The sequence below is a fragment of the Rhinolophus ferrumequinum genome, chromosome 7 (assembly GCF_004115265.2).
Source record: "Rhinolophus ferrumequinum isolate MPI-CBG mRhiFer1 chromosome 7, mRhiFer1_v1.p, whole genome shotgun sequence".
NCBI lineage: Eukaryota > Metazoa > Chordata > Mammalia > Chiroptera > Rhinolophidae > Rhinolophus > Rhinolophus ferrumequinum.
Window position 1 is genome coordinate 83,619,861 of NC_046290.1, and position 144,179 is coordinate 83,764,039.

The window sequence follows — 144,179 nt, forward strand, 5'->3', positions numbered from 1 at the left end:
ACAGAACAAAGAATGTATATATCACCAGATAAGTAAGATTACAAGTAAGATTACTTCTGAAACCACAGTAATTAAGTAAGGTGGGTATTGCAGCAAGAGATAAACAGACTAATGGAATGGAAGAAAATGTTCTAAAATAAGCCAGCACATTTATTGACCCTCAATGTATGACAAGGTTACAGAAAAGTAGGACAGGAGGATCTTTCAATAAATGTTGCTGGGTTCTTCAGATGTCTGTCTATATCTATCCCCAGATATACAGATATACAGATAGATGATAGATGATAGGTAGATAGATAGATGATAGATATTATAGATGATAGATAGATAGATAGATAGATAGATAGATAGATAGATAGATAGATAGATAGACAGACAGATGTAGGTACATAGGCAGGTATACCTCTCTTTCATTAGTATCAATTAAAATTCCAGGCTATTTAGCTGACACCTTAGAAATATCAGACTGATTGAAAATAGAATACCCAGGGAAAACAAATTTGGAAAATCACTAATTCTGACAACATAAATATCTAGATGTCCTAGGTCAGGAGGAAGTGGTGCCCAATTATGGAATATTCCTGGATCTGAGTATGTGTTAACATGTCATTATACAATAAATAAATAATCAGAAATGTGATATTTAAGAGGCCAGGGTTTTCCAAAGAGTCAAAGAGAGGCTGACATTCTAGACAAGGAAAAAATATGTGCAAATATATGGTATACTAGAAAATCTATGCAGTCCGATTGCTGGGGCTAGGATGGTATTCTTTAATTTTTCTAGGAAGTAGTAAGTACAGTGCTGATAAAAGATTCATTCCTGTCATTAACTGTGGGTGCCAGGCTGACTACAAAAGGAATGAACATCAGAAGATAACTGCTGAGGTGTGAGATATGAACTGAATCTGACTTGATACTGAATCTGACAGTTAACATATAGGATCTTATAAGGTTTCGCTGAATTTGAGGAAATAAAAATAATACTGGCTTAAACAAAATAGATTTTTTTTTTCTTTCTCTCATGTAAAACAAGTCTAGAAACAGATAATCCAGGGCTGGTAGAACACTTCACAGAACTAGGGAACCAATTTCTTTTTATCTTGTCCTTCAATCATCTTCAGCTCATACTTTCCTTCTCTTGGTCCAAAATAGCTGCCGAAGCTCCAGGCATCACATCGGCTGTCAAGCCAACAAAAAGTAGGAAACAGGGCAATCTCTTCCCCCAATTCCCCTTAAGGACAGTAGTACACAAACTTTTGCTTATATCTTCTTGACAAGAACTTAATCATTTGGCTAAGACCAGCTGTAAGAGAAGCTGGAAAACGTATTATTTTTTTTCTAGAGAATCATGTTTCCTACAAATCATGGGCTCTATCCTTAAGGTGAAGGGACAAAGAATTTTGGAGATAATGTAACTAGCATCCTCTGTCATGGTTGTTAGTGTTTAACATTTTAGAGATAGAGCAGCTCTGGGTGATAATAATGTCTAAGAATATTAGTTTGCTAAGGTGTAGAGACATAAAAGACACTATTGATGTGCAGGAGCCTACAAAAACTTGAAGTGAGGAAGTTGGACGGACACTGAAATCACTCAGGACAATAGTAGGATTCACAAAGAATAGATGCTGAACCCAATCCAAAATCCTCACTGAATTTTGGTAGAAAACTGAAAGTCAGTTAATAACTCTATAATCACAGGGTATGATTTTTCACAGGTAGAGTATTTTGTCACAGGATGAGAGAATCGTGGTATAGAGTTAGTAGACTTTTAATTTCATCCCTCCAGGCTAAAAGAAGCAGAGGTAAGGGTGAACGTAGAGCTTTGAGGAATACTGACAGTGAGAAAAGTACGTTCCCACAAATTTGGGGGTTAATCACAACTCTGTCATCCACAAGTTTTGTGATTATTGGTAAAGTACAACACCATCTTGTTTCCTTATTTATGAATTGGGAATAAGTCCTATCTCAAAAGTGTAAGGTAAAGATTAAATGAAATAACATGAAAATATTGCTGAACTCATAGTATAACCTCCAAAACAATTAGACACCTGCTCTCCTCCATCCTACAGTCTCCATCCAATCTTCCAGTAACAGATTTTTGTTTGTTTGTTTATTTGTTTTTGAGATTACAGTCTTTCTAGAATAAATTAGGGCAGAAGAAAAGAATATCATGGATGAAAAAGGCATTAAATAACCTTCAAGCATAAAGGTTCATAACCATTAGACATAATTTATGATAAGTTTACAACCCTTTGTTAGGTCATAAATTCAGGCACTTGTTTTCCTTAGTACCCTCTATTAGACATTAGCAGAGAGAGGGTGCTGTGCTCTCAGTCCCAAGCAGGAAGAATAAACAAATACACTCCCAGGGTGCCACTTTGCGGAAAGCCTGCCATATGTCCACAGTGCACTGAAGCATTAACAGCACAGCTCATTTTATATCCGCACTTGACAAGCACAACTTAAAGCAAGGATGAGCTTGCACAACATGTGCTTGTCTAATTCCCATTACTGCTAATTATATGGACGCAGCAGGGAGACACATTGCTTCAGAATAAGGCTTACTTTTCAAGACAGAGATTACAAAAGTCAGCTGATTTCCAAAGTAGTGGATGATTGCTTACATTTATTAGCACTTTATATACCTGTGGATATATTTTATTTTATAACCTTAACTGTTATTCAATGGTGGCTACCCACCCTATGTGAGCTTTTAAAAAATAACGTCATTTTTAATCTATTGCCTGGCAAGACCTAGTGGCAATTTGTCTTCATAAAGAACCCTTGCCATGCCATTTTCTGAGCTGCAGAATAGAAAAATTGTCTCAAGGCTAATATGCACCAGTGAAAGGAATGAAATACATAAAAATAAAAACACTTCTCTACATTTTTATTTGAATTCCACTACGCCATTTTAAAAAGGAGAAAAGAAAAAGCAGTTTTCCAGATGATTTTTGATTTTCTACTTTGATTTTTCTGAATATACAAAGAAGTATTTATGAAATGCTTTGGCCATAACAACACAATACATGATACTATAGGACACACTGTAAACACATTTCGCTGTGCAGTTTCCCCCAGGATATTTATGATGCAAACAAAAGGTAAAATCTAACAATTTTTTTTCAGTCTTTCACCCTGGATTACATATTTTAAAGTGTTTAAGACTATAGAACATTGTAGAGAAAGTATATTTGGATAAGATAGAAGAACACATCATCAAAGCTGCAGAGTTTCCCATCGTCACTACGGTAAAGCAAATTGAGCACATTTTTTCATGAAGAGCTGCCTACATTTAAAAAAAAAAAAAAAACATTTTGTTATGGAATATCTAGTAGCAAATTAAAATAATGCCTTCCCACACCACAATGCAGAGAGCAAAAGAAACCAAAACCCAACGCTTGGAGATACATACCATGTTTCCCTGAAAATAAGACTGGATCTTATATTAATTTTTCCTCCAAAAGACGCATTAGGGCTTACGTTCAGGGGATGTCATCCTGAAAAAACATGCTAGGGCTTATTTTCCAGTTAGGTCTTATTTTCGGGGAAACACGGTAGTTTATACTTACTTTCTTTATCCCTAGTTGACTGAATACACCATTTTATTTTTATCCAAGTCCCAACTGAGCTCTCCATCTCTGAAAATTGCTTAATGCCACTGTGCTTTTTGCCAAATGCTCTTTCAGCAAATTTCCAGCCTGTAGAACATCTTCCTGAGGTTTTATTTATTGAGTCTCTCCTTTTTAAACTTTATTATCGGGACTGTTTAAAGCATTCTAATAAAAGGAAAACTATGTCTACCAAAAGCTGCCTTTAAAGTAAATTTTCATTAAGGTGTGTCCTCAATTAAATGAAGTGTGATCATTATGCTTAGTTCACAGATAAGGTGAAGAAGTACCACGGAAGAAAGAGGAGAGACACAGGTTCAAGTTCATGCACAGTAAGGACTGAACAACTTTTCTTTTTAATCTGGTCTTATTCTCTTCTAATCATACACAATTTCATCTGTGTCGTCTTCAAAACGGAAAAAGAGCAAAGACAAAAACACATGCTTTACCTTATTTAGCAGGTGAAGAGTTTCCACTACTGTCAACACGTGACAGTATGGAAAGCTCAATTAGAAAGCAGGTTTATTATGAGTATAAAACTGACCTCAAAACTTCATTTAATTGTAGCAGTGTGCCTTTTCTTTGAAAGATTCAGAAGACGCACCCCTAAGTACCTGAGAGGGCATCTCTGATTATCTGGACCCCCACATCCACCCCAAGTGAGCTCCAAAACCTGCTAAACCAAGGGTTATTTACTCTTCCAGGGGACGGACACATAGGTGAACTGAAAATGAGAACTTATCCACTTTTCCTCTACTTCAAACCATTCATTCTCCCCAACCCCCCAAAATCAGAATCAAGTGTATTTTTTACACCTGCTTTAGAACTAAGCCTAGAAGTGTCCAGCAAAGCATGCTGCTGTCAGTAACTGAGAGTCTATTCACTAACAGTTGAAGAAAACATGTGAATGCAGATTGAGTGAACATGTTGACTCTGCCGAAAGTGCAGGGTAAGCAGAATAAGACTTTCAAGAATAGATACAAAGCAATTGTGGACTAGCAAGACATTCTTCTTAAAATGTGTAAGTACAAAATAATGTTTTAAAGAGGCCTGAAAGTGGTTTAACCTGGTTATTCTAGGGCAATAGTGGGATTAGTTGATCCTTTCTTCTTTTTAAATGAATTACAGAAACTGATTGGGGTTACAAATCAAGCTTCTGGAAAGTGAATGCATAAGCCACTATGAAGATGTCTCATTAAACAAACAGACAAGTTACCTGGCTCCAGTCTGGCCCTTTGATTCAGACTATTGACCAACTGCCAAACTCTCCCTGGAAGGTAGCCATTAGGCTGCTAACTAAATGGAGGGAACTACAATCTAAACAGCCTTTCCTACATATTTTTTCCCTACCTCTTTCACAACCCTCCAGTGCAAACCTTATTGAGAAACAAGAAAAAAATAAAAAGGAAAAAGGTTAAAAAATTAATATGATTTCTAGACAAAGATAATTTACATTACAATCAAATAAGCATCTTTGGAGGAAAAAACAGTTTGTTTCTTTTGTGCATTTGTATTAAATAAAATTTGTCACACAAATTTACCCATCCTATCTTATTAGTAGGTGTTACTGATTCCTTTAAAAATAAGCATTTATTAGCTGAAATTCATAAACCACATTCACGTCCTGGCAAAAATTTATTTTTTTTGTGTGTCCCCTATTTCTGACAGTGACAGCAAACAATCATCCAAAGTTGAAAGCTTTGAAGTCACTATTGCCACTTCATTCACCCTTACGTCTAACCCCTGCCCTCCTTCCATTACACTGGAGTTATTCTCATTCAGACTGCTCTCAGATCCAGTAACAGCCTCCACTGCAACTTCTCTCACGCTGGTAACTCCCTGCAAAAATGCATTGTGTACATTCCTGAGAGTAATCTTTCCATGTCTTGCGTCTGAGTATATCCCCTGCTCAAATGGCTTCAACAGTTCCCGAAAGCCTATAAAGTCCAAGTACCTTGGTAAGTATTCAAGGAAGACATTTAAGTCCACACTCTGTTCTGAACCCAACTTCTCTCATACTCTTTCCCATGGCTCCCCTTCAAATCACGCTATGATTAGATGACTCTTTTGGATCTGACCTGCAAACCCCCCCTTCTCTTGTCAAGTCCACTGCATCCAATGCCTGAGATGCTTCTCTTCCTGCAGTCAGCCTCCTCAATGATGCATAAATGAATTCCTTGCAATTCCTTGCCACCTGGCCTTCTTCAGGTCTCTCCTCGGATTCCATCTCCTCAGAAAAGTCTTCGCTGGAAACCAGAACAGCTTAGCTTCCCCATTTCGTACTCTTCTGACATTCACATTTCTCCTTTGTAGCACTCAAAGCATGTATAATTAATTAAATATTTGCATAATTACTTGTCTAATTCTGTTTCTGCTACAAGACAGCAAGCACCAAGAAAGCAAAAACTGGTATCTATTTATTCTCTGTATTCCTAACACCTGGCATTGCAGCAATCATTTTCCCTTCTTACCTCCTATGTGCAATTTTTCTGTTCCTATACTAGAGTAGTTCTCAAACAAAATGTGCAGTGCACTAATCGTCATGATGATGTGTGTATGTCTTATCTGCTTTATTAAAATCTTCTTGCTTTATTCACCTTTGTCTCCTTGACAGCACCTTGCACAAATCTGTGCAGCTGGTGTTCAGTAAACATTTGTTTTATCTAGTAAGTGGAAAAATCACTGAATGAGTGCTTTTTCATACTGGAAAGCCCACTCGTAAAAACTGACCTTTGGCAGAACTATTAGCTTTGACTTTAGATAATCAGCATAAATTCTTCTCTAAGTGAGAATAAATGAAGTTTACATTTTCTGCCATTACATTAAAGAGAAGGTCTTAAACCCTGAACCTCTCTAATCACTTAAAAATGAATTCATTTTATGTTTATTGTCTTTACCCTGTAAATTGAGTTTATTTTACATTTGTATAATTCAAATTCCTTTCAACATCTATTAAACTGTCTCTTTTTCCTATTTATATGTACTAGACTTCTTCACATAGAAATATATCAGTATGTTAAAAGACAAAATTTTTTCACAAACATGAAATATCTGCTAGATCTGTGGGTCTCCCCATGGCAAACCCATCCAACTAACTTTTCTTGAGGGTCAACAATTTCCATAGCAGCTCCAGCACTTCTATTGGGAAATAGGGCAATATGGGTGAGTATAGCCAGGGGACTTGTCTTGAAGGTACAATTTCAAAATAGGTGCGCTATTTTTTTTTTAATTCTATGTGCATTTGGAGTGGCTTGGATGGAAGATAATATAGATTATGGGAAACATCCCATAATAATAATTGATGGCACCACCGGCCAGGTGAAGACCTAATACTACTATAGAGACAATTTTGCATGTTGCTGTAAAGGCAGAAATTAGGCGACCATTTCCCACCATTTCCCAACTTTACTGAGGAATAATTGACAAATACAACTGTACATATTTAAAGTGGACATGATAATTTAATACACATATACATTGTGGGATGATTACCAAGATCAAGATAATTAACACATCCATCACCTCACATAGTTAACCTTTTGTGTGTGTGTGTGCACGCGCGTGTGTGTGTGTGTTTAGAAAGCTTAAGATCTACTCTCAGCAACTTTCAAATATACAATACCGCATTATTAACTCTAGTGACCATGCTGTACACTAGATACTTAGAACTTATTCTTCTTATAACTGGAAGTTTGCACCCATTGACCAACATCTCCCTATTTTCCCTTCTTTGTTTCTATGAAATCAACTTTTCCCCCAGATTATACATACAAGGTCAGACAATTAAGTTTGCGAACTCATCCTCGAAAAAGTGTTACATACCTCATTGCTGAATCTCACTATGGTAAATTTGAAGGTACTCCCCCTTGGGAGCTCTGCACCAACGCCAGTGCTTAGTCCACCCTTCAAAGCAATTTTGGAACTCTTTTTCTGGAATGGCCATCAGAGCTGTCGTCCTACCACCCTTGATGTCCTGAATGTCATCAAAATATCTTCCTTTCAATATTTCCTTTATCTTTGGGTAAAGAAAGAAGTCATTGAGGGCCAAATCAGGTGAGTAGGGAGGGTGTTCCAATACAGTTATTTGTTTACTGGCTAAAAACTCCCTCACAGACAGTGCCGTGTGAGCTGGTGCATTGTCGTGATGCAGGAGCCACGAATTGTTGGCGAAAAGTTCAGGTCGTCTAACTTTTTCATGTATTCTTTTCAGCACTTCCAAATAGTAAATTTAGCTACCTGTTTGTCCAATTGGTACAAATTCATAATGAATAATCCCTCTGATATCAAAAAAGGTTAGCAACATCATTGCAACGAGTTTGCGAATTTAATTGTCTGAACTCGTACAAGTGATACCATACAGTATTTGTCTTTTTCTGTCTGGTCGATTTCACTTAGCAAAATGTCTTCCAGGTTCATCCATCTGTCACATATGATGGAAGGATTCCCTTCTTTTTATGGCTTAATAATATTCCATTACATATATACACAGTAGTCCCCCTTTATCCTCTAGGAATATGTTCAAAGACCCCCAGTGGATGCCTGAAACCAAGGATAGTACCATACTCTATATATACTGTGTTTTTTCCTATACATACGTATCTATGATAAAGTTTAACTTATAAATTAGGCACAGAAAGAGATTAACAACAATAATGAAATAGAAAAATTATACGAATATACTGTAACAAAAGTTATATGAATGTTCTCTCTCTCTCTCTCTCTCTCTCTCTCTCTCTCTCTCTCTCTCTCTCTCTCCCTCTCTCTCTCTCTACCCCTCGCTCCCTCTCTCCCTCCCTCCATCCCTCCAATAATTGATCTGACAACTGAGGCACCTACTAAGTGACTAACAAGTAGATAACATACACAGGGTGGATACACTGGACAAAGGGATGATTCATGAACCCAAGATGGTCAGAGTATGATATGCAAGATTTTATCAAGCTACTCAGAACAGCACACAATTTAAAATTTATGAATTGTTTATTTCTGGAATTTCTCATTTCAAATTTTCAGACCATAGGTAACCGTGGGTAACTAAAACCAGAGAAAGTGAAACCACAGGTAAGGGGGATTACTGTACCACATTTTCTTAATCCATTCATCCATCAAAAGACATTTAGGTGATATCCATATTTTGACTATTGTGAATATAGTCAACAAAATATATTCAACTATATTCAATGACTATATAGTCATGTGAATGCTGCAATGAAAATGGGTGTGCAGATATTTCATCAAGATACTTAATTCATTTCCTTCAAAGGCAACCATTTTTCATTCTTCCCCAGTCAACAACCTTATAAAGGCGGTAGTATATTTACTAATAAGGAACTGGGTACTCTATTACTTTTGGTGAAAATATTAATTTATACTAAGTCCAATTTAAAATATTTTTAATTAACAATGACTGTTTGAGTATACAAATACGAAACATGATCTACCGCAGGTAAAAATCTCATGATAACTAACTTCTCTTACAAATGAATGAAAGTCTACTTTTTTAATTTGGAGCAGTGCTTTCTCAATCTACATCAGTAAGTATTATACAGTAAATCATCTTTAAAAAATACACATTTTTCTCATTCCTTGCCACCTAATAAAAACCTTTATAAGAAAAAAAGAAAATTTAGCCAGTGTTGTATACATTCACTAACAACTGCAGAACCAAATTAAATCAGGGAGAGAGGGAGGAACTTAGCAGAGATATAGCAAATTTCCTGATCACAGTGATGATCTTTCTGATCCTTCCATCCTTCACCTGCCTCTACAACCTGATTGCTCAGAGTAGGGTTTCCTAATTAGGGTATGTGAGTTTTATTCAAGATGATTTTTTTTAATTTGATGTATTTGTTTTGATAAAATCTGGTTTTATTCATAAGCATATTCTATATACCTGCCTTATATTTGAGTATAGCTTCATCATTTCGGCACCTGTTTCATTTGTCCTTATCATCACAGTGAAACTAACCAGTTCACTTTATTTGTTGAGACTAATGACAAAGCATAGACGTGGTAAGTTCCGGTCAAGATGACAGAGTATATAAATGCTGTGCTCATGTCCTCCCATGGCCACATGAAAATTACAACTAAATTACAAAACAATCAATTTGGAAAACTATCTGAAGACTAGTTGAAAAGAAGTCCTATAACTAAGAGTATAGAGAATAAATCACATTGAAACTGGTAGGAAGGGCAGAGACTTGGAACTGGCTGGCCCTAGACCCACATGTGGTAGCTGAGAATAGAGAAAGATATCTCAGCTGCAGAGCTCCCCTCAGAGGAGGGAGGGGGTCTCAGCCCGACACTGGGTTCCCCAGCCTGGAGCACCAGTCCTGGAAAGAGAAGCCCCCACAACATCTGACTATGAAAATCACCAGAGATAACATCTGTCCGAGAAAGACAGAAGGCTACTGGAAACCCAGGCATCCTCTTAAAGGGCCCGTGCACAGACTCACATGCTCGCATGCATTCATTTGGGCTCTGGCAGAGAGACGTTGGCTTGGGAGGTGCTAGAGACATATAGGGAGAAACTGAGTTGTGTGGCTTTGGAGAGAAGGTTGGAGGGACAGCTACCGTGGTCCCTGTGTTGAGCCCACAGAGATGGCAGGTGGGCACCATCTTTCTTGAATTGATCCCTCCCCCTTCATGGACAAATCTGAATCTGTAATACCCTGGTGAACTCCTCTCATTCCACCCTGATGACACCCTCACCCCCTGGCCCCACCCAACCTGAGCAATGCCAGAGACTCAGCAGCTTGCCCAGAGCTTGCTTAAAAAAATCTCTCGAAAGTCCGCAGACCCCATGCAGGCAGCAGGGGGCCTCTGTGTGCCCTTTTGCTGAGTGGCCCCAGGCTCAGCACTGTGGCCAAATCTGAAGTTACATTAACGTGATGAACACAACTTGCCCTACCCAGGTGATTCTATGAGACACCATCTCACACAACTCGCATACCACCCGGGGGTACCTGGTAGGAGCTACCTGGTAGCAGCCAGCCTCAGTTCGCAGTGTGACTTTCCCCACACACCTCCAGGTCCAGCACATGCAGCGACCAACCATAATTGCTTTGTAGCTCCTACCAGGTAGTCTGGGGCCACTCATAGGCAGCAGTCAACCTTGGACTACACCCAGTGGTCAGCTTCAGAACACCATCCAATTAGTCTCATAAGCATCACACCTAAAGGGTGATCTTGGCAGTCCAGAGCCCACTCAGATGAATCCCAGTCTGTGGGGTCAGCTCCTGCACAGCAGCTCCTCCACTGTAGTCACAGCCAGTCCTCACAACCAATCACCCTGATGGTCAGTCCTGCCCATTGACATGCCAACAGCAATCAAGGCTCAACTACAACAAGAAGGCACACACAGTCTACTCGAGGGACATACCTGGCACACCAGGCTCAGGGGATCAGGGAGAAGGTGCCACTGGGCTCCACAGGACACCTACTACATAAGGACACCCTGCCAAGAGTGGGAGATGTAGCAGATCTATATAATACATAGAAGTAATACAAAGAGGCAGCCAAAATACAAAGAGGCAGCCAGAGGAGACAAATAAAATTTTCCCAAATTAAGAACAGGAGAAAACTACAGAACAAGAACTAAATGAAATGGAGGCAGGCAATCTACCAGATACAGAGTACAAATCACTGGTTATGAGGATGCTCAAGGACCTTATTGAGAACTTCAACAAAGAAATAGCAAGAAAAAAAAAACTAAGAATGATTAAAAAAAGAAAAGAACCAGTCAGAAAAGAAGAATACAATAACTGAAATGAAGAATACAGTAGAAGAAATCAACAGCAGATTAGATGAAGCAGTGGATCAAATCACCAGTTTGGAAGACAAACTAGCAGAAAACACCCAAACGGGGAAGCAAAAAGATAAAAAAAAAAAAAGGAGGACAGTTTAAGGGACCTCTAGGATAACATCAAGCATACAATCATAGGGGTACCAGAGGGAGAAGGGAGAGAGCAAGGGATTGAGAACCTATTTGAAGAAATAATGACAGAAGACTTCCTTAACCTGGCGAAAAAAATAAATAAAAGGCATCCAAATTGGAATGGAAGAAGTAAAACTGTCATTATTTGCAGATAACATAATACTATATACAGAGACCCCTAAAGATTCTACCTAGAAACTATTAGAACTGATAAATTCAGTAAAGTAGCAGGATATAAAATTAATATTCAGAAATCAGCTGCATTTTTATATACTACTAAAGAACTATCAGAAAAAGAAATTCAAAAAACAATATCATTTTCAATAGCATCAAAAAAAAAATACCTTGGAATAAATTTAACCAAGGAGGTAAAAGACCTGTACTAGGAAAAACTATAAGACACTCAAGAAAGAAATTTAAGAAGATACAAATAAATGGAAGCATATACTGTGCTCACAAACAGGAAGAATTAACATCGTTTAAATGTCCATACCCAAAGCAATCTATAGATTCAATGCAATCCCTATCAAAATACCAATGACACTTTTCAAAGAACTAGAACAAATAATCCTAAAATTTATATAGAACCCCAAAAGATCCAAAAGAGCCATAGCAATCTTGAAAAAGAAGAACAAAGTTGGAAGTATCGTGCTACCTGATATCAAACTATACTACAAGGTTATAGTAATCAAAACAGCATGGTGCTGGCACAAAAACAGACACATAGTTCAATGGAACAGAATACAAATCCCAGAAATAAACCGATGTCTTTATGGTCAATTAATCTATGACAAAGGAGGCCATGGGATACACAATGAGATAAAGAATATACAATGGGATAAAGATAGTCTCTTCAATAAAATAGTGTTGGAAAAACTGGACAGATACATACAAAAAATGAAACCATACCACCTTCTTATACTATATACAAGAATAAACTCAAAATGGATTAAAGACCCCAAACCATAAAACTCTGAGAAGAAAACATAACTAGTAAAATCGCTGACATTGCTCTTAGTAATATTTTTTCTGATATATTTCCTTGGACAAGGGAAACAAAAGAAAAAAATAAACTAATGGGACTACATCAAACTAAAAAGTTTTTGCACAGCAAAGGAAGCCATGAACAATATGAGAAGACAACCTACTGAATTGGGTTTCTTCTGAATGTATCATCAGATGTATCAGAAATGACACATCTGATAAGGGATCACTATCCAAAATTTATAAAGAACTCATACAACTTACACCAAAAAAACAAACAATCCAGCTACAAAATGCTCATCAGACCTAAATAAACATTTCTCCAAAGAGAATATGCAGATGGCCAATAGACATATGAAAAGATGTTCACAGTCACTAATCATCACAGAAGTGCAAATAAAAACCACAATATCACCTCACACCTGTCAGAATAGCTATTATCAATAAATCAACAAATAAGTATTGGTGAGGACATGGAGAAAAGGGAATACTTTTGGTGGGATTGCAAATTGGAGCAGCACTATGGAAAACAGTATGGAGGTTTCCTAAAAAATTAAAAATAGAACTACTGTATGACCCAGCTGTTCCATTTTGGGGTAATTATCCAAAGAACCCCAAAACACTAATTCAAAAAGAAGTATGCACCCTTCTGTTCATTGCAGTATTATTTATAATAATAGCCAAGATATGGAAGCAACCCAAGTGCCCATCAGTAAACAACTGGATAAAGAAATTGTGGTACATATATACAATGGAATATTACTCAGCCATAAAAAAATGAAATCTTACCATTTACAGCAACATGGATGAAACTAGAGGGTATCATGCTAAGTGAAATAAGTCAGACAAAGAAAAATACCATACGATTTCACTTATATGTGTAATTTAAAGAACAAAATAAATGAACTAACAAAACAAAAACAAACGCATAAATACAGGGAACAAACTGAAGTTTGCCAGGTAGGCGGGGGTGAGGGTTGGAGGGCTGGATGAAAAAGGTGAAGCAATGAAGAAGTATGGATTGGTACTTACAAAATAGTCATGGGCGTGTAAAGTACAGGATAGGGAATACGAGTATAGTTAATAATACTGTAATAACTATGTATGACGCCAGATGGGTACTAAACTTATCAGCGGGATCACTTCCTAAATTATATAAATGTCTAACCACTATGCTGTATACCTGAAACTAATGTAAAATAATACTGAATGTCAACTGTACTTGGAAAAAAGCACCGATGTGGACTTAATATACAAATAATATTTTCATGCCAAATGAAGGTTAAATGGATGTCATTGAACATTGTCAAAACAATGGTTATGAATCTGTTTCAATGAAGAAAAGCGAGGAAAAGTTTGAGTTGTCCCTGAGCATATAGTGGTACAAGCAAGCCAAATTTAAAAGAACCTGCCTTGTAGCAGTTGGTTTTATATTTATATTTTGAGAAATGATTTAATTTCAGCAAACAACATCATCTGTCACAGGAAAGCAATGTTTTAAAATAAAATTTTATGTTCTCTTGTATTTTTTTTTTTTTTTTTTTTGCATGTGATTGGTAAGATTATTTTGGAGATAAAGGGAGGGGGCGAGTTGTATGATGATTATTGGGAACTACTCTTCCCCCCACAGCTATTAGTTGACATCATCACTGGGCAAGACAACAGAAGCACAGTACTATGGCATGTCATTTTTCATGTGGTTTCAAACCAAGAAACAAGAATTAGTCATCATTTTTCTATTCTCCCAGATTCAACAACCTTATAAGAGGGGATAGTATATTTATTACTAAGTACAAAATGGTTGAACCTTAAAAAATATTGACCATGATGAGTGAAAGTACATTTAAACTACATTGCGGAGGGGTGTGACCATCCTTTTTCATTTAAAAGTAGCCACACATTTCTCAACTTTGAGAAACACTATTCATACCTGCCCGGCATCTTTTGTTCTGTCTTTAGTAAAAGCCTACCACTCTTCCCTCAGGAAACCACTCCTCTTCTCCACATAGTTGTAGCAGAACTTAAATCATGTTACTGTGTCTTCCCTTAACCAAGGTATGGGCACGTGACACATTAGAGCAAACAGATTCTCTCTCCCAGGAAACTGAACATTGGGTGGAACACATAAGGGTAGAAGATAGAATTGAGGTATTTCTGTAGAAAAGCATTCACTACTGTGATCCGTGTAGCTATAGTGGATTTCTGCTCTTTCCTGACACCTTGTTGTAGCACCTATCATTTAGTACTATGCATTACCCTTCCTATAAATTCCTTCATTTTGTAGATGAGAAAATTGAGTCTTAGAAAGAATTCCTTAATCTTGTTAGTGGCAGAACCTGAGCCTTTCCCAGATATGTCTGATTCCTGAAGTCACTCTTGGCCACAAACTTATACTGCTTGAATAAAGAAAATGACCATACCATTCAAAATCTCATTTTAATGATTATTGTTCATAAAAGATTCATTTTATTTAATTGTAAGCTAGACTATAAATAGGAAAATGAAATTCCTGAAATGCAGAAGGCAATAGCTTTAATTAGCAAAACTACTATAAAAATCTCAATCGTTTCAGAGTATTATTACCATTAGCAATTTACATCATAAAATCTTGTACTAAAGATCAAATTATATCATAAAATCCTGTACCAAAGACCAGAGCAAGTGTTTCCATTCAACTCAGCTTATTCTATAGAAATAGATGCTTTATTAAAACATGCACGTATAATACTTACTGAACATTAATTTCTAAATTACACACACTAATATAATTTACAGCAGAAAAGAGAATCTCATACTCATAAAATCAAATCTCAGCAAAATCTTGAATAAGTTTCAAACATTACATGGTTCAGCATAGTAGTCCCAAAGTTTGATGATGTCCAATACATCTAAATCTCTTAAATCATATACAACATTTCCATTGGGCTTCCCTGGAGTCTTTAATTTACAGATTTTTTTTTTTTAGACTGCATTACATCAAAAGCATTTTCAATTATCTTCCCAAGGACTTTTGAATTCTATCTAGCTACACGCATATTTAGAACTTAGAGAATACAACCTCAATTATTTGTACAGTATCTATACTTACCCAACTATTCTCACATCTACAGAAATGGAAAATTAAGAAGCACCATGAAAATCTGACTTTCATGAAAACCTCATGATGGTCTATTCTTTATTTATCAGAATCCTAGATGGCAATTTTTCCCATTTTGAAGGACTTCATCTCCTTTTTTTTTTTCCTGATTCTTATTCCTGCCCGCAAGTGGTTAAAAATGCCACTACTGTTAGCAAGCAAGATTTTGCATTTAAGGATTTCCACAAAAATAATACATATGTATTTTGTGGAACCATTCCCCATTTGTCTACATCATAGTATCTTAGCATATTTTAATCTAACATGCCATTTTTAAACATAAATTTAAAGTAGTTTATCTACATTTGTCTAAGACTTCTGTACACTGAAACCTATAATTCCAACCGGTTGATCACTTACCAGGTTTTAATAGCCTAGTTTTCCAGACCCCGAGACAGTAAATCTGTATGGCACTTTACTCGGAGGCTAGGGATATGTCCAAACAACCTCATTCCCCCATAACATAATAACTCATAACTTAATAGTCTTCCCAAAATGTAGTACACGTAACACTGAGTACTTGATATGGTTTAGTTAGTACACAGATAAACATTTTTAATTTTAATGGCAATGTGTTTATTAAATATTTTTAAAACATATTGCTAATACATCAAAAGTGTGATATCCTTATAAGGATAAGGCTAAAATAGTATTTAGGTCTTGTTTTCTTTTTAAGAGTATATTAACAGAAAATATTAAGTAAATAATAGGAGGGGTGTGGCATATACACAACGCAAAACTTAAGAAAACTCTACAAGAATCACTTAAGTTTGAAAAATAACATAATTTCAAAATAATTTAAAGTTGATTATAGTTTCAAAAGAAGCATCAAAACTAGGCCTGCCTAAATTACTATAACTAATTCATACTGTGTTTCCCCAAAAGTAAGACCTAGCCGGACAATCAGCTCTAATGCATCTTTTGGAACAAAAATTAATATAAGACCCAGTCTTATTTTACTATAAGACCGGGTCTATATAATATAATATAATATAATATAATATAATATAATATAATATAATATAATATAATACCGGGTCTTACATTTTGCTCCAAAAGATGCATCAGAGCTGATTGTCCAGCTAGATCTTGTTTACAGGGAAACACAGTAGTTATTTATTAATGAAGTTGTAAAAAAAGACTAATTAGGTTCCATATAACAGAATAATATCTTTAGGCATATCTCAATGCCAGTGTCTTATTCAATGTGACATTAGAAGCATTAAATTTTACAAATGAAGCCAAGAAATAAAATGTTCTGTATTTTAAATAATGTATAATATTTATAGATTTCTTTTCCCCACTCAAATATGTGCTTTACTCTGCAAGGACAATAAATACCAAGGGCCTGAAAAAATTTGTAAGTGCTTCTTAAAAGGTTTTTCTGGAAATTTATTTAAGCCAGAAATATTAGGAACCATGTAAAACAAAGCAAAACTGAAAGTCAAGTACCAGGTGTGATCAAACAATACGGTAAATGTTTAAATTAAAAAAAAAATTATTACAGTAGAAGACACATTACCATCACCCACCCTCAAAATACTCCCCCTCGCTTTGAACACACTTATCCCATCGTTCTTGCCACTTTCTGTAGCAGCTCTGGAAGTCCTCTTTTGTGAGTATCTTTAGTTGCACTGTCATGGCTGCATCGATGTCCTGAATCATCTTGACTTTGGAGAAGAGCCGGAAGTTGCATGGTGCCAGATCCAGTGAATAAGGTGGATGAGGACATACTGTCATGTTTTTATTTGACAGAAATTGCCATACCAGAAGTGATGTGTGACACAGAGCGGAGCGTTGTCATGAAGTTGGATGATTTACAGCACACTTTAAAACACACCTTCTCTCAACCGGAGCTCACACCTGACTGACTGCACCGAACAAGTTGAAACTTGTCCCACAACTGTTACCAAGGTTCAACTGTTATGCCACTTCCCATATTGCAGATCCCTGCCTTTCTGTTGGGTGGCACTCGGCAGCAGCATTCACCATATATTTTTTTTTTTTTGTCACAACAGAAAGGCTCTGTGTCACACATTGCTTCTGGTATGGCAATTTCTGTGAAATAAAGCATTACGGTGTGTCCTCATCCACAGTATTCATCGAATTTGGCACCATGCAACTTCTGGCTCTTCCCCAAAGTCAAAATGACCATGAAAAGTAAACATTGTGAGTCAATTCAGGGCATTGAGGCACCCACAAGTAAAGAAAGATACTTATGAAAGAGGACTTCCAAAACTGGTTCAGAAAGTGGCAAGAATGTTGGGGTAAGTGTGTTCAAAGAAAGGGGGAGTATTTTGAGGGAGATTAATGGCAATGTGTCTTTTACTGTAATAATTTTTTTTAACATTCACCAGATTCTTTGATCACCCTTTGTAGACTTCATTTCTGATGCTACATAGTAATAAGAATGTGAAGAAAAGCACGTTCCATTTAACAGGAGCAAAAGAGAATGTGGTAGAATATCTGTAAGTCCGATTACGTAAAGTTTTGAATTTTGTTCATTCTTAGCAACCTCAAATTGTGTGAATCTGTGGTTTTCTTATTTACTAGGGTGAAATTAAATAAAATTAATTGTCAAAAATAAAATTATTTAAATAAAATGCGCCTTATTTATTTTGTTTTTATTTTTGACATAAGCTTCCAGTTTGAGCTATTATTTTTAGAAAAATACCAAATTATAAATACTATAAATATAAATTAAATATAAACTAGAGTATTTTTAGACATAAGTGCTTCAATACGAAAGATCAATAATATCATAATTCTGAATCAAATAACACATACATGATTCTCCACATAAAATTAGTATAATTTACTGCATGTGAATGATACTTCAATAAGCAAAACTCAGTGAGGAAAATTACAGGAAGATAGGCAATAAAATTGGTAGGAGAGTTACAGAATCAGTCAACTCCTGGTAATGGTGAGTGCTAACTGAAAATTACTTCATGGAAGTAATCCAAAAGTAACATGTTATACTTTAAAAGGCTTTGTCATAAAAATTGTGACAGACAGTAGCTGCAGGGCAAATTAGAGAGCTGAGCCTTAGACACTTTAGTTGGCTTGTAAGATTAATCAAATATATGACTGGTCAAACTGAAATGTACAGTTTCAATATAGCAAAGGAATTGGCAAAGTTTCTGAGGCTAATAGTTAAAGATACATAACATGTACATACAACAGTCATCATCAGAAATCTGTCGTCTTGTTCTCCCTCTCCACTGTCCATCAAAGGAAAAGCAAGATGAAGGGACTGAAGACAAAAATTCTGTTTGCCTTAGATTTATGAAAATAGGATTTAGATTCATTTACTGTATTCACTCTTTCTTAACACTATAATATTTTATTGATAAATATTTATTCCTCCTTCTCACATGATTCTTTCAGTTACCTTTTCTATCTTTTCGTTCCTCCCTCCCTCCCTCTTTCCTTCTTCCCTCCCTCTCTTCTCATTCCCCCCTCCCTACCTCCCCTCCTTTATTTTTCTTTTTCTTTTCGTTTCTCTCTCTCTGTTCCTTCTTTGTCTCTTTCTGTCTAAATCAATTATTTATTGGATTCATGATCACCAGTACCCTTACAAGGTCTCCTCGGCATTGTATTTCTTGTTATACTAAATCTGCTTTATCAATTATTCCCAATCCCATTTATTTATTCCCTTCAAGCAAGCATCCAGGTATTAGCTGCATACAGAATTATCCATGAAATATAATAGTGTTACATGTGACTATAAGTTATTATTTTAAATGATGGTGTTCAATAAGTCTTTGTTTCTTACTATTTCTATTCAAATTATATTTATTGATGTTTATGTTGCTGTAGAATCTATTTTCACTCCTTCTGCCCTCTACATAGTACTCCAAAGTACGCATATGGCATATTTATCGTATCCAATACCAATCTAGCAGCAACCAATCTTCCTGGAAGGTAAAATTATTAACAATAAGAGGTTGCTATTGCTGTGATTTATCCATATAACCTGCTAATTCTAAAATAATGTATTCTTTCTAACTCTTCCACCCCTTAAGCCTGTATCAAATTAAAGTATTTCCATTTTTGAAAGTGAGATGTACATAATGAATAAATAAAGAAGGTAGTTAATCTTTCATAACTAACCTTTAGCAGAAAAATACTGTCAAATTATCTTCTTCCCATACACTTTATCACTGTCGTTTATCTTCTGAAAAAGTGGAGAGATATCCTTGATCCAGATGGCTTCGCAGGACATATTTAATGATTTTCTAAGGATATATGAAATGTCAAAGAAACACTGTTACTGAAAATTTTAGTACCATAACGAGATACTTTTCTTTTTCCTGTTTTATTACCTTTCCCTTATGGACCCAATGGCTTATTATTTTGTCAACAATAAAAGATGCTACCAATGTGACTACAAAAATCTCTAGATTAAAATTCAAGTTCTTTAGCTTGATGATAAAAGTATAAAAAAATTGATTTTAATAAATATGTTCAGTCTTTTCTCCCATTTCTTTGCTTTAAGGACCCTTTATTTAGGCTAATCATACTACCAACAAGTTCCAACAAGGAACTTGAATTTAGAATTACAAGAAAAAGAAGAGTATATACTCGGAAAAATATATGGACTGAGCTGACTTATTTCATACGACTGTTGTGAGAGTTAAGTAAAATATATATAGGTAGGACCTATCATAGTGCTTGGTAAAAAGTACTCAATATTAATTTATTTTCTTGTCTCCTCTTTCTTGAAATCCCACTTTTGTGCCTTTCTCTGTGCTGTACATTTTAGATCTCCTCAAAAACTCCAAGTGTCAAAAATATTATCCAACTGACATATTACCTCCTAATGAAGACTCCTCAAATCACTATTCTTAAAGAATTTTATTTCTTTAGGTTTTTTGAGAGTAGTGACAATAACTCCTTTCAAAATTTCTACAAAAGTGAGTGACTTCAACACAGTGGAAATTCAAATATTTTGTTGAACGAACAATTTAAAGCTGAAATTGTGAGTATGGGCCTGAGATCAGGAATAACAATCCCTAATTCTTTCATAAAGAACTTATACTGGTGATAATTCAAATAGACTGTGTAAAAGCAAACCAAGGTTTTAATATCAGAGGGGGCAAGCACATAAAAATACAACCTTCTGATTATTTGCTAGGAGTTCTCAATTTGAACCTTTAACCTTTCAGAGCAAAACTAGTACCAGGAATTAGTCTTAAAAATGAAGATCATATGGTCCCTCTACTGTGACTCTGTTTTTTCTCCAAAACCTGTCTGTTGTTCTGCACCTTGAAGCTACTTATTTAGACTGGGAAATATCATTGATACCTACCGACCTCTCACTAGAATGACCTGCTAGCATTTGGAGCTCCGTATTCACATACTTATGGTGGCCACACATCCCCATTTGCCTAGAACAGTCTTGATTTACAATACAACACGTTGCTACATACAAACTGCAATGCAGGACTCAGCATTTCATCACATTCTCCTTAATATCGTCACAACAGAACATTATTATTTTTTAAAATAGTATTATTTTTACTAATTTTTTTTTTTTGCTTTTTGTGTCTTTACTTTTTAACTTAATAGTTAACTGTAAAACTAAAAAGGAAAATGACATATTGTAAAATTTTATTAATTACAGATAGGACCTCTGCTTTTATTTTACCAATTGGACTACTTATAGTCTTATCTGGAATATTTAAAATTTGAAAACCACCCACAATCTTAGTCCCATTTCCTATTCCAGAATAACCACTACTTTTAGGTTGGTACGAAACCATGCAGACAATTTGTATTATATTTACCTACATATACTTATATGTAGCAGTGTAAAGAGTATTATCTTTTTATTGGGAAGAAGTTCACATAAATAGCATCACACTGTTGAACTAATACTTCAACTTTTTTTGCCACTCCTTTTTCCACTCAACATTTTCTAAGTGGTTATTGTTGAGGTAAAGAGCAATTAATTTTTGCATGTTGGCCTCATATTTTTTCCAATTTGATAAAGTCTCCAATACACACTAACACCTCATTTGTCTGCTAATTTTGTTTCCCTTGGGTAATCTTGGTCATATTTATGGCCTTAGAAATTACCATTTCCTCTAGATGTTCTAATTTATTTCCATAAAGTTTATCATCACCTTTGTACTGCTCTGTGTTAGCAATAAAGATAATAACCACCTAAAGTTATTTGTGCTTTCTGTTTTCATCTTGATGATATTTAGCAAAGGGTCTTTTTATTGTTGTTTTCAAAGACATAATATTAGATTCACTGATAAAATCTTCTGGAATTTTTATTTGTATGAAATGCTAGGGTTAACAGGTGCTGTAGGGGTAAGGGATAAAGGAATTAAAATCACTCCAAGTATCCATTGTAACCATTGAAATGATTCATTCTCTTTATTATTTGTTTACTAAAGTAATTCATGCTTGCTGTAAAATATTTAAGTATAACAGAATTATGTAACCATTTATAGCATTTAATAGTTTGGGGTCCCTTTTAACAAAAAGATGGGATTAGATGGGAAAAATTTATTTCACTTATCTCTTATGGAACAATTTTCTTGTTTCTAATTTTTTACCATTTGAAAATGAGAGTACAATTAATACTCTCAATGAATATGAGCATATTGTACATACATATATCTGTGTACATTTGCAAAATATACCTATATTTCTCAAAATAAGATTGTGAATCAGAGGACATAAACATTTTACATTTTAATACATATTACAAATTTTCTAAAAATTATTAGATTACACACCTACAAAGGTATTGGCCTTTTGCCCACACTGTTATCAACCCTGATTAAGAAGTTAAATATTTTTAGATTTAAAAAAAAAAATTATTGGGGAATATTGAGGAACAATGTGTTTCTCCAAGGCCCATCAGCTCCAAGTAGTTGTCCTACAATCTAATTGGGGAGGGCGCAGCTCAGCTCCAGGTCCAGTCGCCATTTTCAATCTTAGTTGCAGGGGGCGCAGCCCACCATCCCGTGCGGGAATCGAACCAGCAATTTTGTTGTTGAGAGCTGTGCTCTAACCAACTGAGCCACCCAGCTGCCCCTAGATGTTTATAAGAGTTGTTAAAACACTCTGATGGAAACAGTTCTCCCTCTCCCGCAAGAATAGCAAAAGGAATAGAATTATACTGAAAATAACAGTATTGACAAAAGACAGAAACATATGCAAATGTAAATCCTAAAATCCTAAATAAGGAAACAGTTCAAACTCTCAAAGGAGAAGTGTTATGATGAAAAGAGTAGTCCACATAATTAAAATAATCTAATAAGCATACATTCTTTGTAGTGTTTCTCCAACTAGCATAAAGAACTTTGCCTATGAAAGTGCCTATGATCAACCAGAAAAAATTACTTCCAAATCAAATGTTACTCTTACTAAAAATACAACAAACTATCTGATGTCAGTGATAATAAATGGTAAGGGTGTCTTCTGAGTTTAGACTAAGTTTTCGACTGTCTTTTTCAGTATGTTTAAAATTAGAATCCACTGTCTGCTGTGCATTAATTTATCACTTTAGCTTTGCTATTTCTTCTAATCTAGTCATATTATATATAATATTACAATTGAAATAAGGACTCTAGTGATGTTTTTTGTTATTTTAGTAGGAAGAGTAATTAAGTAGAAATAAAATTATATTGAACTTACACAACTAAATTGAAGCCACCACTTACCTGAGTCCTTCAAACACTCATTTAATCAATATGTGTTTTTAATGGTAACAGTTACATGCTTACTGAGAGAGCTTAATTAAGAAATACAATGATGAAATTAGTAAAGGTACTAAAGGAAGCCATCTGGACATTTAGTGTCTCAACCCGTAGACTATCTGCATTCACTTTATGTTTTTAAAATGCATTTAGGAACAATTTGGTGAACCAATATAGCAATACCAGATGTACTTTGCAAGCTGATTATGAAGCAGATGGTTTTATGATCACACTAGTGTTTAAAAGGTGTTGTTCTGTTATATAAGGTTTCCATTTATGACACATGCTTCTTGTTTAGTATTGTGGATGGTGTCATCATGTCAGAGCATCTCACACATTTCTTTCTTTGCATCTGTTCCATAAGTATGCTGACTGATTCTCTTAGCAGGAGGGATTAAATTATCCAATTACATTGTTGGGAGTATGGTATATTACACAGTCTTCATTTTCTTATTAACATGATGACATCAGTATAACATACTGCAGGCAACCACGGAAAATCAACACATATGTCTAAAAGCCAAGTGGGTTGCACCCAGTTTAGCAAATTTCTAATCCATGTAATGTAACAATATTTGATGTGAACATTTTATTTCTTAATGGTGTCTTTCTGCTACATATGATAGAGTTGTGTTGTGTGTTTTTTTTAATCTAAGCTCAAACATAAAATGCACTCTGGAAGTAATTCTATATTAACAGACGATAACTGTAATTATTCTAGGCATACTAAACTAATAATAAAAATATTAGCTTCTACTTAGCCATAATAGAAAATGTGACTACAGTTACGAGCATACCTTTATGAAGAAAGCAATTAAGCATTATGACTTTTGCTCATGCAATAAATTTCAGTTTTGTCACTTATTTAGGATGTAATGAAATATAAGAAGAATATTTCAAGAAAAAGCCTGACTTGCTTATAAACTGTGTCCTGATAACTTGGCAATGTTCCCTGTCTGATTTATCAAAGTAACCTAATTGTGGATTTGAGTGATCCAGTGGGACTTATCCTATTGTGTTAACGTGCTAGTTAGTATTACTCTAAGAAGAGATCTTCATCCATTCATCTAGCATTTGTCAATTACTAAATGACTAAATGCTGGGAATGAAAAGAAAGCAGAATGCTTACAATTACGATTAGGGAAGAAGGAGTGCAGTTGTTGGTTATGGCTAGTTTAGAGTAAGAACATGATATCAGTGGCTGTTTTAGGGTAAAAAAAAAAAAAAGGGTAACTAAAGGAAAGTTAAGGAATTGAGAAACCAGGGCAGGAACTGAAAGGTTTATCTACTTGAATCGACATGGAAATCACCAAAATTCTGTATGTATTGTACTGGAGAAAGTGATAGTGAACCAGTAAACTCAAATAGTGAACTCAAATATTCAAGGAATAAGAGAGATTGGCCTGTGTGTAGCTAACAGAAACAGTAATAGCGGTGACACAGTTTGATGGCAGAAGCTTCAATCCTGGATACTTTTCAGGAGGAAGGAACAGTATTTTGGATTCAACGGAGAGAAACAAAAAGGGCATCTATTCCAATTTTAGGGTAAAAGGGCCATAGGAGGAAAAATAGCCACTACCTAAGACAGCTACATGAAAAATAGTGTGGTGAGGGTACAACCAAGCCTTGGTTATAGCACGAAGGCAAAGGAAATGTTTAATGATTAGGTTGAATATATAGGAGATTTTGATAAGGACAATTCACAAGTTCCCGAGTGTGTACTAGCAGTTTAAAGAATGAAATTGGGAATGGAGTAAGGAATGGAGTCAGATGAGGTTAAACTCAAGCCACATGGGAATGACAATCCAGAGCTCCTGGTGTGGAATAAAATACACAGAAATCAAAGATGACGGGAATAGTCCTGATGGTCTCAGAGACCGACAGGGTGATGAAGTTCTGAATGATGGAAGGGGAGACGGAGATGTGAGTATCTTACCAAAAGTATGAAAATAGAGTAGATATTTAGGCAGACAGGTGGGGAGGGGATTGTCAAGCAGTGGGAACAGCCTGAGTAAAGACTCAGAGGCTTGTGACAGTAGCAAGTTACAGGGATTACAAGTACAGTAGGTGAATATTTGTGGTATATAAAGTGCAAGGGTAGGAGTTATAATAGTTGAAACTTCAAGGTATTATATGCCAAATGGAAAGGGTTTAAAATTATCCTATAAGCAGTAGGGAACCATTAAAACAATGTACAGAGGGAAGTGAGATAATCACATATCTTTGTTATAAGAATTATTCTGGAGACACAGTATAGAGCTTGGATTAGAAGGTATCATTCTAGAAGCAGAAAGGTCAGTTAAGAAGATTCTTGCAAAGGCAGGTGACAGACGGTTAATGCCTGAGCTAGAAATGTGGCAATAGGAATGGAGAAGCATGAAGAGATGTGTGTTCAGAAAAAAAGAAGCAACAGGCTGAGGCAATTGATATAAAAAGCAAGGTAAGAGGAAAATTCATGACAACCTTCTGGGCTGATCATAGCGCCAGGATATAGCAGGAGTTGAGAGGATTTAGAAGTTGAGAAGTCTTGAATTATGGGAAATACAATGAACTGCACTTGTAACATGAAGTTGAATACAGATGTGAACTTGTATGGTAAACTTTGGGTTACAGAATCAGGGAATGAGTGTGGACTGCTAAATAGCTTTTAGCAGTTTTAAATATTGAACTAAACCCTGATCACTCCCTGACTATCTACTATGTAGTATATTCAATAGTAAGTTCAAATATGCACATAGCTAGAAAAGAGCAGTTCTGATATATCATGTCAAAATTGTTTATTTAGTAATACTTCCAAGAGCCAGAACATTGTCATTATGAGCCTATTATTATTACGTACCCTGAAACACTATATAAAGTCAACCAAACTGCAAACATAATCTTTGCTTTCTGAGAACAGTTACAGAGTTGGATCAAACAAAATTTAGTGTTATTTCAAAACATTTGCTGGCATTACAGGAACTCACATGGTTCCCTCATTCCATAAGAATGATGGCCTAGTTTTTTTGGCTATGGTATCACATTGGTACAATTCTGAAAACTTTAATACAAAGCCAGTGAAGAATGAACTTAAACTCTAATAAATATATGAAACATGTGTGACCATAGGAGACTCTTTCTTAAAGAAAAAAAATTAAGAAGCATTTCAGAAATGCATTTTCATTTTTGGTATCATGTTCCAATACACTTAGGGCATAAAATTTCTCTAATTAGTGGACCAAGGTAGAGATCACTTTTCATTAAGAATGTACGACTATATGAGTATATTGCAATTGATTCCTACATTTAAAATATTATGAATTTTTCTTGTGTTAAATGTAACTATGAAAATGTAAAGTTCACTTTCTGAAAAGTGAAAAAAGTCATTCATCCTAAAGGGAAAAACCATTTCCTTACTTTGTATAGAAGCTATCTTCCAAAAAAGAAAAATCTTAATTATAAGATAAAATAGAAAACAAAAACTGTAGTTTTGGGCTTCTTTTTTGACACAAAATGACTGCACATGGGTGATGCATCATTCTCCCAAGTTCATGTATCCATTTTCCCCACGTCTGTTTAGATACAGTATTCTAGATTGGGTGGATATAAAATCATTTAATGCTAGGACATTGTCGAAATTCTAATCAAAGAGGGTATTTGTTAAAAACTACATCTGTCAGCACTTGGATGTGATACACTGTCAGACATAAAGACATAGTCAGCATCCTTACATGAAAAATAATTTCTTTTAAAACGTTTTTATAATTATTTAGCTTTTTTCTACCTACCTGTTCCATCTTGCTGATTGATCTGTCTCCACTGATAAAACATTGTTTATACTATTGCTCCTTGGGCTATACTCAATTTGAATTTTTTTTTATTTAGTTAATAGTGTTTCTTATATTAATGACTGGACATATACTAAGTAAGATATAATTCTCTATTAGCTACAACCAATATAACAGAACTGAGGCAACTGTAAGAATTATAGCAGCTTCTTTAATTTATAGTCTGGTTTTAGCCGTGTATTAGTGCTGCTGAATCTCAATGTTAATAATTTGTTACATGGGCAGGAGGATGAAGTTGTCAAGCAATTGTTATCTTTCTGTCTAGGATTTCTGACAAGAGGTTGTTATTCATGGTTCTTAATTTCAGCTCTATTAGAATTAACAGTCCTTTTTTTCATCCAAAGAAGAAAAATTAGAGCAACTCCTTCTAAAATTGAGTTCTAGTCTGGTCAAGATATATACAGCATTTAAGTCAGCATAAAATCAAACTTACATAATCTGTCATTTTCCCGAAATCTGAAACAAATTAGGTCACCCAAGGATAAATTAAGGACTGAGCACCTCAGTACCTTAAGAATTTCTTCCTTCCGCATCTTACTGTTCAAGTCTTTTGGAAATGGCTCAGTGAACATGATCCTTGGATTCTCCAACTTTTTTAAAGCAATTATCCTGGACCCTTTGACTTTACCATTGATCTTGGTCTTGTCTTCATCATACGGCCTATGCAGCCTTGAACATTCTTTCTGTATGTTCAGTTTTCAGCTCAGCAATCACTTCTTGAACTTAGTAACAGAACAAGGTTTCTTGTTTTTGTTTTTGTTTATTTGTTGGTTTTTTACCTTTTATGTGTCCTAAAACACAGCTGGTTCTTCCTCTCTGGGTCTTTTCATGCTGGTTCACTCTGGAAAATCAACATGCCTAATCCAATGGCAGCCTAAGTACAGACTCTCCCAACAACCTATGGCTTTGTGAAACCCCATCTCAAAATAATCCACGTCCCTCTGCATACCTCATTTTTTACTTAGGATTCTTGCACCTGTTGCTTCATTTTTCTCCTAGAAAAAAGTGGCAGTATCATTTCAACTTGTCTGCAATGAATCTAAGAATGGAATGGAAGTAGCTGAGTAGCCTATAGGTAATTTCTGACAGCTACAAGAAATCATATGATCTATCTTTACTTATTCTCTGACCAACTGGTCAACTGAGTAGGATTAAGACCCCAGTGAGGTAGATTTTTTTTCCCCTAAAGTTGGTACTTTTTTTTATAAAACAAGCATTAAAAAAACCTAGAAAACTCCATAGTCAATTTTTCAAGTATGCTAGGAAACCAATTTTTTTTAAACAGATAAACACTATCAAGTATTTAATCTGTCTCTCTTATATAATTGTACCTTAACATAACCAAATAATTGAAAAGGAAAGCTTTCATATAGGGCAACTCCTAACTGAAGAACAAATGATGGAATTAAAATGTTACCACTTTGGAACCTTTAAGAAATTAATGGAGATAGACAATGATCATAAAGGGTCCTGATGTCCCAGAAGGAGTCACATATTCATGCTTTCTCATGCAGGTAAATAATATTACCAATGAAGTGTTTTAGCTTTAAAAAATCAGAATCCTATTTAGCCCCCAGATTGAAGTACCAAATCACAGGAAATATAGGGGTTAGGGAACAAATGAAATGACACCATGGTATTTTGGGGTGATTTTTCAGCTTAAAATAATACAATAGAATAATTTTAAAACTCAAAATGTTCCTAATGTAAAATATACATAGTTTAGAGGAAGTATAATTAATACTGACACAGAAACCATAGAAAAACACCTTGAATAGGTTTATATTCATTTGTTTGTTTTCTATAAGGGATTACAGCCCAGTACTGTCTGTTGTCCCAATGTATGAAAATTATATATGAATTATATATAAGATTCCATACATTTCACCCAGTTTTCTACCTGTTTACAGCAGAAAGTAATCCCAGAACCTGTTAGTCTCTTAAGGCTGGAAGATGAACTACTCTCTCACTTTTAAACAATTTGACATTTATCGTAGTATTTTGAAACTACGCATTGGTGAATCTTTGTGAAGGGTGTAGATGTCTAACTATTACATTGTTTTGTACACCTGAAACTAAACAAACAAACAAACAAACAAACAAACCAACAAATAAACCTAGGATGCCCTCTAGCTGTAGAACACCAAAATGTAAAAATGTAAGTACTTTTCAGGACAGATATATAGTAAACCAAAAAAAAATTAAAAAAAAAAGAAAGAAAGAAAAAAAGACTGTTTACTATAAAGATGTTGAGAATGTTTTCCATGACATGATGGTTTCAGGGAGGAGGACCTCGTTGAGGTATTTCTCTTTGATCTTAGTATCAGCACTAATTAAACTTCTAAAAACAAGATATATTTTATGCTATAAACTCTGAGCATCAAAATAGCACTATAATCTTAGAGTTTAACCCATGATTCATCCCTAAATAAGGTATAGTACTTCGTGACATCCATTTATATATTAACCTTGTTTTGGTTCCATCTTGTTTGCCTGCCTTTCTTTTCTCTTTGCCTCATTTAATTTATAATTTTATCCTACAACACATTGTTTCTATATTTGTAAACTTCAAAATAGTTCCACTCTGTGTGCAATTTCAAACTGTTTTCATTTGTCTTATCTTGAATAGACGCAAGGTTTCCTTTCACATTAAAAAATCTCAGTGTCCAACTCTCTCACTATCCATTTGTAGAGGCTTACAATTGTGCTGGCCATCAGAGAGAGGGTTGGTTGTCTTTAAATGTTGATTAAAATAAATCAAAGCCAAATATTATATTAATAATTAATCTGAATTGGGCTTTAATAATGTTTTCTGAACTAGCTTTAAATTATTGTAGACTTGTTTGCCCTGTCTTGAGCCTATCTTGGGATAGTTGGCAAATAATAGAAATAAATCGAACATATGAAAAGGTTTATGTATTTTATATGCATTAGCTCACTAATTACTGAATATTCAACAAATAATTGGATGAATGAGAAAAATGGATGAATGAGAAAAATGGTGATCATAAGTTATTAATATAATTTATATATTCTTATCATAGAGTTATAAAACTGCCAACAGTGATTTTGTGTCAAGACTTGGATTGCCCTCTGCAGCTCTATGACTTCAGGCATATTTGTTATTTGCAAGATATGAATGCCTCATATGTACTATGCATGTCTCACAAAGTTACCATCAAGATCAAATGAGATACAGGAAAATAATGGCTGTTTAAATTATTAAGAGGCAAATATTCACCAAGAACACTACACTGTATTTTCATTTAATCATCACAACAATCCTATGAAGTTGATTATCATTCCCATTTTCATAAATAAAAAAACCTTGTCACATAGAGATTACATAATTTGCCCAAGGGCACAAAACTATTACGACAATTAGAATTTGATAACAGCTACTCTGATTCCAGAGCCAAAGTTCTTGGGCAAAATGCTAAATTGCTAAGTAAATATCAGTTCCCTCCCTTCAGATTCTATAAAACTTGGCTAGGTAATTTCTATTAATTAGCTATTAACTACCTATTAACTTGATATTAACTAGCTATTTCAAAATTTTAAGATCTAAAATTCCAAGAATAGAGTTTTCCTAGAGATATAAAGCAACAAATCTAATTTATAGATTAGACGCAAATGGAACTTAGACAAAAATAATATTACAGGATTGAATTAGTAAACATATTAGTTTAATGACTTGCCAATTACCTGTCTCCTATACAATAACTAGTCACACTCTTCAGTATGATAGTACACACACCCCAGGGGTGCCAAAAAATGTATTCAAGTGGACACTTTAGCCAACGTTGCTCAAGCAGTAGTTTGCCACAATCAGAAGTGCCTGGACGCTGATGGTAACCACTTTGAGAACCTCTTGTAATTGCAGAAGACAAATGTGACTTGTATTTACCTTTTGTTATTGGTACATATTGACTATCATAATTTTAATAGTTTTCTTAAAATGTATATACATTTTTTGGCACCTGTCACGCAGGGTGTCATGCAGGGTCTCAGCTCCCGCTCCCCACACAAGAACGCAGGATGTGGCTAGGCCAAAAAGGAACACCAACGGAGCCATAGGTAGGGGAGTCCATACCACTATAGTCTCACTGGAGGCTGGATTCACAGGACGTGTGACCTGCTGTCCGCTTTTCTGCCAACCGACCGACGACTCAACTCCCCAACGTAGTGGTGGCAGTTATATTAGTGGCCAATGGCTCAATGGTTACAGCTGATGGCCAACTAGCCACAGCTGACGGCCATCTACTACCCGAGCCAGCACCCCTCCACATGAGGCCGAGAGCCTGGAAACTGCTTTCTGGGGCTCTGTCTCCATACTCCACCCCTACAGGTCTCACCTCACAATCTGCGCGACAAGTGGCTTCCGCGAGGGTCCCTGTGCCATATTAGCCTATCGGCACCTACAGACGAAAAGAAACAGTAGTCTTAGGAACCAACAATGGCAAATCCCTTCCATCTGGGAGGATACACGCTAGCTTTTTGTCCTGGGAAAGGAGGGTCGCTTCCACTGGCACTTTTCCTGGTTTGTGGTACCAGACCTTTATGGCAGTGCTTGGGGTCCCTTGCATAGTTTCAATATGTAACAGAACAGGGGACCCCATAATAGGCCATAGTGAGAGCACATAGGTTCCCCGCAAAATCATCCCAGTATCAGGACCTCCGTATACTACAGTCACTTGCGGTGGCCACTCAGCCACCACCCCTGGCGTCACTTGCAAATCGTGAGTCAAACCGGCCCCCCATGGGGCTATCAGACCCAACCATCCACATTGGGGGCTTTTGACCTGCCAGGACCAAGTCCACTGCTGTTGTTCCCCTGCTTTCAAGCACGTGGGTGCTGGCAGCAAAATGTTTCCATTTCTGCCGTAGCCTGGCTTTAACAGAGTCTCACTGGTGGTAACTTGTAATTGAACGGGGGCGGCCATTTGATGTAGCAGAGCTTCTGCTGGTGCGGGCCTTCCTTTCCGTGGTCTCTCATTCAGGACTCTCAGGACATCCCATAAACGCGAGGCCCAGTCACGCATCATGGGAAGGTGTTTTGACACCCGGAGACCTTGCTTCAAAAGGCCATTATAGCGTTCAATCATGCCAGCTGCTTGTGGGTTATACGGAGCATGAAACCACCATTGCACGTCCATCCTGGCAGCCCAGCGCTGCACTTCTTGCCCCGTAAAATGGGCACCCCTGTCACTGGGGGCGACTATAGAGGGCACACAGCCCTGTAAGAGAGACCACTGTTTGCCGCTGATCCGCAGCCGGACACGGTCAAGCAAACATCAACCCTGTAGCAGTGTCCACTGCTGTAAATGCGTATATCGCATTGCGGGCCTTAGGCAGGGGTCCAATGTAATCCACTTGCCAGCGAGTGAGGGGCACCCTCCCTCGCGTAATCTGCTCTGTCTCCCATGGGAGCCTCTGCCTTTGGGGGCTGTCCTGGGCACAAACGGCACAATCATAGCAGACATCTGCTATCTCCTGCCATTTCAAAGGCAGACCCCAGCGTCTGCTCACCTGCCACATGGTTCGGCTTCCGGCGTGCTGCAATTTCCTATGCAGCCAATGGGCCACATCAGTGGCAGGAGCCCGTTCTAACCATCGGACCTGTGCTAGGGCATCTGCTTCATCATTACCTGGGGACACTAAGGGGGAGTGACCTGTGACATGCATTAGGGTCACCTCCTTTCTCTGCCCTAGGTCCCAGAGGTCCTGCCACATGGCTTGACCCCACAGTGGACGGTGTCCTACCAACCAGTTTCGGTGTTTCCATGTAGAGAGCCACAACGTTAGGCCCCGGAACACCGCCCAGCTGTCAGTAAAAATAACTAGGGGCCCGGGTTCGTGGCTGATTACCATCCACACAGCCCGTAGCTCAGCCCACTGGCTACTCAGGCCCGTCCCAGTATCAAAGCAAATGGTGTCTGTTTTGGGCTGCACACCAATAGCCGTCCAAACAGTTGCAGCCCCTTGGCTAGAACCATCGGTAAACCAGCCATCCTCAGGTACTGGGGACTGTCCTTCTTTGTAGGGCGAGGGCTCCAAGTCCTCCCCCCTAGGCAGAGCGCTTGGCTCAGCCTGGGCTACAAGCTCCACAGGCCCCAGGATCTGTTGTAGCTCTGTCCTCAAAGGGCTTGAACTAAGGGTGCTACGTTGCTCCAAGTAGGCACCCCACTTGGCGAGGGTGGTGGTCTGTGCCACCCCTGTTTTGGGTCCCTGGGTCCACGTACGGACCCACCCCTGGACGGGATAGGTTGTTCGAACGAACACCCGTGCAATTCCTGTGATGGCTTCTGTGGCCACTAGGGCTGCGTACACAGCAGCCAGCTGTTTCTCTATTAGTGAGTAGCGGACCTCCGCTCCTTTCCATAATTGGGACCAAAATCCCACTGGCAACCGGAGACGTTCCTGCCATTGCCAGAGGCCCCATCCGTACCCCTCTCGGGTTACGTGAACATCAAGTTCAAATGGGCGGCCGGGGTCCACTACTTGCAGAGCCTGTGCCTGTTGCACTGCCCGTTTTGTGGCAATGAAGGCTTGCTCTGTAGCCTCCGTCCAATCCCATGAGGCCCCCTTTTTTTTATCATATTGTACAAGGGCCTTGCCATTTGTGCCAAATGGGGTACAAACGCCCGCCAATATCCTAGCAGTCCCAAATACGTCTGCAGTTGGGAGACCTTGGTCGGCCAGGGAAAGGCTTGTATCTTATCAACAATTGCCTCAGATATAACCTTTGTCTTACCCAACCACACAACACCCAAAAACTTGACGGATAAGCCAGGGCCTTGGACCTTTTCCTCATTCACCACTCAGCCACATGACTTCAGGTGGCAGAGAAGAGAGGGAGCTGCTTGCTCTAAATCAGAAAGAGAATCTGATGTTAATAGAATATCAGTGACATAATGAAACAAGGCCAGAGAGGATGGGTGATCCCACTGTGCCAAATCCTGGGCCTCGAGCCGTGGCAGATAGTGGGGCTGTGCAAGTATCCTTGCGGAACGACTTGAAAAGTCCACTGCCACCCATCCCAAGTAAAAGCAAACTGCTCTTGACACTCGGGTGCAATGTCAATACAGAAAAAAAGCATTGGCCAAGTCCACTACATAGTGATATGTTCCCAGGCGGACAGTCAGACGATCCATCAAATCGTGTACTGAAGGTACTGCCGCGTGCAAAGGTGGCGTCACCTTATTTAACTCCCTGTAGTCCACAGTCATTCACCGGGTCCCATCTGGCTTCTTGACAGGCCATACTGGGGAATGAAAGGGACTGTGCGTTGGCCTCACAATATGTGCCTTCTCCAATTCCAATATTGTACGACCAATCTCCTCCTGCCCTCCTGGCAGGCGGTACTGTCGCACTATAACCATGCGCCAGGGCTATGGCAACACTTGAAGAGGGTGGTGAGCATGCCTGCGTGTCACCGCTTCCACCACCCGGATCCGGAGACGGAACTCTCCTACAGACAGACGTCTGTAAGCTGAGGCCATGTAGCACGTCCACCCCTAGAATATACTCTGGAACAGGGGAGACATAAACCTTGTAGGTACGAGGGGGAAGCCTTCCTATACCCAGTGGTAAGGAAACAGCTTTCACAGTCACAGTCTTTCCCCCGTAGCCATCAATGCAGATTGCTGGTCCGGGGAACAGTTCTGGGTTCCCATAAACAAGACTGCAGTCTGCGCCAGTGTCCACTAGGGCCAAACCCCTCTGCACATTAGAAGGGGACCAATGTATGGACAGTTCCACGTGGGGCCTCCGGTCCCTGCTCATCCCCTCTGACCGGGCACCTTGGCCCCATCCCTAATCAAGCTGGAAGGAGTCGGCCTCAAGCGGCTGCCTGAAGTCCTGGAGGGACACGTGTCGCGCTTTCCCAGACTTCTCCTTTAGGCTTCTCCGGAATTGCTGTTCCAGACGCAACTGTTTCCAAAGTTCCAGCAGGAGTGCATTGGGTTGTCGGTCTATTATCTTCCGATCTCCCTGCTGCCATGAGATCACGCCACATCTGTGCTCGTGTTACTCTCTGAGGCCGGCAACCTCGCCCCTTTACCTTCGGTTTGGGCTTCCAGGTCTCGACTGCTCGGACCTCCTGTCTTAACTTCCTTCGTCTCTGGCTTTCAACATCCCCTAGGGTGGCCATGGCAGTTGTAATTTCATGCATCCATCTGGCAACCGCTCAACCAGAGCCTGCAGGGCCCTCGCCACACTGACCAGAGAGCCGTCCATGTTCTCCCACCCCTCCTTGGGGGTCCAACTCCTGAGAACAGTGGCCACCAGACACCACACACTGTGTGGGGGCCACACGTCCTCCTGTCCAGAGTCAGACTCCATTCCTACCTGGTCGGAATCCTGCTCGCAGTGCCAGGTGTCTGAGTGGGTGGTGGCCTTGGTGTATAATGTCCACAATCCTCGGAGCCTACAACAGAAGCAGATCAACAAAAGGACAACGCCTTCCATGGCCAAGAGGGAGGTGTGCCATCTGGAGACTCGAGTCTCCCAGGCAGACCGCACCTCCCGCTGCCGGGTCGCTCCTCACGGGCCTCCTGAAGCTAAACTTTTGTACGCATAAACTGCTCCACCATCCTTCGATGAGTATCGGCCGGCACCATACCTTGCTCGCTGCGCCACTTGTCACGCGGAGTGTCATGCGGGGTCTCAGCTCCCGCTCCCCACACAAGAACGCAGGATGTGGCTAGGCCAAAAAGGAACACCCACGGAGCCATAGTTAGGGGAGTTATACCACTATAGTCTCACTGAAGGCTGGATTCACACGATGTGCGACCTGCTGTCCGCTTTTCTGCCAACCGACCGAGGACTCGACTCCCCAAAGTAGCTGCGGCAGTTACATTAGTGACCAATGGCTCAATGGTTACAGCTGATGGCCAACTAGCCACAGCTGACGGTCATCTACTTACTACCCCAGCCAGCACCTTTCCACATGAGGCCGAGAGCCTGGAAACTGCTCTCTGGGGCTCTGTCCCCACAGCACCCTCTGAATATATGTCATATTGAATCATAAATCCATTACTAGTTCAATTAGTGGGTTTATTATTATTTATTTACTTCAAAAACTGAAACCAGAGGGATTAATGTTAGACATTAAATAAATATAAAACCTGATAGATCTATTTTCCTTCAAATTCAGAAAATGCTACCATAATCCATTCCTTTAGATTGCTTTAACATTCCAAGTTTCCATTGCACTGTGAAATTTGGAGAACAACACTGCCATCCAGGGGATAGAGGATTGAAAGTGTAGAGTCAGAATAACTGGAAAACTTAATGCACAGGTTCTCAGGTGGAATCGAAACACTCAGTTGTGTTGCAGTCTGTTGTGAGGTGAATTACTAATAGTTTGAGTACTGAAAATTGTAAATGACATGCTTTAAAAAAAGACAGGATTCCCAATAACTTATTTTACCAACTCATTCAAGTAAGAGAAAGGTGTAGCACTAGAATCACCTGTTAGTGCTAGTTCATATTGTTCCCTTTCTAAAAGAAAAATCACTTTATTGAGGTATGATTGACACACAAAAAGTTGTTTATAATTAGTATATACAATTCGATGACTTTAGAGATAAGTATACATCATGAAACCATCACCAAAATCTATTGCATTAGCATATCCGTCACCTCCAAAAGCTTCCTCCTGCTCTACTTTTTAAAAAAAGTTTATTGTAGTGACAATAGTAACGTTACATAGGTTTCAAGTGTACAATTCTGTAATACATCATCTATATATCACCTTGTGTGCTCACCACCCAGAGTCAGTTCTCCTTCCATCACCATATATTTGATCCCATTTACCCTCATCTACCATCTCCCTACTCTTTTACCCTCTGGTAACCACTAAACTATTGTCTATGTCTATGAGTTTTGTTTTTGTTTGTTTGTCTTGTTCCTTTGTTACTTTCGGTTTATATCCCACATATCAGTGGAATCATATGGTTCTGGACTTTTTCTGTCTGACTTATTTCACTTAGCATCTCAAGATCCATCCATGTTTTCGCAAATGGCACAAGTGTTGGAGAGATTGTGGAGAAAAAGGAAACCTTATCCACTGTTGGTGGGAATGCAGATTGCAGCAGCTGCTATGGAAGGCAGTGTGGAGGTTCCTCAAAAAATTAAGAATAGAATTACCATATGACCCAGCAGTCCCTCTCCTGGATATCTACCAAAAAAAATCTGAAAACATTTATCTGTAAAGATATGTGCTCTGATGTTCATTGCAGCTTTATTTATGGTGGCCAAGACATGGAAACAACCAACGTGTCCTTCGATAGATGATTGAATAAAGATGTGGTATAGATACACAATGGAATACTATTCTGCCATAAGATGAAATAGTGCCTACTTACTTTTTTTTAATGATAAAAATATCTGTTGTCTTAGCAAACTTTTAAGTACACAATAAAGTATTGTAAACTATGGGCATTCTGCAGTACAGCAGATCTCTAGGACTTATTCATCTTTTATAACTGAAACTTGGTATCCTTGACTAATAACTCCCCATTTCCCTCGCCCTCCAGCCTCTTGTAACCACCATTCTACTCTTTGATTCTACGGTATGAGTTTAGATTTCTAATGTAAGTAGTATCATGTGGTATTTGTCCTTCTGTGTCTGGCTTATTTCACTTGGCATAATGTCTTCCAGATTCATCCATGTTGTCACAAATGGCAGGATTTCTTTCTTTTTTAAGGCCGAGTAATATTCCAATGTATATATACATTTTCTTTATCCCATCATCCATTGATGGATATTTAGGTTGCTTCCCTGTCTTGAATATTGTGAATAAGACTGCAATGAACACTACGTATGGCAATATCTCTTAAAGATCCTGATTTTAATTCCTTTGGATATATACCCAGTAGTGGTTTGTAAGTATTTTGTTCCATGTGTTGGTTGTTTTTTCACTGGATCATATAGTTTTATTTTTTATTTTTTTAGGAACTGTCATACTTTTTTCCATAGTTTTTTTCCATGTAAGTTGGCTACATCAAATTACATTCCCACAAACAGGGTACAAGGATTTCCTTTTCTCCACATCATCAGCAATAGTTATCTTCTTCTTCTTCTTCTTCTTCTTCTTCTTCTTATTATTATTATTATTATTATTATTTTCCTAACAGACATGAGGTACTATCTCAATGTGGTTTGATTTGTTTTTCATAGATGATTACTTACATTGAACACTTTTTCACATACCTGTTGGCTATTTGTATGTCTTCTTTGGAGAAATGTCTATTCAGGTCCTTTGCCTAATTTTCAAATTGGATTATCTGTTATTTTTGCTAGTTGCGTGGGTTCCTTATATATTTTTAAATATTGACCCTTTATCAGATATATGGTTTGTAAGTATTTTGTTCCATGTGTTGGTTGTTTTTTCATTTTGTGATGGTTTCCTTTGCTGTGCCAAAGCTTTTGAGTTTGATGTAATACCACTTATTTTTGCCTTTGCTGCCTGAGCTTTTAGTATCATATCCAAGAAATCACTGCCAACGCCAATGTTAAGAAGCTTTTTCTCTGTTTTCTTCTAAGAGTTTTATGAATTTTGAGTTGATTTTTGTGTCTGATATGAGTCCAATTTCCTTATTTTGAATGTAGATACACAATTTTCAAAGCAGCATATATTGAAGGAACAATCTTTCCCCAATGTGTATTTTTGACATCCTTGTAGAAAATCAGTTGATCTTATATGTGTGGGTTTACTTCTGGACTATTCCATTGGTATGTATATATGTCTGTTTTTACGCCATTGCGACTACTGTAGCTTTGCATTATATTTTACTTATTCATTTATTTATTTAAAAATTTTTATTATAGTTGACATACATTATTATATTAGTTTTAGGTGTATAACATAATGATCAAAAATTTATATGCCTTACAATGTGATCACCACGATAGGTCTAAATAACCATCTTCACCATAAAAAGTTATTACGATATTGTTGACTAGTTCCCTGTGCTGTACATTAGCTCCCCATGATATATATTATTTATTCTTTTTAAGATTTTTATTAAAAATATAGCTAACATACAATATTATATCAGTTTCAGCTGTACACCATAGTTGTTAACATTTATATTACTAAAGAAGTGATCAACTAAGTCCAGCAACCATCTGACACCATACTATGCTATCACAATATTATTGACTATATTCCCCATGATGTATGATACATCTCCACGACTTACTTGTTTTATACCTGAAAACTTCAATCTCTTATTCCCCTTCACCTTTTCCCCCCTTTTTAAATATTTTATCAATTTCAGGTGTACAGCATAGTGGTTAGACATCTGTATAATTTAAGAAGTGATCCCCCCTGACTAGTCTAATACCTATCTGGCACTATATATCGTTATTACCATATTATTAACTATATTCCCTATGCTTTACATTATATCCCCATGACTACTGTGTAACTACCAATTTGTACTTCTTAATCCTTTCCCCTTTTTCACCAACCCCCAACCCTCCTCCCATTTGGCAACCATCAAAATGTTCTTTGTATCTATGAATGTGTTTCTGTTTTGTTTCTTTGTTTATTTTGTTCTTTAGATTCCAGGTATAAGCAAAATTTCTACCTATAAAAAAACTGCTAAAAAATAGAAGAAAACTACCTGAATTTTATTAAACTAGTTACCATAACAAATAACAAATATTATTTCAAATGGTGAAATGTTAAAGCCATTCCCATTAATATCATGAAAAAACTAGGGATACTCACTATCACAGTTACTATTTATCTTTCTTTTATAAGTTCTAGCAAATATAATAATACACTAAAAATAAAACAATTGGTATAAATATTAAAAAGTAGATGTAATTCTCTTTCTGATAATACGATGGTAGACCTACAAATTCCTCTCCATCAAAAAAAAAAAAGGACAGGAAAAGTGATTGCATAACAAATATACCTAAAATAAAAATTCATAACTTACACCTATACTGGAATTACCAGCTAACATAGGCAGAAATGAGAGAACATATTACCATTTACAATTGCAACAAAAACCATGAGAATGTATTTTAAATTTTGTTTTAAAATTTTATACTAGAATACGGTACAAAATTTAAAAGATACAAAAGGGCACATGGTAGACTTTACTTATGTTCCGCAGCCACTGTCTTCACCTCCAGGGAGCAAAAATGCTATACAATCGAGTAAATGTGGTGTGCATATGCTCATATCCTTCCTCCAACTACGCATGAATACTATAGTGTATAGCCATGTGATTTACTCATTAAAGAATATATTAAGAAGAGCTTTCCATTCCAGTAAATAAAGAGCTGATTATTCTTCTGAATGAAAACATTTATTTAATCAGTTATGTGTTAACGGGCAGGTTGTCTCCAACCTTTTATTACACTCATGTAATAAGTATCCTTGTATATGAGTATATGTACCACTATTAATTGTAGCATATTTTTTCTAGAAGTAGAAGTGCTTGTTCAATGGTGAGTGTATTTATTTAACAGCATTACTGATGTATATAACACACAATAAACTGTACATAATTAAAGTGTACAGGCTTTGACATATGTACACAATGTGATACCACGATGAAAATCAAGATAATGAACATATCAATCACCCCCAAAAGTTTCCTCTGACCTTTTGTGATTTGTCCCTCCCATCATTCCATCCTTCATCCCGTCTTTAGGCAACCATTGATCTATTTTTTGTTATTATACATTAGTTTTAATTTTCTAGTTTTACAGTATATATTTTGTCTGAATTCTCTCTGCATAATCATTTTAAAATTAATCCAAATTGTAGTGTGTGTCATTCTTTTTTATTCTAAGTGGTGGTCCAGTGTGTGTGTGTGTGCCTGACTGTCTCTCTTTGTGTGTGAATACCACAGTTTATCCCTTTGTCTGTTGAATGATAATTTTAGTTGTTTTAATATTTTGGCTATTACAAATAAAATTTCTCCAAACATTCAAATTTAAGTCTTTATATGGACATGTGTATTCATTTCTTTATTGATCTAGAAGAAAGCCTAGATCATATGGCTGTCAATGTGTAATTTAAGAAACTACTAATCTCTTTCTAAAGTGATTCTTTCCCACATTGTACCTTCCCACAAATGATGCTTGAGAGTTTCAGTTGCTCCACAGCCTCACCAGCACTTGGCATAATCAGACTTTTACACTTAACTATTCTAATTGGTGTGTAATGGTATGAAATTGTGGTTTTAATTTGCATTTCCCTGATGATGATGTTGAATATATATTCATGTGCTTATTTTTTATCCACTGTCTTTTTAGGTGAAGTATCTGTTTTCAGCTTTTGCTCATGTTTTCATTGGGTTGTTTATTTACTTATTGAGTTTGGACAGGTCTTTATATATGTATTCTAGATAAAAGTCCTTTATGAAATATTATTTGCGAATTTTTTTCTCAAATTTCTTTAGAGAAATGTAGCTTTTCTTTTGACTTTTAACAGTGTATTTTGGAAAATAGAAGTTTTACTCTTCAATTTATCAATGTATTTTTATATGGAAGTGGTTTGATGTGTTCTCTAGAGAAACTTGTAACCTGATTCATACAAACACATTATTATCGCTAGAGGAAATGTGCATAGCTTCATTAGTTTGCTAATAAAATAACCTCTGTAAAGAATCAAAATAATTTTTGAGACTGTAGCATCAAAGAGGGAGATGGATTGCCATGGAGGCTCTGGACAGTACCATTTCTTGGGCAGAGGCTCAGAAGTGGGCCTGACTTAAATGTTCTTTCATCAGTCTTGAAATCCTTGATTTTACCTGTGACTTTGAGTTTTGTTAAGTGCAGGAGGACAACGAAACATACATCAAGGGCTTAGTCTCAGGTCACGTGTGGTCCTTCCTCCCACAACCTCCCAGTTGGGTTCTCTGGCTTCCCATTTGCCTATCTGTGCTCAACAATTGCTTCCATCTTGCTCTAGCACATGCAGTCCTCCCTGAGTACTGGGGCAAGGGTCCAGGCACTTGTGTGGGTGTACCCTACCCCTACAAGTATTCCTGTGATTGAGGGAGCACCATATTAAATACCAAATAAAAAACATGATCGGTCAAGCGACACCATGGAAGAAAAGAAGAAACTTTTTCCTACTTTTTGAATGAGGGGTACTGCATTTTCATTTTGCACTGGGCCCCACAATTTATGTAAGCAGCTCTGAAGTCCTATAGCAGTGGTTAGCTCCAGGTGGGCAACTCTGGGCAAAAACAGTTTCCACATCTGTAAAATAAGAATAATTCCTATCTCATTGGATTTCTATGAATATTTTGGATAATTCATGCAATGCGTTTGTCCCAAGACTTGACTCATTTTAACACTCAGTACTACAGGTGTTAATTATTAATCAATATATTATAGACCCATTCCCTCATGTTTCCTCAGCTTGCAGGCTAGTACCTCAAAATAGCCATTCCCACATGCAGCAGCAAATGTGCATCCTGGTTTTGCTTGAAACGTTCATTATCCTAACTTAAACTTTCTTACAGTTGTGCAGGAAAAAATATCCGTGCCTCAGTTATAATGTGAGGCTGGAACAAAAAGTTCTACCTAATAAAGGATGCTGGTTAGAAGCACAGGAATCTCCAAAAACGCTAGGTAATTCCGGGCAAAAATTGGTGAGTCGAGTGATGCTTTCACAAAAGCTCTTTCACCTCTTGGGACACGAAAAGCAAGGTCCTTACGATGAGAGCCCAGTCTACAAATAAATATAAAATCAGCATCTTTAAAAATCTTCTATACCTGGCAAGAAACACCGCAGAATGTTCAACGAACTTCAGCCCGCGCTAGGTTTCCATAGGAACGCGCAATTCCGGCGTGTAGCACTCTGCTCCGGAAGTTGTTTCCCCACAGTTCCGTTCTTTCCTTCAGAGTTCGCGTTCCTTTTACAGTGGCTCGAGGAAACGACGGAAGAATTTTGGGCTGAAGAGGCCACCGTTTAGGGGTGTGGCAACGCAGCCGCAATATGGCAGACACAGTTCGCGTGCCGGCCGCTGCAGACCCTCTTCCTAGACCTACCATGGCTCAACCAGGGACTTTGAACCTCAATAACGAGGTGAGCAGCGAGGTCTGAGAACCTGTGGGGCTGACTTTGAGGTCGTTCAGTTGGGCTCTACTGCGTCTTGCTGAAGGGCCCGTGATCTGGCCCGGGGCAGGGATAGGGTGTGCGGCTGCGGCAGCTTTTTTGGTGGGCCTCGCCTGGTTTTCCGGAACCTGGAGCATGGCAGCGGTGACACCCCTTCACGGTTTCTAGGTGACTGAAACAAGAGCCGTGTCTCTGGCCTTCAGGCCCGATGAATTTTTCTCTGTGGGACTTTAGGGAGTTCATTTAATGTCTATATTGAATGCCCTCGTCTGTAAAACGAAACTTCGTGGTAGTATATGGTACCTTCCTCACTGGTTGTGAGAAATGAATTGGAATATGTCAGGTGTTTGCAGTGTCTGACAATAAACTCTTAGTACAGGTTACCTGTCTTTTATTGGCAGCCGAAAATATCGGGAAGGGATTGAGAACTGTAGTTTCTCCTAAGAAATTACTGATCTCGAATGAGATCGTACGTATCGTTCATGATGATGGACGCGCAGAACCTTGTTTCTTCTTCCACCTACTGTCCCATTTCTTTGCTTTCATTTATAGCAAAACTTCAAGAGCTGTTTTTATAGTTGCTGTCCCCAATTTCCCTTCTGTTGTTCTTTTAAATCCAGTCTCATCAAACATTTGCTCTCATCACCGCCACCAAAACGTGCTAATGTCCCAGGCTACTCTTTCTCCCACTATCCCCTTTCCAGTTTCTCCTTCTATTCAAGGGAGTCATAAGTCACGTGAAGACTAAGAGTAAGCTAGAAAAGCAAGGATCGCATGAGGACCGGACAGCTACAGCAGAGGAAGTTCTTTATCCTCTTTATTCAGTGAATATGTAAGTGTCTGCTATAAGCAAGGCACTGTTCGCATTATATACAGTTGTGTAAGACATGCTTCCTATTTTCAGGCAACTGAAACTCAGGTAGGAAAACGTAAGCAGCACCCATCTATGGTACAGAATAATACCCAGAAAAACAAGTAGTGCAGAAAAGTTTCCAAAGAAGGCAAAGTGAAGTAAGTGATGTTTGTTGTTGGTATTTAAGGATCTTATGCAGGAATTGCAGTCAGTGATTCAGCAAAAGGGAAGAAGGCATTCCAGCAGAGGGATTAGTATAAGCAGGGAAGGAGTGGTAGTAGGAAACCCCTTAGATGGTATAGGGCCAGATAACACTTCATTAATGATAACTTGTGGGATGAAGTAGGAGATAAAACTGAAATATACTACTCCCGAAATGCCAGGTTAGTAAGGCTGGATTTCACTTGGCAGCGGAGTACAGGGTTTATTGAAGAGGAAGACTCTGAAGGTGTTTAGCATATATTATATTCGTAAATGTATGTTAAGCTTGTGTTAGTTCCAGAAAACATTTGGTGGGCTTTTTTCCATTAGATTACCTAGTGTGGGGACAGAGCCCCAAAAAGCAGTTTCCAGGCTCTCGGCCTCACAAAGAAAGGTGCTGGCTCAGGTAGTAAATGGCCATCAACTGTGATTCTGTGGCCATCAGCTGTGGCTAGTTGGCCGTCAGCTGTAACCAGTGAGCCACTAGCCATGAATATAACTGCCGTGGCTGGGCTAGCAAAAAAGGGGGGCTAGCAAGGAGATGGTGGCTGAGTCTGCAAGTGGAGCAGTGAGGGTTGAGAATTGTGTGGCTCCTGTTTCTTGTTTCCAACCCAGCCGCCAGTGAGAGTATAGTGGTGTGACTCCCCTACCTGTGGCTCCGTGGGTGTTCCTTTTTGGCCTCACCATGTCCTCCGTTCTTATGTGGGGAGTGGGAGCAGAGACCCCGCAGGCTGCCCCGCGTGACACATGGCGTAGTCGGCAGGATCCCCCGCACGACACATGGCGCAGCGAGCAGGGTCTCCCGCATGACACCTAGGAAGTATAAAAGACTTTAATCAGAGTGATGTCCTTGGGAATTCACTGGAAATACTAGTGAGCTTCCTGATCAATTTGAAATTACTCTGAGAGTAATGACAGTGTGGCGACAGTCCCAGAGAGCAGTTTCCAGGCTCTTGGCCTCAGGAGGAAAGGTGCTGGCTCGGGTATAGATGGTCGTCAGCTGTGACTAGTTGGCCATCGGTGGTTTCCGGTTAGCCATCAGCTAAACAAGGCCACTCTGTTTACCTCCGGTTATGCCACTCCCCTCTGTCCCCCACGACCTGCGTCTCTGTACTTGCACGACACTGGCCTTCCTCCACTATCCAGCATAGCACTCTACACACTCTTTGCTATGCTTTTCCTTTTACCTGAGACTCCTTTTCCTCTCGTTATTCATATCATATTTCTGCTTTACTTGTCACTTTCTCAGGGAAACCATTCTTGACTTTCATTTACCCCTTATATAAGCTCTTCTAGCACCACTTCTTTTAAAAAGCACTTGTAATAGTTGTTTAGTTTGTGAATGTGAATGTGAGAGATTTCTTATTCCCTCCACCTGACTACGTTTTTGTTCACGATCATATCCTCAGTACAAATCTTTTGAATGAGTAATTTGAGGCATCATTTTTATTATCCTTAATAACTTAAATTAGCTCTTCTTAAGTGAGATCCAGGAATGTATTTCAGGGATCCTATAACCTGCCTGTAATTTCATGTTTGTATGTCTGTCTCTGGGATGAAAAGAATCCATAGGTTTGATCAGATTCCCAACCGTTTGTAAATCTCTGGTAGTATTATCTTTGGGATATCGGTACTCATATCTGTGATTTATTAGATTGGAATCCTTGTTTTGTAATTTTTAATTTTTTTCTTTTGTAAAGTTATGTGTTCATCTAATAGAGTATATTTAATTACCCAAAATGTCTTTTGTGAACATCAAAGCCTATTTATAGAGCCACCTCTTATGCTAACTTTCAGTGTCGTCTTCTACCCGTAATAATTCCATTCTTTTCACAAATTTTCAAGGGTAAAGGCTGACATTTAGAGAACACTTCCTGGCTCTAGGTCCTTAAATTGTTAATTCTCCTGAAGTAATGTAAAATTGTACCTTTGAAAAAAAAAAAACCTATACTATTTACTTCATCTTATGATTATTTAATGCATGCTTTATCTTCACCAGTACTTTATGTGGAGAGAATTATTTAACTGACTTATTATAGCAACTTCCCTAACCTCTAGCATAGGACTTTGTCTACGGGTAGTAATAAGTAAATACTTGTTGGACAGATGAAAGTATGGAAGGCTCACCTTAAGTCACTTAATAGTTAAATGAGGAGGGAAAATGTTGTAAATATAGACTTTTTTCTCCCTTCCACTAGAAATAGAGAAAGGATGCACAATTGAAAACAACAGTGCTGTTGTTTTTTAGTGAGTAATGAATTTGCAGAACTAGAGCAGAGTTTGCTGGAGCCATCTGTTTTTTTAGGCAGTAGTGATTTGTAAAATCAGGATTAGGAGATGAAACAATCTGATCAGGTCCTTTAATTCCATAGGAGGGCCGAGGGCTTTTATATAAAACTGACGTTTTATTATTCTTGATAGCAGATTACCAACAAACCCATTAGAAAGTTGCTTTCTATTTTCTATGATAGTAAAGGTAGAAATTAAAGCGAGAATGAAATGATTTGCCTCCAGATGTTGTAAAAGATAAGAATGTCAAAACCTATGTGCTTTTAAAGTTGCAAAGCTCCTATTTCATAATAGAGTGTATTATTTTTTTAATAATTGTTACTGAAATAGTAAATCAGGGTCCATCTATACTAAGAGAACCATTTTCTCTTTGGCTGTTAAACGATTCTGGGAAGGTTTGCTAGGTGGCAGCATATTCTCAGTAATGATTAAGTTGTAGATAAACACCAAGCACTCTAGAATTGTTAAATTGTTGCTCATCAGACATAAAAATAATTGAACAATAAATTATCCAAATGGCCAAATTAGAAGTCCTCCATATAAAACCGTAATTAATTTTGTTAGCTATAAAAAAATTCAAACGTATGGAAAATGATCTAACAAATGGCCTTGTAATCTACTTCCTATATTTTGCAGATATCAGTATTTTGCCATATTATAAACTTAATTCCACCCACTTTATTTTCTTCCTTAGAAGTAGTTATTACTCTTTTAGGAAGTTGTTTTTCTCACCCAAATTTTTCATAATTTTAGTAACATATATATAAGATATATAGCCTTGCTAATATCCAGTGTATAGTATTGTGTTGTATATTTTTAAATTTTGCATGTGTGATATTGTACTGTATAAATGCAGTATCATACTATGCATATCACTCTAAAAGTTTCTTTTATCAAATATTTTCAGGGCTTATCCATGATAATACATGTAGATCTCCTGCATTGATTAAAAATAATACATTGTGTATACTTTAGACAATATATTCTCTCTTATTCAACATTTTATAAGAATGTTGCAATGAATAGTTTTGTGCATAGACTTTTGCTGTTGGGGATGTGTCTTCCAAATAGATTCCTAGAAGCAGGATTTTGTTAGGTATTGCCAGTTTCCTCTAGAAGGAGTATACCAATTTGCATTCCTACTAGCAATGTATGAGAGTGCCTGTTTCCTCAGCCTCACCAGCAGAATGTGTTGTCACAGTTTTTTGTATTTGCCAGTCTGATAGATGAGTAATGAATAACCACAAGTCTTAATGTATTCTAAGAAACACAGTTATACTTAGATTTTTATTAGCACTGCACATTCCCCTACAACAATACTAGCTAGCTCTTGGAGTTGTTTTCTACTAACGATGGGTTAATTCAAATGAATGACAAAGTCAGTACATTAGTAAAAGAGGCTGGCTAGTTGACTGGCTAGCAGACAGCCAATTAAGAGTCAGTTCACCCATCCCCTTAATCTCCATTTAAATCGCCAGTTATAAAAATAGTCACCAGGATATAAAGTACAGTATAGGAAATATAATCAATAATATTGTAATAACTGTGTTTGGTGTCACATGGGTACCAGACATCGGGTTGATCACTTCATAAGGTGTATAAATGTCTAATCACTGTTTTGTACACCTGAAACTGACAATATTGTATGTCAATTGTAATTGGAAAATAAATTATTTTTAAGTGGGAGTATCATAATTTAAATGCACCTACTTTAAACTTTCAATAAGAATGTTTAATTGAAAAAAAATAAAGTCAATTCAAACTGCATTTACTTTGTGGACCAAAGTTTGCTCTCAGCTTTGAAGATCAGAAACTTGCTATCATTATCATCCCAAAAGTGTAGCTTATTCTCTCAAAAGCAAATTCACATTAACCATAAGCTTATAAGTGACATATTAAGGAGAAAGGTAGTTTATTAAGAAATTTATCTAATGTAGACAGCGATGTTCACATTGTAAAGCACACTTTTTTTCCCTGTCTACTGATTGACATCGGCTCCTTGGAATGTAGAACCACAGAAAGGGTTTTAGTTGCGTGAGTCAGTGTTGGGCTATGACGCATCTCTCCCTGTAATTGAGTTATTCCAGTACACTTTGGGTTTCTCAAGTCTCTGAGTCTGGGCAACCCTCCTTTGGGATCTTCTTGAGTTGGACACTGTTAGCTTTCACTCTTTTTGGTTCCCTTTCCTGTTTATGTTGTCTCTTCCCCATATGCACAAATGGTCGTTTCCCAAGGAAGTATAATAGCTTTCCAGTTTATTTATGATCATAGTTTGTACTGTCTACGCAAGAGGTGATCCAGGTTACATTACTGTATTCAGACTGTACCAGGGGGGCATCTGTATGTCTGGATTCTAGATGACACCTTGCTGTTAGCACGTGTATGTTGTGTGTGTACACGCATGCACACGCGTCTTTACTCTTTTTCTTCTGCTCTTAGAGATTATATTAAATGCATTCTTTTGCTGCTTGGAAGCACTCAGTTTATGCTTGTCAGTCTTGGTGATCATACCTTCTGATTTGTCCTTCAATTTTTGTCTTCAAATTCTTTCTTTCCACTTTTCTTTCACTTTGTTTCTTCTGTCAGCACATTTCCTTTCCATTATTATGTCTCTGTTTTCGCCTTGCTCACAGTTCTTTCCTTCTCTCCCTCCCAAACTATATCATACCCTTATTACATTTCTAACATTGATAGATCTATTTACGATTGGTTGGAGAATTCACCAAAGCTTATTGCCTTTAAGTAGTACATTGGCCTTCTGGTGATATTGGTTGTTTTCAGCCAATTTGTTGACTTCTGGGATGTCTGTCAAACAGCTTCATAATTACTGAGTGGCAAATGAATTGGCAGCCCATTAAGTCCTAACTAAAATGCTGTTGGTAGCTGTTCATCAGCTTTGCAGAAATAAATTTACATACTTGGAGAAAACTAAGTGCTTGGAGTGAGAAGCGAAAAGAAATAAAAGTGTAATTCCATTTTTACATAAAGTAAATATACTTACTTTTTAAAATATATTAAACTCACCAAATTTTCCTACTGCCTGTACACAAATGCTGAGAAAGGTAATAACCTAGAAATGCATTTTTTGGCATTAGCATAAAACTAAGTACATGAAGCATTCCCTTTGCTTTTAGATTCCCTTATGCAGTAATGACAAACATAGTACTTCTTAAATTGGAATTTTAAAATTGGAGTCTAGCTTTCCCATGATTGGAATGTAACCGAGGACCAACTCTGCCCACTGCTTATTAGTTAAGTTTGGTTAAAAGTAGTTACCAAACAGTATATAGTCTCATAACCTGCAGTGTACAACGTTTGTTAATATATTTTAATGCATAATTTATCACTTTTAGTTTATTTTATGAATTACTTAACTTTCAGGAAAACATACCGTAAACCCCTATTATGCTGCTTATGAAATACCGCAATTCTTTTTTTCACTTAAACCTAGTCTAAATGGCTTTTCATTTATGCAAGCATGATTTTTTTTGTCCTAAATAGATCTAACTTTGAAATAAATTCCAAAGAGATTAACATATCTAGTGGGAAAGAAACCTGATTATTCTTCATTCTGTTACTGTATAATACATTTGAATCAGTGAATGAATAAGTGAGTATTGCCATCTTTCTGGTCTTTTATTTAGCAAGTATTGAACAATTAACTGTATGCCATTCACTATTTTAGGTGTTAAGATGCAGTGTTGAGTAAAACAAGATACTTGACCTTCACTGAGTTTACAACTTACTAGGAGAAAGACACATTAAACATAATCAGATTAAAAGCAGAATGTTAAAATAATGGTCATGATAAGTTCTAGAAGCACTTATATTCGGGAATTTTGACTCTCAGGGAGGCCAAAAAAAGATTTTACTGAGAAATGACAATTGAACCAAAACCAGATAAGATGGTAAGAAGCTAACATGGGGCGGGTGAAAGAGCATTCCTCCCAGGAAACAGCAGGAGTAAAGATTTGGTGGTAGACATGAGTACACTAAGGGGGAAGAAGGACTGAAAGAGCAATTGGAAACCATTGAAGAGACTTAAATACAGGTGTGACATGAAGTCTGTGGTTAAAAATGTATTCTCTCTGAGTTATGGGTAAATTGGAGAGGGGCAAGAGTGGATGTAGAGAAACCCATTACCAGTAACGCAACCAGGAGAGCTAGCAGGTCAAGATAGGAAGAAAAAAAAAGTGGTACAATATGAGCAATAACTAGGAGATATAATTCACAGGACTTAGTGATATATTTATTTTGAGGGATTTAGACACTAGCGCTACCTATAATGAGTCCTAGCTTCATAACGGAAAGGATTATTCCATTCCTGGAAGCATGAAACACCAAAAAAGGAATCCAGCTGGGGATGAAGAACATGGACTCAAATGTGAGGTGTTAGGTCTGGAGCTAAAAGGGAGATCTCAGCTGAAGGTGACAGTTTTTGAGCCATCTTTGTTTAGGTGGCAAACTAAAACAACATAACACACATAAGGTCCCTTAGGGCTAACGAGTGCATTGTGAAAAGAGGAGCTGCCCTAGGAGTGCCTCTGAACTCTGAACACTTTATGACCGATTAGAGGGGGATGAGCCTTCAAATACCAAGATGGAGTGGCTAGAGAGGAAGAAGGAAAACCAGGAGAGGATTCTGTCATATGTCATGGAAACCAAGGGAGAAGTGTTTCAAGAGGAGGAACAGTGTCAACAGTGGTCAACAGTGTCGAATTCTGTGAGATTTCAAGTAAAATGAAATCTGAAAAATTCCTGTTAAATTCAGCGACTTTTAGAAATCACTGGTGCCCTGGACACCACAGACTGTAATTTCACAAACGGGAATTATGTGGCATGCAGAAATGGAGATAGTGAGTTAGAACATCTCTAAGAGCTTGGCTCGGAGGCAGCGGAAGAGAGGGTGTTCCTAGTGAACTTTGTGGTGAGGGTATTTTGTCTTATCTTTAACGAAAGTGACTCAGGCATGATACATCAGTGGGAAACATCCATTTAAGGGATTGGCAATGCTAGAGTGAAGGGTAGTCTATAGTTAGGGTTTTAGGGTGCCAGAAAGGATGGGATCCAAAACATAGTTAAAAGGGAAACCTCACATATATGTGGAGTTATTTCTTATATTGTAACTTTATGAATAGAAGAGGGTGGGTGATACAAGTACATTTGTATTTAACGTAGTAGAAAAATGACCGTACCCATCTGATGTTTATGTTCTCCGTGAAAGTGAAGGAAAGATGAAGAGGAAGGTCAGATGTTTTAGGAAAGCCAACGGGTTTAAAATAGTCATTGTATAGTGAGTTGACAAAAAATAAAAATAAAAGGGATTGTATTGGAGTGCTGTGATAAAGAGCCCAGAATGTTGTTTTCATCCTCGATTAACTACAGGGATTGTTAACTAGAGGGATAGGTGAGCTTAAGGTATTGACCTAAACTGGCTAAAAGGAGAAAAATTAAAAGAAAGGACTAACTGAACTGTTTGAAAGGACAGGGCTCAGTGAATTACTGATCCCGGTGAAGTTAAAAACGATGGTGGTGGGTGGAGTGGAACAAGCCAGCTGATAGAAATGGTGCTCAGTGTGGAGGATTTGAATTTATGGTTTTAGAAACAGAATAGTTATGAGTGATGGCAGGGACCACAGTGTGACCATGGAAGTGGGGGACAGAGAAGGATTAATTTAGGTCATTAGAAAAGAGGAAATCAACAAGTGAGATGTAATATTGGATGAGTTATTTAAGTGGACGTCTCGTCACCCAGAATGATAGCAAAACGTAGGGTGGAGAGAAACTGTAAGTTGGTTTCCAGTATATAGAAAGGGGTGAATGATATTAATGAAAAGTAAGCAAAGGTGTTATAGCCAGCCAGATGCAAGAGCTTTAAAGAAATAGAATGATAATTATATTGTTTTGGCAAGAAGAATTGGAGGGATTGTGTGTGCCAGGCACTCTTGCAAGGCATAGAAAACACTGTGAATATTGCAAGCCCCTTGTCCTCTAGGAGCTCAAAAACTATAGAAAAAGACTGTCACGTGAGCAGTCAGTGACAATACAGTGACATAGATGCTGCCTGTGGAGTATATGGCGAACCAAGGATGGAATGGTTATCTCTAACTGAAGAAATCATGGAAGGTTTCACAAGAAAGATTATATCTGCACTGAATTTTATGTAGTTCCTAAAGTGGAGGAGGGGAAGAAAAAAATTATAGAAGGAATTATAAGATGTATGATGGCTCATAACAATGATAGACAAAACATACACTCAAAACGATAGCATCCCGTTATACTAAGTACTATTAGAGCACGTAGTTCTTCAGCAGAATGTTTCCATCTCTTGGACAGTAATGTTTTTTGTTTTTTTTCTGTTCAGAGTTCAGCGTTGTTCTGTAATGGGATGATTTAAAGTGTGTGTGTGTGTGTGTGTGTGTGTGTGTGTGTGTGTTAGTGTTAGAACGTTGATTTAGTCCTTCATTGTTTATAAAGGAAGTTTGATTTCATCAAACTATGAATATAAACAAAAATTTGGTTAAACTGGTAGACTTAATTCATAATATGAAGAATCGGAGTATTAATTTTTCTTGAATTAATACCCTTTCTAATTTTGGCTTTATTCCTCAAAGGTTGTGAAGATGAGAAAAGAAGTGAAGAGAATCCGAGTTTTGGTTATCCGAAAACTTGTCAGGAGTGTTGGCAGACTGAAGTCAAAAAAGTTAAGTCATGTAAAGTAGTGATCCTATGACTAATAAAATGTCAAAAGTTGTTTTTATTCAATATTTACATAGTTTGAGGGTGGGACCCAGAGGAATAATTAAATATCTTACTCATACAGTACTTTGTTTTATATTTAGAAAGGATCTGAGTGAGTTAAAATGTGCTGTGTCAGCTTGTCCTTACATGGTTTGGACCATATTCGCTTAAGATACTTGATGAATTCTGCTGTTTTTTCAAAACTCTCTTTTCGGCCTTTTCAGAATGAAAGTCCTTTGGGGTTATGTATGTGTTTCATATTATTAGAAGTTATTTTAAGATGTTGATGCAGTTTAGCAAATCTCGTAATACTTTGAATCAATTATAAAGATTTCCTATCACTTTATTCCTTGAATTGCTCATTAACTTGAAATCTTCAGTACCTTGTGGAAGTGTTTATCAAAACCTTCTGTTCCATCTAAATTTTTGAAAAAATAGTATTTTGTATTTTCAGTGTCACAAGTAGTAGAGAAAAAGTATGTTATTATATTTTTTATACTTAAAGCATGAATACTTCCAAAGTCTTCAAATGTGTTTTGTTCTGATTAATTTCTTGTGCTTTCTTTCATTAATGTTGTGGAAGGTGACCTTCATCTCTGATTTAATCAGACATTAACATCTTTATGTATTCCTTTAATTCCAGAGAACAAATTTTTATTTAATAAAACTATATCCATCCTTTAATTGTAGCTTATAGAACTTACATTACATTAAATACAATGAGCTATTAAGTGATTGATTAAAAATATTATCTGGCCTTCCCATTAAGGAATTAGAAAGAAGCTGTCTATCAGTGGTAATAGTCATTAATATGCCAGGACAGTGCTTATTTTTGCCAAAACCTTGGGTTTGTTGATGAAATTAGGGTATGTGTTGGTTAGGGGGAGGATAATGTAGGATGACAGTTTGTTATTTAGAGATTTATCATGCTTTTCTAAAAGAAATGAAGAGACTATTATTATAAGTTTATAATAAACGCTTTTCCTGGCTACGTGTTATAATGTATTTTTTGCAGGGGTACCGAAGATGCACTGTTAAAAAACCAGAGACGGGCACAACGATTGCTGGAAGAAATCCATGCCATGAAGGTGAGGACTAGTGTGGGTGTATATATATGTGTGTGTGTGTGTGTTTCTGTGTCTCATGTAAATCTGTATTTTGTGTACGTTTGGTGTTAACTTATTTGGATATTGCACGTTGACTACGACTTGTTTTATGGTCTGTTTGGTGAAGACTCTAGTACATTTAGAAAATTGTAATATGTTTAAGCTTGCATTTGTTTTTTTTTTTTAATTATTGAATTTGGTAAAGTATTAGACTAATTTGAGTCAAAACTATGCCAAACTAAACTCATCTATGTTTCATAATACCTCATGCCTAACGTTTTTATTTTTACTGTAACTTTAGGCATGAAATCTAAGTTAAATTTGAGAATTAAAGTGTTCATGCTATTTGGTAATGTAGATGGGGATATTGGTGGCTGACATCATGCTTTGCGTATTGCCAACTCAATAAATTTTTGTGTGGTGGTGTCAGCATTTTATTCAGCTCTGTAGTAACTCGAAATAAAATTAGTATTGGACCAAAATGATCTGTATTTTTGTTTCTTTCAGCCAGACTCTTCACTAGTATAATTTTTAGGTCTTCTCGCTGCTCTTACTTTGTGGAAACTTTCATTTACCAAATGACATACTATTAAATGTCTGGGAGACTGTTATATTGCAGAACTTAAAAACAACATTTGGTACCAGCAATTATCTTAATTGCAGGGTCATTTTGCATGTATGTTTGACTATTACATTTTGGTATAACTTCCAAGTTTTGAGATAGGTAAAAGAACAAGAGAATCCTCTAAACATATTTTAATTGAATTTGATTATCAAAGAAAGCTCCTCGCCATTTTTTTCTTTTTAAAGGGATGGTAGTGTTTTATATGTCAAAGTTATCAATTAATTTGAATAGAAACAGGACATGATTCTTCTTTGGTATAAGGTAATTTTATTTTATTGTTTTTTGTGGGGTTGTTTTTATTTGTTTTATTTTCACAGGACTGCAAAATTCATGAAATCTATTTGATATATCTTCTTTAATCCTCTTTTTTCCCCAGTCATTCAGTCAAAATACTCTATGTTTGCCTCCTCATTATCACTTGTATCACTTTGGATTACGTATCATTTAGGCTTTTTCATATACCATTTTTCCCCATGAAATTCTTATGAGAAATAAAATTCTTAGAGATTTTTGTTTTGAGGATAACACTAAGCTAGGAAGTTAATGTATATTATATCCCTTTCTCTCTCACTTTTTCTTAACCAAGGTCCTTACTAAATTATTGCATTCCTTACCTATATTTTTCCCTGTAATTTCTTCTGAATAGTCATTTTTGTAGTCTTAAATTATTCAGAGGCTTTGAGCTATTATATAATTGCTGATTTTATTTTACCATGGAAAGGATGCGTTATATATAATAAGCCTATATGCAGTGTGTGAAGAGTTAGAAGATAAAAGTCATTAATCTTTAGAATACTTCCCTTCTATAACTCTCAGTAATGGATTTAGTTTAGTTAATCATAAAGTTGTCCTGTTTGATCTGTGTGAAACTTGTCCTCTGTTATTCTTAAAACCTCATCAGAAATAAGAAATCAGTGATAAAGTTCATAGGTTTACAAGATTACTATTTCATGACCGTAGTTTTCTTGTTTCTTTTTCCTTTCTGCTTTTTTCTTGTGATTATATAAAACCACTATGGAATTGTTGCATCACAGAAAGCTAAAATCCATAGCCTACGTAGTCCTCTAATTCATAAAATTAATAGTGTGTGTATTTCTTGAATTCATGGCAGTGGTTACGGTCATCAAATGGATGCTCTGAATTCATCTTTTTTACAGTGCTATTTAAAAGCTGGATTAAATTTAAATACAAAAACCAGGAAAAAATAACACTATGCATTTGCTTTTTTTAAATGTCAATTTTCATCATTTATGATTCTTTTACAAAATTGGTCTACTTTTCTAAAATAAGCAAATATATAGAGCATTTTTTTTTTAAGAAAGTTCGTTTGTTACTTCTTTAAAAAGTGTTTATCATGTACATGGGAGTATCAAAGAAATAGTCACAAAACAGAAAATTCACAGTCTCAATTAAATTTGAAGAAAAACCTCTACTTATTCATTTTTCCAGATGAATTTTTTCCTTGGCTCATATACCACTACATTTTTATAGCCTTGTTCATGACATACTGTCCTATACTTGTTTTCTATGATAATAGGGTATTTTGTTGCAAGATGACTTCCTCAAGATGAAAACCTGAGATATTTTTAGAAATGGGAGTATGTCTTTTCTGGCCAAGAAAAAAAAAAAAGCCCTGATCTTTATGATACTATAAAATCATAGGTTCCAATTTTATAGACTATACTGCAGGAATACCAAGTCTTTGCTGCCTTTTCCAATAGTATTCCTGCTTTTAACTTTGATACTAGTATAAATTCTGGCTTCTGAAACAGTTCCTTTTTCTTTGGAAATTGAAGTAGCTTATGAACTGTTTTTTTAATTTATTAAACTTATTGTGGTCACATTGGTTAGTAAAATTATATAGGTTTCAAGTACATAATTCTGTAACATCTATATATCACATTGTGTGCTCACCACTCAGTCAGTTCTCCTTCCATCACCATATATTTGACCTCTTTACCCTCTTCTACCACCCTCCTCCCCCTTATCCTCTGGTAACCACTAAACTGTTGTCTGTGTCTGTGAGTTGTTTGTTTATTTTGTTCGTTTGTTGCTTTCAGTTTTATATCCCACATATGAGTGAAGTCATATGGTTCTCTACTTTTTCTTCTATTAACTTTTTACAGATCCCTAAGTTATTTAGCTAGAGAAGCAGATAGTAAAATTAAGGCATGCAGTGAAACTAATTTAAATATAGAAAAATTCCTTCCTCAATAATAAAGGTAATATAACTGGCTTTAACTGAGTATTTACTATTTGCCAGGCACTATATTGTGTTTTATATTTATTGTCTCAGGACAGATGAAAATATTCATAGAAGCATTATAATACTGAAAAGTTAAACACTGTTTAGTGTCAGTCTTTAAAATTTTTTTAGAAATCACTAAATTATAGATTATAAAATTAAATGTAGAGAAAATAAGATGGGAATATCTGTTTACCTAACTGCATTATTTTTTTATTTATTTAATGTTTTTATATATAAATGGAGATGTATCACTTATAAAGTAGATACGTATTCAGGTGGAGACTTTAAAGAATTTTGAAGCAACATGGATTAGAAAACCTTAATACTCATTGTACAGCGAAATATTATAGAAAGCAGAAATTTATTATATGTGCATCCTGAAGGTGTGTGAGAGAGAGACTACTGCATTTTTATATTCTAAGAGTTTTGAAATCTTAGTGTGTGTTGCTATTTAATTTTTACAATAATTTGCAATAATTAATCTCTAACGTATTTCTGAAGCATTAGAGTTTAGTTGAATGTGAAAATGAGAGAAAGTTTATATAGCAATTAGTCATAAACGTGCTTTGGGAATTTTGTGAAAGAGTGAAGGATATTGTTAATCCACAAAGATAGTAAGAGAATAGCTGCTAATCTTTTGAAAATTGAATAAAGCTGTTTTAGTTCTTGACCGTTCAAAATTTACAGCTTTGTGACTATAATTATAAACTGGGTTAATTGTTTGCAGCAGCCCTCAGAGCAGTTGGAACACTGTGTACTAGATACATCCAACATCTTTTGGATGTGTCTGCCTACCTTTTTGTTAGAACATACAAAATAGTATTTCCATCTAACACTGGTGCCCGTAGGCCAAAAGAAAAACAAAGTGGAATGAGTATGAATTGAAAACCACAAAACTGAATTCTAAGTCTTAGAATTGAGGTATAATTAAGATTATGAACTTTGACCTCTGTTGGCTTTAGTTTTTCATCCATAAAATGAAGTGATTGAGTTTTATAAAGTCATGTCTTGCTCCCATGTCCTATTCTTTTATCTCAATTAGTTTGGAGCTTACCACCTTTGCTACCTTACTCTTTCAATCATGAACAAGAGTAGGCTTTTTAGTATTTTTGAAATAGTATTTTTGTTTTGAAATAGTCTAATTGGAATTTATCTTTTAATTATAAAGCAATGGTTGACATGTCTTTATATATCATTATGATAACACTTACACCACTTAAATAATTTACTAAATCAGCAATTTATTTTATATCTTTGATAGGGTGTTTCTAGATGTTTACCCATTAAACAGCTAACGTTTTATCATGATGATAATTTTTTTTTAAGATATGATAATCTCCCTTGTCATCGTAAAGAGACAGATATATTTTGGTATTTAAAAAAAATACATTTCACAAAAAGTAAAACTTTCTAAAATGTTTTATAGGTTTGTGTTTCTTCACAAAGTAAGCCCCAGACTGATAGTTTGTTCTTATTGGTCCCAGAGGAAAAGTTGCTTTCTTCAAACTTTTTCTATTCAGGGCCAATCCCTCTTAATGTGCTGTGTCCCTTTCTTTTTTCTTCTTTATTACTCATGCCTAATTTTACTTATAGCTTCAAACTCTCCCTTAGCACCCGTCATTATCCTTTAACTATCTCCCAGTTTCTTCCTTTCCCCCTTTTATGAGAAGAGCATCTTTAATAGTATAGCCACGTTGGTCTCAACTTCTCCTCACTTCCTATTTCCTGAGCAACCCACTCAGTTTTCTACCTGCCTCTTCATCCGTTTCCTTGAATAAGATTGACTCTGACCCTTATATGCTGGTGTTCCCCATAAGTTCTTTCTTTCCCACTTTACACTCTCTAACATGGCTACTTGCAAGTTTAACTACTGTCACTATTTGGGACACTTCATAATCTCTCTCTGATGCAAATCTTTCCTGTAAGATCTTCACTGTTAATATTCAGCTCCACTTAGGTGCTTTCAGCTGCACCTGAAACTCAATATTTTACATGATCACTGATCTTAGTTAAAAAGAGTTATTAAGATTGTGGGGTTTCTTATGAAGCCTAAGGGCAAACACTGCATTTTAACCTCACCAGGAATTAGAATCAGGTGCTGGAGAGCTCTCAGAAACTCCTGTAGTTTGTTTATGTGTTTCTTTCCTGCCCCTTTTCCCTCCATTTTTGCTTCATCTCTGCCTTTCCTCATCTTCCTCCCATCCTGCCCACTCTGCAGCTTCCTCTCACTTCCGTTCTCTCTGACTCTCCAGACAGCTTTCATTCCATAGTTATGGCCAGGGCGCCCTTACAGTGTCATCCTCAGCTCCAGAATCCTCATGCTTTCTGTTCAGGGGAAGAACCCACACTGGCCCAAGTTCTCGGCCTGTCTTGGGTTAATGTCCATCACTGTTCTAGGCAGTTGTGATGTTGGGGTAAGAGGGTACGGGGTGACGTATTGTAAGGTAGAGAAGGGAAGATGTGAGCAAATATCCCCAAAGATGTTAGTATCTGAATATAGATCCTAACATTTCATACCTTGCCACCCCCATTCTAATGTTCTTCTGTTCCTGATTTTGGTTTTAATATTATCATTCATCTAATTTCCTAAGCCAGAAATCTAGGAATCCTTTTGAATTCCCTTCTTTATATTAGCTACTTTATATTCCCAAATCTTGCCCTTCACCAAGACCTATTATTTTTATCTCCTAGATATTTTACCATTTCTTGGTTCAGCTTATTATTTTTCCCTTGGAGAAATAATAAACTTTCTGCCTCCGGTCTCACCCCACTTCGAATCACATTCTACACTAGAACCTTCCTAAAATGCAGATCTGATCAGGATTCTCTCCTGCATGACATACAAGGCCTTTGTGATCTGTACACTAGCTACCTTTCTTCTCCACCTATAAATAACATCTACCTATCCCATACTTACTGTTCCACCTATATTGAACCCCAGACATACCAATCTATTTTATGCCTCCTTGCCTTTCATCCGGAGTTTTACACGTAGCACAAATAAAAACTTACTCCTTACTTTAATATCTAATTCTAATTCTTGTTCTAGGACACTTTCCCTGACACCACCACTCTGACCCTTGGAGAATTAATCATTTACCACATCTTCTGTATATTCCCTTTACCTTTATATAATTCTACCATCGTGTTGGATGAGTCTGCTTTCATGCCATTCCTACTTAGCTAGACCGTCTTAGGAAAATAGGTTGTTTTACTCAATTCTTTGTCCCCAACACCTAGTAATGTCAGCTACATACTGGGGGCTGCCTGGCTGGGCTGACTGAGTGAGTTTTCAGATAAAATTGGCGTGTGTAGAATATTGAGATTACTCTGAATCTCACTAGATAAGTAGAATCTTACTGAACTGTTACTAAGAAGAGTCTGCAAGCCAAGACTTGTTTTTGTTTTTTGATGTTAAGTTTGGCTTTAATGTTAAGTGTCCAAAATAAAAGAATGGGTAGGCTTTTCATTTCACAGTCAACCTTGGCCAGTTCTCTAAGGCCATTTAACTTATAATTTAATTTTTTGAAAGAGACGACTTTTATTGCCCTGATTTAATATCCTTCTGTATTCAACTTGTGACATGTGAAATGATAAACAGGAAGTCATAGTGGAATTTTAAAAGATAATTATAGCATATACTGCTCTCCTCACACATATAGCAGTATGTAGAAACAGATCATCACGCTGGAATTCCAGTTTGCTTCCTGGCATGTGGTTTCTGCAGCAGTAAGCGAGCTTTTTGAGTAGGTCACGTTCCTGAAACTGTTAGCAGTGCTGCATTTTTTATGTGTAGGGGTCATAATTTTCAGTGTAAGCTGTGTTGATATAAAGATGTTATATCAAATCTACAGTGGTCTTAAAATGTTTTTATCTTTTAAATGAGAGTAGTTGTGACAAATAAAAGTGGTATCCATCCCTGTTTTTAAACCTACTTCTATTTGAAAATAAAGGGAAAGTTAGGGGTCTTTCTTGGCAAACGTGATGAAAATGCTGTTACCATTAACAGACATTATATCCACCTAATTTTAAAATAAAAAACTGCTTTTGGAATTACTTCAGTTCAAATAAGCCTACTTCAGAAGCTAATGAGTGTTTAAACAGGATTTAGGGGTAGGAAGTAAGAAAGGAGTATCACATGAGCTTTTTGTCAAAAATGTTTATTTCTTTTTGTTTTATTTTTATTTTTATTTTTTTTTAAGTTTTGTAATTCTGCAAATTTGAACTTACAACCTTGGCAGAATTTTCCTACTAATTGTGAAAGTATCCAAAGCCCTTTTCAACTGTTAATTCGAAAACTTTGGACAACCAATACTAGTATCATAATGTCAGTATGAAATAATGTGGTGATTGAGCAAAGAGGCAAATATTACAACATAGTTTGTTTGAAACACACAATGGGAGACAGAGAGTCCTAGAGTAAAGCAGCAATAATAACAATAAATAACTGGTCTTGAAATAAATCACTTATTCAACGGAGATGTCACCTGAATTTTGGATTAAACGGAAACACATTATTTTCAAACATTTACACTCATTAACATGAGCACATATTTTATATTGTTAGATCTCTATTGTAATGGAAACCATGTATTCTGTTTTCCTGTTAGAATAATTAATGTTAGTATTTTGCTACTTAAAACTATTAATATTTTGTGACAAGAGAAACTCAGCGGTGTCCTTTTCTTTTCTTGAACATGAGTAATTTTATTCTGTTTTCTATACCTGCCACTGAATTGTATAAACTATGTAGTCTTCTAAGAAACAAAAATAATTCCAAGGGCAATGATTGGAATTGAAATTAAAAATGCTTTAATTAAAAGCATTTTCGTTAGCATGCTTCGTTAGGGGCAGAGACTACCGAGTCTCCAGGCCTGCAGTTTTGCTTTTCTGTGCTTCCGGACCTGAGCCCACTGCTGCAACCATGCTGCGCCAAATCCTGGGTCAGGCCAGGAGACATCCAAGTTTGATCCCCCTCTTTGTATTTATTGGAGCCGGAGGTGCTGGAGCAACTCTGTATGCCATGCGCCTGGCATTGTTCAATTCAGATGTCTGTTAGGATAAAAAGAATAACCCAGAACCCTGGAACAAGCTGGGTCCTAATGATCAACACAAGTTTTACTCAGTGAATGTAGATTACAGCAAACTGAAGAAAGAAGGTCCAGACTTCTAAATGAAATGTTTCACTAGAAATCTGCTTAGAATGAAGGTCTTCCAGAAGCCATCCGCAGTTTTCCACTTAACCAGGAAATATTTCCCCTCCAAATGCACGAAATCATGTTGGTGTATTATGTTGGGGTTTACACTGATTAATAAATATCTGAAACTTAGGGAAAAAAATGCTTCTTTAGGAATATACAGTGAAAATGTGTAGTTCACTTATATTCTCTCCTTCTTCAAAACTAATTAAACTGTTTTCAAGGTATATCAGTTTTATGTATGGGTGAGGTAAGGAGAGAAATCCTCACTTTTTAAATTCTTGATTTCTTTTGAAACTCAGTATATTAATGTAGAACTTGTGGGTTTTCGTTGTAGTTAATAATTCTCCACAATCTAATGTAGCATCCCAGTTTATTAATGATTATATATTTTCTTAAGATCCATAAAATTTGCAGCCAGTAAAGAAAAACAAAAAAATACAAATGAAAAAAAGACTAGGAATTTCCAGAACAACTATTATAAATTCCATACACTATTCTGAGGTTAATTACTTTTTAATTTAGAACCTGCTATATATGTAGATGAATCGATTTCTGCCATCAGCTAATAAATCTACTGTTCTGTGGGAAACAAGCATGTGAGTCTGATATACATTATACCACTATTATAATCAAAGAGTTGTAGGAACCTAGAAAAGGCATCTGTTAATTACTTACAGGATTTAGGGAAGACCTTACAGAATGGGGGTACTGAGTTGGAACTTGAAGAGTAAATATGATTCTACTTTGGAAAAGGCAGTCTAGGTAAATAGAGCACACCAAGAAAAAAGCATACGGGTCTGAAAGTTCTGGGTGTGCTTTGGAAGGTCTGCTCTGTACTCTATTTCTGTTACAATATTAACACATTGAGCTGTAATTATTTCTTTATATGTCTCCTTTTTTTGAGCGTAAGGTGTTGTCTTTTTATCTCCAGTGCTTGGTGTACTAATTGGCATAAAGCAGACATTCAACTATTTCATCAACAAATCAATGTCATGGCTGGAATATGGAATGAATAGAGGAACAAAAGGTTGAAGATGGTGGCTGAAGGGTAGATGAGATTACCATTTAAAGCCTTTTAGGAAATGTAGATCAAAGTTTTTGAGTAATCGTATGCATTTTCTAGAAAACTAAGTTTGAAGGAGAGTGGAGGATTGACTAGAGGGAAAAGAGATTGGAAGGGAGATAACTAATTAGGAAGCAGTGACTGACCTAATTTTTTCGTGCATTAAGGAGACGTTTATTAAGCCTATCTTTATGAAAGGTAACGGGCCATGTAATTCATTGTTCCAGCTCTGCAAAAATCTTAGACCATCAGAGAAAGGAACTGGTGCACACAATTTTAAAAACGGTAAGTTATGATAGGTGCTTTGAAAATTTTAAAAGAGTAAGAGATTGCTTCTAGCTAATAAGCAGGAAAGGTTTCCTGGAAGAGATGGCAGTTTAATAAACATATATTAATGTTACTGATTGATCAAATTGATATGATGTCCTTGGTAGTCTTCAAATGAATCCCAGTTAGATAACAAGGATACTGTTTTATGCAACAGCTTTACATCCCAGACTTAAATGTTATTTATAGCACTAGGAAGCTCAACTTCAGGTATATGAACACTGCTAATAATTTAATAATTTTAGTTATTAATATTTAAGCACCTACTCTGTGCCAGGCTCTTTGCTACAACCTACATATATTATCTATAATCTTCAGAGTAGCTCTTCAACGTTCCTATTTAGCCTCATTTTGCTGATGTGAAAACATGGGGATTTAAGGATTAATTGCTTTGCTCAAAATTACACTACTAGAGCTTGACAAACCCAGGATTCATTCCAAATCTATCTGAATCAATAGTCCATATTCTTAATACTCTACTAACCTAACCTCTCATACTTTAACTGCTCAATTTTATTAAGAATAATTAGGTATTATAAAGAAATGTGCTTTTGCATTATAATTTTAATAATCACTATTAGTTGAAAAGTGCAAATAATAATGAAATAATTTATCATCATTGCCTCTTGGGGACAAAATAGGATTTGTTTATAATTTTACATGATTGGAATAGTTGGGCCTTCCTAAAGATACAGAATGCCTGGTTATTCGTAAAGGATTTTGTATATACATTTAACATTTAGAAATAATATCTGGAAGCTCAGTACCAAAGTAATCAATTCCCTTGGGATCATGAATTAGTAGCAATGATTAGATGTCAAAGAAAATTTCATTCCTTGCTAAATTTGGCACTATAAACAATTTGAATGTAATGATTCCAGTATGAATTGATATGGGCTCTTTAACCTATTAACACATGGAAATATAATTAATAAACAGGTGTGATTTTATTATAATTGTGCCCTTGGAAAAGTTTACTGAAAACTTGAAGTTCTAGAGAAAATGCTTTGAAGGAATAAGAACTTATAATAAATAGTTTGACTTCCTTGAGATTTTGAAAGATTGTCCCTTATTCTTTCAGTTAAAGACCACTCTCGCTTAACACATTCCTAAATCCCTTTTTGCTCATCCCTATATCTTATTTATAATTCCAATATTGTAGGAAAAGACTTCCTCAGTTACCTAATAGAATTTTCCTAAGGCCTTTTGATGAATTTCCGAAGTGATTCACTGAAGGAAAAAAAAATGTTCTATGGGCTTATGTAATTGTTTATTAAGTTTGAGGGTTTGTTTTTGTTTCTTTTTTCTTTAACTCTTTGGGTTTGGGCAAGAAAAACTAAAGTTGCAAATGTATATAGAATAAAAAGTTTTAGGAGTAAAAAGTGAATATAATATATTCATATAAAGCTGTAATTTTATCCTCTTTTTATTTAATATATTGAATAATTAAAAATACACGTCTCACCTTTTCTAATTATTTTTATTGTTAACATGTTATTGAAAAGATATACAACTAGTGGTTTTAAGTATTTTATTTACTCCTTATAAATTCTACAAAATTATGCCCTTATAAACAAATGTTTGGATTCCATTTCAAAAATAATAAACTTTTCTCCACGAGGCCAGCCATTTTATTAGAAGAGGATCTCTAAAATGAAAAAACAATCTGTCTATTCTGACTTATCCCTTAGAATGCAGCAGTACTGTAAGTAGAATCTTCAGGCTGATGTAATTGCTGCATCTCATTTTCTGTGCTTGACTCCTTGAACATGCAGAAGTGGGTAATTTCATGTGCCAAGAACAGTTTAGATGTTTTTATTTGCCATAAAAAATATGTGATCGTGTTTAATCACTGGAGTTAAAAATGCTATTTTGTCTTATTTTCTAAAAGGTATTTCTACTGTGAGAGATAAGACTATATAATGACAAGTTTCCGCAGCTTCATTTGACCAAATTATTTGATAATGTTTATGCTTAGTTAATGTCTACTTTTAAATGTAATACAAATCTTTGGACTATTGAATTTTACAAGTTTCTTTTAGCTTTTGCTCACTAAAATTGTAATTATTTTCACGTCAGTAATTATTTTTGTATCTTGATGAAAATTTATAGTTAAAAGATACATTTCAGTTTAGTTTTTAAACTATGAAAATTCAACTTTAAACATGAAAGTCAACTTGGAACTAAAATGAGACAGTACTATTTGTAGACATTTAGTAATTCTTTAACTGGCTGCCAGCAAAAACCTGACACTAGTAAAATTTCCTAGTAGTAAACGTACTTTGTTTTATATATCATTCTTGTTTAAGAACCTAAATTAGCTTCCTGTTGTCTACCAGATGGGGTCAATTCCTCCTAGGTGTTAAAAGCTTTTTTATCAGTTAGTTCCTATCCTGACCAACTTAATCTCTCATCCCCATTTCTGTCTACATACTACAGTCAATTTTATATCTCCTACACATACTTCATACATTTGTTTTTAAGTTTCTCTGATAACACTGCATTCATCTTTACCTCACTACTCTTACAAATCCAGAATGAATCATGGTCACAGCTTTCACCAACCTCTAAAACAGTGGTTTTGTTTGGTGGAGGCAGATATACGAGCATGAAGATTCATACCTGGGGACATATAATGGGTGGGAGGTTTGTGCAATTTGAAAAAGGTTTCCCCAGTATGTTGGGTATTTTTATTATTCCTACCATTGATATCTACAGCAGTAAACACAATTACTCTGCTTGCTTCATCATCATATATACATAATAGAAATTAGGTAACCAGTTTTTAACAGTCTACTTACTGCATTGCATCTTCCTTTGTATTAAGATGTTAACTGGACAAAAATAATCTTTTAAATAGTTCATCAGAAAGAGGGTTTATTTGGGAAAAGAAAACAAAACCACCACAGCAGTTTGAGAACACGCACCTTCCGGCCAGCCGTCCACCTGCAAAAAGAAAGCGATCTCTCGAGATGGCTCCCTTATATACACCCCCCACCCCCACAGGAAGTGAGAGCCATAAAAGTTCAACAGGAAGTCTGGAATAGAGAGGAACAGGAAACCCAGCTCCAGCCATGGACCTCCCAACTCCCTGGTCAGTTTCCTTAAAGTGTCAGTTCGCTTTTATCATTCCCCCCTTTTGATCAAGATTGTTTCTCTAAAAGCATCATTGATCAGCAGTCAGGTCTTCAGGTCTCAGGTTTTCCAGTTTTCAGCCATTTGTCCCTCAGTGTCAGAAAGGACCTCCTCTGAGTGTCATATCAGGGGAGAGTGCATAGATCAGGAACAGCTGGTGTCTAGGGTTGATGGGCATCAGGAGCAGAGCTTAAATATAATAAAAATTTAAGGTAGAATTAGAACAACCTAGGTCATATGGTAGGTGTAAATCAGGAGCTTAAGCTTGTAGATAATGAGACAACGGCGGCTGTTGTTATCTTAAATAGATCAAAGTTCTTGATAGATTCAACAACCAGAAAGGTTTGGTAACTCATCTCCTTAGAGGTCGCCTGCTTTAAATTTTGACAGCTTTAGTTTCAGGTCACCAGACTGTGTGCAGTTCCAGTCAGGGTTTGGTACCCACTTTAGGTGTGATACGTGTATCCAGGAGTCTGCTCCCTGCAGTTTAGCAGCACAGGGGTTTGTCAACAGTACCTGGTAAGGGCCTTTCCAGCGTGGCTGGAGGGAATCCATTTTGAGGTGTCTCTTTCAGTAAACAAAAACTTCAGTTGCAAAGTATTATTTTTTCAGTTTTTCATTTCCCTGGAGTACACAGTGAAGTGATTGTTCTACTAAGGCATGATTATTGTCGATAGAAGCAATTAAGCCTTTACAATATTGAAGTATGTCTCCTTTCACCAAATGTAGATCAAGAGAGGCAGGAGAGATTTATAAGGCAATGGGGCATCCTGTAAATATCTCGAAAGGTAAAAGCTTATGAGTACCAAAAGGGGCAGATCTGAGATTTAAAAAACTATCAGCAATGGTTTTGGCCAAGGTATTTGAAAAGTTTCTGTACATTTTGCCAATTGAGTCTTAATAATGCCATTAGTGCATTCAGTCAATCCTGAAGATTGAAGATGGTAAGCACAGTGAAAATGTAGAACTGGCTAAATAGCACAGACTTGCTTTAGCACCTGACCAGTGAAATGGATTCCTCTATCACTGTGGAGTTCAAGAGGAGTTCTCTAACAGTATCTATGCCACTGCAGACGCATTAGCTTATCTGCAAGGGGAAAGCTTCAGTCCAGTGAGAATACATACATATCATGACTAAAACATACTTGTATCCATGAGATGTCATATGAAGTCTCTTTGCCAGAAACCAAATGGTCCGTTTGGCAGCTTAAAATGTCCAGGGGCCGTGTGAATAGGGTTCCCTGTGTTATACTTTGGGCAGGTGAGACGCCGAAAGTAGGCACTTGACGCAGCCTTATTAATATCTCCCCACCGGTATTGGGGAGTTGTACAGTTGACCAGTGATTCACTGCATGTACCATGAGTAGGAGTGGGAATTTCAGAGTTTCTGGTAGGACTGGATTGTTATTTGGTCCGAACCAGTTTCTTTTCCTCATCAATCCAACAATTATTAGATCTCCAGTCTTGTTTTTCTTTCAGTTTTTCTAAGTTATCAACTGGAAAAGTTTCTGTTTGGACCATGACAGAGGTCTGACTGCTGGTGACACCTTTTAAGGCAGCATTTTTAGCAGAAATGTCAGCAAAATGATTTCCTTTAGCTTCCAGGGAATCACGTTTAATGTCCTGGAATCTCAGTGGCTAAAGTACCAGGTTCACTGTACATATGGACCGTTTTAAATTTTATCTCCATTGGAGGTAAGGAAGCCACGTTATTTCCATAGCATTCCAAAGTTGTGAACCACTCCAAAAGCATATCTACTGTCAGTGTAAGTGCTCTACCCTTTGCTAAAATGCAAGCTGGAATGAGGGCATATAATTCAGCCTGCTGTGCTGAAGTAGCCAAAGGCAAAGGTGCCGCCTCGATGACTTCAGAAGGAGTTACCACAGCATAACCAGCACAGTACTTACTGTTCGCATGTCTGAAGTATGGACCATCTGTAAACCATGAAAGATCAGCTTTACCTAGAGGAGTCTTCTGTAAATGGTCACAAGGAGTCAGGAGGTGATTTGTCAGTGTCAGACAGTCCTGAGTGGCTTCCTCAGTCGCAGAATGGAGAAAAGTAGCTGGATTAACGTTACTTCAATGTGAAAAGGTTAAATGGAAGCGGTTAACAAAATGATTGCAAAGAAAGTTAGATGACTGAAAGATGCTGGGTGTAGAAAGTCCAAGTCTTGGCAATCTTACTTTTAGGTGGCTCGTCTAGGGTACTGGCAAGCTCCCTGGCCAGATTTACCAAGTCTAGGGTAGTGTAGTTTCCCATCCCATCCTGGATCTTCTAACCAGAATGGAAGGGTTTTCATTTAACCTGTTGACAAAGAATTTAAAAGGTTCACTTGTGGTGTCAACATCTGAAGGAAGACTAGAATTTTCTTTAAAAACTGCCTGAAGTCTATTATAATATTCATGAACAAATTCGTCCGGCCTTTGTGAGCAAGTGTGAATTTTACTCCAATCTGTAGACCTTGGGAAGGCCTTGGGAATTGCTTGATGTAGTTTTCAAGCAAGTTCCCTGGGTTCCTCACAATTGGAGGTTTACTTTTGTAAGTCTCTGTCAGGATGTTCCCATCCAGCAACTCTCATCCAGTGTTCAGCTTGTCTAGCGAACTAACATTGATTAGCTGATAAAAGTCAGAAAACCCCAGCTGATGGGCCTGAATAATAATATCAAATTCCTCAGCAAACTTATTAGAGTCCTCAGTTACCTTAGGAAATTCCTTTACAATGGCTCGTTTAACTCACCTTTGGTGTAGGGGACATGGGAGATGTGTGGGTTTTGTTAGGCTCTCCCAAGGGTTTAATCCTAAATGGGAAAGTACTGGTAAGTTTCCAGGGAGGAGAAAAAGAAGATTAGAAAGAAGGTGCTGCTGGGGACTGAGCTGGAAGCAGAGGCAGCAATGAGGGACAAAATGGTGTCAGGGATGGAGCTTGAGCCAAAGGCGCAGTGGGGGAAGAGCAAGGCCGTGCTATAGAGGAAGAGCACGAGGTTTCAGGTGCCATTTTGTCTCTGAACTTTTAGCAGCCCTCGTTAACTTAGAGACTTTATTTTTTTTAAATGGGCAACTTTAGATTCGTAGTCTTGTTTGGAAGCCTCAATATACCATTCAAAATAGGCATTACATTGCTCTTTCTTAATGACAGCGCTGTTATCCAATTTAGTTTCAAGAAAATCAACTATGGGAATCTCAAAAGTTCTCCAAAGTGGCCACTCATTTTCTAAGTTGCTCTTTGTTGGATCTTTCCATTTAGTTAAATACGTGCACGAAAACGAAGGGACAGTTTCAGAAGGCTTAGAGAGCACGGATCTCATTTTTCATATTGGGCCCAAAACAGGTCCCTACTTGAGTAACCTGCAGGTCTTCAGCTCACCTCACTCTGGAACAGTCTGATCACTGAAAATCAGTCCGAAGGCTAAAAGCCAGTTCCAGGGAAATAGCCAACCCTCAGGGAGTTAAGTTACGGGCTGAGCTGGCACTGGGCCGAAATCAGTTCACAATTCAAGCAACCCACAGGTCTTCAGCTCATCTCACTCTGGAACAGTCTGATCACTGAAAATCAGTCCGAAGGCTAAAAGCCAGTTCCAGGGAAATAGCCAACCCTCAGGGAGTTAAGTTACGGGCTGAGCTGGGTGGCGGCACAGTCTATTACCAGCCAAGACTGACCAATTTCAGTAGAAATAACCTCTATCCCTAAAGGAATTTAGGTGAATCCCAGTCTTTATCTCAAAGAACAGCTCGTTTTCCGAAGAATTCAAGCTGACGTACCATGAGTACTTAGACAACAGAAAAATAGACCTCTGTAATGCATTCACACAAACATACACTCACTCACACAAAATTTTTTTTTTCTCCTGGTCAATTTCTTTAAAGTGCCAATTTGTTTTTATCATATGTAAGGTCAGTTACATGTTGTTTCAAAAATAAATTATACTTTTTGGTTATCTGGTTTTTTTACACAGTGCCTGGTGTTCTGCACAGTCGAAGGCTCTCTAGTAACATGTTTCAAATATTAATATGCACATCTATTATAAACAGTTTTAAAAAGGTTATAGCACAATACCATTGTATTTTCCTAATTAAAATGAAGATAAATTATCAAAATTGTGAATTTTTTTAGTTTGTTTTTCTTTCCACCATTTAATAATAATGCTTGAGACTGCTCTTCATTTTTCATTTCAGGTTCAAGAATTTGAATTTTAAATACAGTTGACTCGTGAACAACGTGGGTTAGGGGTACAGACTCCCCACTCATTTGTAAATCCATGTATAACTTTTGGCTCCCCCCCAAAACTTCACTGCAGCCTACAGCCATCTTTCAGGACTGGTTCCAGGACACCCCTCTGATACCAAATCTACAGATGCTCAATCTGTTAAATGGCGTAGAACAATTCATAGAGTTGGCACTGTGCATCTGCAGATTTCCAGCAACGGATTGATTTTGATCCATGGTGGGTTGAATCTGTTGATGCAAAATCCTGGGATACAGAAGGCAGACTGTATTTATTGAAAAATATTTGTGTAGAAGTGGACCCATGCAGTTCAAACCGGTGTTGTTCAAGGATCAACAGTAATGATTTTTTGAGGTAAAATTAGCAATGTGTTGATGACTTTTAAGATGTAGAAAGGTATAATTATAAAAGCAAAGAAAAATAGAGCCATGTGTATCATATCCTAAAATTTTTCATAAGTTGTGTTGATAACTATTTTTGTACCACTAAAATATGCAATGTCAGTGTTCTTTACGTAGTACTCTTAATAATTTTTTTAAGATTTTGAATCTCTGTAGTCTTTTACTCCATGCAAATGGCATAGATAAAATATTACTTAAGATAGCATCGCCTTCAATACCAGTTTGAAAAATTATGCCAGATCTATTCAGTGACAGAGAAATCCTGAACAGAAATCCTGAGGAGATCTACTATACTCCCCACCATCAATGTCCATCTTGCATTGTGACTTTAGACCAGAAGCTGAAATCATTCTTACTGTTAGTTACTATTGTAGGATTCAAAAAACAAAAGTTTTACCTTACATTATTTAATCTAGTACTTTGCCAGAAAAGTTTACACAGTTTTATCATGTCATCTCGAAGCCATCCTCATGACCAAAGCCCTTTATTTCAGCTCAACAAAATATACATTAAGTCTGTATTTGTTTACAAAATACTCTGTTAGCTTACAGAAATATAGAAATTAATATGATGTTTGCCCTTGAGAAGCCTATAGTCGAATGAGGGAGATGGACGTGTGAACAGAGAGTATCAATACAGTGTGTGTAAAACACTGATAGATGTGTTGGTGGTGGGCCACGTAGTACTTCGTACGATGGGGAAGGCTTCCTGTAGCATGAAGCCGACGCTTACAGGGTGACTGTAACATCTCAAATTATAGTGGGATACTTAAATTTATATTGCTTTATTGTTTTTGTTTCAGAAAAGTTATAAAGGAAGTACTTGTAGAATCAAGAAATAGAAAATATTTAGATTGTTTTACTAGTTTTCCCTACATGAAGTTCTGTATTAGGTGTGATAGTGATTTAGATTAATATCTCAACATGGACAAGATTAAAGATTAACTGGTATTTTTTTGTTTGTTTTTTATTTAGAAAATTAAAAATGATAAACTTCAATGAAAGACAGTTCTTATATGTATTCTCTCTAATACTTCCTGAACAGGGGCAGTGTTTACTGGCAGGTCTTGTTTATGTTATACCCAATACAGAGATACCTGAGATATTCAGTTTAACAATTTATAATACCTAACAAGTAAGAAAGAAAAAAAAATCTTCAGTATTCATTCTTTTAACAAATATTTTGTAGATATTACCAAATGTCATAAATGTCTAGGCACTTAAGGTACTCCTGAAGAAAAAACAATAGGCATAGTATTCTTATCTTTTGTAATTTGTCTTTTAGGGCAGATTGTAGAAGACAACGTAATCAGTTAATTATTTAGTATGTTAGTAGATGATATGCTATGGAAAATCAGAGCAGAGTAGGAAGGATTTAAGAATAATGACGTGTAGTCAGTTTGATATGTAAGTCTGGAGTACGGAAGAGAGATTTGGGCTAGAGGTAAGAGACTTTGGGGAATTGTTGACTTGTATGTGAGATTTAAAGTCATGAGACAAGATTAAATCACGAATGTAGTATTAGATAATGGTGAAGAGTTCCAAGTCCCCTCGTAAGCTAGAAAGAAAAGGAAGAACTAGCAAAGGAGGCTAAGGAAGAAAAACCTAGAGTATGTGTCCTGTAAGTCATATGAAAAAAATATATCAAAGAGAAAGGAGGAATTAACTTGTTAAAAGGTTATGATTGGCCAAGGAGTGGAGAGTCCAATGCTGCTGCTTTGTTGAGTAAGAGGAGTATTGAGACCTATTGGTTAGATTTAGCAACGTGGAAATCGTTGGTGACTTTTACAAGAATGGCATTGGTTGGAGTAGTTGGAGCAGAAGCTTCCTTGAAGTGGGTTTAAAAGAAAGAGCACTTGGAGATATGAGAAATTGACAAGAGCTAGGGGTGACTGTGTGACCACATTTTCCTGTGATTCTCCTGATATTCACCACTTGTGTCCCAGCATAATTTTTAATAGTGCCTCGTTTCACTCTCAAGTGGGTCATCATTTGAATAACAAATTATATGGTCATTGTCATTCTTTCATCACTCCCAAATTTGACCAGTGATACCCTTCTGAAGTAGCTTATGTGACTTTTTGAGAGAACTCTATTAGTCTTTACTTTTTTGGCATAACAGAATGTTGCAGGGCTTATACTGTTCCTGCCTCAGATCTGTAATCAGCCATTTCTCTAAGAAACCCTGCTTCATTTTAGTGCAAGAGTTATTTAGCAAGCAAAAGTTGAAATATGGTTAGATTTTTGATTGGGGGTAAAAGGGAGTGAGAAACATAGGTGGCCAATTAGAGAAAGGCATTCCACAAATAAAAAGTTTTAAAATAGTTTACCATACATACCGAGATGGGAGAATAGACAATTTATTCAGGTGATTCTATGTAAAATGAATGGGTGGCATATGCATATGAGACCCCCTAGAAGTGTATTACAATAACAATTATAATATAGAGCAAAAAAATACACTGAGGCCACGTAATGAAAGGATTTGAACGTCAGACCAAAGGTCTTTATCTTGCTTTGTATTTAGGACAGTGATATATAATGGGCCTTGGAATTACCGTTTCCCCGAAAATAAGACCTAGCCAGACAATCAGCTCTAATGTGTCTTTTGGAGCAAAATTAATATAAGACCCAGTGTTATCATTATAAGACCAGATATAATATAATGTAATATAATATAAATACTAGATATAATATAATATAATATAATATAATATAATATAATATAATATAATATAATACTGGGTCTTATATTAATTTTGCTCCAAAAGACACATTAGAGCTGATTGTCTGGCTAGGTCTTATTTTCGGGAAAACAGGGTACTGGTCCTAGAGGCAGAAAAACTAGTTAGGCGGTATAATCCACACAATCCATAATAAAGTCCTGAACACTAAGGGTAGGATAATGGTAATCCAAAGGAGGGAACCAAATTCAGCAGACACTACATCAGAGGAAGCAAAAGGGGGGTTGGAGCATAACAGAAGCATGACGAGGAGGTCCACAGTGTCAGATGACTGAGCTGTCTAACCTGAGCGGTAGAGGCTGGAGATGCCATTAGTTGCAACAGAGAACACAGGAATAGGTGAAGGAGAAATACAAAGATATTTCATTTGGAAAAATCCCTTGACTGCTTGATGACAGAGTATAACCTATTGAAGTTCCATCTGGTGGAATTGTATTTAAGAAACAATAGAACAATATTTAGGAAATAAGGTTTTTGTTTTCACTGACGGGTAACCATGATGAGATTCCCATCTGTGGAAAAGCATGAAGATTTGGATGTCAGTAGCTCTCTCACGAGTTATTTCAGATTCTTTATTTCAGAGAAACGCATTTGCCTTATTTCCAAATAGACAATAAGACTCCAAACATCCAGACTTTTCTTGGCACCTCGTAATTCTTTACATTGGGAATTAACTTTTCGTAATCTAAACATCATATTCCAATTTTAATCACATTTTGGAAAATGCAAAGATTTTATTAAAAGCTCAGCCTCAATGAGAGCCTCTTGGAATTTAAAATATCAACATGGTTACTGCCAGCAAGTTACTTTTTGTCTTGTTTCAGTGTCCCTTCCCACAGCCTGATATAGAATAAATAGTTTGGTTGCAAATATACTTTCCCCCACTCAGCCAGAGACGACACTACATTGGTGATACAGCTGAGACAGTACAGTAATCCCTCCTTATCCGCAGTTGCAGTTTCTGCAGTTTCAGTTACCTGCGGTCAATTGAGGTCTGAAAATATTAAGTGAAAAATTCCAGAAATAAACAGTTCATAAGTTCTTAGTGGTGTGATGAAGTCCCTGGACCCAGACTTGAATCATTCCTCTGTCCAGTGAATCCACACTGTATCCACTATCCACCTGTTAGTCACTTAGTAGCCCTCTTGGTTATCAGATCAGCTGTCAAAGTATCACAGTGCTTGTGTTCAAGTAACCCTTATTTTACTTAATGTCCCCAGAGTTCACGAATAGTGATGCTGGCAGTTCATGTATGCCAAAGAGAAGCCATAAAGTACTTCCTTTAGATACAAAGGTGAATTCAGTACAGTAAAATATTTTGAGTGTGAGAGAGAGACCACATTTACATAACTTTGATTGCATTCTGTTGTTGTAATTGTTCTACTTTATTATTTTTGTACTCTAGTTATTGTTGTTCATCTCTTACTGAGCCTAATTTATAAATTAAACTTTTCCATTGGTATGTATGTATAGGAAAAAACAGTATATATAGGGTTCGGTACTATCTGTGGTTTTAGGCATCACCGAGGGATCTTGGAATGTACCTCCATCAGATAAGGGGGACTGCTATATTTGGTTGTTCACATAACGCCTCTGGAGAGAAGAAAGAGAAGGAAATTGACAAATAACCTAAAATGGGATTACCTAATTCCAATTAAATTTGCTATTTTGAATAGAGACAAAGCAGTGGTACATGGTACTGTGGAATAAGGAACGGAAACATGCTGACAGATCTGGTTATTTATGCATGGCTACCTTTAGTGTAGGAAACTTGAGCGATGTTAGTTTAACGTGATTAGGGACGGAATTAAAACAATTTCTAATTTGTCTCCACTGACTGATAAGAGGATATGGCAAAAAGCAAAATGTGGGCATTCTAGTCCTATCCCTGTTGTATTACCTCAATGAGTCTCTTAAAACTGTGAGTTATCATTTCCTCTTCTATAGAATTGAGTGGGTCACGGATTTCCCCAGATTACCCTGAAGCTTAGTGACTCACTAGAAGCATTCCCTGGACTCAAACAAGCTTTCCCATTCACGGTAATAGTTTCTTACTGTTCAGGAATACAGATTAAAATCGGCAAAAGGAAAAGGCACATGAGGGAAGTCCGGAGGAAACCAGGCAGAAGCTTGCAGGTGTCTCTCCCAGCACGGTCACATGGACACACTCCCCGTAATGAAGTATGACAACACTTGCAGTGTTGCCCACCAGGGAAGCGTACTTGATTGAACCTTGGTGTCCAGGATTTTTATTGCGAGCCAGTCACACAGGCATGAATCATCTGCATGACTGATCTCAACTACTTAGTCTCTGGCCTCCCAGAGTGGAGAAGTGGTCGCCATAAATCACAGTGTTAGCATAAACTATCTGATCAAATTGGTACCCTCTGGCCCAAGGGCTCAGAGCTCATCTCAGGAGAGGGCCATAGGCCAGTCCTAAATAAAGATAGGCCTTTTTCAGGTATGCACAAAGTTGGAGCATCCCGGGCCTGCCGAGTTAATAACTCGTCTGCACAAGTAGAATTATGTAATAGCTGAAGTCCCTTCTAATTCTAATGTTTTATGAATTGATTAGTAATTCATGGCGTATATATTATAAAGCACTTAATGCATTATTTTGTCTTTTTGATGATTTGGATAATTCTATTGGAAAGCTTAAATAAAAGAAATTATACTGATGCTAGAAAATAAAGCTGGATTGAATGTCTAAAAATAAAAGAATATGTGTTTTACGCAAGTCAGCACAGAGCCCTTCTCACTGATGAATTAAGGTCCCATGTGGAAGGATTAATATTTTCAGACTTGAGTCATTTAAAGGAAATCAAAGGAAACTACCTAATTAAACTCAGTTTTAGAACCTAAGTTTAGTTAGCGTTTGTTTAGGAAATTACTGATATTTTTAATTTCCCTTGTATTGGTGATAAATTTAAACATTTTTATTGAAAAACCGTTGCATCATTTTTATTTAGTTGAGTCAAATTGCTCAAGTTTTACTTGTCTAATTTAGTATGAGTTTCTCCTACACTAATTTTAAAGTTTTTAGTCCAGTATTCCATATTTAGCACCTGTTACATAACTGGATATCTTCATCTTCCTATAGTTTATTCTCGATTTGTGGTTTTCTAATTGAGAATTGTTTTGTCTGTATGTCTTTGTTTTTTAAGCCACTTAATGTGTCTAAGTTGTATCTAAAATTTCTTTGATTTAAAAATGTTCAGAAACATTTTTTTTTCTAAATTGAAGTGTATTTAGGGTTTTTTTTTTCCTTCCAAGTTCATAATGTATGATTTTGGCATAAAATTTGCAAATTACAATATGGAATAATGTGTTTTGTTCTGCATTTGAAATTGCAGAATATTTGAAGTAGTTATATTTAAAGTAGAGAGAAACCTTTCTAAAATTTAAGAGAAATACTTTTATCTGAAAAAATGCATTGGAATTAGTGTTGTATAAAAGAAAGCTTAGTGTTCCTGTCTGGTTGGTCATTTTACTTAGAATGAACCCCATACACTAGAAATGTCTTAATGTAAAATAACCATTTAGCACTGAACTCTTTTCTTTCACATTTTTAATTGATAGTTTCTGAACTATGTTTCAGTGTGGTATAGGAGAGGACCAGATGACTTTAAAACACTGCATATATATGTATGTCCTTGGAATAGGTATATAGCTGCTATCTAAAATGTCTATTGCTGGTCTGGAAATGGATCTTAGTTTTACCGTTAACATGAAACCTTTTCTCAGAAAGAGCAAAGTCTTATCTTTTAGCTGGCACAGTGTCTGGCTTATTAGCCAATGTGGTTTCCCAGCCATTCACAATATATTATCTGTGTTTCAGTGAGTCCTTAAGTAGTGTTTTACCTTCTCCCATTATAAATAAAAATTATAGTAATGTAGAATACTTTTCAACACTCCAGTAGTCCTCCTGGCTGTTTTTTTGTTGTTTTTTTTTTCTTCAGTATTTGTTTACTTCAGCTTTGCTTCTCTAAAGAAAAAAGCCCACATAAAAATTATTTGGCAAATCCTGAATTTGATTTTCCTGTAGATAAGAGATTTTACTGACCTCTTTAGATTTTATCTTTGTCACTAAGAAATAGGCATTTTAAATTTCTTCACTCTGGTCCAGTCTAACAAATATGACTTTGTGCTGGGAACTAATAATAGTCAACGCTGAATAGTCAAAGCTGTTCTGACCTTTGAGAACTTACACTCTAGGCTCTTCATTCCATTTTTCTATCGAGAAAATGGAAGATAAAGGTTAATATAAGCATGAATTATTCCGTTTTATGTATTTATAGTTCCTCAGGCCATTTTCTTTTGACTGGATGGCTTATTACCTGACTGGATTCAAGTTTGCTTCCTTCCCATGCACTTGAAGGAGAACTGTTCCCAGCCAGCGGGGATAGTGTATTCCACTTCTGAATAGTCAGCCATAAAGCTGGAATTGTTGAAGCTTTTGAGTGTCCAAGCCTCTAAATACCATTTGTCTTTCAGAGTTCTCTACATTTTACCTAAATTAGGGCTTTTGGAGTTTTACCCACAGAGCTTGCAATCTTACTTGCTTTCCAAAGAGCTTATGGGAAACCTTCATTTATAATGAAGAGAATAGATCTACAGAGGGTGCCAAAAAAATATATACACATTTTAAGAAAGGAAAAAACTGTATTAAAATTGTAGTACTCAATATATACTGATAATAGAAGATGAATAAAAGTCACGTGTATACATTTTTTTGGCACCCCAAGTATTGTTAGGTAAGGTACCACAACCACAAATCCAGGAAATTACCCACCGTCCCAGGCATTCTTTGAAGATTATGAATTACTTCAGATCTTATAAAAAAGAAAAAGAAATTCCCAATATCTTCTGCAGTCTAAATTACTGATCTAGTAGACCGTAGTGAATTTTGCTATAGCAACTGCATTTCACAATCAATTTAAAGGGAAATTTTTTTCTTAAAATATGAGTAAATTAAATTTTGTTTCCACATTATAACCTATTGTTAAAACTATTAAATTTAATCCAAGAATAATGAAAATAGTTGTTTAAAACTTCTCCTTTATATAGTAGACATTCTGAGTCAGAATGTGTATGAATCTAGAATTTAGAACAATTAAGAGATAATTTGTAAATCTTGGCAGTTTAACATGAACTTCCCAAGTAGACTCCACTGCAGACTCTTAGAAGATTCAGAAAGGCTGTGGGTTAATTTTTAGTACTTCTGAAGGAAGTACTAATATTTGAGATGGTATCTATCCATTTGTGATACATCTAAAAGAATCTTATTCTGAAAGGCAATAAATACCTGATCTGTTCTGAATAAAAGTATAGGGAGGGAGGAATAACTTCATAGTATATTACTCATTGCAGTTTGTGCATTGTCTAAAAATCATTTGATTTATTAGTTCCTCAATGTCCACTTATGATAGACAACGCTGAATAAAAATTCTAGTTAATAGCACAACATTTCTATCTACACAGTTTTGCTACTTGAACACCATTTTAAAATTTTATGTGAACTAGTATATTTTAGGAGCTAGCGTTCCCTTTTAATTTCACATATGGTTATATCTAAAACTAAGGCATTAAATGAATTAGTCCCAAAATACTTAAGTATGAATATTGTGGTAAGGAAAGTTTAAGCCATCCAAATGCATCTAAATTTTGCTTTGGTAGTTTTAGGGTAAATATTTAATTCTAGGCATTATTTGTGGTAGATGATGCATGTTCAAATAATACGGTATACTGAATTAGTTTATAATACGAAGATTGGTAGGATATAGAAAGTATACTAGTTTTCTGGTGCTGCTGTAACATTACCACAAGTTCAGTGGCTTAAAACAACACAGACTTCTTATTTTATAGTTCTGGAGGTCAGAAGTCTTCAAGATGTTGATCGGGTTGTGACTGGAGTGCAGAATCAGTTTCTTGTCTTTTTCAGGCCACCTGCATTCTTGACTCACAGCCTTCCTCTATCTTTAAGACCAGCAGCATAGCATTTTCAGATCTGTATCTGTTTGTCTGTTTGTCTATCTGTATCTCTATATTCATGCACTTTAGAATAACCTGATAACTATTAATGTAGGAAAATTTCATTTTCGTATGATCTTAAAGTCATACATCATTTTTTTATCGGAAAGGACATCAAACTAAAGTTCTCTTAAATATGAAGAAGGATGTGTGATAAAGTTATAACCATGTAAACATTTCCAGTAATTTTACTTATTTTTCTCTGCTTTTCTGTGTGTTTTTTTCTTAATTTTCTAAAATAAATCTGGATTAATTCCTTGCATCATATAAAAGTATTTTGTGGCTTAGATTTTTTTTTTTAATTAAGCATGAAAATTAAGTATTTATAAATCTACATTTCTCTATAAATTGATAAAATTGCCAATGTCCTTTAATGTCTTTAAAATTAGTAAAAAGTTCTCTAAACTTAAGAAGTCTTAAATTAACATTTTGAATTGTTTTAATCTTATTTTTATTAAGGAAATGTTTTTATCATTTTGGAGATTTTATGGCACACTGAATTTTCTGGCTTCCATGGACTCTGAATATAATTGTCTTGAGGGGGATTAGCTCTTAAATTCATTTTGCTGTGGCTTTTTTTCATAGCATGATATTTTCTTACTATATATGATAGAGGTTATTCTATACAAATAATTTATTTAATAGCAGGTTTATTAAAAGCAAAACATGGGAAGGAATGTAACTTATAATGACAATTTAAAATTAGATTCATAACTAAAATACTTTTTTATTTTTTTACAGGAATTGAAACCTGATATAGTAACTAAATCTGCTCTTGGTGATGATATCAATTTTGAAAAAATCTGCAAAAAGGTATATTTGCAATGGATTGTATTTCTTTTAGGAAAAGTTCCTTATTTATGTTTTTTGACTTACTTTTTTTTTGCCACTGTTTTCCTTGATGAGAAAACTTATCAAGAAGCCAATTACTATTAGTATATAATGATTTTTACCCACTTGAGTTCCAATATTGCCACACACACAAAAAAATTTATGGTAATTTATGCGTTTTACTTTGCTATGTTCTCACACTTTAAAGGTATGTTGAACTTGGTTTGACATTTGTGTGTTAAATCTTACTAATTAAGAACAATCTCAATTTTTATTCTTTTCATAATAATGTCCATGAATATTTCATTGAATCCTTTCATTCACTCTGTGGAGGATTATTTTTATGTCCTTTCTTCCAATGAGAAAACTGAAAGAATAAAGTGAGCTGATTAAGGCTGTATCACTGGTAGGTGGCACAGTTTGGACTTTTACCTAGATTTTCTTCTCCTTGGATTTGCCGCTCCTGCTTCTTCCTTACTATTTGCCCTGTTGCATTTCCATCTATTTTGCTAATAATGCCTACATAAGACAGTTCTGTCTGAGAACAGACTTGGCTTTGATTGATTTATTTTGCTCTATTGCTTTTCAGTTTTCACTACTTTCATTACCATTTACTCAAATTTGTATTTCTTCTTGCATTTGTTTATTTTGCTCTTTTTCTAGTTTCTCATGTGGAAGCTTATACTGACTTTAGTCCTCTCCTCTGTTTAAATGCAATAAATTTAATGCTATAAATTTCCCTCTCAGCACTACTTGAGCAGCATCCCATATTTTTGATATGTTATATTTTCATTTTCTTTGAGTTCAAAATGTTTTGCATTTCCCTTGAAACTTCATCTCTGACACATAGTTTAATTAGAAGTATATGGTTTAATTTCTGAGCAGTTAAGGAGTTTTCCAGGTATAGTCTTGCTACTGTTTTCTTTATGATCTGTGAACATACTTTTTCTAATTTTTATTCTTTTAACTTTGTTATTTGTGTTACGGGCCAGAGTATGGCTTGTCTTGGTGACTTTCATTTGCACTTGAAAGCAACATATATTCTATTGGAATTAGTGTCCTATAAATGTCATTAGGTCAAATTGGTTGATGGTGTTGTTCAGTGATTTATATATATCTATACTGATTTTCAGCCTTCTTTTTTTTTATCAATTACTAAGAGAGGGATTTTGGAATCTCCAACTATAAGTGTCAATTTGCCTATTCCAGCTTAAGGAAAAAATAAATACTTGTATTCTACACTTATGTAGACTAGCACTCACTTATCTCTACCATTAATTGATACTAGTTAGACATGTTAAACATTAAGGCATTTGACTGTAAGAAGGCCAGACTATGATGGTTTTTGTTTGAGAGGTGCGGGGATTGGCTGTTGCTGTCATTGTCATTGTGATTAAGGCAGCGCCAAAGTCGGGAGCATGATTTCACAGCTTCCTTATCTTGTATGAGTGTGATTTTACAGTAAGTATTGTTTTATAGGCTTCATTCATAAAGAGGGAAAATTTAGTTTTATTATGGTTTTAAATGTGTGGTTTGTCCTATATCACACAAAATAATAACATGTGAAATAGAATAGAGGTAATTGTATAAAAATATGGCAGAATAGTTTTTTGTTTTCTCTTGAGAGTTTTAAAAAAATAATAGTTTAAGATTTTTACTAGAATGAGTTGTTTTAATGTTCCGGTTGCTAAATTCTAAAAGTATTTCATTAATGTTTAATTTGTGGTAAGAGTAAAAAGCAATTTATGTTTAGGTCCCTAATAATATTATGTTTTCATTTAAAGTCTAATTAACAGTAAAACTTGGTTAAATTACTACTGAAGTTGAACTTGGAAATACCCATAATAAAGTATCCTGTGTCTTTTTTTTTTTTTTTTTTTTTTTTTTTTAACTTCTGAGCCAGGTTGTTTTCACTTTGGAAGGTTAATTAGTTAATGTATGTGTAATACATGTAAAATCAGGTTTTTTTTTAGAGTTTCGTCTTCCATTTGCGACCCTTTGTTCAACCTTCCAGTGTGTGAAATATCATTATCTTAAAAATGGGGAAACAACGGGGTTTTGAAAATTAATCTGGGGAACGTAATTTAGTGCTTACCAGTGGGTAAGGGGGTTGGGGGGGGTGGGAGATGAGGGTAAGGGGGATCAAATATATGGTGACGGAAGGAGAACTGACTCTGGGTGGTGAACACACAACGTAATTTATAGATGATGTGATACAGAATAGTACCCCTGAAATCTATGTAATTTTACTAACAATTGTCACCCCAATAAATTTAAAAAAATATTTAAAAAAATGAGGAAACAAATGTCTAGTTTAGCTTATTATTTTGTGATAGTAAATTCATTTGCATGTTATTAGATTTGTAGTCATGAGATTTATAATAGTAATTCAGATTAAAAAGCTTAAGATCTGACTGAAATATTGTGAAGTAAAGCCTGATTACATTTCTGCCCTTTTGTACCTTCCTCCAAATAAAAGGAAGGGAGGGAAGTGGAGAGGCAGGAAGGGAAAAACAGTTCTGTTTCATCAGAATTCTTAATGGATGTCTTAAGGGAGTTAAAGCCAAGGGAAACTGCCTTGCTTAAGAATCATTTCAGATTCCTCCCAAGCTATTTGATTTCAGCTGTTTTGTTACTACGTTATTTCATTTGTGATATCCTTCCATTGGATTCAGGTTCTTCCATATCAAAATGTGTTAATACGTTAACTAGTACAACAGAAATGAGGCAGGCAGCCAAGTATCGTGAAGGGAGAACTAATTATTCTTTAGTTTACCATAGGAAAGGAGCTCAGTGGAAAATACCAAATAGGAAATTATTCTGTTACTTAGAGCTCTGCACATTTAAGGTTATCTGACCATCAGAATAGAGCAGAACATACTAATTTGTATAACATCTTCCAGCTTGCACAGTTCTTCCATATGCAGTCTTATCTCAGTTGATCTTACACAGTGATCTCATAGAAAGCATGTGCACATGCATGAGTGTATGTGTGTGTGTAATAATAGTAATAGTGTCTTTAGTTTTCAAATGCAGAAAGGGGGTAGAAAGGTTAAGTAGCCGGTTAATGTGTATATGATGAGACTTTGAAGCTAGAGGGTTTAGACACTGGAACCTTTCCAGACAGCTGTTGCCAGAATTTCAGGAGTGTCTCAATTCAAAACATCTGTTGCATGCATAGCAATCAGTTAGGCACTGTGGAAGACATGAAGGGAATAGAAGATACAATGTTTTCTAGAAGAATATAAAACCCAGTAGAAAATAAAAGACAGTTAGTTATATTAAACAACTGCCGTTGTCAGTTGCCTGACTCATTAGTGCTTTATATTAATTTTCTTAAGGAAGATGATGATAACCCTATTTAACAGATGAGACAATAGGCCCAGAAAGATTAAAAATATGGCTCCAGTCAGTCAGTACAAAATGGCAGGTCCAACCTAGGTCTCGGCCTAAAAAACGAAAGTTTAAGACAAAAGGATGGAATAAGATTCCATATATGTCAGATTACATGTTAGAATCATGGCGTCATAGGGATTACAAGAGTCCAACGAATACAGAAAGGTCTCCTGTTCCCTTAGAGTGTGAACTATAAGCCTTAGTTTGCTCAGTTTGCCACAATTCTTTGGATCCAGCTGAGTGAACTGTTTCCTACTATCTCCCTACATGTTTTTAATAAGTACAAATATTAATGTGTTTATTTATATCTTTAGGTAAAACCTAGAATTGAAATTAAGTCCAATTCGTATTAAAAGCACTTGGTACTAGCATTCTACCTTTACCAGTTCAGTTAGAGTCAGTTTGTTTTAGGCATCATTTCAAAGGAATGAACATTGCGTGTAACAGAGCTTTTTCATTTTTAGACTGTTGTTTATATTCACATGTACATTCTCAAAATTCTTTTCAACATTGAACACCAAATGCTTTGTGTTCACAATAAATACCCATATGCCAAAATAAAAATTTTCCATTAAAAGATGAGGTATTTTCCCTTTTTTATTTAATTTATTTGAAATGGAAGAAACTGGAGGTGTGTTAAACCACAGTTTCCTGAGAATTTTCCATGGCAAACACTGTGTCAACTTTAAATAAGGAAAGCTGTGGCTTCCTTCATACCCCCCAATATTGTGAAGACTTTCATGCAGGTGTAAAAACTATTTGTTCACAGAGACTGCTTAGCATTTTAAGCCTCAAAATAAATGTATTTAAATTTCTGATGTATGACTATTTTTTTTCTATAAGCCTCCATAGCATTTTCTGCCTCTCCTATGAGGTTGATCATATTCTGCCTTGGAAGAGTAGTTACTGGTGCATTTGCCTTAACCTTTTAAATGAGAGCGTGATCATGAGCCTCAAAAGATGGTATTTGTGTCTTCATGTGTAAGACCAAGACTTCACATAACAAATCATGTTTACATAAATACAAATATAAATATGAGTAATATAAAGGGGGAGAAAGGAAGATGGACAGGAGATAAATTAAGGAGCAACAAAGGAATTGAAGACTCATGGCAGCTGCTGCCCTGCTTATTCTCGTGAGTTGCTACACGTCAGCAAATTACAGCAGAGACCCAAAGCACGGCCAAAGGTGTGAACCTGAGCCCACTTGTTTCACAGGCCTCTTTGTTTATGTTTCTATGTAGTTTCTTTCCAGAAAGGTTTGAGAGGGGCTTGGAGTTGGGTCAAAAAATGAGAGAAAGTTATCTCAAGTACTTTGGAAGAAAAGTGTTTTCTCAGCAAGTATCCTCATACTAGACTGATTTCAGAAACCTGACTTTGATACATTCAGTTCTTACAATGTTTGATTTAAAGAAAGTCTCAGTTAAAAACGATCAGATTTTATAAATTACAGTAATCATGTAAATAAACTTATTTATGTCTCCTAAGTAAAAATGTCAAATTTAACACTTTAAACCTTTCTTTAATTTTCTTCTTCAGAAAGCAATTAGAAATCATTTATTTACTTTTTACATTCAAATGTTAGCAAGAGGTAAAAGGAACACAGATGAAAAATTTTATCTGACAGTTATACTGTCTTGACTTGATTTCAAGAATACCTAGCCATTTCCCTGACTCAAGCCTTTATGTTCTTTGAACTCACCGCTATTACGTACGGCTGCGTAAGATGTGTACTGCACCCTCCAATTGTGACAGCTACAATGTCAGTGGCAACCCTAGAATTATGCAGTGCAGTGGCCCTGTTAAAATGTGTCTCACTTCTTATTAACCTGGTATGTTTCCCCAAATGCATCTTCCACAAAGGTTGCGACATAAAAACACCATTATAGAGGAAGACATACAACAAATAAGAGTAACAGTTTCATTTATTAGATTAATACATAATTGTACAACTTTAAACTTATTCTAGTTTTTCAGTAAATATAATTTACTGAAATTGGATCCCTAAGTCACTCTGGGATATCTTTCATGGCAGAGAAATAACTTTGGTAAATAAACTCAATGATAAAATGATTTTTAACACAACAGTATTTAGAGTAACCACTAGACATGCAGGTATTACCACTGCTCTTCTGAAACTTTTTATAACTCAGATGGAAAGATGTAGCTAACTATGGAAAGAAAAATACCCAGTTCATCAGAGCTTTTAGCAAGTTGTCAAAGCAGGAATTTGGGAACAGTAGTAGTTATGTTTTGAACAATTATTATACTTGAATACATTTAGTCAGAATCTATTTGGGATTCCCAGGACTTTTTATCTAAAAATATGGGAAATGGACTCATGTGATGAGAATACTTTCTAATTTATGTTTTACAATACAGATGATCATACATTGAGGATTACCTTAGAAGTGAATTTTTAGTTGCTACAGGAAATGTACTGAAAAGAACAGTTAATAGCTGCTGCTGGAGGGTCTTCTTTTCCCTTGTAACTGGAAGGAAGGCCAGGTGCCTGAAGTGTGGATAACAGTTTTCCTGACCAGCTGTTTTTGTTGTCATTGTTGTTTTTACACATACATGTTCTGGGAATTTCCTGGGGATTAAAACGCATTGCCTTTCGCACTGAAGACCAAACTGTCTCTACTAAACCCGAACCTCTCATGCAGGAAGCGTATTTAACGCATTTAATGCTATAACCAGTTGCCTCGATTTGCAGCAGAAGTCTGTGGTCATGGTGTTTTTATTTGAATGTGACTTTTAAACATCATGAGTCTGCTAAAATACTTCTCTTTTTTCTAATTTTTTTTAGTTTTACCCCCGCTAAGGACTACTCACATGCAGTTTAGAGCAAGTGGCACACCTTTTTTCTGTAAAGGACCAGGTAATAAATATTTTACCTGCCATTCAGTTTTTGTCACGACTACTCAGCTCTGCCACTGTGACATAGTACAGCTATAGATAGTATGTAAACGAACGAATTTGGCTGTATTGCCATGAAACCTTATTTTAAAAAACGGGCAGCAGGTGAGATCTGCCCCATGGGCCAGTCTGCCAGTTTTGAGAATCAAATACTTCTACAAGGTATTTGTATGATGATTACAATTCTCTATTAGTTTTCCCCACTGTCAACTGTAGTTGATTCTTATGGAATTTATGCCCACATCAGTCTGTTTTTATTAATACATTTTAAGCATTAGCTGTTGACTTCCTGCTGTCATCTATAAGGATTTAGATCTTGTTCCTCCTGCATGTCGTATATGTACCCTTCCACCCTGCTAATGTACATAGGTCATGATTATGTTATTTTGTCTGAGTCACATATGAAGTGATTATTACTTTTCCTTTTCTGCATAATATTTCTATTTCCTGTAGTTTATAATTGTTATGTTTATTTTGTTAGTATCTTCTCTCTAGCATAATACCAAACTCCTCATCCGTTATTGAAATCTTAATACACCAGGTATTCTAAATCTCTTGTTACCATCCTGGGGATTTTGCCTATATCTTCTGTTTCTTATATTCCATTATATCCCGTGCCGTCCTCATTTTTTGTATCCTTCTTCATTTTAGTGGAGCCTGTAGCTTCTCGGGAAAAAGGTTCAAGGGATGTAAATTTTTTAAAACCTTGCATGTCTGAAAGTATTTTTATTTTTACCTAGTTTGAAAATCATTTTCCGTCAGAAATTTAGAAGCATTCCTCTATTGTCTTTTGGCCTCCAATTGTGAATCCTGATTTTTTTGTGTGTGATTTGTTTTTGTTTTTCCCGTGAAATCTTGTAAGCCCCAATATTCTGAGGTGACTCTCTATTTTCATATATTTTGTTGAATCTTTTCAGCCTAAAAAATCATGTCCTTCATTGGAGGGGAGTGGGGGAGTGGTGCAAAAGTAATTGCGGTCTAAAAGGTTAAAAATAATTGCAAAAACCACAATTACTTTTGTATCAACCTAATAATTGGGGTAACATTACCTAGATCAGTAGTACTCCAACGGAATAGATTTCAAACTGCCATCATCTAGCTTTTACTTAGATACTCATAAGTTTGTATTATGGGGGTGGGGGAACCTTATATTGGGCTATTTACAATGCAGGGTAAATTTAAAATAAATTTGAATGTCTGCTTGAAGCTGGTAACTCTCCTTTTCACACACTAATAAAATTTATTCACTTGCTTTGTGGAATGCTTATTGAATGCCAACTATTACCAGTTACTGTACTACACACTGGATCTATAGCAATAAGGAAGACAAAGTCCCTGCCTTACAGACATGGAAGTGTATACACTGGCATGCTGCGTTAGGTGATTTGAAGCAAATAAGGACTGATGGGAAGTGTTGTATTAGTTCAGATAAAATTTGAGCAGAGACCCGAATACAATGAGATGATCAGCTAAGTATATTTGGAAGGAGAGTATTCCAGGTAGAACAGAGCTTGCAGTGAAATAGCCTAAGAATCCGAAGGTAATAAAGCTTAAAGAACAGATAGTGGAATAGCATGATCTGGTTACATTTTAAAAGGTCACTGTGACTGCTATGTGAAAAATTGGCTGTGGGTGACCAAGATCGAAAGGAGAGTGACCAAGTATAGCTTATTACATTGGTCCAAGGGATGTGTTGGTTATTTGGTCAAAGGTAGGAGTAGAAATGGTAACAAATATCTTGTTGAATATATTTTGCAGATGGAACCATAAGATTTGCTGAAGGATTAATTGTGAGAGGTGAAGGAGAAATGTGATGGAAGAATCCTTAGGGTTGTAGGCCCAAGCAACCAAAAAAATTACATGCAATAAAATGGGAAAGACTACTAGAAGTAGGTTTGAAAGAAAAATCAAAGAATTATCTTTTAACAGAATTCTGAAGTAGGTAGTTGGATATATGAGTCTGTAGTTTAAGTTAGAGCTGGAGGTAGCATTTGGAAGTTGTCGGCCTACGAATGATATTTAAAGCAATTAGCCTGAATGATGAATTTTCTAAATTCATGAATACATTAAATATCATGTATAATCTATATCCATTCAGTCATCATCAAATATTTATAGTGTTGGCTTTAAGCCGGGCACCATGGTGGAAGGGTCTGAGAATGCAGTAGTAATACTAGACATTCAAAATATAAATATGTAGGATTAGATAATTCTAGGTTTCTAGTAAATGGAACTTCAAATGTTAGTCGTAACACCCATCTTAATACTTTGTGTTACGTGATTCTTTCATGTTAATGTAGTCTTAACTTAATCTTTTAAGCTCTTTGAAAGCAGGAGCTATATTACATTTTTTTTTAAATATCACAAATGATGCCAACCTCAATTTCGGAAAGATACTAAGTACCCAAAGAATATTTATTAATTGATTACATGGTAGTTACAATTGTTTAAGGGCAGTAGTATTTTTGTCAACATGAATTTTATTTATCTTTAGCATGGACTATACAGGTGACTTATGAGAATATTAACAAATTTCTGTTCCCTAACTCTAATTATCAAAAACTATGGTATTTTATTTTATTTTATTTACTTATTAATATAATAAGTGTCACATTGTTTTTATTCCCATGTGTTTATTGTTTCAATTCACAGCCTGATTCTACTGCAACTGAAAGAGCAATTGCCAGATTAGCAATGCACCCTCTTTTGAAGAAAAAAATAGATGTCCTAAAAGGTACGAATAAGTGACTTTTAAGCCATGTACTTAAATCCATTTGTGTATATTATTTTGAATAAATGGCTATTTACCTTTTATGATTTTGGTTCTTCTTCCCTTTGAGGATCTTTTATATTATAAATAGCTCTTTCAACTATTTCCAAATGTGGGAAGGGAAGGTACCTGAAAATATGGCTGGTATCTGATATCTGAAGAAAAACTAAATTTGTATTTTTTTCTAAATTCTAATATTTGAATATATATAACATATTTACATATGAATATATATCATATAACTAATATATGGTAATATGTTCATCATGATATTGAATGCAATGGATTTTCTAATTATTAATATAATTCATGTTACTTTTGATGTTGCCACTACTTAGTCGCATAATCATTTATGTGTGTACAAGTATTGAAAGAATTATCTACTTTTGTCACAGATTAGAAGATACTTATTTTTATGTCTGAAGTCTAATTTATAATGCTCCTCTAAAATCATATCAATACATTATTTCTACAGAAGTTAGAGTTGCCATTTTGTTTTATTTATTTGCATTCAGTGACATTTTTACTGTTCTTCATAACTTCAAGTCATGAAATGACGATTTTTTAATATTTGATTCTTAGTGGATACTTCTGAGCATTTATTATAAGTTTGGTTTTTAAAAAGGGAATAGATTTCTTTGTAAACTTAGACCTATTCATTATACATACAGCCATGTGTCACTTATAACAAGGTATGTTCTGAGAAATGCTTCGTTAGGCGATTTTGTTGTGTGAACATCATAGAGGGCACTTCCACAGACCTGGATGGTCTAGTCTACTGCACACTCAGGCTTCATTATAATCTTATGGGGCCACCATGGTATATGTAGTCTGTAGTTGATGGAAACATCATTATGTGGTATGCGACTATTTAACATAATGTATAAATTGTCTTTAGTGTCTCCAAATAATTTAAGAAATACTTTACTGAAACAGTGATATTTTATATTGTTTGTTTCAATGCTGAAACAAGTCATGTGCTGTTTCTCTTGCAGCTGCCGTCAAAGCCTTTAAAGATGCAAGACAGAATGATGCTGAAGTTAAGTCATCAAAGAAAGCTTCAGAAGAAAATCATTCCAAGGACACTTTGTGTTCAAACGATGATGCCATTAAGGTACAGCCTGAAGGAATTAATATCAGTGAACAAAAAGACAAAGAAACCAAAATACTGGCAAAGAAAACAATAAATAATTCAAAAGAAAAAATAGCCATGATGGAACATAGACCCAAAGCAGTCAACATTACAAATTCTCCATCAAAGACTTCTGAAAAGGATTCTGTAGTTCCCTCTGAACCCCAAAAGATACCTGCTGACCCAGAAATCAAAGCGTTAAATCAAATCAAAAAAGAGAAAGAGTCTGGTAGCTCACTCGGTGGTAACAGTGATGGAGAAGAATTACATGAAGAAGAGAAGGAGTATTTTGATGATAGCACAGAAGAAAGGTTTTACAAACAATCTTCCATGTCTGAGGATAGTGATAGTGGTGATGATTTCTTCATTGGGAAAGTCAGACGGACACGAAAGAAGGAAAGTAGTTGCCATTCTTCAGCTTTGGAACAAAAATTCACCAAAAAAGTGTTCCCTGAAGAAGATATACTTGAAACCCATCAGGGTATAAGAAATGACAAAAACAAGCCAAGTACAGAAGTAAAGAAGTTTGAATCAGTGTTTTTCCATTCTTTATCTGGATCTAAAAGCTCTAAAAGGTAAGAGTGTTTTTCAATTCTGAAATAATTATTAGTTCTTAATTTTTTTAAAGATATGAAATATTTACACACCCTAATATGAGAGAAGAGACTATCTCCCTAACATAATTCTAGTTTATGCAAAATTCATCCTGTGTTCTGACCTGGTCTTCTTCTTCAACTCTATATTGGGGTCATATATACAAATACACATATAAGAATGACACATTTATCTAGCTTCATCAGAAGATTACATTGTATAGCCTAATAATTTATTTAACTTTATCCCTTCAGTTATCAAACTTTTGAAACTTTGAGTTAGCTTTTGACAAGAAACTTTTCAAAATGTTTCACATGTGTCACTCTTTTAACAACTTTTTGAAAAGAATATGATGGTTTTTTCTTGTTAACCCGGGGCCATTATTGTAAGCATCAATCATTTTATTATGTATTTCTATTTCAGTGCATACGGCTGCTTGTCCTGACTCTGTTTCTTCAGACTAGGCAGTTACCCACCACTTTTCATAATTGTTCTGTTATAAATCAGTGTTTATTTTCATTCATAATTCTAATCTGGTAGGGGATATCTTTACACATGGTTAGCCAATTTCTTCAGTAACAGCTGTTTTCTTCAGTAAACTTTTTCCTATATGTTTATAGGCAGGGATAATTTTTAACAGGATAGAAAAATGTGATGTTGAAATTTTTGAAAGACACACGATGATCTTTGGAGCCTTGAAAATAATTAAAATATTATTTATATCTCCCTAACCTCCTTCAAAAGGCAACATTTTTTTTCTCTCTTGAAAATAACACACCACTATCCTTTCCCTCTCCCATAACATGTAAATGTTAATTGTTGCTATATGTGACTCATTCCACCTGTGAGACGATTTTTGGAATTCTTTGTCCAGATAGTCCTCAAGAGTAGACGCAAGGTAACAAAGTTAGGATATTTTATGATCAGAAATCCCCATAAGGGTAGGGAGAAAACAATTCCCACATGTGTCTGTAGTATATAATATTAGTGTCTAACAAATTTTTGACGTAGCTAAAACCTGGAGTTTTTATAATTTTTTTTTTATAGATTGCTGGTGGGATGAAGAAGTATTAGAATCCATTGAAAGAGCTTTATTGTCAGTTTTATTATGTTCTCTTCCTAAGTCAGAGGATTTATTTATCTTTTTAAAGTCCTAATTGTGTTTTTCTTCCTTTAGGAGTTGCAGAGAACAGGCTCCAAAGAACAACACCCCAGGTAGGTATTAATTTTTGCCGGACTTCCATATTCAGTTAAGCAGTGCTTTGCCAAAGAAGTATGAAAAATTCTGGTTGCTTAACAGTCTGAATGAATTATGAACCCATAGAAAGAGAAACAGAGCATCTTATAATTATCATTATAATTTTTAATTTAAATTGATTTTTTTCCTCCCTGTGTCCTGCCAGTGGGAAAGATACAGACAAAAGTTATTAGGAAATACTGGGTCTATTTAATTTACTTTGAACTAAATCAATACATTCTTTAAGTAAATTATTATACAAGTTATATATTTAGTCAACGCCATGCCATTTAGTATGTTACTTTCTGAGTTAAGAGTAAAATCAAAGTATTTTCAGATTAATTCATAACAAATCAAGTTGAATATATTTGGGTAGGCTGACTTCTGTACATATCCCAAACTCAATTTGAAGGAAAAATTTCTTACTCACGTGACAGTCCACTGAATCAGCAGAGGGGTTTGCATTCGAGGATCCAGCTTCTTCTTTTCACTCCTTTCTCCTCTAGTACACAGATACTCTCCAGTTGGCCAGCAGAAGGGAATAAAGTACGTGGAGAAATTTGCAGGAGGTTTTCATGGGCCAGGCCTGAAAGTGGCAGGAAATCAGTTCTGCTCACATTTCATTAGCCAGAATTCAATTACATGAACCCATCTAGCCACAACGGGCTAAGAAATGCAGTCTGTGTGGCTGGGAGGAGAAAGGAAGTGGAATTTCTTGAACACATAATGGCCATCCTTTCGATCACCAGATGCCCATTTCACCTTTCCTCCCCCACACACAGCACGTCCCTCCTTCCCAACAAAACCAACCCAAAGTCCCATCCAGTCACTGCATCCCCACTCAAAGCCCAGGATTACTGAGTGATGGATGATCCAGTGCTTTTTATCAGATCTCTTAGTGACCTGTGCACTAAAAAGACAAACTACGCACCCTAACTCATACCAACTATTTAGTGGCAAAGCAGGGGCAAAATAACCACAAGAAAACTCAGTTAAGGTGAAAATGGGAGGCACACAATACATCGACTGCCTGAGCAAAAATTGTCTAGGGTCTGAGAGGAACTTGGTCCCCGTAGTCCCTGACTGTGTTCCATGGCCACATCTGAAGTGGACATTCAGTATCATCTCCTTGAGGATTGCCCCGAGTGACTGGTAAAAAATATATGGTCCTGAAGAATGTTTAAAGTCTTAACAGTCAGAGATTTTTGCCAGCCCAGCTTGTGATTTCTTTCACAGTATAATTCCCTCAAAAACTGATTGCATTTCTGACCTGCTTATTTCCAGTCGGTCCGTCTATGAGCTAGGCCCTGCACCAAAACTTCTTTCCTAGAGCTAATTCTCAAACTTGCCTTATTTTATTATGTTTGTGAGGTTTATTGCGTTTTGTTTTGTTTTGTTTTGTTTTGTTTTCCACCCCCACTGTCGTTCAATGTCTGCTGTATTGGAGACTCTGAGGTTTGGTTGGGAAGGCCATACTTCTTTATCTCTGCTCCAGAGCTCAAACTCTATGGGTCTTTACTGCTTAAAATTTTTCTCAGTTTGATCTCTTACTGTTTGTAGTCCAAAGGTTTTTCTAAACCTAAAGTCCACCAGTATCTGGATTCTGTCCCCTTTAATTTCTGCCTATTATGCATAGTAGACTTAAACAAATTTAACTACCAAATCTCAGTGATTTTATTTCTTATTCATCAGTCTGTCAGCTCCTTGCAGTCTTTTCCGTCTTGTGCCTCTAGGAGTTCTAAGAATTTTCTTTGCTCATTGGGGAAAGAAAGAGAATAGAGGCTTGAATGTGAGGTTTTTATGGTTCGGCTTTTTATTCACATTCCATCGGCTATAACTCAGTCACATGGCCTCATCTAACTGTAGCTCAATGGGAAATCCATTCTGATTGTGTATCTAGAAGCAAAAGAATACTAGGTTTGGCAAACGTGGGAATCTGCTCATTACCATACATTCACAAATGCAGGATAACTCTAAACTTAAGGCCCTCCCACATTTTTCCAGTGACGAGACCCATGTAAAAGAAGTTTTTGTTTTTACTTTGCTTACTTACTTATAATATTTGTCAATTTATTTACACATGCAAGTTTACATAATTATTAAAAATACATATTAGCTTAGAAATATTGCCTATTCAAATCTTAGTTTTCATGAAAGTTTCATTTAACATTTAAACCCTCCATTCTTTATCACTAGAGCAACTTTTTGAGTGCTATAAGTTTCTAGAGCATATTTGATTTGTGTAAGATATGGGGCATTTTGAATCTGTGTACAGTGATGTTTTGCAACTGTTATACCAAATTGTGTGTACTTATGCCATTTCCTTTTTAAGGAGATCTTTAAAAGGCTTTTGACAATGATGTCTAATGTTCAGTGGAGAAATTTTGCACGCCTAGGACTTTTTAATAAATCTATATTAAATTTTTGCCTCCTTTTTCTTTCTGATTATAAACATGCATTTATTCATGTCTTTTCAGGCTAGTATGTCTCCCCTAAATAGTACTTTGTTGTTCATAATAACTTAATTGAAGTGCTTCATAATATAAGAGTCTGTAAGGACTAGAATACAAGATGCCACCCTGGTGGATAAATCGTACCTGGTGGATAAATTTATGACTAAAACAGAACTTTCTCATATATTTGAGTAGGTTTAGTCATTTACCTTGTAATATTAGGTTGGTGCAAAAGTAATTGCGGTTTTTGCAATTATTTTTAACCTTTTAAACTGCAGTTACTTTTGCACTAACCTAATAATAACTTTTTGTTCGACAACAGAAGAGAGTGTAATCATTAATACACTCTTTAAAAATAAATCTCTCCCATCAACATTATCAGATCCAACATCTTAGTGAGGATGTATATTTTCCGGCTACATTTGCTTCACACACAGATCTTATAAGCAGATGATACTCCTTTGAAAATATAAAATGTCCCCCACTCCCCCTTTTTCTGGCCTTCCATATTGTCTGGGCTGCTTCCTTTTTTATTGTCAACGTACATAAGACACCACAGCATATATGAGGTGGCGACCATTAAACCTCTGTTTACAAGGATTAGAAAGCATGTGTCCCATAATTGACTGTTCATATGTATATTTCAACTTCAAGCTGTTTCCTGTTGAACTTAGATTTTAAATTGTTAGGTAAAACTAAATTGCTTCCTTAATACTGAGTTGAGAAAATGGAATATTCTTGATTGTATGCTGTTTGGGTATATAGTTAGTTTTCATGATTTTTACTTTCTCCTCCCAGGCTTTCTGGAAAATGAACCTCAGTTCAAGAATCAGTTTATTAAGACTGCACATAGAGGACCTGAAAATATAAAACAGCAGTCATTGCTGCCTCTTCATCCTTCATGGGAAGCAAGCAGGAGGCGAAAAGAACAGCAGTCTAAAATCCCTGTGTTTCAGGGGAAAAAAATTACATTTGATGATTGATTAGTACTTTTTGTGAACTTCTTCATCCAAAATTTTTTTTTCTTTCTTTCTTAACCAGCCTATTATTTAAACTCGTATTTCAGTATGTCTCTTTGGAGGGGGTATAGAAATAAGTTTGTTGTTGTCTTTATTTCTCTTTTTTAAGTGTGTTCAAATTATGTTTACTTAAGACTTCCACAAATCAACTACATAAGTTGATTTTTAAGAAAATGCCCAGACTACTCCTTTTACAAAAGGATTTTGAGATTATAACTCAGATTTCCTCATGTGTGCTTATCATGAAGTCATTTCATTCATTTAGGTTTATGTTTCTTTGCCTTGAAAATAAATGTCAAGATATATTTAAAATAGTAATGGAAAATATGAGGAAATTGTAGCTATTTAAAATAGATCATCTTTGCTAAAATTTATTCTTGTTAGCATAACTAAGATTAAAATAGTAACATTCATTCTATACAAGATAATAAATTATACAAATAAATATTATTTTTTATTATAATTTTAATTATTTGTAATCGTGTGCTTTTTGACTGCTTTAGTTTCCCAGGACAACTTTGGATTTCTGAATTATATTTCAGTTATTTAGGCAACATATATGTTTAAATGTGGCAAGACAACCAAAAATTGGTTTTATATTTCACTGCATGTAAATATTTCTGTTAAATCAAGAATGTGTAACATCTCTAGAAACATTGTTTTTAGGAATCGTAATTGGAATTTATAAGAACAAATTCTAAAGGAGGTAAGATTGAAAAGAGCATTTCCACTGATGGCTGAGCAGAAAGGTTATGAGATGACTCCTGAGGAAGAGACGACTCTGTACATCATAGTACTGTTACTTAAAAGAAAAAACAAGGTTTTAAAAATCCCTTCACTTTTGCTCCTCTGGGGGAAGCTAAAGGTTCTTAGTTAACTAATAAAAGTAACAAAATTCCCTGATTTCTGTGCTGGTGCTATTAATGTCGGGGAAAGCCCTTTGGTCAGCAGGAATTCACAAGCTCTGGTGAGTCGTTTCTATCTTTTCAAAAGCTTAAGAATTTAGATAACAACTGCAGTGGACTTCAAGAAGTTGTACAGAAAGAAAATTGTTTTTGCTGCGTTGAATGCAAAATTTGTTTTCTTTATTTTTTTCTTTCAAATTTTATTTTGACTTAATTTCAATTATGTAAAATTGAAATTAATTTCATTGAAATTTAATTATGAAAATGTGTTACAGGAAAAGTGAAAGAAAAATGTCTCTATGCCTACCCAGATTTAGCCAAAATGTGAGTCTGAGAGCCCTGTCCTCCAGACGGCCAAGTCTGCCCAAGACTTCTTACCCCAGTTGCAAGGAGTTAGGGGCCAACTACCAAGTTAGAGAGAAGAGCCCAAACGAGACCACTCTCACTTCTGACATCAGCTGCAGGTTTGGAGGTGGTGTGTGGGGAGGGGTGGGGAGGTGGAGGGTTCCCCAAACACCCTCAGGTTCCAAGTTCTCTAGAAAAACTCCCAGAACTCACTGCAAAGTAGTCTATTCACAGTTAAAGGGCACAAATTATAACCAGCCAAAAAGGAAGAGATGCGCAGGGCAGTATCTGTGAGGGTTTAAACATCAAGTTTCTGTTGTCCTCAGGGTCATTATCAGCCTGGCATCTAAATATGCAGATTGGTGATCTGAGAAGCTTCCTGAGCTCCAGTGTGCAGAATTTTTATTGTGTCTTCAGTATCTAGACATGACTGACTGATTGCTCACGGGATTGTTCTAGATGGACTGATGCCACATGACCGAAAGCTCCCGTCCTAAATCACATGGTTTGTCTTTTTTAGTGTAGCCAGCTCCTGCCCTAAACAAAGATACTCCTATCAGGTATGACAGGTTGCCTTCAAGAAGGTGATGGCAAAGGCAGTTCTTTTCTTTGGATAAGGCCAAGTTCCTTACTACACAATATCCTTTGCCCAAAGTCTGCAGACATTAACATTTTACTTCCTTTTCTTTATTCTTGGTTCTCATCCTCTCTCCCTTTCCCTCCTCCTTCTCCTCTTTCTCCTCCTCTTCTATTTTTCCCTCTCAGTCTTCCTCCCTCTCTCTCTTTCTCCCTCTCCATCTGCTCTCTTCCTCTCACCCTTTTCTCTCCCCATTTCATTTTTCTTTCCCTCTCTCCCCTCCCTTCTTTATATTCTCTCCTTAAAAACAAAGCCATTTTCTGTTCTCTGTATTACCATAATCCAGTTATCAAATATTCAGATTTTGCCGATTGTCCCAGTGTCTTTTTATAGCAACAGAAAATCAGCATCATACCTTAATTCAGTTTTCTCCTGACATTGAGTTGTCAAGTCTCTTTAGTTCCTAAGAATAGTTCCTGAGTCTGTCTTAGTATTTCCTGACATTGATGTATTTCAGAAGTACAGGCAAGCTTATTTTGCATTGTCCCTTTAATTGGGAATGTCTGATGTTCCCGTTATTAAATTCAGGTTGGGCACTTTGGGCAGGAATGTCACAGAAGTGATGTCGTGTTTATCCCAGTGCATATCAGGAGGCAGGTGATGGCGTTGATCTGACCTAGTAGTGGTGGTGTTAACTTCGGTTACTTGTTTCAAGTGGTATCTGTAAGGCTTCACACCAGAAAGTTACTGGTTTTCACTTTGTAATTAATAACTATCGTGTATGGAGATACTTTGAAACTGTGTTTATCTTGTTCTGAAACTATCATGCGCTAATTTTAACATTCATAATTCTTACTGGAAACCATTGTTCCTATAGTAGTTATAAATGGTGATGTTTTAAAAAAGTCTTCTTGTTTCTACATTTATTAGCTGGCTTTTTACAATAAGGAAGCGCTTTCCTTTCTCCCCTGTTTATTCATTTTTAAAATTGATTTCAGTAGGATCTGATGGATGCCTCTTTAATATCACTGTGTACTAAGTACCTTAATGCAGTACACTTTAATTCCCTTCCTCTTAGCCTTTGTACTGTTGTTTTACTTCTACATATAATCCTGCAATACATCGATATTGTTTTCACTGTAATAATTCCACTTGTCTTCTTACATGTTCCTGTTTTTTTCTACTTCCTTGAACATGTGGAGCATTAATAATTATTTTAATGATCATGATGCGGTAATTCTCAACTTGGAATAGTCTTTATCCCCAGGGACATTTGCAAAGGCTGGAGGTATACTGGGTGTCACACTTAGAGGGAAGTTGTATCTAGTGGCTGTAGGCCAGGGATGCTGCTAAACATTCTACAATATATGCAACAAAGAATTACCTACGCTTCAAATGTCAGTAGTGCTGAGGTTGAAAAACCTTCATCTAGGGTTCATCTGGCCCCACTACTGAAGCATTACCATTCTAAGAACGCTAATACCTAAAGCTCTGGCTATTAGCAAACCTTTCTGTTGTGTCTGGTGGGACTGTACATTCCTGGGATTATTCCACTAACTCTTTTCTAGTGATTTTTTGTCTGTTTGTTTTTGTCCCCCCGACCCCACCCCCAGCCCTGGTAGGCTCTTCGTACACATTGCGCAGATCATTCTCATGCCATCAACTTGAGAGGACTTTCTACATATAGAGCACTTTCTTTGTGTGTATCCTTCCTCTTCAGTATTTTTCCTCAAATTCTAGTCACATTAGCCTATCTAAACTCTGAACTCTGTGTCTTAATAAGGCGACTGGGCTATTTTGGGGTTCCTTCCAGCTGCACTGTAGTTTGAAAACTTCATGCAGTGAGCTGAGCACTCAACTTACTTGTTTTCTTGATCTCTGGTATTACTGTCCTGTACAACTTTTTGTCCACTATCTAAAAATCTTTGTTTTATATATTTTATTCAGTTTTCTAGTTGCTTAATGTAGAAGGGCAAATCTGATCCCTGTTATTTCATAATAGTCAGAAATAGAAGCCCATTATTTATTTTGATGCTCAGATTGTCCTTAATTTGACCAGCGGGAGCCTTCTCAAGCTATCTCTTATGTCCTTTTGACATGTAAGTCCTTTCTCTAACAGTGAGAAAGATGGTTCCCATTATACACAGTATATTTACTTATTTTCTCAGCCCTAGAATACACAGAAGTTAGTTTCAGAATCACTAACTGATGCCTCTGAAAAACAAAAACAGTAACAACTAACCAAAGTTCAATATATCTTTAGACTTTTTTCTTTAGCCTGAGGCATATGGTTTCAAAACTAAGTTTGAAAGTTACCTGGAATTGTCTCAGCAAAAATGGCAGAGTAAGGACACAGAAATTCTTTTCTTCATAAAAAGCAACTAGAAAACTGCATGTTATCAGAATCAACTTTTTCAGTACTATGGAATTAACCAAAGGCATACAGCGATCCAGTGAGTATTTTTCAAGAAAAAGGTTGAATCTTGATAAGAACAGTGATTTTTGTGACATTTTAACTTGCCCTATTCTCATCCTCACTTCTCACATTCATGGTAGTCTTGAAAAACAACGAACCACAATCATAGCAAAAACCAGTAGCCTAACAGTCACTGGAGGGTGTAGAATAGGGTTGGAGCTTCAAAGATATATATGTATTCCCTCAGAATTGTCATTACTTGACCAGTTTTGTGGTTCACGGGAAGACCCCACTTGCAAATCTGTCTTGACTAAGAGTTTGCCCAGTGCAAAAAGTCTTACTGAGATTACTTTTCAAAAACAAGTAGAGGCAACTGTTTAACAGCACAGAGGTAGTGACTAACAGTTGGAGCAAACCAGAAGTTCATCAAAAAGCTTAACAGCCAATCTAGAAAATTCAGTATCTTTTGGAACTCAGATATTTTCTGACGTATTTCTTGGAATTAAGGAAGTAATATGCATAGGTCTGCGTGCCTGTTCAGGAAAAAACTAAGGATGCCCTAAATTCTCACCTCTGGTTGACCTTGAGGCTCTTCACTAGGAGGAAGTGAAGGCTAAGGTGGAATTGTCCATTTTCTGGCTAAGTGTTGAACGTGTGCCCCAACACACACACACACACACACACACACACACACACACACACAGCAAAATCAGAAATATTGATTCCAGGCATTTAAGAAAATCTCTGTCCTGTTATTAGTATACTGTTCATTGTATACTGTCCAGTATACTGTCCACTAAACTAATGAAGCAGAGACTTCAGTGTCCATACAGAACAAAGAATACAGACTTCACAAAGATATCTCAAAAAAATTACTAAACAAACAACAATAACAACAAAACAGAAATGAGATTTGGGGAGAAGGGAAATACCTTATTTCCTTCTTATATAATATATTACTGAAAATATCCAGTTTTCAAAAAAGCATTGTAAGACATGGAGAAGCAAAGTATGGCTCCCATACAGAGGAAAAAAGCAATCAATAGAAACTGTTCTTGAGGAGGCAGAACTTTGGATTTAGTCAAAAAGGCACTGAATAAGGTACTTTAAATACGTTCAAAGAACCAAAGGAAATCATGTCTAAAGAACTAAAAGACAGTCTAAGAACAATGTCTCCCCAAATAAAGAATATCAGTAATGAGACAGAAACTATAAAAAGAGAAAAAGAAATTTAGGAGCTGAAAAGTATAATAGCTGAAACAAAAAATTCAACAGAAGGACTTGACCGCAAATTTGAGCAGGCGGAAGAAAGATTCGGTGAACCTAAAGACAGGTAAATTGAGATTATCCAGTCTAAGGAACAGGAATAAAAAGAACGAAGGTAAATGGATCCACAAAGACTTGTGGGATACGATCAAGTGTACCAACAGAGGCATAATGGAAGCCCCCATGACTGGCGTTTCCACTCATAGCTCTATATCCCAAGAGAATTGAAAACATGTTCAAACAAAAACTTGAATGTGAATGTTCATAGTAGCATTATTCATAATAGCTAAAAAGAGGAAATAACCCAAATATCCATCAACTGATGACTGAATAAACAAAAATGGTAAATGTGGTTGATTCTTGCACAGCAAGAATTGAACTAACTACATGGGTGCACTGATATGTGTATTTTTAAATCAGTACCTGTACTGTTTTCCATCCATGGTTGGGGGACTGTGAATATGGAGGGCCGACTGTATGCATTGATCTTTGTCTTTTTATATAGGGTACTTGAGCATCTGCAGATTTTGATATATGTGGGGCATGGGGGGCTGTCCTGGAATCAACCCCCCATGGATACTGAGGGACAACTAAGTTTTTGGGGAGTCAAAAGTTATACACAGACGTTTGTGCAGGAGGTTGGGTTCTTCAACGGTAAACTGTGTGTTTATGCAATGGAATATTATTCAACCATAAAGATGATAGAAGTATTGATACTATGACATAGATGAACTTTGAAGACAACATGCTAAGAAGCCTAACATAAATTATGGTTCCACTTACATGAAATGTCCAGAATAACTAAGTCCATAGAGACCAAAAGTAGATTAGTGATTTCTGGGCATAGTGAGTGACTGCTAAAGGGTATGGCATTTCTTTTTGGACTGATGAATGTGTTCCAGAATTGGATGGTGGTGTTAGTTGTACAACTTTGTCAATATACAAAAATCCATGGAATTGTGTACTTAAAAATGTGAATATTATGGTATATGAATTGTATCTCAATTTTCAAAATAATAATAAAAGTTAGCTGGGTTACTTGCATTTCCTCCTTTCTTCCAAGTAGTACTTCATGTGAAATGCAGTTTAATTTATATGATGGTATTTTAAGGAATTTTCCTTCTTCCTTGGTAATTTTATTTATACTTTTTCTTTATATATGTGAAACATTAACATTGTTCCATCAGTCAAAGCTACACAAAGCGCTGTACTCAGACGTGGCAGCTCCTCACTTTCCACCTCATTCGCACACATCTCCTGTAGAAAATCAGTCTCCTTAGTCTCTAGTTTATCCTTCCTCGGTTTCTATTTGCACAGATGAACAAATATATGTATTAAGATATTTAGTTATTTCCCCTTCTTTTTACACAAAAAATAACATTCCCTAGATGCTCTTATGAGCTTAGCTTTTTTTCATTTAAAAATATATCCTGGAAATCACTGCAACTATATCCATAGAGATCTTCCTCATATTGAAAAAAAAAAAAAACCTTTATAGCATCCCATTGGTTAATCTGTCAATTTTAAACTCAATTCATCTATGTATCAGTATATAGATTATTTTCTATATTTTGCAGTTACAAACAATGTTGCAAAGAAAACGTGAACAACAGTGTGCATTTTCATATTGTGGGTTTGTTCCTAGAGGTAGGAAAATGATGTCAGAAGGTAAATATATAAGCAGTTTTCTTTAAAAATTGCCAATTTTCTTCTATGAAGGTTGTACCAATTTGTATTTCCACCAGCAGGATATGAGAGACACCTGTGTCCCAACAACTCCAACAGAGTGGTGCTTCATCACACTGTGATTTTTGCCCATTGGGTAGGTGAGAAATTACCTTACCTCAGTATAGTTTTACTATGCATGTTTCTTATTAAGGGTACAGTTGAATACGTTTTTAATTTTTAAGAATTATTTTTGAATTTTTGTGAATTTTTTTTCATGTCTTGCCCATTTTTCCATTTGTGAGGAGTTTTGTTTTTGTCTTTTCCCTCTTTTAAGATTACATATTAGAAATACGAGCGCTTTATCTGTTATACATACTGCAAATATTTTTTCCAAAATTGTCAATTGCCTTTTGATTTTATGTTGTTTACTTTTCTATCATGTTCATCTACCACTTATTGTATATAGTCAGATGTATCAGTTTCTCTTTTAATTTTCTTTTATTTTCATTTTTGCATATGGATTTAGGATCATAGTTAGAAAATCATCCCCTACTATGGTTTGCGTTCTAATTTTATCTGGTATCAGTTTGCTGGCCCCTATCTTAGTGTTTCCGTTTGCCTGGAATCCTTTGACTATCCTTTTATTTTTAGCCTTTCTGTTTGAGGTGTGTCTCTTGAATAGAGCATATGGTCGGGTCTTTGTGAGCCAAGTTGAAAATCTTCCCTTTTAATAAGCAAACTAAACCCTTCTACAATTGTTGATAAGATGAATATGTTTGCTTTCAGTTGTCAGATTATCTTGTGCTGTAATTATTATATTATTTCTCTTCACAGTGTTTGCCGATTCTCTTCACAGTGTGTTTGCTGTTCTTTTAAATAAAAAATCCCTAAATTTGGTATTTAAAAGGTTAATATTTCTGTTCTAGTGGTTATCTTTATGCTTATACCTTTTTAATGCCCTTAGTTCCTTATTTCTTTTATTCACAGTTTGTATTGTCCATTTTTAATGACAACCTTTAACTTTCACTTGTTGCTTAAATCACTGTTAGTAAGTTTATTCTACTTTCCTGGTTTCATCTCCATTCTCCTCCCATTTTTAGTTACATTGTTTTTAGTTCATTGGAACATACAACACATCACAGAAAGCATTCTTTTATATGACATTAGTGTTCTATCCTTAGTTTTAAGTTTAGATTTGCAATTAAGTAGATTTAAAACTGAACTGCTAAAGTTTTCCCAGTCATCTTTTTTTGGATGAAGTTCAGTTTCTAGTAGATTCCTCGAAAAGGAAAGAATTCTTTGAGCCCTTGATCTTTAAAATTTTTTTCTGTGATTTTCATACCTCACAGGATTGTGGCTGGACCTTGGGATTGCCATAATCTCTGCGATCTACCCCTCTTCCTTGTGGCAGCTAAATTATTCATCGTGTCTTTGGTGAAAATCTTGTTTGGGAGAGTTTCTTACCTCCCCCCAATTTAGGAGATCTATTTAATAGTCTGTGCACAGAACAGCTTCCTGACCCTTACCAGGGTTTGTTTTTTCTTTTACCCATCTCACAATGAGTTTTAACCTGTGCCTTGGTTGACAGTGTGTGATGACCTTACAGTAGTTTAAGGCTTTTTTTCTCAATAGGGAACAAGGATCGTGGTTGCATATTTGTATCTTTCCTGCAGCAAAAGCCTCTTTTCTTTCAGACCTGCACCTTCAAGGAAAGTTTTATCTCTGCCCTGTCCCTTCTCTGCGTCTTTCTCTTAAGTGCCCAATGTAGGCCCATAGAACATCCGTATTCTGAAAAGTTCTTGACATCCCTAAATAATTCTATATTTTCCACGGGTACTTTTCATAGGTTTGTGTTTACCTTTATCTTTAATCTTTCTGGAATTTACCCCTGTATATTCTGGCAGAGATTGGCAAATTGGCTTGATCAAACCAATGAGTACACAACTAATCCACGTTTCTCAGCCTCTCTTCAAGTTAGATTGGGGTCATATGACTGAATAATTGTGTAAATGGAATATGGGTGAAAAATATATAAACCATTTCTAGGCGTGGCCCATAAAATCCTCTTCTGTCCTCCACTCTTCTTTTGTCCTTCAGCTGGATGTCAATTCCCAGGAAGACATTAGAAGATCCCCCTTTTTAAAATGAAAAAACAACCATCTGCCTGAGAACCTAAATGACTGGGAATCACAGTCATCGATCCTTTCCTCCACTTAAGCCAATTGCTTGTTATCAAAAATACATATATATGTGTGTATATATATCAAATACATACACAAACACACACACACACACACACACACACACACGAGGTCTGACAATTAAGTTCTCGAACTTGTTGCAACGATGATGCTAAACCTTTTTGATATCAGAGGGATTATTCATTATGAATTTGTACCAGCTGGACAGTTAACCAAGTTTACTATTTAGAAGTGCTGAAAAGGCTGCATAAGCAAGTTAGACGACCTGAACTTTTCACCGACAATTCATGACTCTTCCATTACGAAAAGGCACCAGATCATGCAGCACTGTCTATGAGGGAGTTTTTAGCTGGTAAACAAATAACTATTGGAACACCCTCCCTACTCACCTGATCTGGCCCCCAATGACTTCTTTCTTTACCCGAAGATAAAGGAAATACTGAAAGGAAGACATTTTGATGACATTCAGGACATCAAGGGTAATACAACGACAGCTCTGATGACCTTTCCAGAAAAAGAGTTCCAAAATTGCTTTGAAGGGTGGACTAGGTGCTGGCATTGGTGCATAGCTTCCCAAAGGGAGTACTTCAAAGGTGACCATAGTGATATTCAGCAAAGATGTATGTAGCACTTTTTGTAGGATGAATTCGCAAACTTCATTGTCTGATCTTCGTGTGTATGTGTGTATACTGTTGAACCAAACGAATTTGGGTTTTTTTTATTTTTATTTTTTTTGCTAGAACAGATATTACTCTGATGCAGAAGTTCGTGCTAGAGGAAGGATGTCACTGTAAGAAGAGTCCAAAATACCCAACATTGGTCCAGCAGACAGTCAAGATAAAAGCTGATATCCAGGGCTAGAAAACTGGAGATTTGTGTCACGCAGTGACAAAACAGTTTTTTTAATGACCATTTGTAGTTACTTGGAATGCAGACCCCATAGCTCTCGGGACAGAGGGTAGAAAATGGAATGTTGGTGGTGTTGATTGTTACTATCTACATTTATCCAGGTGATGGGAAAAAAAGAGATGGGATATGGCAATAATTTGTTAGTTGCAAGCACAAAAAAAGTAAAAGGATGGAAAAGCCACTGTGTCTAGTCCCAGATGATGAGATCATGCACAAAGGTACATTGAAACTTCTGGCCTCAGCACAGACTTGATTAAAGGTGTGGCATTACGTCCTAAACATGATGGCCTTAAGATATGGGACATCAGTGGAAACAAATAAGGCCCGCTTGAGAATTATGTTTAAGAAAGAACTTTGGGAGATGCTACTAGCATATTAACTGACTAGAGATACCTTTCCCTCAAAAGCAATAATCTACTTACTTGTAATGCTAAAGCAATTGCAAGCCTGGATTTCAGCAGCCTTCAGATGCTGTATTGTTAAAAGTATTTTGAGTCTCCCAAACTTGCTCAGGGAAGATATGGGTTGCAAAAACTGAAGGACCCCCAAGGAAAGCAGAGTCCCCAGCATGTATCTCAAATGTGATAATGGACACAAGAGAACCTGCATGTTGTTACAAACCGCAGTGTTTCATCGTTTCTTATGGTCCAGTAACATTCCATTCTGTATATATACCAAATCTCCTTTATCCAGTCATCATCCATCAGAGGACACTTGGGTTGTTTCCATGTCTTGGCCACCGTGAATAATGCTGCAATAAACATAATCTTGAGATTAGTATGCTACACAAAATAAGTCAGAAAAAGTCATGAACCATATGACTTCACTCATGTGGGATATAAAACTGAAAGCAACAAAGGAACAAGACAAACAAAGACAAAGTCATAGACAGACAACAGTTTAATGGTTACCAGAGTTAGGGTGGAAGGGGTGGTAGAAGAGGGAAAAGGGGATCGAATATATGGTGATGGAAGAACTGACTCTGGGTAGTGAACACACGTGATATATAACTGATGTATTACAAAATTGTACACCTGAAACCTATGTAGCTTTACTAACCAATGTCACCCCAATACATTTAATAAAAATTAAACACATTTAAAGACAAAAGGAGGGAGGGAAAGCATGGGGGGAAAAAAGAGAGAGCCTGCATAAGGGTAGACCCAGAGCTATGAAGAATATTGAATAGGTAGTTCCTCCAAGTTAGAATCAAGATGTTCTCTCTGTCAGGCCAGAGGGACCTCAAAATGCCTGCCAGAAGGGTGTCGTGACTGCTATAGATCAGTACCTTCTGTGTGTCTCCCATGTTTCCTTTACCAGGTGGCAGTTTTTATTACAAATTTTCTGTCCTTGTTTTACCACAGTTTGTTGGGCCTGGTGGCAGTAGAGAGATTTCTGCTGCACTAGCAACAACTTGTATTGTTAGCACAGGTGTCACTGAACTTGAAGGAGCCATATCTACAACTGATGGAAAGAACCCTGCATCAGAGTTCTTGGACTTTGAGCTGGTTGCAATAACTGGATGGCATTTTAGATGGTCTCACTCGGGGAAGGACCAAGTGTGCTCTAGGTGCGATAGGATACTTAAAAACCAGAAGGACATACTGTATTAAAAACTGAAGCAGTGTTCACTGACTCTATGTCTTCTTTTCCTTAGGTACCTGGATAAATTACGTTTCCCAGCCTCCTTGAAGTTAGACAAATGCTGGCCAGTGAAATATAGGTAAAAACGATTATATGATTTTCACCTGCCCCACAAACCTTTCCAAGTAGTCTTCCACATTTCTTCCCTTGTTTTCCAGCGAGATGTTGACATCCTGGGCAACCTTGCAAGATAGATTTTGAAGATGGTGAAGTTTCTGTCATATAGGGTCCCTGCACGTTTGTATGGAGCAAATCCCCCAACCCTGTCTAACCACCTACTGAACTTTACATGAGCAAGAAGTAAGTGAGTACTTAAATCACTGATATTTAGGGTATTTGTTACTGCAGCTAGAGTTATTCTAATACAACTATGATCTGTGGTTGGGATCTAACTATTTTTTCCAAAATGAATATTGTTCTAGTGCTATTTTTGAATAGTGGTGTCATCCATTCTCTACTAATTTGAAATGTCACCATACAATCATGGAAACGTTTTTAGGCTCTTTCTTTTTCTTATCTATTTCTTTTATCCAGCATTACATTGTAAATTATTATAGTCTTATGTTTTCTTTAGACATCTAGTATCCTGGTTTACTCATAAGTTTTTCTTTTCCTCAAAGTTCTTGGCTCTTCTTATATCTTTACAAACAAATTTTAAAATGAGCTTGTAAATTTTATTTTAAAAAATTATTTTGGGATGTTAATTTTCATTACTCTCAGAAATTGTTACCTGGGAACTATTTGTCTTTCAAACATGTTCTCTTTATTGTTCTCTCGTTGCATAAAATGGTGGGTCTGCTTGCACGAATAGGCCTGACTTACAGAATTGTGGAAGAAATGATATGTCCAGGAGTCTGTTCAGTAGCCTGAGTATGGCATCATCGTGCAGAAATTAAGTAGCCTGAAGTCAGATACTGGAATGTTGTTTGTACTTTGAACATGTGTTTCTCTTCAAGGGAAAACTTGTTTTGAAAGAAAGTTATTCTCCATGTTGTTTTCAGGGTAAAATTAAAAGGATGTTTTTCAGTGAAAACAGCCAAAGCTTAGAGGGTCAATGAAGGAAGGAAGGTTATTTGTGTTTGTTTTTAAACTGAACATGGTATGAATATTCAGGGTTTAGCTTAGCTCTCTATCATGGACAGAAGTTCATAGTCTTTATACCAACAGCAACCAATTTAGCTCATGTCTGAAATATATATAAACTACTTTTGAATTTTTATTTTTTCCTGAAATATTTTATTTAACTAATAAAAGATTGAACCACTAAATATGAAGATTTTTAGATTTGCCATCATGTTTTTCTTTTTCAGTTGTTGGCAAATTTTATTTAAGAAGGCTGAAAGTTTTTTCTTTCTTTCTTTCTTTCTTTTTTTTTTAACATTAGGTACTACTACCTGTGATAAGACGTTTTCAGACCCTATGAATTTTTTTAAGATTTGTAAGCACTATAATTATATTATTAATGCCTAGAATTTTTCTTTGGGCTTGACTTTATATTCTCAACTTTGATATCTGCAAGACTCCATTGCAGGTCTGCATAAATGTCATTTGATTAGTGAGAACTTCTCTGACCGCCCTTAGAAAACATCAGCTGATTATAGTTGCTCCCTCCTTGCTTGATTTTTCTTCTGTGACAGTCATCACCTGACATATGTATTTATATGATTGTTAGTCTCCCCATCTATTAGGTTGGTGCAAAAATAATTGTGGTTTTTGCAATTTTTAACCTTTTAAACTACAATTACTTTTGCACCAACCAAATAGAATATAAGGTTTGTGAGTGCAAAGACTTTGTTTTTTCTTGTGCTATGTCCCAAACTTGAACGGTGCTTAGTACATAGTGGGTACTCAGTTAAATATTTCTTTTTTGAATACAGAGTCTATAAATATATGAAGAAATACTATTATTTTGAATAAATAGTCATGGGTATATACAAGGTATTTTTATTGTTTGTTTTTTTTGTGTGTTTTTTTCCAGTATATCAATGATTCCTATAGTCGAATAAGTGCAGGTACCAGTTAGGCTGTTAGAATAATCAAGGTGAGAGACAGGCTGTCTTGGACTTGGTTAGTAACAGCGCAGGATGAGAATGAAAGAGGTGATATTTTATTATAGAGGAAAAGATATAAATTCGTCCTCTAGAAAAAGTATGAGAATAATTGAAATCAGAAACGGTGTGATCACTGGGCCACCGTAGCAGCCCATGTGAAGTTCATCATCATGAACTCAAAGGGAGAGCCATTGGCATAGCCCTTTGTATTTTTATTTCTAGGACCTGTTTCTTGACCTATTTATCTGGGGCTCTTAGTCTTTTTGTTACTGGTTTGTAGGAGCTCTTCATATGCTAGAGAAATAAGCCCTTTGCCTATTATGATTTGCAAAGAACTTCCATTTTGTCATTTGTCTTTTGACTATTTGATTTTTTTTCCCCAATAGAACATTTTATTTTATTCATATTATAAATGATGTCTGATCTTTATCCTTCCAACTGGTTATTTTGGTGTATATGAAGGCTATGAACCTATAAATACTGACAGTTTTCTCAGCCACCTTATCAAACTCTCACTGTTTGTAATAGTTACTCCATTGTTTCTCATGCATTTTTCCAGGTTCCAAATTACACCATTTTAAAATAATGGTTGTTTCACCTGCTCCTAATTTTAAAACTCTTCCCTAATTGTAATGGCTAGTGCCTCAAGTACAACTTAAAATAATAGCACTGAAAATGAACCGCCTTGTCAGTTCCTGACATTAATGGAAATGCTTCTAGAGCTTCCCCTTAAGCATGAAACTGACTTTTAGGTTTAGATAGATATGCTTTATGATGTTAAGATCTATTCCTCTTACTGACATGTGTTTTTTAAAAATTAAGAATGGATGTTGAGTTTTCTCAAATGCTATTTTAATCATTTATGAAAATGACTATATGACTTCTCTCTTTTGTTCTTTAAAGATTTAGCGGAATAACTCTGAAAAAAAACAATTTTGCCTGGTGCAGTTTTGCCTGGTGCATAATATAGTTTTCTCTATATTAATTTATCTGTTTAGATTTCCACCCGAATTCAATTTATATTTTTTTAATTAAAAGTTATTGGGGTGATAATGGTTAGTAAAATTACATAGGTTTCAAGTGTACAATTCTGTAATACATGATCTATACGTCACGTTGTGTGCTCGCCACCCAGAGTCAGTTCTCCTTCCATTGTCATATATTTGATCCCATTTACGCTCATCTACCATCCCCTCTCCCCGCTCACCCTCTGATAGCCATTCAACTGTTGTCTGTGTCTGTGAGTTTTTTCTTTATTTGTTTGGTTTGTTCCTTTGTTGCTTTCAGGTTTATATCCACATACCAGTGAAATCATGTGGTTCTCGACTTTTTCTGTGTGACTTATTTCGCTTAACGTAATAATCTCAAGATCCATCCATGTTGTCACAAATGGCACTATTTCATCTTTCCTTATGGCAGAGTAGTATTCCATTGTGTATATATACCACATCTTCTTTATCCGAAATCATCTGTCAAAGGACACTTTGGTTATTTCCATGTCTTGGCCACTGTAAATAAAGCTACAGTGAACATTAGAGCACATATATCTTTATGGATAAATGTTTTCAGATTTTTTTGGGTAGATACCCAGGAGAGGGATTGCTTGGTCATATGGTAATTCTAAATTTTTTGAGGAACCTCCACACTGCTTTCCATAGCAGCTGCACTAATCTGTATTCCCATAAAATATAACCATTTCATTCATGATATATGTCTTATTTGCAGAGCTAAATAGTATAATCTCTTGAGTTTTAAAGTCACCTCTGCAAATTTGGGTTAGTTTACTCTTTTGTCTTATTTTACATATTTGTATTTTGTTCTTTTTTTCTAGATCAGTTAGTTAATGGTTTGCCTGACTAAGGTATGCAGTTAGCCATATCCTATATAGATTCTGATACATTGTGATGTCTAGGCTACTGGTTTTCTCTTTTCCTAACTTTTTTCAATTACATTTTAAATGTTCTTTTCCCATTTTCCCTCTCTCCTATTTTGGAATCTCTTTTGCTAATTACTCTTTAAATTTTAAAGTGAATATTTTCCTAAAATCTAAATTAATCTCTGTAACTCTACCAGCCTCACCAAACAATACATAGGCTTCATAACTCTTTGATCACTTTTTTATCTTGCAAACATTTGTGTCAAGTATTTTAGTTCCGCCTTTTAACTTTATCTCCAAATTAGACATTATCATTATTGTTTTTTTACAGTCAATGTTTATATAGATTTCCTCACATCTTTACCAATTTCTTTATTTATCGGTCTTTCTTATTTATCAGTCTTTCTATATCTCCAACATTCTTTCTAGTATCATTTTCCTACTTTCTCATGCACATATTTTTCAATATTGTGTAGTAATGATGTGTTAATTGTAAGCCTCTTTAGATTTTTGTCTGTCAGAATAATGTCTTCATTTTAGTCTCATTCTCTGTGACAGTCTAGTAGGGTAACCAATCTTATAGTAATTATTTTCTCACATTAGTATGAAAATATCTTATTGTTTTCTGACTTTGTTTCTATTGAGAAGTCGGCTGTCAGTCACATTGTCATACTTCCTAGGCAACTTGTGTGTGTGTCAGTGATTCTTTTATAATATGAAATATTTATAATTTTAATAGAGGCCATTTTTATCGTTATAGTTTTATATAATGTACTTAATACTCTATTGCTTTAGAACAGGGGTCAGCAAACATTTTCTGTAATAGGCAATTCAGTAAATATTCTAGGCTCTGCCTCCCATAAGGTCCGTGTGAGAGCTACTTGACTCTGGTATTGTAGCACAAAAGTAGCCATAGACAATATATAAACAAATGGGTATGGTTATATTTCAATAAACTCTATCTATAGAAACAGGTGGTGTGGCCGATTTAGCCAGTAGTCCATATTTGTCAAGTGTTGCTTTAGACCAGGGGTGTCCAAACTGCGGCCCGCGATCCATTGTTAATCGGCCCGTAGCAAATTCCAAAAATATATTTAGTTTACTTAAATAAACCAGGTGGGGCAATACGTACTTCACCTCGAGTGAGTGGCCCGGCTGTTTGTGTATTTTACCGCATATGGCTCTTGGTGAAAACCCTTGAAAAAAATCTGGACACCCCTGCTTTAGACAGTATCTACTGTTTAATCTGAGTATGATTAAATTAATATATTTTCTTCTTTCTCTCAACACGTTTTCCTCCATTATTAAATACTAGTTGGTGGTATTATTTTTCTTAGGGTTTTACTTTATATTAATAAATCCAACTTTATGTTAATTGAATATTAATATTAATATAATATTAACTTTACATTAATATATCCAAGTAAGCAGATGGATATATTTATCTGCTTTAAATTACACATTGAGGCTCTAGCTATAAACATATGAAGAAATAGCAAACTTAGCTTTTGTTTTCCTTCCCCTCTCAATGTTTGTTAGTTACTCCATTTCTGCCTTATGAAGGTTTATAGCATTTATATTCTGTTCTGTCACGCTGTGATAGACGACTTGAAGGTCACACAGCTGGTAAGTGGTGAAGCTAGGATGTGAATTTAGCCTGTATTAACAACTGCATCATGTTGCCATTTTGTCTGAAGCTTGCGTAATCTTGATACTAAACCTAATAAAGATTTTGGGGGTATAGGAGGAGCCAAATCATTTATAAATGTGAACATAAAAATGTCTGTCAAATGTGCAGACCGAATTCTCTATATTTTTCAAAGGTGTCCGTCCAGCATGACCATGGTTAATTAAATTTTAGGAACTGAATTTGATTAAATACATCACGCCAGTGAGACCAACACAAAAATTTGGGGAGCAATAAATAAAAAAACCACGAGATTTACTAGTCTATCCATTTCTAAACAAAGCACTTCAAAATCTGGGAACAGAAGGAAAGTTTCTCAACACAAAAATGGGTCTTAGACTAATAGCCAATGTTGAATTTAATGGAGAAATACTGGAAGTTAGAAACATAACAAGCATGGCTATTATTATACTGTTATTATATTTTCATTTAATATTGTCCTGAACGTTGAAGCCAGCACAGTTAGAAATAAAAGAAACATGATCGGTAGAGCTGACTGGAAAGGAAGATATAAAATTAACATTGGTTCTACCACTGCCACATCTATAAGGGAATTTCCCATTGATTTTATTCAGTTCCAATTTGGTTGTGGTGATGGTAAGGGTTTTCTGTTTTATATTATTTGTTATTTCCCCTCATCTTCATTTAAGGTATCCAAGTTCCCTTACCCCTTTCTTCAGGACTGACAGCATCCAGGATATTGAATTGACAAAGTTATCCATAGGTGATAAACCAGAGAACCTTTCACTCTTCTCTCTGAACCTCTGAATGTTCTTTCTGACCATCTCTCTCTCCAAGTTGACTTCCCACTCTACCCGCCTTCTCTTTTTCTTTTCTTTTCTTTTTCAGCTGCAGTTTTATTTGTTCTTTCAGAGGCAGAGAAAGCAGCCCTGCAAATATGTCTATAGGAACTTGTCTGTCACTTGAAGGCTAAGGTTTTTTGCATCTTTGTTCTTCAGTGGATATGGATTGAAAGTAGAGAAATGATCACTTGGGTGTAAGTGAGAAAGAAGAGAAGGGGGGAAACCCAAAGAGAACAACAAAACAAAAACTAAAACCTAGTCCTGCCACATTTACAAATAGGATTCTATACATAGTACATAGTTAGGGTTCTTTGACAGGCACTCAATAAATATCAATTATTCATTCTTGAGAAAGCCAACTAACCATTTCTAACCATCTTTTAGTCAGTTTGCTTATAATTAAAATGTTTGGGAGAATGTATCATTTAATTCATCTCACTTGGGACTTGGAACTATCTATTACCTCATGTGGGACCCCACGATTAACAGTGCCTTGTGGGAGAGATATTTCCCCAAAAGGAAATTGGGGGGGCTAATTTCTTTTCTTTTAAAATGTAGGAAAATAAGGTGTTAGCCAAAAAACAGTAGCTGTATACTACCAGTATAATAAGAGAGCATGCATATATGTGAACCTATATAAAAGAGACAAACACCTTAAGAGATAGAGATGTAAAGTCCCCATATATTAAAAGGGCAAGTGTTTTATCCTGGGGGAAATAAAAGGTCTATGGGAAGTAGTCAGTTGTCTGGTTTGGCCGGAGGCTAAAATGCACAAAAATGGTAGGATATGAACCCATGAAATGGGACTTGGGGCCAGATAAAGGAAAGCCTTGAATGTCAGTTAGGTTTCTTGAAATTTACAGGAAATTAAGAAACCAAATTTGAAATTGAAAAATCTGAGGAAGAAGAAAGCTATGTGCTTGTGTAGAGATTTAAAGTATGTAATATAACCACCTTGCCAAGTGTCCTTAGCTTTTATTTCCAGTAACTAAACCTCTTTGAAAATGTTCTAGGTCAAAGTGTTCCCATGATATTTCAAATCAACAGATCATTTATGTAAGGTTAAAATTACATTTGACAATAATGGGGGTTGGGGGGAAATACACACACAGGACAAAAACAGCTCCAAAAACAACGTTTCGACTTTTCTTATGAAAGAGCACAGCACCTTGAATGTCTTTCATAAGGTTCCAGAACTATCTCAAATTACTAAAAGGGGAAAAAAAAAAAAAGGTCAGTTATCAAGTTTCATGTTAAATGTTACTTAATTTAATAAAGTACATTAATGAAAGAAACAAATAGTTCAAATGGAAGAAACAAATAGTTCAGTTCAAACAAATAGTTCAGTTTAGAACACTCTCAAGTTATTTTTTTTTTTAAATCACTGGTTTTGATACTTTGAGAATGGATCTAGCAGTGATCATGGCTGCTAAAATGAGTAGGTGACAATCTGATGGGGAATTTTATAGTGGATGAATCAGACTGACCTCACTTATCATTCTTAACGTCACAAAAAGATGGAGACTTATATAATTTTGTTGACCATTGTCAACCCAATGAATTTTAATCAAAAAAAAAAAAAGATAGCTGGCAACATCATGGGCTTCCTCACATGATACAATTATGAAGGACATACCACCACCTATCACGTCTTCTTGCTCCCCCAAATCAAACCTATCTGGTTTGATATCTGGTCAAGTCCGTAGATCTCACTTTTTATAGGAAACATAAGGAACAGAAGAATGTATTAAATAACATGACCAGGATAAAATCTTCAAATCCAACACATGGAAAAATCTGTAAGACAATAGGTAGTCTACAGAAATACCTACTTTTTTCACATATATCAATAGCAAGACAAAAAAAAAAAATCATAAAAGGGAAATATATATTTTTTAAAAGCTTAAGTCATAACCATTTTCAATGTGCAGTCCTTGTTTGATCCTGATCCAAACAAAACAACTTTTAAAAAAAGGAAAAAAAATTATGAGACAATTGGTGAAATTTGAATACCCACTAGATATTTGATGATATTAAGGAACTCTTGTTACCTTAGTAGTTACCTTAATGAAGTAAGTGTTATATATTGATGACAACCAAATTGATTTCAGTGTCAGCAGGATGGAAGTATTGGTTTTAAGAGTAGAGCCAAAATACTGTGATAAGGCAAAATCCACTCTTAGATTTTTCTGGCAGATTCAAATGAGACCAGCGTTTGAGGTTAAAGCACTCACATTGGCCTCTTGTTGATCATTGAGAGACAAAGAATTCCAGAGGACCCCCTGTAGCTAAATTGTGAAATCCCATATGTGAGGAAAGAGAAAAGGAAAATGTCATTTTTTTCCACGTTTCATATTCCAAAGTATTCCCCTAAGAAAATCGGGGAGGAGGGATCAGGAAATAAGGTTATGTGCGCCTAGCTCCTGATAAGCCCTCTCAAACTCTGAAAGGATAACAGGATGACTCCCTGTGGACCAAAAGGCATCTCTGGTCAACCTGGGCCTTGGAGAAAATCTTGGCTTCATAGGTCATTTTCCAGAGAACGGGTTGCCTAAATTAGTAAAGAAGTTGCATCATGTGTGTGTTTTCCTTCCTATCCCTCTGACCTCATCCCCTTAGATCTCTTGTTTGCAAAGCAAATTTAACACAGTTACTGATGCTCTCAGACTCAGGTTCAGAAACCTCTGGGATGAGTTGTCCTACTTGCATACCACCCTCATCTCACCATCGCCTAACCACACACACACTTTTCTATACCCTAGATTAAAAGAAATTGTGACAACACCAACAGAGAATTTGGGGAGAGGGACCCATATAACTGACTACTTGTTAGTCTCACCCAAACTTCTCGTTTATCACTGCAGTTCTTCTAGAACACTGGTATTTTGCTGTGCTGCCTCTCTGAGGTTGTCCCTGTCCCCTTACCTCACCACTGTACTGTACCCGCTCCATGGGAACTGGAATGTGTTAAAAGTAGAATGTTACTAACAGAAATAAAGAGTGCAGCACCCCTTCCCTAAGTGACCCTCTAGAGGTTCATCTCACTGATGGTCAATGACAAACAACAGGGTAGGTGGATGGTACAGGGGGTCGGTGGGGATACATAGCAGGTGGAGGAGCAAAACTTTAAAAGAGTGGCTCTTTCTCTTGTTCTTTACCCTTTTTCTCTGTAGATTGATCCTCCTTTTTGCAACTCCAGTGTGACTGGTTGAATAAGGAGGAAGTGGGATGTTCTCTCACTTGTAAGGATGAACTGGTCTTCTACTAAGACTTCATGAAACACAGAAGGTGGGGTGGGAGTGAGCAGGCTGCCAATAGGGGAGTGAAATAGTGTTGAAAGGGTGAGGAAGGTGGTATTACTTCCTTCTGGGGGGGAAAGTCAGCCCTTAGTCCTGAGAATATGGGTTTCTCTTTACAGAAATTAGGTGGATGAGTCACTTGAAAGAAAAGGTTATGAGTTGAATTATATAGATGTTGATCTTATTAGTCTTTTTGCTGAACATAAACAGGGTGGCTTGCTGGCTCCCAGTAATCTTCTCATTAGCAATATCCATAGTAACTCACCCCGCTTTCTCTGGAGAATCATTTTCCTTTCCCTCACCTTCTCACAGCCGCACATGGAGCCAAAATGTAGTCATGTGATTTGGATGGGAGCAGCCATTCTCTTACTTGACTTCTCCTTGACTTGAGCCTGTCCCCTTGACTTCTGTGATTGAGTGAAGCAGAGCACTTGATTCTGTCTGGCCTTACGGTATCCACAATGACTGGGTCCAGGAACGGCACAGGACCCGCACTGAGCCTATGAAATGCCTTCCCCTAGATTTTTCAGACGTGCACTATAGGCTAATACCCTTTTCTTTCTGGTCAACAAGTCCTATAACTGCTGACCCAGATCTGCAGGCAACAGGTTTGCATCCTCAAGGAGAAACTAAACCAAAAGAATGAAGTCAACACACAGAGGCAAGGCAGCAAAACATGGTCTTGATGGTATGTGATTTACTGGTTCCATTTGCTTCTAGGACAACCCTACCTTTGCCCATCCTCTGTTTGATTGCAGGAATCTGTAAATTTTTCTTTTGACTAAACAAGTTTAAGATACATTCCTGTTGCCAGAAACCAAACAGCCCTAAAATGAAAGTGAAGTGATCACAACTGCTAGATCATTTATTTAGCCATGAGTCTTAGCCCCAGCAGCAACCCAACTACAGATTATTATGTGTGTTTTTTTCCTAATGTCATTCCTCTAAAAGAACGGCATTGTAATAATTGAAAATGGTTGACTCTAATATTTGCTGTATGAAATGGTATATTCACTAGTTTGCAAATGACTGGTAATATTGGCTCCAAATTTTTCAGGCTCCAAATATACCTGGGGTGCCAAAATAATGTATACACATCACTTGTATTCATCTTTTGTTATCAGTATACGAGTATATTGAGTATTACAATTTTAATACAATTTTTTTCCTTTGTTAAAATGTGTGTATAGATGATGTATTACAGAATTGTACACCTGAAATCTATGTAACTTTACTAACAATCATCACACCAATAAGCTTTAATTAAAAAAAAATGTGTATACATTTTTTGGCATCCTCTGTATACATTAGTTCAGTAAGATCTGTGCAAAGAAGGTCCAGTGTTATTTGAATCATTTAAAAGAAAAAGGAGTTGTCTCTTATCAGGTGCTGTCGTATTTGTCCTTAACCCCTCTTATGTACGATTGTGTTTGCCGTGATATGTGAAGAAATTGGGACTAGTAATATTATATTTCTAACAGTGACATTGGAATATTCTTGGCCATTGTATTCATGGTTCAACTTTTGGTTTTATGGCTTTTTTTTTTCTTTCCAAAGTTGGTGCCTATTACCCATAGTTAAGCAGCAAATTATTGGAACCATTTGTAAATACATGCATACGTCCTTCCTAGTCATTCATTTTCAATCCTATCTTCTTTCCTGCCGTTGTGAGAAGTACTAAGATTTATTTCAAGCTTACTTAAATGATGCTATTATGTATAACATAAAATAATTTCAAATATACACTATGAATGAATCACGATTGGTTCACCCTCAGTGTTATCAACAACTAATATTTAGGGGACGGGCAATTTTAATAAGGAGTACCTAAAAGCATGCAAGTTATCTGACAAATGGGAAAGGGCTGTATTTCCTTCTAAAATAGGACATGGTTTAGAGATTGCAATGATCCCTTCCAATGAAAGGATCATTCTACACGTATTTTACCTATTTAATCATGCAGTTTTTAGGAAGCAAGGCATGCAGTAAATTGGGAGATTTCAGGTTTACATGTGTCCTGCCATTCAAATGCTACCACTGTCATATATTTGTTTTAAGTAACTTGCAAATTATCCCATTTTTATGAACTGATAATTACTTAATGTGGCATATCCCAGAGTTTTCCAAGAACAAACGGTTTAACAAGACAATGCTATTTAAAAAGAAAAAAAAATTATGGCAAAACAAATCTGAGAAACATTGGATATCAAAGATAAAGTGGTTTCTTTACTGCAGGGCTTCTCAGAATCGTTTACATGGTAATAATGTATTGTGAATCTACACCAGAGAGATAACCTTTCTCATACTTTTACGATGGGGTTCTTTTTAAGTATCTTGTGAAACTAGAATTCTTCAGTACACACTTGAGGAAATCAATAATCTCCTAATCCTATATAAATAATACTTTACTCGTTCAAATTGAAAAGAGGTATGGTGCAAGGTCTTTGTTCAAATTTAAGCTGCAAATTACAACAGTGAACGTGATTTATTCAACCTGTGTTTTAATCCTCTACTAATATTTGTGGCAAGGATTAGAAATATTAATAAATGAGTAACAAAAGCAGTCAAGTTTTCTGACAGAAAGGAAAGATCTGCCCTCCCCTATCTTTGGTTAATGAGCTAATAATGGATAGTGCTTTAAATACTGAATACCAGTGAGACAAAAGAAATCATCTTTTTCGTTAATAAGGAAAGCATATTCAGATACTTTGCCTTGAACAGGTGAGGGAAGCAGGAAATTGGTGGTTCCAAGTGTCACCAATATTCTATTAACTCAAATCTGCAAACTACCAGCCACAGCCTACCTCTGTTTGGCCTGCAAGAGTTCCTTAAAGGTGAATTGTTTTGTGGGTTAATTTTGCAACACTTACCCATAGTTTGGAGCCTGTTTGTTCTCTCAGGTTACCAGCTTCCAGGCTAATCTGGTACAGGTTTAAATAAGGATTACTATGCTAGGAATGCTTCTCTTTATGTAAATAATTTGTAGCTTGAGTTGGATGTGTCCCCGAGTGTATATAAGCTTATGCGTATTTCTTAGAAATCCTAATCAAAACGGAGTGTGGTTGGTCTCAGTGTCAGCTCTGTGTCCTTACAAATGGATGGTAGTGGTGACAAAAGTTAGGATCCATTCATGTATGATAGTTTCTTTTTTAAAGCATCAACTAAATTTTTTATCCATCATAAATCAGTTTCAAGTCATGTGAGATTAGTAAACAATTTCTTGATACAAAAGGCAACTAAGCAAAACCACCAGCTATACACAAGGCAAAGATTTTAACCTACAATGAAATTCATAACATTTATTTATATGTAACAACAAATGACCATTGTAGATACTTGAAATCATTTATTTAAAGCAGTTTTATATAATCTTGCAATCATAGTATAGGCATATAATAAAAGTATGAGTGTAAAGAAGAATAGAAAGCCCGTGTCTGAGCATTTAAAATAAGAGTTCTTCAAAAAGTTACAAATGTTTTACAAATAGGATTCCTGAAAAATTTGGAAGAAACTAAAACTTCATTAAAAACATTACAATACCGAATGATATGTCACTTAGTTTGCAGCAAGCAGTTATATATTAAGTGTTTATATCCTATGAGTTAAGACAACACATTTTACATTCAAGTTGAAATAATTTAGCACCATTTTGGCTTAAAAGATAAATGAAATGCTTTAAAGTGTTTAAAAGTGGCCCAGGACTTTTGGTAGCTGGGAATGAAATATAGCTGTTGTTTGAATATATTAATTATGAATATGAATTCTAAACAAAAAATATAGAAAAGGGTAATTTTTACTTATTAGTTACTATACTGTTAGTATCAGAACAAGTTATTTTTATAACAAGGTATCTTCTGACCAGAAATTCCATATTTTCACACAATTCACTAAAGATGAATTCAGTGTCATGATAGTTTTAGTAAACTGCATTTCCTCAAGAATTGAACTATTGAGAATGTTTATGAGTGTGGTTATCCTAGAGGGTTTCAAAGAGAAAAAAATTTATTGCTCATTATTACAGATAATGTATAGTGAATAATTATGATAGAAATTGAATAAAATTATGTAAAATTATAAAGATTTCCTGGAAATAGGCAAGTTATGGATTCATATTTTCTGATATTGTCGGGAGACTGCATCCTAGCCTCCAAGGTCAAGACATCTTTATTCCAGACTGTGGTCTGAATAATTATGAGGCCACTAAGAGGGTGTGTGGAAAACTCTCTGAACTATTTTCCTATGGAGCCCATTTTTTCACAGTCTTTGTTAGTTTAAAAGCCAGTCTATTTTTAGTACTCAACATTCTTTGTGTCATTTCTACTTCCTTTGTTTTTTTGATTTTGTTATTTTTTTAGAGTTCAGTAAGACTGAATTTTTATTTTATTAATGGAGAACTTTTACCAGCTAGTCATTTTCTGTGAATTTTAGAGCTTATTCAGAGAGGAGATCCCTTGAGGTTCAAAAATATTGTGTTAAATCAATACTTGTGAGTTATTTGGGAGTGTTTAAAAGTGTTGGGAGTGTTTAAAGGTGATTGAGGTGGAAGAATGTTTACATAAGGAATAAGTGAGAATCTTTAGCCTTCTAATCGAAATTTTTCCTCCCAAGATCAACCAAGTAGTACATGTTATATTTAAAAAGCAGACATTTCAGGGATTGGAAACATATTTTTAATTATCAGTAACACATACATGCATATAGCTATTAATTTTAACTTATTTTTAAAATAAAATATGGTCATGAAAAATAATGCTTAAAATAAAAATTTTTAGACATGTACTTAGAGTTGTTAAAAATGAAATAAAGTGAACCTGAAGGGTAATGACATTTTTAATACTTAATTGAGATTAGAGACACTCTTTGATATCCCAATGCCGAGCATGTGAGTGCCTGGCGTATATTAAGATGATAGATGGACAGACAGCTGGAAGCCCCAATGAATGACAGTAAATATGTCTTCTCATGTATCCAAAGGCCATTGATATCGGCTAGCTTTTCATACAGGGGTAACAATCTTGATGAAACAATTGATCTTAAATCTGTAGTTGCCAGTCTGGCTCAGTATTAATACTGACAGTAGTTTTTTGTTTTTTTTTTTTAAAAAAGCAAATATGTTAAAACATCTCTGTTAGAAAAGATTACAATTTGAAAGAAAGGATCATTCTACAATCTTAAAACTAATAAAGTAATTTAAGGCAAAGAGGTACATCAAAGAAGCTATCCCATAGCTCAGATACTACTAGCTCAATGCAAGTTCCAGGTCTTTATCAAGCTGTCTGTATTCTCTATTGTAAGTGTGTGCCCTGGCACATGTGGGTTGTGTGGCCTGCTATCATCTACCCTCTGATGACTGTCCATCTCTAGCCCTCTCGCCGTGCTAGGCACCCGTGAGTGCGGAATGATTATTAGTAATTGGTGTTGACTTTACAATTCCATGATATATATATATATACACACAAACACATACACAATACAAGAATGCTAACTCATTTTCCTACTTAGTGTGCACGTCCTGGCACTTGAAATACCTTGCTTGAAATTTTAATACTGGTTAATGTAGGAACACTTCTGCTTAAGCATCACTCGCTTAAAAGTGTAATTCGATTTCTTTCTGCACCTTTTGAACCTAGGAAAACGAGCAATTCTTCAAATTCTGTTGTGGCACAGGGTTTCACAGTTTAAGAAAGAAAATCACAGCTGTCTGATTATGCAGCACAGTCCTCGGTTTTACAGAAAGTTCTTCTTCTTTTTCCCCCTTATTCACCAACCCCTCAAGTATGTAATGCTATGTGCTTTGCAAATTTGAAGTATATTTCTGACACAAACACACTCACACAAAAAACATGTATGACTGATTCCTGGATGACCTAAAATAAGGTTCCTGTATCCACATATATTATGTCATCTATTCTGGATAATTTGAGAATTTTTAGCATTCCTCTTTCTAAAGCTGAACATAAAACAATGTGGAAAAGGTGAAAATTCTAATATATTTTCCATTAATTTTTTTAAAGTATTTGAGAGACAGTTGTGGTTTGAGGGACTTTTCAGATGATTTTTATTTTATGGCAGTAAGGAAATTTTTTTGGCTAATACTTCAGTATACTTAAATGTGTATTATCTCTGGATGTATCACATCTATCATCAGAATAACTTCCCATTGACACAGTTGTCCTATGTATACCAGTCCCCAAAATGGTAATTTTTAAGAACGCCACTTAAACGCTCTCTGCCAATAGGAAATTGAAAGAGGAAAGGGGAGCATCAACAAATGTTAGACAGGAGTTGGGCAGCTCAATTACTTAATTCGTTCCAAAACAAAAACTGACCTGAGTCAGAATGAAATTGTACACTTGACAGAAAGAAAGGAGTTTACCTACGAGTTTAAAAATGTAAACATAAATTTTATATAGGGATGTAACTATCTGAATACATATATTGCCATTTCTCTGCTATATAGTAATATTTCTTGACACCAATAGTAATGTATTTGTTCCTTCCTCAGCACCAAATGTGTCCATATCTATTTAAACAGTAGGAGCCTCATTTCTAAATTAATCTATGCCAGGACATATAAAAGTCAGTTATTATTGTGGGTCACTGAAGTTTCAGCACTTAGAAAATTCCCAGCTCAAAGTAATTTGGGCTCATTCGTTGAAATATTATTTTCCCCTCTTGCACTATAATTTCAAAAGGAGCATAAGAAATTTTGATTTCTTTGAAAGAGCCAAGTGTGCAACTACAGAAGTGAAACATTATGTTAATTCACAAAGTAATGTGAATAATAATATTAAAATTTTCCCAAATAATGTCGATTTAAATGTTCAAAATCCAGGTATGTGCTTTGGTATAAAACAGTACAAACAAAAATTCCTTTGTTGTTTTCTGTTCTCGTTTTCAAAATACATAAATCCTACTGAAGTTAATCTATTTTTTTTTTCCCACTTCAGAACACCAGGCACTGATTTATCCATTGGGAGTCTTGGCTTGGTTTTTAATACCTATATTAAGAAACAAAATAAGACACATTATTAACCTGATAATATTTTAAATGAGTACAGTAGACAAGTTTGAAGTCAACCTTTTAAAAAATTGAAGTATCAGTTTCCCTCCATCTAAGCAACAGTCACCTTCTGAAATTATCCATGAATACCTCATTTTAACAGATTGGTCAGTTAGCAGAGAGTGTATACCTGATACCTACAGACCTGATGTTTATAGTGGAAAGAAATGCCTTCTGAACCAATCAGACCAGCATCCTGCCCGAGTGAATTCACTCCATGGATCCAGTGTGGCATGTGCACCGAGAAGCAGAGTCCTGGCCTCTGCACCGTCCTGCATTAGTCCTTTCCCAGCGTGGTTTTGGTAGAAGAAGGCATTAATGGGCAGGACAGTGGGTCAAAGCCAATAAATCACATATTGGTATGTGCTGGGATTCTATCTAAGATTTCATTCGAAGAGGGGTTTCAGGACTAAGAAAATTAGGAAGGCACCTCCACACATCCCTTCTTTTGTGGGGTATTTCCCTAGTACTTGTTCTAGAACTCAAATTTGTGAACTCTTGATTTCTCCAGAGTAGGCAGTCTGAGGTCTTCAGTTGCATTCTTTAAGGCAGTGATTTTTCAGAATGTACTTTGAAGAACTCCAGGAATTTCTTCAAAGCTCCTTCCTGGGCTATTTGGCAGGAGCAGGAAACCCAACTGTTTGGGCTCCCACATGGTCACCCACACTGCATATTGCGTATTTTATTAGGTTGGTGCAAACATAATTGCGGTTTTTGCAATTTTTAACCTTCCAAACCACAATTACGTTTGCACCAACCTAATACATATTCAGCGTCCTAATACACAGGCTTCTTGTGTGTGTATGTCTTGTCTTGAAAACTACACTTTAGAATGATAACTCGAGTAGTACATCCCCCCTTCTCTAGCATCACTTCTAACTACGTGATAGCAGACTCGTTAACCATTTCTACCTTTGATCTAGTTTACAAGGAAGCTACAGTAGAAGAAACAGACGTGTCCTGTATAATGCAATCACAAAATGCTTTGTGAAGATAGTAGTACTTAATGAGGCCAATGAGACTCACGGTGAAATCGTGCAGCCCGAGGCATACGCATGATGTCCTGTGTAGCGGATGTCACAGCGCACGACATTGTTGGAATAGTCTGATTCTGGCACCAGGTAGCTGGGGTTCACGCTGACCTAGGCAAGGCAAAGGTTTATCCGCATTTCAGATTGATTTCATCAGCAGTGTGTCCTGGTCAATTGCTTCCTGTTTTCACAGGGCTGGCATGGTCCAGCTAACTCAAGCAGGGAGGGTTAAGGTAGGCAAAGGGTTCAACTCGGGAGAAGTTTTAGGAGGACGCTGTGTATTTCTCCCTGAAGTTCTTTAAGAGATGTTTTCATATATCTGCGTTCATTTAGAAACCGTTGTATAAGATGTATAATTGCTTTCAGGATTGTGATTATTCAACGTTTGAATCCAGAGGAGGGAGTCTATTGCATTGCAATTGAATATATCGTAATACATTACAGATACAGTATTTTCAAAGGTCTCTACCTTTAGAATGTAGTTTCCAGGTTGTAAATCTGTAATATCAATCCATTGGCAGTCTATGTCTGCATTATAAGTATCGTAACAGCCAGGACTCAACCCCTAAAACAAATAAAATGAAAATTTTTTAAAGATGGTATTTAGTTAGGGTATGCTAAAGAATATGCTTATTATGTGCAAATTAAATTTTAAGTTAGTACTTACAAGAGTTTGACATAAAACTATACTTATATTGCATCTCCCTTGAGAAGTATATATTACTCAGCCTTATAGCACCTCCAGCTAAAAAAAATACAGGACTAATATAAGTAGTAGTACATCTAGCTTCTTAAAAGTGTCATAAATCACCACTGATAAATACAATCTTAAGTGACAAAATAGGCTTTCACCAAAACTCTACACTATCACCCGTTCAGGAAAAAAGGCCATATAATAATTGATTTAGCTCAAATGTCCTCTTCTCCATGCAGCCCTCCCCAATTTCCCCTTTTGGAAATTACCTTTCTGTGCACTGCCCGTGATACTTTTGTGGGTCTACAGCTATTATAATGTTTATCCTTTTAAGTGTTATAATCATACTATATCAAATCATGTCTGACTAAAGGTTGTAAGCTCCCTAAGGGCACGATCTATGGTTGCTATTTTGAATAACATTTTTAGACATGATACATATATAAATTCAGTTCTCACAACTACATGAGGCAGGTGCTATTATTATGCCCATTTTGCAGATGGGGCATCTGAGGCACAGTAAGCTTAAATATTAGGTTGGTGCAAAAGTAACTGTGGTTTTTGCAATTATGTTTAACCTTTTAAACTGCAATTACTTTTGCACCAACCTAATAACTCACCGAAAGATATGTAGCTTGTAAGTGGCTGGGCTGGTTTTGAATTTAGACAAACCGGGTCCCGAGTCTCTGTTCTTAAGCACCACACTCTCTCACATATAGTCACTGAAATATTTTGTTGAATTAAAAGGATGAATGTATGCCCCAGTGAGTGAATTCCACATCACTCCACATGCTAAGATATTCACTTGAATAAGTAAATGAGTGACTTCTACCGGCTGAGAGGAGCAAAACACCAATGAGATATGGTCCTGGCTCTCCAGAAAGTTACAGTCTTGGAGAATTTTGTTCAAATTGAAGTCTGTAGGTATATTCTTGATTCTATTAGTTCTTCACGGGAAGTTTTACTGTTGTATTTTTATTCCCATAGTAATCTGAAGTAAGTTAAAAAGCATATGCTAGAATCATTGTAGCTCTATACTGCCGTTTAATTTCAGCACTCAAAATTGCTTTGGTGCTTAAACTCACTTCGATCACCAAAGAGATGGCAAAGTCCTCTAAGCATGTTCTTACCAATACTGGTCTGGCTATAGCTTGGTTTGGGAAGAATGGGGGAGAATTGTATTCTCATCAAGCATACAGTATAGCACAGACAGGCCACACGCATAAGTGCCTGTGCCACAGCAGTGAGAGCCATGGAACCACTTTGCTTACTACCGACCTGCAATTGTTCATTAAAGGTATGTTGAGAAGTAAATGCGGAGGGTGCCAAAAAAATGTATACACATTTTAAGAGATGAAAAAAAAACTATTAAAATTGTAATACTCAATATATACTGACAACAAAAGATGAATACACATCATGTGTATACAGTTTTTTGGCTCCCCTGGTATATAATGAAGAATTTTTGGTTTCTGATTCCATAACATAATTCTGATACTGCTACCACTCCTACTGCATTCATGGCATTATAAGGGATTCTTAGGATTAGACACCTATTTAAAACAGGTTTCAATAACGCTGCAATGTGTATCTTACTTTCAAGTGAACCAAAGAGCTTTAAAGAAATGCTGAAATTGGAGCCGTAGGATTACTCAACTGGCAGAATTTAAGCATGAGCTTTTATTATTTGAGCTAGCAAACAAAAAAGCGAGAGTTTTTAAGGCCAGTAAGCAAACAGGTATTTCATGTATTCAAAGTCAATCTTTAAAAACAGATTAAATGGAGAACCTTAGGTGAGGCTGTCTAAACTAGCTATTTGATTTTAGCAAAATACAACTGTTTTATACATTAAATTAATGAGACAGTTTCTAGTTTCCTATATATTTAATATGTAAATTTGTTATCTAAGAACTTAAGAGTTATATGAAAGTATAAATATAAGGAAGTTATATCTAGTTTTATATTTGGATACATTTCAGCAACATTGTAATACAACTAATCTAAGTCAACATTGGGGTTTTGTGAGAATTATTTTTACCTTTAAATAAAACACCAATCTAGTGACAAACACAAGTACATAAATCACTTGTAATGCAAGATCCAGTGAATAATGATTAAATAGGACATCACAGGGGTTGATCAACAGGAAGGCTACCATATAAAATGAAGTGAGGTCACCCCAAGAAATTGGGGGACTAGAAGTGCTATAAATAAATACCTGTAGTCCTAGATTCAAATATTTCAGCAGTGAGCTGTCCAGGGTGCCTCTTTTTCTAAATGAAGAGAATGAACTCCAGGTCCCCTGCACAGGCGGATGCAGTGGGACTTAATGGAGTGAAAAGGGAATCTCTGTACGCACATATGTGTAATATGTGCATAGGTTACATCTTTTGCTGAAAGAATAAGGCTGCCCCCGGGCACATGGAATGAACCTTTTCCCCCTCCAATTGCTATGATGTTCTAAGCTCAGAGAAAGAAGCCCCGGTAACATTTAGGTCACCAAAAAGCTTCTTGCCACAACCCTGGAATTTGCTTCCCCAGATGCCAGCTGCTGATCCCTTTGTGCCCTGAGTTATATACATTCAGTACTCCTTGCCCAGATTTCGGCTGGAGTAAAATTATAATGTCCTTTTACAAATTAGGGTTTCTTATGGAAATACTGGCATGGCTTTTAACTGACACAGATTTTCCCATTATAAGACATGCAAACTGCTTAGTTCAGCACGATTTTTAAAAATCCATCCCAAGTACATCTGACATCAATTATACTCTAGGTTTAAATACATATGCATGGAGAAAGAAATTGGATCGTTCTGCTCTTATTTGCATGATTAAAAGAGGCAGTGTTTAAAAGTGCTTTTCAATAAACTCGTTTTCTCTCCTTTGCTAGCCACAATTACCACTCTATTTTCAGTTTATTAGGTGGAGGGAGGAATTGTTTTGCCGGTGAGAAAACAAGTATGCTTTCTATAGTTACTTACCAAGCCTGTTAAGGAACACAGAATGAGTACAGATATTAGAAACCGTTCAGATTTTTTCAGAGAGCAAAGTGCTGCTTTTTATTGTGGAGCGTGACAAGGCATCAATGGGTATGCACAATGACCTTCTGTGATGATGAAATACTTTAATTTGGATCATCAGGCCATCACTTTTCTTTTCCCGATTATTTCCATCTTGACTAGATGACCCTCTCAATGAAACAATTTATAAAAGACAGTCCAGAGGAAAGAAAATAGAAGGCCACTTGGTTCTCTCTCTGAAGCCTGCGGGTTCCTGATTTCATGATGCCCACCTACCTGTGTGTGTGCAGTGCATGCAAATCGCCTGTGGTAGCCGTAGTCACAGGATGTGTCTTCAAGACAGAAACTTGCTTTGTGGCCTTCAGCCACTCTCCTCTGGGTGCTGGCATCCAGCAGGTCATAGTGGCTGAACTCGTCCATGCTGTGGTAATGTCTAATGCGCCACACAACAGAGACAGCGATCAGTAATATACAGAGAAAAAGCAACGAGGACTTTCAATGGCTTACCCACTGCCTCCTACATTTAAATTCAGATCAAAATTATCTTCTTAAATCCAGGTTCATGCTAGATTTTCCTTCTCCCCTGGGACAGAAATCTATCAAAATTGTAAGCTTTTAGCCTTGCTTCAAAGGAAAAAAAAAAAAGACTATTTTGAGTATTTTATTTTCTATTACAACCTGTTTTTATCTTTAAATATTAACTGGAAATAGGCAATACATGATCTGTGTTCCAGTGAAACTTGCCATATGTTCACTAGTATATTTCTCTTGGCTGCCACTACCGATGCTTCATTCCAAAAAAGAAAAGCACACGCGTCTGAGGAAGTTTCTGTGAGATTTTAAAGAATTGAGTTCTGCTAGATTTAAAACCATGACTGAAACGCAAAAGAGAAAAATGGTGTGTTTTACCCACCATTATTTTTTAGCTAGTTTAAACTTTTATTTAGAAATAAAACAACTCTATTTTATCAGGAAATTAGGTGCTCGTGTCTATTGTTCCATTTTATTAAAGAGAAGGTGCTGAGGTGTTCATCTTTCCTTAGAAAGAACAAGAAGTGGCTCGAATTGTAGAAAGTTTTAAGGGCACACACCAGGAGTTCTTGGCAGTAAACAAGTGGCCAATTTATTAAAGCAAATTATAGAATTACCTGATGTGAAAATCTTTAAATTTATGACAGAAAAGGAAAAGTCAACACATATCTTAAAAGATGGAGGTAGGTCTTTCTCAGCTCATGGAATGTATCAGCTACATTTTTCTTTGAGAATGGTATCTGAATTTTTTTGTTAGCTATTTGTGTTCTTTATTGAATGCTAACTAACTGTAGCTGACTTTGGCTGCAAGAGGCTTCTTTTAGAAATCTTCCTTGTATATTGGAGTAAAATTCTAGTGAAGCCAATTGCTCTATCCTGTCAACAGTTTTAATAAGCTGGATTTAGAGTGTCTAGTTGAAAAGAGAACAGGATCTAGTAGTTGATGTATTAAAGATAGACTCCACTGGTTATGTCAAATTACATAGAGAAAATTCCAAATGTATTCATAAATAACAGCAACTTTCTCCCTTTGGGCAAGAATCATCTGAAAAGTAAAAAAGCAACTCAAAAGTACCAAGAGGCCCATCCACTTACTGGTGACAGCTGTGCCATTCCCAGGAATATCTTGGTCGACTTGGTAAGAAGTCTGATGTGCCTTGGTTTTTCACTCTTTGGGGAAATCTTAGTAGTACCCTGTGATCATAATCTCTGACATCTGCCCTGTACGCCGAACTGTGATTTTGAGAAAACAACCATCATTATTTTCACAGAATATTAACTAAAGACAAAAGTACAAGCAAAACCTTTTCATTGTATAATGGTGACTACTCCCCTCCCCCAACTAGACTGTCAGTTCCAAGAGAACAGGGCATTTCGTTTATTTTGCTTATTGCTGAATCTCCAGATCCTAGAACAGTGCCTGGCAAGTGAAGTGGTCAGAGCTCAGTGAGTATTTGTGGAATGGGTGAATGGATGACAACGACGGAAATCCACAGTTTAAAAGTAAAATTAGCATTAAATAATAAAATTAGCATTGAAAATTTATATGTGGTAAGTAAACTTTGTATTTGTCAACAATTCAAGTTGTAACCATATGAATGAGTGAAACTGAGGTGGAAACTATCCCAAATCAAACAGTCATCCATATTTACTTATTAAGAACTTTGACTTGAACAGTACATTTCTTCTTAAAAAATTAAAATGTTTAAAGTGGGTAAACAATTCCAAAAGAGTGCACCCAGATTAGATAAATGATTTCATAACTTCACTATCTTCAAAACAATATTACTATGTTAATATCATACGGCGTGCAATGGTGTGAGTGATGCAAGACTGAAGAATAAAAATGATGAGCTTGAATTTCTTCTCTTCCTTTAGCCCGATGGTTATAAAGGGTCAAAGTGGGAGAAATATACAAACAAACATTACTATGTTCCTTCTAATATATTTTGTGTGAATGTACGTTCAGATACTATTGATGACCTTATTTTACACTGTAAAAAAAATTATTATGAGACCTAGCAGAACCTCTTTTGCTCCCTCTGCTGGTTTCCCAGAAGCAAACTCCAGAGAAATCCATTCCTAAAATTGCTATGATTTTATTTTAGGACTGATGGAAAAACAAAGCTCTTGCTCACGCTGTTATTCTGGCTGAAGTAATACCAAAACAACTAAGTTAATTGTGGCTTCAAACAAAAGAAGACAACTTAACCTTTGCCAATCACGAGTTCCACACTGGCAAATTAGCCCCCAATCTTTTAAGCGTGTATTAAGCTCATCCATTGCAGTATTTTTTTCCACTTTATACTACAGTTGTCTCATAGAAAGCTATTGGGAACCGTTGTCTCCAAAATTTAAGGATCTTGAAAAGAAAACAGGAGAACACGCACACACACACACACACTCTCCGGTATAAGGGTTTGCTCCATCTCCCTGATTTGTGCTGCAGTTTGAAAGACAGATCCCACAGAAATATTCAAAATGTTAACTCTCCATCCAGGTCAACATACTCAGGATACTAAGTCCCACTTCCCGACCCTTGTCAGCAGGGAACAAGAGTGGTCAGAACCAGGCACCAGGTCAGCCCTTGGAACCAAGACGGGGGAGCCTCACCGCCAAGATCCCAGCCCCGTACCTGGCCAAGCAGTTTTCCTCCGCAGCGCATCTCAGGTTGTACATGGACATCTTTTGCACGTACGTGGATGCCTGGATGTAGTAAGGATCGGGCACCAGGTCCGGGAGACCTAAACGTCAGTGGGCGATGGGCACAGCAGTGAGACAATCCAGCGCCCCCTACCCCGCCTCCGAGTCCCTCCAGGTCCCTCCTATTCCTTATCCTTCGCCCAACCGGACTGCGGTGTCGGTGTCTGGCTGCGGGTAGCAGGAGAACAGGGACGCCCCGGGCTGCAAAGCAGAGTGGAAAGGAAGCAGGAGGGGCCAGGCGCGCGGTTTGCACCAGATTCCAGGGCTGCCTGTGCAGGAGCAGGGGGAGGGATCGGATCTGCGGGGACTAAGGCCTGCCGCGCCCAGGCGGCCACGTCGGGAATGGGTGCACGGGTGCTTCCAGCGACTCGGGGTGCTTACCGTACTGGAAGTAGCCGGTGCCGTATCCGGGCCGGTACCTGCTCCCAGGCCGAGGCCGTTCGTATGTGTCATAGTAGTTGTAATAGGGATTGTCGTCGGAGTACTTGTAAGGGTTGTAGGGGTCGTCGCCCACCATGCCGTCCACGCGGCTGGGCGGCCTCAGGTTGCCCAGTGCCGGGCGCTCTGCCTGCTCCGTCCGGTTATTCGCACGCGAGGCGCCAGCGTTGCCCGCCCCCGACGACAAGTAACCAGGTTGGAACCAGTGACGGGCGGCGGGCCGGGGGCGGCCGGTGGCGGCTCCAGACAAGCCACTGCTCCGCGCCCGCGTCGGTGCCGTGCGGTTGTTGCGGAGCAGCAAGATCGGCGTGCGGGGCTGTTGGGGGGCAGCGTTGGCGGCACCCGGGGCCGTGGCGCCCTGGTCCCGTCTACGCTGCGGCTGGTACTGCGAGCCCTGGCTCAGCAGGCTGAACACCTGCCCGTTGTTCTCCCATTGGATCCTCTGGCTCCAGGCGCCCGGAGCCGCCGGCGGCTCCCGCGGGGGCTGCTGCTGGCCGGCGGCCGGCGGGGCGCAGCGCAGGAGCATGCAGAGCTGCAGGGGCCCGAGCAGGAGCGCGGTCCCGGCGAAGCGCATCGCTCCGTTTGCTGGACGGTCCCCACTGCGGGAGGATGTAGCTCAGGGAAAAGTCAAACGGGGCTCAAATCACGTGTGAGAGAGAAGTCTTCACCCAGGGAGGCAGGCGGAGTGCGAGTATCTTAGTCCCCACCGAGCAGTGCCAAGGGTGTGAGCTGCAGACCCTTCTCCAGGAAAGACAGCTGCTGGGACGTGGCACCCGTCTCTCTTCTCTTTCCTAGTCCTTACGGAAGGCGACGGAGAGCGCGCGGCGGCCCCGGAGAGCGCGCAGTGTCTGGAGTGAAGGAAGGAGGAGAGATTTTAAACTTTCTGGCACGTTTGCAAAGTTACACAAGCCGTTCTGGCCCGGCCACCCCTCCGCTATTTGTTCACGTAATGTGATTGGAAACGTGCAAGGGGGACAGCTCCTTAACTCTGCCCCTCCCTCCCCTCCCCGTCCTATCCTCCTCCCCCCAGACACGTTGCACAAGGAGCGTTAAGGGGAAAGAACAAAACGGAACACACATCCTGAGACACGCTCGGCTTAATCTGGGGCGAACATGCAGGAATTTCAAAAGACTCAGACAGGCAAAGGCAGCCAGGCCATGGGGCGACGCCAAAATATGCATGAAGAAAAATGCTATTAGGTCACCAGCCCTGGAGAGGCGGGAAGTCCGGAGGTGGGAGGGTGTTGGGGGCGAGAATTGGGGGGGTGGGGGGAACGATTGTGACTAACATTATCCATAAGGAGTTAACCAGACAAATTTCCCAATGCATGCCCACTCACTTTTAAGCGAAGCACCCTCAACAAATAAAACCGAGGATATCAAATTTTGTTTTCTTGTGTGTAGGTAATAGGAGAAATGGGTTACAAATTTGTTTCGTACACTGAGTATTTTAATATCCAAAAGTGAAATGTTACAGGGAACAAAAGCCAGCTAACGCTGAAGCAATGAATAAACCTGTCTCTTTTTCAAAATGCTGGCTGATTCGTGCTTTGAGTGGAAGTGAAGAACCATCTTTCATCTTGACAGTGTCTACCACGAAGTTTCTTTAAAGTGGGCTGAAGCAAGTCTGCCTAACAGAGCACTCAGAAGACAGCTTCAAAAAGCATTTTATCTGACTTTTTTTTGGTGGGGTGGGGGCCCATCTACATCTAGGAAGGAGGTTTGACTTTGGATTTTAAAAACTTAAATCACCATTTGTTAAATGGTGAAAAGTCCTATAGTGTGTGATTGATTTTCCAATTTAAACAAAGAGGTTGCTGAAGAAACAGCTTTGGGGTTCAGATTTTGGTAAAGAAAGGAGAGAAAGAGTAGCCAGAGGAGAATGGGTAGGAGGATAAGGTGGGAAGTAGGTAACTGCTGACTGGAAAAATGGACCAGTTATTCACATACCACTCAGGTTTGGGGCAACGCCGGAAACATTTCAAAGAAAAATTGGTACTAAACTGCTCTATTTAAAACAGCTTCTCAAACCCCAATTTTAGTAACTATTTTATTGGTGTCATTGGGCTGTTGTCAAGATATACTTCAATATTCAGCTATCTCTGTTAGTCTCTGTCTCTCTATGTTTAATCACCACATTTTGGTGGTTATGGTGGACATCTGCTGATTTGACTGCCCAGCGTCCATTTCCCTTTTTTTCTGGTAAGAACAACTGTATTTTCCTTTGGGAAACTTCCTACCCAGTTGAATTATGGAACTGACCGAGCATTCGCGAGACTTCCCCCATTTCAAGTAGTAGTTGGTCATGAGATCCAAGCTTGTCTAATCAAATTGTCTCTGTAGAATTTGAATCTGGAGCAGGACACAAGGGTCAAAAATGTTGGAGCCCACTCACTCCTCCCACTACTGAAAGAAAGTGTCTGTGGGGTCTTGGTACTCAGAGTACCCCCTGAGCTGTTTTATACCAGTGCCTTCCAAGACCTGGTTCTTCCACTTTTCCTTCTATTTTTCCTATGTTTTTCTTTGTGGCTTCACATGGTCACAGTCAATTTCTGTTATTCGTCACGTAAAGACCCCAGACTGACACTGAGAGAGTTGTGGCTGGTTCTCTAATATAATCAGATCACACGATTTTGAGTCAAACACAGTGGGTTTGTCTCTTTTTGAGTCAAGTTAGATTTGCTGGCCCCATGACCACACAGCATCTTTGGTCACAAAGCGACATCAGGTGGAAGCTTGCCAAAGGATTGGCAAATCGATTGCTTATACGATGAAGATACAAATTCAAGATGCACGTTTCACTGCTGACAGTTCAGTGTCATTTCTCTCTGTGAACGACAGAGACATCTCTAGCTGTCATTTTACGGATGTGATGCAGTGGTTAAAATTAAACTACTGAATTTCTCCAAAGCCACAAAGAGAAGATAGAGTAAAAAGAAGCAGGTGTATATAATTTGAATGGACAGGCCAAATTACAGGAGAGGCAGGAAGGGAGAGACTATAATTATCTCTCAGCTGAAAAAGACTGCATGCACCCATGAACGGTGTATTCCCCAGAAGAGAGAAGCCTGTAGCTGCTTGGCCACATGTCCCTCAGGGAAGACCTCTGCTGTGGAGGTCACACTGTCAGAGCAACAGACCACAGCAACTTGTAATGGGAGGGAAGAAAGCTTCTGCTGCATCTCAGATACAACTTCCTTGTTTTCAGTTCTGGCTCTCGCAGAAAGCAAGCTATGTGTCTTTGGACAGCTGACTTACTTTCCCTGGCTCTTATTTATCTGTAGAAATCAAGGATGAACCCAAATCCTTTGTACAGTATTTTTCCTAATTTTAAAATCTCTGATTTTTTGTGAATACACAAGTAATTTCAGCTATTTTCAAATCATTCACTATGTTCCATTATGATTATTCATGTTTAATTGAATAATTACCTCCGTTGGACTTTACTACATTGGATGTATTTTAAGTGTGAGCTAGAATCTGCAGACTGCCGTTTTCTCTTTTTACTTATTTCCCATCTATGAAATTCAGTATACATTTATTTCTTTTACAAATACTTCTTGAACACATTTATGCTGTGTAATGTAGTGTATCATAATGGTGATTGGCACATAGGAACATTCAATGAGTGTCAACTGAGTCAATCATTTTCAAAATTTACAGCTGCATGAGGTTCACCAGTGTTTTTTTTTTTTTTTTAAATTTGCTCCAACAGACTTGAAAATGTCTTATCAGAGTATAAATAACTAACAAGAACAGTAATGGAGTACAGTATTTATTTTCTTTTAAACACACACTACTTTAGTGGGAAAAAAACACATTCCCCTTTGTGACACATCCTAATGACATGCTTAGTTGGTTTTCTCTCTCTTCCACTCTCTCTAAGCTCTCTCTGGCTTAAAACAGCCAAGTGAAAACAAACATGTGGCTACCACATTGGGGACAATTGAAAGTGTTTGTGAGCCCCATGAGAGACTGTCTAGACACACATTGTGCTCTCTGTTCAATGACAAAACTATTATTCACAGTATATGAGAAACTACAATTCCTTCTACTCAACATTGAAATTAATAATAATAATAATAATAATAATAATAATAATAATAATAACTGCAGCTACATCAGGATACCTTTAGCTTTTTAGATTTGGTAAGATCCACAGCTGATTTCACTTTGACCTTGAGACTTTCTTTTTGTGGACATTTCTCCAGTATATACAATAGAGGAAGGGAGCTGGAATTCTTCTTCTTAGGTTCTGGGTTATCAATATCAAGGTCAAAGACTTGCATTGCAATGTCTGGCCCAGTGACCAAGAAGTGAAAGTTGTCATAAGTCTGTGCTCCTGATACCTGTTAACTGCCTTTACGTTTGGAGATAATTCATATAAATGGAAAACGTAGTATGCAGAAAGCCCAAACCACATAGCAGTGTCACTGAATGACCAAAGCCAAAACACCAATGCCGCAGGGAAAGGACTCTAGGTTGAACGTAAATGCATTTGTTTGGGAGTCATCCAAATCTTGTTCTTTGGTAAAGACTAATGCTCATATGTGCTTTGGTGCCATGTAGTTTTGAAAACATCACAGAGAATAAAATAAAGTGTGAAGTTGGAGATCGGTGAAGGGAAAATAATTGAGAGCAGGTAATATTACATTTTAAAAAAAGGAATTCAGAAAGGGAAACAAAGTGAAGTAAAGAAGCAGAAACCTTTTTACCGGGAGTAACATGGAGGAGAGGAATAGTGACTCTTAAAGCTAACAGTGTGCTTGTGTTCCCTTCTCTTCATTCTTGTCTTCTGCCACATACCACTTCCAGGTACTCACCCAAATATAAAAAGGAGACAGTTGGTACACACTTGTCTGTGTGTGAAGACTGAACTGGAAAGAAAAAAAATCTGTAAACAGACTGGGTAGGAGAATTCCAGAAATAATGAATTTTAAATATATCTTGTTTGGTTACCTATCCCCTTGGGCCACCTAGGGAATGGAAAAGTGGAACTTAACCCTAGGGAACAGAAAGGTATTTCATTCTGGTGTCTTTAATGCATATTCATATATGATTAAGTTAATAATGTTAGTCACTATAACAAAGTGGAAAAGTGAGAAGAGGTGAAGTTATGATAGGAGAATGGATCTTTGAAATTCAGTGAATCAGAGTTCAATGTAGTTTGGTTATATTGACCACAAAAATAAAGGGTCAGCCAGTTGGCAAAACTGCCTTCAGGTAAAGTCCAAGTGATTTGATTGGGCCTGACGGACTGTCCAATGACAATGAAGCAACTGTTCTTCACACTGTGGGGTGTGCTGGGGTCATTTCTGCTTTTAATTGATAGAATAAAGTGTGCTTCTGGTCTACGTCTCGGCTTATTTGCTGCTCCTTAGCTCGTCCTGGATTCAGCTTCAACGCCGCAGAAACCGATACGTTTTTTAATGTAATATAACCTGGGCGTGATCCTCTGAGATGGTAGGATAGAGGTAAGGAGGACATTTATGCTTAACTAAAAGCATGTCCTTCATCTGCCCGTTCCGTGCAATGATTGTAACCCACCATTCGTCATCCTTCTGCTTTCACTTCACTCTGCGTACTCTGGTTTCTTTGGGGGCCCACGAGGAGCAAAACAACAATTACTAATAACCTAATGCAGATTATATGGAGTTGTGGGGTTTTTTCCTCCCCTATAAAATGATAGTTCTCAGAACGTTTGAGGGTGTGATGTACACTTGGCATGGAGGCGGGAGATGAAAACCTGTTTCCTAATTGTGCTTGAGGTCAGTTTTGAGAATCATAGTTCTTTCTCTTTCTGTTCTTCTTAAAATACTACTCATGTTACCATCTTTCTTCCTCTCGATTATATAACAGCTTAAGCAAAGAATCAAAGATTTTTATATAATGGCTTTTAAAGGAGAGTCTTTTAACTCAGGCCCAGTTAGTTACAGGTAGTTCATTTTTGTAAACATGGGTTTCTTTGGTTTGTACTTATTTTCTTTTCTTACATTGCAACTATTTCCTGGATCTCTTCCAGAAGGTGGAAGATAAAAAGGGAAAAACTAAAGCTCATAGTCTGTGGGAATTCTGTCTCCTGTAGGTCACATGAGAAAAAGACAGTGACATATTTTTTGTACTTTATTCTCAATGGTCTGTATAATTTTCTGCAAATAATACAGGGACCTTTAATATAATGGCATATGGAAAATATTAAATGATTGAATGAAAATACTAAATGAAACATTGAATAAATACTAAGTAGAAAATGAATGTATACAACCTCAAAATGATCTGTGGCTAAGGACTCTCCAATACCCAAATAACTGAGTTGAATACACAAGGTCTTTTCAAGTTTGCTAAATGGAAATGGATCCCTAGTAGAAGAAGGAAATAATAAGGAAATACACAATAACAAGGAAAATAAGCAATTTAGTCACCTTCTAACAGGATAGTGCCTGTCCTCTCATAAATGAAAAGCTTTTTTAATTTCTTGTCATTTACTATGTTCCTAACACAATGCAAAATACTTAAATGTATTACCTCATTTTATCCTCACAATAACCCTGTGCTGTGCTTATTAGTACGTACTTTCATGTTACGGATAAGAAATGGAAGCTGAGAGAGATTCGGCAATATGCTCAGTTAAAAATGGGAAAACTAGATCTTGAATCCAGGTCTATCCTGTTATCAACCCCATATTAAACTCTTGCAATGTGAAATAGGAGGTAAATATTTGTTTGTTTGATTTTCTTTGTTTTAATCGTTGGGACAATTAAATGAGTGACTCATTCAAGGTAATATGTCAAGGAGATTGTGGCCAGGCCAATTAAGTGAATAGACTAGCAATGGCTGTGGGATAAGTGTGACATACAAGTAAACTGCAAGGTGACAAGTAGTAGACAGAACACTGGTGAAGGAGACCGACAGTCCTTGGATAACTGCTACCTCTACTGTTTACTAACAAGATGTTCTTGGACGAATTACTTAACTATTCTGAGACTTGGATTTCTCAACGATGAGTGAAGGTAACAAGACCTATCTTGCAGAGCTGTTGTGAGAATGAAATGTTTGTAAAGTGTAGGGCAGAAAATCTAGTTCATATTAGACACTAAGTAGATGGTAACTGTCATTACTGCTTGGTACTTGGACATTAGAATTTAAAAGTCAGCAAAAAGACTATTTGTGTATAGACAATAATGCAGAAAGGCATTTTTTATAAACATGGGGAAAGGGACAGTCTACTTATGAAATGCCTATTTTGTTACTTTGAGACAGGAAGACTTTTTTGAAAAATAAATCAACTTTGTTGAGATATAATTTATATAAAATAAAATGCACAGCTTTCAAGTGTATGGTGTGATGAATTCACCTGGATTAGTTTTATCTATTCTAGAACTTCATATAAGAAATTATACAATAGACACCCTCTTACGTATTTTTCTTTTTGCCCAGCATGTCCGTTAAGATTCATCCAGGTTGTCGCTCAATTAGCAGTTCATTTGTTCTTCTTAATGAGTAGTATTTCATGCTATGAACATACCATGATTTGTTTGTTTTCCAGATCAAGGCTGTTATGAATAAAGCTGCTATGAACAGTCGTCTGCAAGTTATTCTGTGGATGTAGTTTTCATTTCTTTTTTGGAAATACTTAGAGGTACATTTGCTGCACCTGTAGAGTAGGTACATGTTTAATTTTATAACAAACTGTCAAATCTTTTTAGAAGTGGTTGTTTTATTTTACATTTATGCCAGCTACCTATAGAGTTCCACTATTCCATGTCCTTGCCAACGTCTGATATTTCAGTCGTTTCCTATTTTAGCCACTGTGTTGAAGTGATATGACAGTATTGTTTAATTTGCATTTCCTTAATGACTAATGATTTTGAGCATTTCTTTCATGTGCTACACATCTTTGAAATATATATTCTAATCTTTGGCCCAAGTTTTAGTTAGTTTTTTTTTTTAATATTCTTATTGAGATATAGGAGTTTCTTTATACATTCTGGATACAAGATTTATATGAGGCATATATATTACAAATATTTTCTCTGAGATTTTATTTTTTTTAATGATGTCTTTTGAAGAATACAAGTTTGTAATTTTGGTAAAATCCATTTTATCAATTTGTTTTATGGTTAGTGTTTATCCTGTCAAAGAAATCTTTTTTAGCACAAGTCCACAAGATTTTCTTCCATGTTTTCTTCTAGGAGCTTTATAATTTCAGCTTTGTGTTTAGGTCTATGATCCATTTAAAAATACTCTTTGGTATAATATGAGGTAGGAGTTGAGTTTTGTTTCTACATGGATATCTAGTTGGTCCAGTACTTATTTGTTGAAAAGACTATTATTTTTCCAATGTGCCCCTTGGTACCTCTGTCAAAAATCAATTTACCTTATATGTGCTAGTCTGTTTCTGGACGTCCTATTCTTTTCTCACTGATCTATTTACTTATGCTTATGTCAATACCTCAGTCTTGACTCTTTCAGCTTTATAGTAAATATTGAATTCAGCTAATGAAAGTCCTCCAGTTTTATTTTTTCCAAAAACTATTTTGACTGTTTTCGGTCCTTTGCTGTTCCATATACAGTGGTGCCTCGGTTTTCGAACGTAATCCGTTCCAAAAGACCGTTTTTTGAGTTCTGAAACGTTAGAAAACAGCCAACAGCTAGGCCTCAGGATCTTGCACTCAGTGGAAGCCGCATAACATGTTCACCTTCCGAGGCGTGTTCGAAAACTGAAGCATTTACTTCCAGGTTTACGGCGTTTGTAAACGGAAATGTTCATCAACGGAGACGTTCAAAAACCGAGGTACTACTGTACAATTTAAAAACAGCCTGTCAATTTCTACCTAAAAAAACTGCTGGAATTCAGATTGAGGCTGCATTGAATCTATTGATCAATTTGGGGACAATTTACATTTTAACAATAGGAATCTTCCAATCCGTAAACATGGTATATCACTTCACTTACTCAGGTCTTCTTTATTTTCTTTCAGCAATGTTTTGTAATGTTCAGTGTTGAAACTTTGCATCTCTTTCATTAAATTTATTCCCAAGTATCTTATATGTTTTGAGGTTATTGTAAATGAAAAAATATAAGCTTAATTTTCTTGTTGCTTGTTTATAGAAATACAATTTATTTTATTTATTGGCTTTACGTCCTCAAAAACTTTTCTTCATTAATATTTAAGGAGGAGAAACTGCAAAAAAGTCCTGGTGTATGTAAATAAGAGATGAAAAAGATCAAGAGACACAAGGAAAGATTCTATATCAACAATTTTAGAAAGTAGGTAATGAGAAAACAGTACCATATCAGCTAACTATTGCTATTTAACAAACCTTTTTAAAACTTTGTGCCTTAAAATAACACACTTACTATTATATCACAATCCTTTGGGTTAGCTGAGTAGTTCTATTTTCACCTGGGCTCACTCATACAGATACATTAAGCTGTATTTTTGTCTCAGAAGCATATGTAGTATATACTTTATTCTATCTGTGAATGAATCACTTTACTGGGAAAAATAATTTTGACCATAAAAAAATCTATTTAAAAGAACATGAGTGATTCATTTCACATACTCACAATATTAGGTAATTCCAAATATATTCACTTGCTATTGAATCTAAAATATTAATACTTCTCAACTAATTATGGTGATTCATAAAAAAATTAAAAGATAAAGTAGAAAGTATTTATTTACTTTTAAAATACGTTTAACCCATCACAGAATTAATAGAACAGAGTTGTGTAATAGAAGGCAAAGGTAGTATTTGTACATATTAGTCTTTGTTTAGTTATGGATAAGAAAGAAAGAATTTTTATATGAAAGGTTAATAATACATTAACACATATATATATATATTCAAAAACTTTTAATATATGCCATGTCCACACCTGATTCTTTTGCTGCACCCAAAATTTTCCTTTATTGTTCTTTATCTTAGTAACCAGAACCCCAGCTGGCTGGTCCAGAAACCTGAAAGTTTTCCCTCAGGTCACCCTGTCCTTTACCCCGACATCCATCCAAATCATTTCCAAATATAGTCCATTGGATCTCCTTCCTATTTCTTGGGCATTTCTACTCTTCCCCATCTCCACTGCAAACACCCCTGTCCAAGTCATTAGTTATCTCTCTCCTTAGGCAATAGCCTCTTAATCAATTTCCCCATATCCATTTCTGCCCACCACTGTCGTATTCCATGCTGTAG

At 36.5% G+C, this 144,179-nt stretch overlaps 2 protein-coding genes, 1 long non-coding RNA gene and 1 pseudogene across 5 annotated transcripts; 2 read left to right on the forward strand and 2 right to left on the reverse strand.

Moving 5' to 3' along the window:
- Nucleotides 1-19,783: 19,783 nt before the first annotated feature.
- Nucleotides 19,784-43,070, reverse strand: LOC117025227 (uncharacterized). Its single transcript, XR_004423566.1, has 3 exons — nucleotides 42,973-43,070; nucleotides 42,328-42,453; nucleotides 19,784-19,908 (listed from the first exon to the last, which is right to left on the reverse strand). It is a non-coding gene; the product is annotated as an uncharacterized LOC117025227 (long non-coding RNA).
- Nucleotides 43,071-43,168: 98 nt separating this feature from the next.
- SRFBP1 (serum response factor binding protein 1) lies at nucleotides 43,169-98,862 on the forward strand. The gene is made up of 8 exons (XM_033111216.1): nucleotides 43,169-43,285; nucleotides 53,273-53,361; nucleotides 54,415-54,487; nucleotides 81,246-81,317; nucleotides 90,303-90,384; nucleotides 91,416-92,127; nucleotides 93,324-93,361; nucleotides 96,635-98,862. Exons 1-8 carry the CDS (start codon nucleotides 43,196-43,198, stop codon nucleotides 96,817-96,819), a joined length of 1,341 nt encoding a protein of 446 aa, XP_032967107.1. The 5' UTR covers nucleotides 43,169-43,195; the 3' UTR covers nucleotides 96,820-98,862.
- LOC117025325 (cytochrome c oxidase subunit NDUFA4-like) lies at nucleotides 62,303-62,551 on the forward strand (annotated as a pseudogene).
- A 24,730-nt stretch (nucleotides 98,863-123,592) lies between the features above and the next one.
- On the reverse strand, nucleotides 123,593-135,076 carry LOX (lysyl oxidase). 3 transcript variants are annotated; one of them, XM_033110820.1, is made up of 8 exons: nucleotides 135,061-135,076; nucleotides 133,926-134,830; nucleotides 133,477-133,585; nucleotides 131,937-132,074; nucleotides 130,587-130,743; nucleotides 127,066-127,161; nucleotides 126,592-126,707; nucleotides 123,593-125,503 (listed from the first exon to the last, which is right to left on the reverse strand). In XM_033110820.1, the coding sequence occupies exons 2-8, from the start codon at nucleotides 134,554-134,556 to the stop codon at nucleotides 125,497-125,499; spliced, it is 1,254 nt and encodes a 417-aa protein (XP_032966711.1). In that variant the 5' UTR covers nucleotides 134,557-134,830; nucleotides 135,061-135,076; the 3' UTR covers nucleotides 123,593-125,496. The 3 variants fall into 3 exon arrangements, with proteins under 3 accessions (XP_032966711.1, XP_032966709.1, XP_032966712.1); XM_033110818.1 differs by lacking the exon at nucleotides 135,061-135,076 and having other exon boundaries at nucleotides 133,926-134,930; XM_033110821.1 differs by lacking the exons at nucleotides 123,593-125,503; nucleotides 135,061-135,076 and having other exon boundaries at nucleotides 126,588-126,707; nucleotides 133,926-134,930.
- Between the last annotated feature and the right edge of the window lie 9,103 nt (nucleotides 135,077-144,179).

What these genes read in the sequence shown, in the direction of transcription:
- SRFBP1 (XM_033111216.1), top strand. Translation starts at nt 43,196, where the DNA reads ATGGCAGACACAGTTCGCGTGCCGGCCGCTGCAGACCCTCTTCCTAGA. An exon ending in CTTTGAACCTCAATAACGAG is followed by an intron (nt 43,286 to 53,272) that starts GTGAGCAGCGAG and finishes TATTCCTCAAAG; the next exon opens with GTTGTGAAGATGAGAAAAGA. An exon ending in TTGAAAAAATCTGCAAAAAG is followed by an intron (nt 81,318 to 90,302) that starts GTATATTTGCAA and finishes TTCAATTCACAG; the next exon opens with CCTGATTCTACTGCAACTGA.
- LOX (XM_033110820.1), bottom strand. Translation starts at nt 134,556, where the DNA reads ATGCGCTTCGCCGGGACCGCGCTCCTGCTCGGGCCCCTGCAGCTCTGC. An exon ending in GAGGAAAACTGCTTGGCCAG is followed by an intron (nt 132,075 to 133,476) that starts GTACGGGGCTGG and finishes TCAAAATCACAG; the next exon opens with TTCGGCGTACAGGGCAGATG. An exon ending in GAATGGCACAGCTGTCACCA is followed by an intron (nt 130,744 to 131,936) that starts GTAAGTGGATGG and finishes GTGGCGCATTAG; the next exon opens with ACATTACCACAGCATGGACG.